The sequence below is a fragment of the Vombatus ursinus genome, unplaced genomic scaffold (genome assembly GCF_900497805.2).
Source record: "Vombatus ursinus unplaced genomic scaffold, bare-nosed wombat genome assembly UNPS02009918.1, whole genome shotgun sequence".
Classification (NCBI taxonomy): Eukaryota; Metazoa; Chordata; class Mammalia; order Diprotodontia; family Vombatidae; genus Vombatus; species Vombatus ursinus.
Window position 1 is genome coordinate 67,263 of NW_020949696.1, and position 144,179 is coordinate 211,441.

The 144,179-nt window shown below is 41.4% G+C and overlaps 2 protein-coding genes across 2 annotated transcripts in view; both read left to right on the forward strand.

Annotated features, from left to right (window-relative positions):
- Positions 1–34,560: 34,560 nt before the first annotated feature.
- GNA11 (G protein subunit alpha 11) lies at positions 34,561–108,834 on the forward strand. The gene is made up of 7 exons (XM_027853176.1): positions 34,561–34,726; positions 70,187–70,371; positions 94,620–94,774; positions 96,652–96,780; positions 98,188–98,317; positions 99,764–99,917; positions 106,545–108,834. Exons 1-7 carry the CDS (start codon positions 34,591–34,593, stop codon positions 106,733–106,735), a joined length of 1,080 nt encoding a protein of 359 aa, XP_027708977.1. The 5' UTR covers positions 34,561–34,590; the 3' UTR covers positions 106,736–108,834.
- Positions 108,835–140,277: 31,443 nt separating this feature from the next.
- GNA15 (G protein subunit alpha 15) overlaps positions 140,278–144,179 on the forward strand; it is a 21,720-nt gene continuing 17,818 nt past the window's right edge. The window contains exon 1 of the mRNA XM_027853220.1: positions 140,278–141,003. Within this exon, the coding sequence (XP_027709021.1) occupies positions 140,859–141,003 (145 nt within the window). The 5' untranslated portion in view covers positions 140,278–140,858. The remainder of the gene's footprint in view (positions 141,004–144,179) is intronic.

The following is a 144,179-nucleotide window of genomic DNA, read 5'->3' on the forward strand; positions in this document are numbered from 1 at the left end:
CAGTTTCATTGTCTGAAAGTTTAGCTTACCTTCCAGAGGCTGCCCAAGGATCTCAACCCAGGATTCAGGTCTCTCTACCAACTAGCCCTGAACTCCCTCTCCAGATTCGTTTCATACTACTCCTTAAATCTAATTCTATTTTCCATCCAAACTCCTTGCCCCTCTTGACAACTGAATCACGGATAAATCTAAGGCAAAACTATTTCACAGAGACAGAAGATGGGTGACACATACTGCTTATTACCCCAAGGGTTAATTGAAGTTGAAAATAAAAACAGCTCCTAAGGGGGGCAGGGAAAATGTAGAAATAACAAAGCTACAGATGATATCTCAGGGAATCTGGACTCCTCCTCACCTTTAGGACTCAAAGAGGTGAGGGGAGCTAGGCAGACTCTGGGATCATACAGCTGCTACTCAAAATGGGGGTAGGTAACCTTCAGGTCCTGTGTTTCTTTTGCAAGACTCAGAAGGTCAGAGCTAAAAGGGGAACTTAAAATATAGCAGCACATCAGATATCAGAGCTGGGAGGGACCTCAACACATAGAATGTCAGAGCTGAGATGGGCCTTAGAACAACAAATATCAGGGCTGGGAGGGACCTTAGCACATGGAATTATTCTCAATTGAGATAATGAACATAGAATGTCAGAGCTGGGGGGAAGAAATGCAAATGAAGAATATCAGAGCTTGAGCGTGTGGAGGGAAAACCTTAAAACCAGAATGTCATTGTGGTGGAAAGAACTGGCCTAGGTGGGAAACAGAGCAGGTTAAAACGGCTGGATTGGCCAGCATTGGGATGGGCTGCACTTCTAGTCTGGACAGGATAAGGAGGACCCAGTCTAAAAAAAGAGTAGCTGTAACTCACAAGTCCTTATGAGGAAAACTCTTTGTCAACCTTAAAACTGAATGTGATAAGGAAATGGAAGCTGTTGTAGTTATTTGTAAATAGTCCTAGAGGAAGATACCAAGGGCCAGTGAGGGAATGTGCTTTTATAGCTCTATGGAGAGCCCCTATTGGCCTTCGCCGCCCCCTTGGATTTCTCCTGTAAGGGTGAGTTTTGGGGGAATTTGAAGTCCCTCCAGTGGGACCCGATCCCCTCTCTCACAGTAGGCCAGCCCCTGACATTCAGCCCTGACCCTCTCCCAAGACTGAATCCCTGAACCCCAGCACCATTTATCTGGCGAAGGGGGAGGCCGCCCAGCCTATCTGGCCTCAGGGTCAGTTGTCCAAGAGCAGGCACTTGCCGTCCTTGGGGTACCCTCCCATTCAGCAAGCACCATGTGTCAAGGACTGTGCCCTTCGCCATGCTAGCCCACCTCCTCACCCTGGGCATCTCCGAGTTTTTTTCAGTCTGCTGGGCTGAATAGAGCAGCTTTAGGCCCTGGGGGAGTGATTAGGAAGGCTGGGGGAGCGGATTAGAGGGTTGAATGCAATTGTTCTCTGTTCCATTCCTGGAGGCCGGCTCAGCCCAGCTTGGCAGAGGTGGCTGGGCAGGCTGACAGGCGGGCAACCACACCCACGAGCCTCCTCTCCCGCCAGCTCCCAGAGGTCAGCCAAGGACACCAGGCTAGTTCAGCCCAGCCCCAACCTCACCTCCCTCTGACCCCCCAGGTCAAGCAGGAAACCTTGAGGCAGCCTCTACTGGAAGGACCCAAGTGTTCCCATGGTGGGGGTGGGGGCAAAGGTTTGAGAGCCAGATGGAGTCTGACACTAAGTCCCATAGGCCAAGGTCAGATCTGCAAAGGTCAAGGGGGGGGCAAGTACACGTCTAGGCTGGAAATAATAGCAGCAGCTCTCATTTCTATTCCCTGTAAGGGTTTGTAAAGTGCCTTAGTGGGGAGCCCCAAGCCTGGGTGGTGGGTAGTACCCACTAATCTGTTCCACTTTGTTTAATCAGAGCCTGTTGAATCTTTTCCTCACTCTATGCAGGACAATACCTTGTGATTTGGGACAATGCCTGGGCATAAGAGGTTGAATAATCATAGCTACCTATGTACAAGGGCTGCTAGATGGGTCAGTGGATAGAGCCCTGGGCCGGGAGTCAGGGAAAACCAGCTATAAGACCCAGAACCACAACAACTTATCGATCACTTTAAGGTTTGTAAATCGGTTTAGGAAGGAAGGAACTAAACATTTATTGTTGTAATGTCATTTTCAGTCATTTCTGACTCTTGGTGACCTCTTTTGGAGTTTTCTTGGCAAAGATACTAGAGTGGTTTACCATTTCCTTTTCCAGCTCATTTTACAGATGAGGAAACTGAGGCAAACAGGGTTAAGTGACTTGTCCAGGGTCACACAGCTAATTTGAGCCTGGATTTGAACTCAGGAAGAGAAGTCTTCTTGACTCCAGGCCTGGCACGCCTAATATAATATAATAATTGCACCACCTAGCTGCCCAAACATTTAACTACCTACTATGTGCCAGTCACTGCTCTAAGCACTTTACAGATATTGTCTCATTTAATCCTCCCAACAATGCTGGGAGGTAAAAGGGGAGACTGAGGTGAAGTGAGAGGTTGAGTGACTTGCCCAGAGTCACACAGCTAGGAAGTGTCTGAGGTAGGATTAAAACTCAGATCAAACATACTCCAAGTCCAGCCTTCTCTGTTCACTGTGACACCTAGCTAAGTGACTAGTTAAGTGACTTGCCCAGGGTCACATAGTCAATGTAACTCCAAAAATCAGCTCTATACATTGCACCATGGTGGAAGAGGGAAGACTTAAAGGAGGTTAAGTGATTTGTCCAGGGTCACACTGTTTGGGCCAGATTTTAAACTGAAGTCATGGAACTGGAAAACTAATAATCTAGTCCAATCTCCTCAATTTACAGGTGGGGAAACTGAGGTCCAGAGATGGGAAATGACACGTTCACTATCATTAACTAGGGTCAGAGCTAGGATTCAAATCTGGGTCTTCTAACTCTAAGACCAGAGTTCTTGGTGGTTTTTTTTTTTTATTACTTAGCAACACTTCCCAGATACAAAGGGTTTTCTATCCATTACTGTTTGAGCCTCTCAACCTTCCCTGGGAGCAGCAATACCATTGAAACCTAGAACCTGAGAACCATAAGAGACCTCTCATCCCTGACAGATGGTGGGCCAGGCTCTGTTCACACAGCTCCAATAAAGTCAAACTCCCTCCTTCCCCTGCATTGTATCCCATGGTTGGAAGGCTCTCCAAGTTAGAAAGCTATTTCTTCTGAGCTGCAGTCTATCCTGGTAACCACATCCCACTCATTTTCTCATCTGGGGTGAATTCAACAAATATTTATTATTGTGCCTCCTGCCAGGTACTAGGAAAACAGAGGTGGGGAAAAACCAGCCCTGCCCCCAAGGAGCTTACATACCATTAGGGTAGAGGTTCTTTTTTTTTTTTTAAATTATTCTTTAATAATTTATTTATTTTTAGTTTTCAACATTCACTTCCATAAGATTTTGAGTTTTAAATTTTTCCCCCTCCCTCCCCTCCTCCCTCCCCAAGACGGCATATAATCTGATGTAGATTCTACTTACACATTCATATTAAGCATATTTTCACATTAGTCATGATGTATTGAAGAATTAGAACTAATGGGAGGAACCACAAGAAAGAAGAAATAAAACAAAACAACAAAAGAAAAGGAGAGCAAATAGTATGCTTCCCTCTGCATTCAGACTCCATAGTTCTTTCTCTGGATGTGGACAGCATTTTCCATCATGAGTCTTCTTTTTTTTTTTTTAAGGCAGTTGGGGTTAAGTGACTTGCCCAGGGCCACACAGCTAGTAAGTGTCAAGTGTTTGGTCTGAGGCTGGATTTGAACTCAGGTCCTCCTGTTTTCAGGGCCGGTGCTCTATCCACTGTGCTACCTAGCTGCCCCCAACATGAGTCTTTTGGAATTGTCTTGGATCATTGCATTGCTGAGAGGAGCTAAGTCTATCAAAGTCGGTCATCGCACAATATGGCTATTACTATGTACAATGTTCTCTTGGTTTTGCTCATTTCACTCAGCATTGGTCCATTCAAGTCTTTCCAGGTTTTTCTGAAGTCCACCTGCTCATCATTTCTTATGGCACAATAGTATTACATTACATTCATATACCACAACTTGTTCAGCCATTCCCCAGCTAATGGGCATCCCTTCAATTTCCAATTCTTTGCCATAGGGTAGAGGTTCTTAACATATTTTGTTCAGAGCATCTGGGTATAGCAGTACTCAGAGATCTGGGCCTGGAGTCAGGAAGACCTGTATTTAAATCCTACCTCAGACACTTATTATCTGTGTGACTCTGGGCAAGTCTCTCAACATCTGTTTCCCCCACTTCCCTCAGCTGTAAAATGGGGATAATAACAGCATTTACCTCTCAGGATTGTTGTGAGGATCAATAAGATAATATTTGTAAAGCACTTAGCACAGTTCCTGGCACACAGTAGGTGCTTAATAAATGCGTGTTCCCTTCCCTTTGTGTCCTGGACCCATTTGGCAGGAACCTATAGACCCTTTCTTGGAATAGCATTTTTTAAAATAAAATTAGCGTAAAATAAAATACATAAAATGACAAAGGAAACCAATTCTATTGCAACATAGCTATCGAAATACTTCTAAAAATAAGTTCATGGACTGAAGAATCATCCCTATGTTAAGTGGACACTTCAACGCCTCTATTACTCGCAGAGAGAATAATACAAGGTAGGGTGTGATGAGGGCAAGGAAAGAGCTAGATGAAGCAGGACAGGAATATTTGAGGAGGGAGGGGATCCTTTTAGCTGAGGAGAATCCTGGAAGGCTTCATGGAGGAGAGAGTCTCTGAGTAAAGCCTCACAGGAGAAGACAAGATCCTGTAAAGCAGAAATGCAGAGAAAATGTTTTCCAGGCATGTGAAATGGGCCTGGGTGAAGGTAGAGAGATTGGAGACAAGATCTATTGGGATTGGAAAATAGCTTGTTTGACTAGAAAATAGAATTGTGAGTGTATGTGTGAAGGAGAGCATTATTTTCAATTCAATAAATATTTATTAAGTGCCTACTATGTGCTAAGTGCTGGAGATACAAAAAGAGGCAAAAAATAGTTCCTGCCCTCAAGGAGCTCACAGTGTAATGGGGGAGACAACATGCAAACAAATATATCCAAAGCAAGCTATAGACAAGATAAATAGAAGATAATTAACAGAGGGAAGGCACTAGAATGGAGGGGTTGGGGAAGGCTTCCTATAGAAGGTGGGATTTTAGTTGGGACTTAAGGAAGCCAGGAAAGTCAGTAGTTAGACCAGAGGGAAAATATTCCAGGAATGGAGGACAGCCAGAGAAAATGCCCAGAGCAGAGAGATGGAGGGTCTTGTTTGTGGAAGAGGCAGGAGGCCGGTGTCACTGGATGGAAGAGTTTATGTTAAGGAGTAAGATGTAAAAAGACTGGAAAGGTAGGAGGGGGCTAAGTTATGAAGGGATTTGAATGTCAGATAGCATTTTGTATTTTTAATTTTAAGCAATAAGAATATGAAATAAGGCTAAAAAAGAAGACCTAAGGGCATTGAATGCCTGGCTGCAGACTTTGTATTTTGCCAGAGGCAATAGCCACTGATGGGTTTGGAGCTGGGAAATAATATAGTCAGTCTTCTGCCTTAGAAAGACACTTTTGGCAGTGCTATGAAGGTTGGAGAGGTGAGAGCTTGAAGACCAGATCATCTCAGAAGCTCTAATGGTGGTCCAGGAAAGAGGTGACAACAGTGACCAAACACAGTTCCAAAGGACACATCATGAAACATGCTATCCACTTTCAGACAGAGAAGTGAAGGACTCAGAGTGCAGATTGAGACATACTTTCTTTTTCTTTCTTTCTTTCTTTCTCTTTCTTTCTTTCTTTCTTTCTTTCTTTCTTTCTTTCTTTCTTTCTTTCTTTCTTTCTTTTTTCTTTCTTTCCTTCCTTCCTTCCTTTCCTTCCTTCCTTCCTTTCTTTCCTCCCTCCCTCCCTTCCTTTCTTTCTTTCTATATGTGGCTAATGAGGAATTTGTTTTGTATTACTATACATATTTGTAATGGGTTCTATTTTTCTTAACTTCTCAATGGGAATGGAGGGGGAAAATGAAAGGGAGAGAACTTGGTACCAAAAACAAAATATAACTGAATTGAAAAAAAGAAAAAGAAAGAGAAGAAAGGGTGATGAGGACCTGGACTAAGGGGTGGCTGTGTGAATGCTTAACACATAGTAGGCACTTAATAAGTGTTTATTGAATTGAATTGAATGGAGAAAAGGATATAGATGTTACTGTCACTCATAACTATATAACCTCTGTGATTCTTAACTCTGAAATTTCCCTTTCTGATCATAAGCTGCACTCCTTCCATCTCTGTCCCTTCCTCTTTACCATGAGCCCCAAGCCCGCCCTCCTCTTCCAGTCCATTGAACTCTGTTCTGGCTTCATTTTCCTCCCATCACAACCTTGCCCTATTTCTTTTCCTATTTTGCCAAACCCCAACCCTGGGCTACCTCTGCAATCTTCCTTCTTTGCTCATGTTTGAATTCTGCTGAGCACCAATGGAAAAAGTTATACATCTGTGCCAATTAGGACCACTAAAACTTTATATTCTCCTATGCCCAAAGGGCTATAAAACTGGGCATACCCTTTGACCTAGGAATACCACTACTAGGTCTGTATCCCTGAGAGATCAAAGAAAAGAGGAAAGGATCTATTTGTACCAAAATATTTATAGCAGCTCTTTTTGTGGTGGCAAAGAATTGGAAATTAACAGAGAATGCCCATCCACTCAGGAATGGCGGATCAAGTTGTGGTTTATGATTGTGACAGAGTATTATTGTACTATAAGAAATGATAAGGGAGGGTGGGAAGACATATTAACTGATGCAAAATGAAGTAAACAGAACTGGGAGAACACTGAACAGCAGCAGTAATATTGTACGATCATCAACTGTAAATGACTTAGCTATTCTGATCAGTACAATGATCCAAGACAATTCCAAAGGACCCATGATGTATAAAATGCTACCCACCGCTAAAGACAGAACTGATGAACTCTGAGTGCAGGCTGCAGCATATTTTTAAAAAATCTTTCTTCATTTTTATTTTGTTTTGTTCACATTTTCTTTTGCAACATGGCTAATATTCAAACATCTTTTGCATGACTTCACATCTATAATCAATATCAAATTGCTTGCCTTCTCAAAGAGGAGAGAGGGATAGGAGGGAGGGAGAGAATTTGGAACTCAAAATTTGTTAAAAATGAGTGTTAAAATGTTTTTACATGTAATTGGGAAATATTTAATGAAATAAATAAAAATAATTAAAAAAAACTTTATGGTCTCTGATCTCAACTGGACCCTCATTGCTGCATGGCAATCCCTTTAGTCTTCCCAAATTGACTCTGTCACATTGTTTCAAAGCTCTTCTCTCAGGGCAGCTAGGGGGTGCAGTGGATAGAGCACCAGCCCAGAAGTCAGGAGGACCTGAGTTCAAATGTGGCCTCAGACCAAACACTTCACACTTACTAGTTGTGTGACCCTGGGCAAGTCACTTAACCCCAATTGCCTAAAAAAAAAAAACAAAAACAAAAAATAAGCTCTTCTCTCAACAAGTTTCTTACACTACCCTCCTCCTCCTCCCCCCTCCCTCTCAGCAGAGGTTTTTCAGCCTTAATTTCCTAAGAAAATAGAAGCTATCAACTCTAAGTTCCCATAGAATGGAAACTCCTTAGTAGAGAATAAGTTCCTTCAGGGCAGGAAATGTTTTCATTTTTGTCTTGGCATCCCTGGTGCTTTGCACAAGTGCTCAGCACATAGTGGGTCAGTCATTCAATAGACATTGATGAAATGCCTACTGTGTACCAGGTACTGTGCTTAACAAACCGCTTGTTGAATTGAATTATGTTGGCAGATATTGACAAAACTTTGAAACTGACTTAATGTGGAGGGTGAGAGAGAGTGCCTTTGAGATTTTTTTTTTTTAGGCAATTGGGGTTAAGTGACTTGCCCAGGGTCACACAGCTAGTAAGTGTCAAGTGTTAGGTCAGGTCCTCCTGAGTTCAGGGCCGGTGCTCTATCCATTGCATCACCTAGCTGCCCCTGCCTTTACGATTTTAAGACTGGGTGTTGTTATCAGCAGAAATAGATTCTGAGAAGGTGGGTGGAGCAGAATAAGACTAATCCCTCTTCTCTGATTTGAGAAGACAGCAATATCGTTTTCCCCAAGTTTGCTCATCTCCAGTTCTTCCAGACAGGCTATAGCATGGCCTGTGGTCCCACCCCGTCCTCATCACATGGTCCAGTTTGCCAGTCCTCCCTAAAGCACATGTTTGTATGTTCAAGCAAAGGGGGTGACCCTAGGAGGGTGAGATTGAGTATCATGAAGTGTAGGTGCTTGTGCTGTCCTTCAATGCCCTGGGGTGGGTGACAGCTCTATCAGCCTGCGTGATAGCCATTGGCAGAAAAAGGTGATTGTATCTGCAAAGTATGGGCAGGAGGGGAGGGGGGCAGGGATTGGGGGTACAGCTGGCTATCTCTAAGGGACTGGACAGTACTGAATATTTATGGGAGGAAATGAATGTTTTTGTCACATTTCAGAATGGACATTAACAAGCCGAAGGCATAATGAAGAAGGAAATTAAGATGAGGAGGGGAATAGAAACCAGTCCACATAAGGATCTAGTGTCTATGCAGACAGCTCAGGGTGTTGTTTAACTTGGAAAAATAAAGACTTGGGGGAATAATAGGATGGCTGTCTTCAAGTATCTGAAAGCCTTCCTTGGAGATAGAGGGAATAGACATATTCTGCTTGACCTCAGAGGAAGAGAATTCAAAACAATGTGTGGAGTTGCAGAGGGACAGATTTCTATCTTTCAGAAGGAAAAAAACAAAAAACCAAAGTACGAAGGGGTTTCCTCCCCAGGACCCAGCCCTTTCATCAGGGAGGCTCTTTTCTCAGTGGCCCCTCTTTCTCTCCCAGACCTAGTTATCAGAACTAAAACAGGGGCTATTCTTTTTTGGTTGTTGCTGTTGTGAGGGCAAAGGTGACTTGCCCAAGGTCACACAGCTATTAAGTGTCAACTGTCTAGTCTGAGACAGAATTTGAACTCCAGGACCCTTGCTCTATCGGCTGTGATGCCTACCTGCCCCTGAGGGATTTTTGGGAGGGTGAGGCAGTTTGGGGTAAAGGGTCACACAGCTACTAAGTGTCACATTTCCAAGGCTGAATTTGAACTCAGGACCCCCTGACTCAAGGGCTAGTACTCTATCCACTGCACCACCTTGCTGCCAGCAGGGTTATTCTGCAAGGAAAGAGGTGGGATCTTCACATTTGTCTGTGAAGGTTTGTAATTCTCCTTACAATAAGGTGTTTTTGGTTTGTTTTTTTTTTCTCGCTGTGTTCAGTTTGGAACTTTATTTATTTTATATTATTTAACATTCTTCTTCTTCTTCTTCTTTTTTTTTTTGAGGCAATCCAGGTTAAGTGACTCACCCAGGGTCACATAGCTAGTAAGTGTCTGAGGCTGGATTTCAACTCAAGTCCTCCTGACTACCCACTGTGCCACCTAGCTGCCCCCTTAACATTCATTTTTAAATTTTGAGTTCCAAATTGTCTCCCTCCCTCCAGCTCCTACCCCACCCATTGAGAAGGCAAGCAATATGATGCTCATTATATAACTTTCTGTAAATTTTCAATCAATCAACAATCAAATGTTTATTAAGTGTTTGTCACTTGCCCAGGGCAGCTAGGTAGTGAAGTGGATAGAGAGCACCGGGCCTGGAGTCAGGAAGACGAGTCTTCCTGAGTTCAAATCTAGCCTCAGATAGACTCTGGGAAAGTCCAGTAACCCTGTCTGCCTCAGTTTCCTCATCTGTCAAATGATCTGGAGAAGGAAATGGTAAACCACTCCAGTATCTTTGCCAAGAAAACCTTAAAAGGGGTCACAAACAATCAGACATGACTAAAAATGATTGAATCGGACTGTTGGACCCTTGGTGAGCCCCAGTTTTCACAGGAACTAGCCAGTACTTCTATCTCCTGCTGGAATCTGACAGGGGCAGGTCAGGGATGCACCCACATAGGCTTCCAAACCGTCTCTCCTGCCTCTGAGCCCTGGCTCCTCCCCCAGCACCAGGTGCTGCACCATTTAGCCCCAGCCTTATTTATTTTTGTCTCTACTTTCTCCTCTGTGGCCCTGGTGCTGCTGGCTTCCATGTGGTGTGTGGCCCAGGGGCCCCAGAGACCTTAAGGCACCGGGCTGGGAGGGTGCACGGCGGGGTGGGAGCCCAGCTTTACTAAATTATGCATTGTTGTGATATTTAAGGCCTTTTAAATCTCCCTCCCCCCACCCCCCATCATTTGCGGCTCTGCCGAGTAATTAGATGTAGCGATTGGAATATCTCAGTGATTAGCCTGCCCTTCTCCTGGGGCTCTTCCTGATGCAGGCTGGGAAGCAGCTGCCTCCCCTGCTCAGATCTCCCCCATCTTTGCCTGCAGCTGCTGGGGCTCCCCTTGCTCCCTCCTTCCTGGAGACGACTGCCAACCTTCCCGGGGCCAAATCGCTCAGATGGGAGGCCTAATCCCCTCTGGCAGAAACTGAGACAGCGGAGAGAGCGAGAGAGCGCTGGGCTGGGAGTCAGGAGAGCTCTTTGCTCGCTGTGGGGTCCTGAACAACTTCCTTCCTCTGTCTGGGCCTCCATTTGTCCTTCAAAACCAGGAGCCTGGGAGAAAAGCTGGGGAACATTTACCTCCCTGTCTTCTTTCCCGAGGTGGGGGACGATGGGTGCGGAATACTGAATATGCTGTCAGACATGAATGATATTGGTTTTGCTGAACTCCTTTTTCTCCCCCTTTTAAAAATCCTTTGTTAGGAAGGACGCTAGGGGGGAGATATATTCAGAAGTGATGATTATGGAAAAACAAAAAGAGATAACAATGATTAAAAAAATAGAGACAAAAAAGTTGGACTATTGTTGTTTAGTTGATTAGATATGATTAGATTCTTCATGACCCCATTTGAGGTTTTCTTGACAAAGATACTGGAATGGTTTGCCATTTCCTTCTCCAGATCATTTCACAGATGAAGAAACTGAGGCAAACAGGGTTAAGTGACTTGCCCAGGGTCACAAAGCTAGTAAGTGTCTAAGGCCAGATTTGAGCTGGGGTCTTCCTGACTTCAGGGCCACTTCCACACCTAGATGACCTCAAAAGGACCTCCCAGCTTTGATGGGCCTTGGTAATATGAAAGCTGTTCTGGTTTCTTAGCCTCAGTGATACATAAACTCAGAGCTTGGTCTAGGACCAAATTATACTTTAACACCAAATATCACATATACTTATGATTCTACTCGGCAGCTACTTTATTTTTGTTGTTGTTTAAAATTAATATTTTTTTCCATGAACAAAAAAATTATTTTCCCCCCTGCCTTCCCTCCACCTCACCATTGGGTGGTTGGGGAAACCTTATAACTAAAATACACAGTTAAACCAAACAAATTCCTTCATTGGCAATGTCCAAAAATATATGTCTCATTCCATAGCAGCTACTTTGAAGGAAGAGAGGCCCTAGAGATGGGCGTTATGCATCACAGACCCCGAAATGGTTCAAATGATGACTGAATGAGAGGCTGGTTGGTTCCACCCAGAGGCACTCCTAAGATCAGAAGAAATCTGGAGATTTCCAGGTGACTGCGGTGCACAGCCTCTAGATTCTGTGGCCCGTGAAGGAGCCAGTCCAAATGGGTCTCACCCAAGGTTTGACCTTAAAGGGTCAAGGAGGTAAGGTCTAGAGAGGACAGGGTGAAGAATTAGGGTCAGGATTTCCAGTGCAACAACAGAGGTGATGGGGATTGTGAGAAGGTAGGGAGAGGCGAGGAGGGAGACTAGGGAAGAGAAGAGAGGTTATGACTTTGGGTAAGTCCTTTCTAGCCCTTGGGCCTCAGTATCCCCATGGGCAAAATGAGAAGTCATTTTCTAGTCTTTATTTTTATTCTAGCATTATTCCCTATTCCTCTGCCAGTTGAACTGGCCAGCTAGCTTAGCATTTCCCCAAACACAATATCCTATTTCCTTCCTTGGATCTTTGCACAGGTGTTTTCCATGTGTGGAGTACACTTGTGTCCCCTCTCTGCCCTTTAGAATCAGGGGCTACTTCTTACAGGAGTCCTTTCCTGAACCTCCACATTGCTTTTTTGTTTGTTTGTTTGTCTGTTTGCTTGTTTTTGGTGAGGCAATTGGGGTTAAGTGACTTGTCCAGAGTCACACAGCTAGTAAATGTTATGTCTGAGTCCGGATTTGAACTCAGGTCCTCCTGACTCCAAGGCTGGAGCTCTATCCATTGCGCCCCCTGGTGGCCCCAATCCTCCACATTGTTAAAGCCCTCTCTGTCTCCCCTCTAAAACAGCTTTGTATAAAGTGGTCCATTCTTATCTGTGCATCCCCTCAATAGAAAGGGAGCTCCTTGAGGGCAAGGTCTATTTCCTTTTGGTATATTTCCCTTGCCTTGCCTTCCTTTCTCTTCCCTTCCCTTCCCCCACCCAGAGGTGATGACATGGCTTGACCAGGGCTGTGGAGCTAGGAAGCACCCAAGGGAGGTTTTGGGGCTTAAAACTCCATCTCCCTGACTCCCAGGCCATGGACCAGATAGGCAGTGTACAGTAAATCCTTGACGAATGGAATTGAACTAGAGAAGCTGGATTAAGTGACTTCTCAAGTCCCTCCCCGATCTGATCTCCCATGTTCTAAGATTCCTGCCAGCTCAGAAATTCTGCCTTCCTGGTTTAAGAAGCAGAGCATCATGGCATAAAGTGGGCTGGGAAGAATTAAGTCTGAATCTTTCCTCAGTTTTTACTAGCTGTGAGGCCAAAGGCAAGTCACTGAACCAAGGCAAAACCGTCAATCAATTCACATTTATTAAGTACCTACTATGTGCCAGGCACTGTGCTAAGCACTTAACCAAGGCAACTGATAAACCATTCCAGACCCTGACCTTTTGGAACTAAAATCTAGCTGGAGGAGACAGACACAGCCCATAGAAAGGAGTCAGGAAGATCTGAGTTCAAATCCACCCTCTAGCTAGATGACCCTGGGCAAGTCACTTACCCTCTGTTTGCCTCAGTTTCTTCTTCTGTAAAATGGAGATAATAAAAGTACCTGCTGGGGCTAGTTGGGCAAATGGGGCAGCTAGGTAGGCACAGTGCATAAAGTATCAGCCCTGGAGTCAGGAGGACCTGCGTTCAAATGTGAGCTCAGATACTTACTAGTTGTGTGACCCTGGGCAAGTCACTTAACCCCCATTGCTTCCCAAATAAATTTGGTGGGAAGAATGGGTACAAGATGAGTGCCACATACAAGGAACATATTTAGCTAAGCCATCTCAGCCCTCTGGCACTGCAGGGCCCCACTGCTCTTTCCTCCCTGTGGAGTCCTCACAATGCGTCACCCTCCACCGGCATCTCTGCTGGGTGCCTTCCTCATCTGGGGTTACCGGGTCTGCACTCCTCAAACGTCAGCTCTTATCTTCTAGGAGTTATTTTCTTTCCAGTCCATGGTCTGCTCTCTTCTCTGCTGTCAGGGGTCACACTTCACAGTCCTTTAATTAGCTTCCTTCCTTGAGCCTGACTGCCTCTCTGTGTCCGCATCTTTACTCCCGGCTGGATGCTCCTTAGCTGTGCCTGGAACTCTCCTGAGCTGAGTAGCTCTCCAACTCCTGGAAGCTAGACCCCAGGTCTGCTGCCCTCTACTAGAGGCAAAGAGCAGCTCTGAGTTGGGACCCTCTGATTCTCGAACTGAAAGAACCTGATTGCAGGGCCAGCTGGTTTAGCTATTCATTCCCTCACGCATGCATGCATTCATTCATTCATTCCCTCATGCATTCATTCATTCATGTATTTCTTTCCTTATCTTTTTATTTCTTTATTTTTTATATTTTAAACAATTTTATCATTTCTTGCCCTTTTTTAGGTTTTATTACAGTATTTTTCACAGTAAAGACATTTTCAGATATGCTGCTCTGTCCAGCTAGACCTACCCTTTTCAAAAAATAAATACAATTAGGCAAAACTTACTAACAATATGATCCCACATTGTATTTGACATTCCTACATTTGCCTAATTTTTTTTAAATGTAAATTTATTTTTTTATGAACAAAAATTATTTTTTCAATCTGCTATTCCTTCCATTTCCCCACTGGGGGAAAAAGAAAGGAAAAACAAAACCCTCATAACAAACATGCATAGTCAAACTAAATAAATTCCCACATTGGCCATGTCCAAAAGTAGATGTCTCATATGCACCCTGAGCCCATCAAGTCTCTGTTAGGAGGTGGGTACAGACTTAACCATTTGAAGGACTCTGGGGGTTTGGATAATTTTCAGCCAGCCAATCCCAAACTTTCCTTTCAATTCAATCAGAGAAACATTTTCACTCTTCTAAGGGAACACAGGAAATCAGGAAAAACTGAGTTCAAATTCAGCCTTTGACACCTCCTAATGGTGTGACCTTGGGCAAGTCACTTAACCTCTGATTGCCTGACAGAATGGATCCACTGAAGAAAGAAATGGCAAACCACTCCAGTGTCTTTGCCAGGAAAACTCCAAATGGTGTCGGGAAGGGTCAGACACAATTGAAATGTCTGAACAACTACAAGGAAACACAAGGCACTATTAGACTGTTATTTCCTTGAGGGCAGGGAATTTTTTTTTTTTTGCCTTTGTAACTCCAGTGCTTAGCACAGTGCCAGGCACAGAGTAGGTGCTTAACAAATACTTACTGATTTGACTTCCTTAGTCTTTCAGTACCTGATTATCTCTTCAATCTCTCCTTTGCTTTCTATTTTTTGCTTTCTTTTTTTTTAACTGGGGGGTTAGGGATACAGTGAAGGAATCAATTGGTCAAAAGCCAACTAGACTCTGTTACAAGTAAAGTAGAAGGCAAAGTCTTCAGCTGGGAGCATAGAAGAAGAAGGTGACATAGGATGTTTAAGAAGAAAAGAGAAGAGAAAGAGAAATTCCATTTAAAGTTACTGTAGACATTATAAAATATTCAGGAGTCTACCTGCCGCAATAAACCCAGGAACTATATGAACACAATTACAAAACACTTTTCACACAAATAAAGTCAGATCTAAATAATTGGAAAAACATCAGTTGCTCATGGGTAGGCCCAGCTAACATAATAAAAATGATGATTCTACCTAAATTAATTTACTTATTCAGTGCCATACCAAACTACCAAAAAATTATATTATAGAGCTAGAAAAAATAATAACAAGATTCATTTGGAAGAACAAAAGGTCCAGAATATCAAGGGAACTTGATGAAAAGAAATGCTAGGGAAGGTAGCCTAGCCACACCAGATTTTAAATTGTATTATAAAGCAGCAATCATCAAAACTGCTTGGTACTGGCTAAGAAATAGAGTGGTGGATCTGTGATTCCACTGAGGTTAGGTACGTAAGACACAATAGTCAATGACTGTAGTAATCGACTGTTTGATAAACCCAAAGACCCCAGCTTCTGGGATAAGAACTCACTATTTAACAAAAACTGCTGGGAAAACTGGAAAAGAGTACGGCAGAAACTAGGCACAGATCAACATCGTACCCCATATAAAGTCAAAATGGTTACACAATTTAGATATAAAGGCTGATACTATAAGCAAACTGGGAGAGCAAGGAATAGTTTACCTGTCAGATTTATAGAGAAGGGAAGAATTCATGACCAAACAGGAGATAGAGAACATTACAAAATGCAAAATGGATAATCTGGATTACATTAAATGGAAAAGTTTTTGCACAAACAAAGCCAATGTAACCAAGATTAGAAGGAAATCAGAAATCTAGGAAACAATTTTTACAGCCAATGTCTCTGATAAACGCCTCATTTCTAAAAGATATAGAGAACTAAGTCAAATTTATAAGAATACAAGTCATTCCCCAATTGATAAATAGTCAACAGATATGAACAGGCAGTTTTCAGATGAAGAAATTAAAGCTATCTATAATCATATGAAACAATGCTCTAAATCACTATTGATTAGAGAAATGCAAATCAAAACAACTCTGAGGTACCACATCACACCTATCAGACTGGATAACATGACAAAACAAGAAAATGATAAATGCTGGAGAAGATGTGGGAAAATTGGAACACTAATGCATTGTTGGTGGAGTTGTGAACTGATCCAATCATTTTGGAGAGCAATTTGGAACCATGCCCAAAGAGCTATAAAAATGTGCATACCCTTTGACCCAGCAATAGCACTTCTAGGGCTATATCCCAGAGAGATCATAAAAATAGGAAAAGGACCCACATGTACAAAAATATATATTGTTGCTCTTTCTGTGGTGGCAAAGAATTAGAAATTGAGAGGATGCCCATTAATTGGGGAATGGCTGAACAAGTTGTGGTACACGAATGTAATGGAATACTATCGTATTCCATGTTTACGTCAAAAAAACCTGGAAAGACTTGTATGGTCTGATGCTGAGTGAAGTGAGCAGAACCAGGAAAATGTTGTACAGAGTGACAGCCACGTTGTGCGATGACTAACTTTGATAGACTTAGCTCTTCTCAGCAATGAGAGAATCTAAGACATCTGCAAAAGACTCATGATGGATAATGCTATCCCCAACCAGAAAAAGAACTATGGAGTCTGAATGCAGATGGAAGCATACTATTTGCTCTTTTTTTTTTCTTCTGTTTTGTTTTGTTTTGTTTCTTCTTTCTTGTGGTTCTTCCTATTGGTTCTAATTCTTCTTTACAACATGACTAATGTGTGGGCAGTGGATAGAGCACTGACCCTGGAGTCAGGAGGACCTGAGTTCAAATATGAACTCAGACCCTTGACACTAGCTGTGTGAAACTGGGCAAGTCACTTAACTCCGTTGCCAAACAAAAACAAAAAGCCCATGACTAATGTGAAAATATGTTTAATAGGAATGTATATGTAGAGCCTATATCATACTGCACCCTGTAAGGGGAGAAAATTTAAAGCTCAAAAAGTGAATGTTAAAAACTAAAAATAAAATAAATTAAAAAAAAAAAGAAAAGAGAAGGTTTAGAATTCAGGGAGTGGGATAGACTGGTAGTGTGACTTGAAACCAAGACATGTGTGATCAACCAATTGGGGTGTAGGAAGACAAGTCACATCTCACTCTGGTGGTGCTAGTCAATCAAGGGCCAGCTTCTATCACCACCACCCCCGTCCCCCTCCACCCCCACCCACTCAGTCTAATCTCTCTACTTCTGAGCTGGGTGTTGGCCCCTCAGGGCAGTTACAACCTAAAAGCTAGTTACTACCCAAAGCAGTAGCCGGCTAGTGCCTTCGGGAAAATTCCTCTTGTAACCCTTGACCCCAGATCACTTTGTGGCTTGGACTAGAGGCCCTTAGAAGTTGGCTCTGTGCTTGAGAGCAGTGACTAGTGAAAAAGAACCCCACTTCTGTCCCCCCCCCCTTTTAAATTTGGGTGGGATGTAATGATTCACACAGGATGAGCACAAGATGGATCACAGATATTATTAAATTATCTTCTCCCTGCCCACCTTCAAACTTCCCTATTATGGTCAGGAGGGGCAACACCATTCTTCTAGTCAGGTAGATTTCATGACCCCCGTGTCATCTTCCCCTCCTCACTCTCCCCCCACATCCACATTAGTTGCCAAATACTGTCAAGTCTACCTCCAAAATTCCCACATCCTGTCCCCTTCTGTTTACCTATTCATCCACTGCCTCAGATCGGGCCCATCTAGACCAGGGGTGGGGAACCTGCCTGGACCACTCCAATAGTCACTTAATTACTAAGTCTCCCAGCCTCAACCCTCTCCCCTTTCTAATCCACTCTCCATTCAGAGGCCAAAGTGGTTTTCCTTCAGCACAGGTCTGACCACATCACTCTTCTACCCAGTGAACACCAATGGCTCCCCATTCACTCTAGGACCAAAAACAGGGTGTCCCCAAAGCCTTAGTTCAGTCTTAAGCTTTAATAACTTCAGAAGTATAAATGCTACAAATTTATGAAAGGCATCATTTGAGAGTTTAATTATTTAATTTTTTTTTAACTTATTTGGTTTTGTGGATTTTGAATATTTTTTAATTTTAACAAGATGGGTCACCCTGCAATTATGCATTGCGTGTGAGACAGTTTCTGGATGACACTTTCTTGGATCAGTAGAGGAAGTCCTCTCCTTGGCCGCCTAGGTCACCTGATCTATCACGGCTACATTTCTTCTTGTGGGGGTCACATCAAATTTGTCATGTATGCACCAAACCCCATTCTTTGGATAATCCTAATGCTAGGGTTACAAATGCAGTCCTTTCAGTCGCTGAGAAATGGCTGATGACAGTCTTCACAAAATTCAAAAATCGACTGGATCACAAGATAGTGGTTATGTTGAATTTTAATAAGAAGCATCAATATTTAAAAAATTGTAATAATTAACCTTTCAAATGATATTTTTGTAAGTGTAGCATTTATGCTTCTCAAGTTATTAAAGCTTAAAACTGCCCTAGGAGCTTTTGAAACCCCCTATATAATTGTATCTTTTTTTTTTTTAGGTGAGGTAATAGAGGTTAAGCAACTTGCCCAAGGTCACACAGCTAGTAAGTTTCAAGTGTCTGAGGCTGGATTTGAACTCAAGTCTGCCAGACTCCAAGGCTGGAGCTCTATTGCGCTACCTAGCTGCCCCTATAATTGTATCTTGATCTCAATCTTTTTAAATGCTTATTTTTTTGGTGTAAGTTTCATAAGGTACATGATGATATAATTATTCATGTATATGATATTTAAATAAGTAAATATATAAATATTGAAGATTCATGCTCCAAAATGTTTTGCTGATAGAGGTGCTTGATCCAAAGAGCATGGCAGGGGACAGCTAGGTGGCAAAAAATTATTTTATAGAGTTAGAAAAAATAATAACAAGATTCATTTGGAAGAACAAAAGGTCCAGAATATCAAGGGAACTAATGAAAAGAAATGCAGGGGAAGGTGGCCTAGCCATTCCAGATCTTAAACTGTATTATAAAGCAGCAGTCATCAAAACTGCTTGGTACTGGCTAAGAAATAGAGTGGTGGATCAGTGGAATAGGTTAAGTATGTAAGACACAGTAGTCAATGACTATAGTAATCTATTATTTGATAAATCCAAAGACCCCAACTTCTGGGATAAGAACCCATTCTTTGAAAAAAACTGCTGGGAAAACTGGAAAAGAGTATGGCAGAAACTAGGCATAGATCAAAATCTCATACCATATTCCAAAATAAAGTCAAAATAGGTTCACGATTTAGATATAAAGGCTGATACTATAAGCAAACTGGGAGAGCAAGGAATAGTTTATCTATCAGATCCATGGAGAACAGAAGAATTCATGACCAAACAGGAGATAGAGAACATTACAAAATGCAAAATGGATAATCTGGATTATATTAAATGGAAAAGTTTTTGCACAAAGTTAATGTAACCAAGATTAGAAGGAAATCAGAAATCTAGGAAACAATTTTTACAGCCAATGTCTCTGATAAAGGCCTCATTTCTAAAAGATATAGAGAACTAAGTCAAATTTATAAGAATACAAGTCATTCCCCAATTGATAAATGGTCAAAAGATATGAACAGGCAGTTTTCAGACGAAGAAATTAAAGCCATCTATAATCATATGAAACAATGCTGTAATCACTATTGATTAGAGAAACGCAAATCAAAACAGCTCTGAGGTACCACATCACACCTATCAGATTGGCCAAGATGACAAAGCAGGAAAATGATAAATGTTGGAGAAGATGTGGGAAAATTGGGAGTTGTGAAATGATTCAACCATTTTGGAGAGCAATTTGGAACTATGCCCAAAGGGCTATAAAAATGTGCATACCTTTTGACCCAGCAATAGCAGTTCTAGGGCTATATCCCAAAGAGATCAAACAAAAGGGAAAAGGACCCACATGAACAAAAATATTCATAGCAGCTCTTTTTGTGGTGGCAAAGAATTAGAAATTGAGAGGATGCCCATCAATTGGGGAACGTCTGAGCAAGTTGTGGTATATGAATGTAATGGAATACTATTGTGCCACAAGAAATGATGAACAGGCTGACTTCAGAAAAACCTGGAAAGACTTGTATGGACTGATGCTGAGTGAAGTGAGCGGAACCAGGAGAACGTTGTACACAATAACAGCCACGTTGTGTGATGACTAATATTGATAAACTTAACCCTTCCCGGCAATACAAGGATCTAAGACATCTCCAGAGGCCTTGTGATGGAAAATGCTATCCACATCCAAAGAAAGAACTATGGAAGTCGAATTGCTATTTTTTTTTCCTCTTCTGTTGAGTTTTGTTTCCTCTTTCTGATGGTTCTTCTTATTGGTTCTAACTTTTACTTACAACACCACTAATGTGAAAATATGTTTAATATGAATGTAAATGTAAAGCATATATCAGATTGTGCGCCATCTTGGGGAGGGTGGTGGAGAGGAAGGAGGAGAAAAATTTTAAACTCAAAAGCATATGGAAGTGATTATTGACAAATCAAAATAAATTAATTAAAAAAAAGAACAACCACTTAATCAATTGGAAAAGATCAAAGGCCTTTTGGGCCATTGGATGAAAGGCAAATGACATCACACAGGAGGTGTCCTGTGATTGGTTGAAAGGATTAAGTCTTGAATCTTGGGCTATGTATGAAAACAGCCAACTAGTTTGGAGCCAAGTAAGTTAACCGGGACAGGGCTTCCATTTGAGAACTGATGATTCCAGGCCCTGAGCAGGAATCACTCCTGAAAAGAAGGAGAGAGTGCCTTTCTTTCTCTCCTCCCTCCTCCCCACTAACCAGCTCCCAGAGAGCTGGTACTAGTAGGAGATGAGGAATTTAGTGGGGAGCAGAGAGAGGTATGCTGAAAACAACAGACGATCTCCTGGGAGAAGGCAATACAGTACCAGAGATGGAATTGGTCTCAAACACTTAGAAAGGTTGAAAGACCCAGAAGTCCCATTGGCATCAATAGCAACATTTTCGGAGCCCCAGTGGCTGGCTGACATCTGCATGAAGAACTGACAGAGAGAGACAGGGACAGCTAGGTGGTGCAGTGGATAGAGCTCCAGCCTTGGAGTCAGGAGGACCTGAGTTCAAATCCAGCCTCAGACACATAACACTCACTAGCTATGAGACCCCGGGCAAGTCACTTAACACCCCCCCACCCCAATGCCTCACCAAAAAAAAAAAAAGAAAAAAAAAAAACCTGAGAGACCCACTAGAATACTAGAATTAGGAAAAATGGTTTCAGGACTCTACAAGAGCACCTACCCTTGGAGCCTGGCAGAATAATATGCCTAAGGGAAACTTTATAAGGACCCCACAAAGGGAGAAAAGGATTTCCAGGCTATGAATAGTATATTCCTTTGCTACAGAGGTTTTTTATAATTTCCTACAAAAATACCATTCCTTTGCATTTTAAGTTTGAGCTCACTCTCCCCAGGGATCCTGTGCGTTCAAGGAGAGAATGTGCCCCTATTTTTGTTTCTGCAATAACTCTCAGCGTTAAACAAGTATCTGTTTAGTCAATACTCTTCTAAAAGCTAATAAAATCTGGCTGATAATCAATGCCAAAGCATACCAGTGGGGGCTCACAAGCAACAATATTAGAAAAACCCTAGGACCCTGAGTAGTTAGCTGCCCTCTGGGGACTCAGCCTGCTAGGATTATTGCGAGTTGAAGAAGTAGCCCCAGAAAGGGGAGAGGAGCTACAATTAGATAAAAGAATTGCAGAGTTCCTGATTTTACAAGTAGAATACTTGCAAATACAAGTGGGTGACAGCGTCAAGGGCATGACCATCCCTGTGTGTAACTGAGGTGAAGAAGAGGAAGTAGGTCATAGGAGTTGTGTATATTATTTAAGGGAACATCAATACATATGTTGAGAGGGGCAACTAGGTGGAGCAGTGGATAGAGCACCGACCCTGAAGTCAGGAGGACCTGAGTTCAAATCTGGCCTCAGACCAAACACTTGACACTTACTAGCTGTGTGACCATGGGCAAGTCACTTAACCCCAATTGCCTTAAAAAAAAGAAAAGAAATACATATGTTGATATGTACATACTAGGAGTATAAGGGACTTTCAGTCTCATCTGTAAAATGGGAATAAATAACAGGACCCAATTGTTTCACAGGGTTATGGTGAGGCAACTGTGCAATCAGGTATGTAAAGTGCTTTACAAACCTTAAAGTACTTTGTGAATACCAGCTGTCATTATCTGGAAGGCTCTTCCTGCTCTGACTGCTTTCTCTGTGTTCTCCTTATGCTCTGATTTGCTATAAGCCTCTGTCCAGTCTTCATAATAGAGGGATCTGCCTATCACCATTGTTCAGTCCTTGCTTGAGGCAAGGCTGTCTTACATACGGGGACAGAGATGGACAGGAATGCACCTGAAGTACACATGTGGTGACCATACAAAAACAACGTACATACGCAGATGGACTTGAATGTTTGCATAATGCCAGGGTAGAAGTTTATACACAGACACACAAGTGTAGACACCAGAAACCAATGCAGAGACATACGTGTACCCAGACATAACACACATGGACAGATACTCGTATGCATGACCATACAACTACAGACAGGCAGGCACAACACACAGACAAGAACATACTTACATGCCTGTCCCACACATGTGAACAAACACGTACACGCACGCTCCTTTCGTCTGCACAAAAATCCAGCCTTCCACCCCAACCACCAAAGGGTTTCCAGGGCCCCCCAGTCTGGGACAGGGGTTCATGTCCAGAGGCAGTGGTGTAGAGTGTGTCCACTGGGAGGCAGAGTCTTCCCAAGAACAAGCAGCCGGGGCTGGACTCTACAAGTCCTGCCTCCTTCCTTCTTTCCCTTCTTTCCATTGTGGATAGATGCCTCTCACTCCTCCCCTCCAGGTTCCTTCTCCAAGGCCCAAGTGGAGATGGGATTAGCAATAGAAGTTCAGCCTCTTTGGGGCTGGGGGCTGGGTAGATTGTCCTCCCAATGTTTTGGACCCTCATCCCACCTTTTTCTTTCTCACTGCTCAGATACAGCTGGCAATCCTGCCTCCTCCTGGAAGACTTCATGGATTGAACAGAAAGCATGGGGAGGCACCCCCTCCCATTACGAACCGCCCATCATATCTGAACACTAAATTCTAGTATTCCCTGCCTCCATCCCAACCCTCTCCCCTCCCCAAACACACCTTTCAGCGTTCACAGGAAGGTAAATTTCTGCTTAATATAATAAAGAGCAGTCGTGTCTGGCTTCGTGACTCCATTTGGGGTTTTCTGGGTAAAGGTACTGGAGTGGTTTGACATTTCCTTCTCCAGCTCATTTGACAGATGAGAAAACTGAGGCAAACAGGGTTAAGTGACTAGCCCGGGGTCACACAGCCAGTAAGTGTCTGAAGTTGGATTTGAACTCAGGTCCTCCTGACTCCAGGGACAGTGCTCCATTCAATGCTCCACCTAGTGGCCTGAGGAAGAGCTTACTAACAATCACACATTGCATCACAGCTCCAGAGCTGGAGGAAACCTCAGAAGTACATCTAGTCCAATAGCTTTATTTTTACAAATCAGAGGTGTTCATTGATGAAACCGGGTTTCGTAGAAACTTGGACCGTCTAGGGAAATAGGCGTGATAACGAGTTTCACGGTACTGGATGATCAGATAAAGAACATTCTAGGCTCTAAAGTGCTTTTGAGACCTTAAGCACTCTGTGTTCTATGTTCTCAGGTCCCTCCCACCTCCGACATGTAAAATTCTATGCTTTGAGTGTCTCCTTGCCCTGACATTCCGTGTTCTAAGGGTACTGCCAGCTCTGACATTGCTTGTTTGAAGGGACCACCGGCTCTGACACTGTGTCTTCTAAGGGCCTTCCCAACATTAATATTCTGTGTTCTAAGCTCTCTCCCAGTTCTAGTTTTCTGTGTTCTAACGACTCAATGCCAGGGCTCTTGGAGGCCTTCCTAAGCCCATTGCCTTCCTGAGACCACAGTGAAGTCATAGGCGATAGCTTAGGACATTTGGGACTCATCTTGGGACTAATCCTAGTTCCTGGGTTCTGGTACTCCCTCCTGAGTAGCTAGGCTCTGTTGGGATAGGATTGTTCAGATAAGAAGCTGACTAAAGCACAGGCTTCTGTGAAATGGGTGTGTTTGTGTGGCACGGTGGTGGTTTGGGGGCAGGTAATTAGTACAAGGCATTAAGAACCTTAGAACAGGGTTCTCAAGTCCTCCCTGGTGGACCACCCAGCCTTTCTGCTACCCTGCCTCCTTTCTCTCAAGAAGAGATCTGTCCCAAGGTCATTTCCAGGTCTACCACACTTGTGATCGCACCACAATCCCAACAGCTGCTTGAGGAGGTCACTAGTATGAGTGTTACAAATTGCTTTTTTTAAATTAATTTTTAGTTTTCAACATTCCCTTTTATAAGATTTTGAGTTCTAAATTTTTCCCCTCTCCCTCCACTTCTCCCTTCCCAAGACAGAATGCAATCTGATACAGGCTATACATGTATGATCATATTAAACACATTTCCACATTAGTCATCCAACTGCCTTTTTCAAAGGAAGAAAATATAAGGCTCAGAGAAGGGAGGGATGTTGCAGGAGCTCCCACAGCTAGGAAGTGGCTCCATTGGTTCTCCCAAAGTCCCTTCCTGTTTATTGTCCTCACATGGGCTCAGGCATGGGGGGGGGAAGGTAGGGAGTGTTGTAAAAAGAAGGTTCATAAGGGATGACACATCCCAGTGCTCTGCCCTGCCCCATCCCCCAAGCCCTCTCCTTTATTCCCCTATTTGGCCTGAGGGCCACTGGCCTGATTTGGGGAGACTTGGGGAAACCTGGCAATTTCTGTTCCAAAACCTACTCTCTGGGGCCCAAGAGCTGTGCCAGGCCAGCTCTGGGTAGGGGGAACAATCTGAGCTGGGGCTGGCTACGTGGTTGAGTAAGGAGATTTTGGGGAGCAGGGGGATGTGTAAGCCATGGGGAATGGGAAGAACTAAAGGGCCAACACCCAAAGGGTATCAGGCGGGGAGCTTGAATTCATTCCAGAGAGGGCAGGAACAAGGGCTTGCCCAATACTCTGGTCTTGGCAAAGGGGTCTGAGGGGTTGCTAATTAGACACATTTTGTTTCTGGCCAGGGAAGCCCAGCTGGGAGAGTTTGGAGAGAAATACTAGGGATGGGGGTAGAGATTGACACTTGGCTCTTCAGTGGAGTGTGGAAAGCCAGAGCCAGGAGGACATGAGATCATCTAGCCCAGGGTTTCTTAACTTTTCTTGTGTCATGGGCCCTTTGGCAGTCGAGGGGAGCCTCTGGACCCCTCAGGCAGGCAGTCTCGGTAAGCCTATGATCCCCTTTGGCAGTCTGGTTAAAATCTACAGACCTCTTCTAGGAATGGTTTTAGAAGCACAAAATAAAATACATAGAACTATAAAAGAAACTCATTCTATTGAAGTAAAGGTGTCATTTTTTTCTTCCATCCAAAATCACAGATCCCCTAAAATCTATCCATGGACCTCCAAGGGGTCCATGGATCCCAGGTTAATAACACCTGATCTTGTCACTAAGCTCTATAAAAGACTATTTCCCTATTTTACATGTAGAACCCCCTTTGGGAGTCACCCCCCAATTAACACTTGTGGGTTGAGTCTCCCAGAGTCACACAGGCAGTATGTCAGCGGCAGAACTCAAACCCAGGTCTCTCTATTACTGTCATTCATTCTCTGTTTGCACTTGTGCACACACCCAAATCACATTTCTAGAGCTCATGGGCATGAAAGCCAGATGTCAGAGTTCTTTACCCTTCCTTGGGACTGACTGGGGCTATCCGCTATTGCAGAAATCCTCAAATTGCTCATCTTCCCTCTCTCCCTCCCCCTCACTAATAAACCTAGACTTTGCTCTTCCATAACCCCCACTTTATCTAAAGATAGCAGGGCACACTGTATACGGGCTGGTCCAAAGGTGACTGACTGCTCAGGGAAAACGGAACCTCAGCAGGGAGAGCCCGGACACTGGAGAATAAGATGTGATTGAGCACTCTGGGACGGGAGGGGACAGGGAGTGCGGAGCATAGGAACCTATGGTGCAGGCAGGGGAAAGAGCCCTCACCCAGCATCATGAGAGCAGCTCGTTCTGCTGGTGACTTTGTAATGAGATTTTGAACTGGGGTCATTTTATTCTAAAACCTCAGTCTCCTCATCAGTAAAATGAGAGAAAAATAAAATAAAATGAGAGAGGGGATTGGATTAGGCCAGAGGTTTTTTAACATTTTTTGGTGTGTCCTATATCCCTTTTGCAGTCTAGCGAAGAGCAGGGACCCCTTCCCAGAATAGGCTTTTTAAATTCATAAACCAAAATACATAGGATTACAAAGGAAACAAATTATATTGAGATACATAGTTATCCATTTTTTTTTTAAGTTTCCAGAGCCCAGGGTTAGAAATCTCTGGATTAGATTTTTTCAAAGGCCAGTGCCAGCTTTGCTTTATTAAGATTGGTTACGAGAACTGAGGCTGTTGGGCCTGTAGGAGACAAGATTTAGGACAGATGTAATCATTGCCTTCAAGTATTGGAAGGGCAATCCTGCAGAAGAATGTGATTTGCTTTGCTTGGCCTCAAAGGGCAGGCATACTGCAGAAAGGCAGATGGAGGTGTTCGGCAGGAAACACTTTCTCAATAATGACAGTTGTCTAAGTGGGGAAGGGGCTGCCTTTGCAGGTGCTGGGTTCCCCTTCACTTGAGGTCTTCAGACAAAGACTGGCCTGCAAGATCTAAAATGATTCTGGTCAGAAGGAGGTGGAGTCAAGGTGGCTGAGTAGCAAGAGGAGGTAGAGTCAGCTCTTGCCTAAAGCTCTTCCAAACAGGTCTAGAGAACACATCAGACTGAATCCTGGTGCGGAAATCCAAGAAAAAGTCCCAGGGAGTCCTTTTCCCACCCAGCTCAGCATAGGGAGTCTGAGAGATCTGTGGATCCTGGGGATGGGGTCTGGCTAGGAGCCCAGGAGCCAGCTAGGAAGAGCACTCCAGTGTGTAGGGATCGTGAACCCGGGCAAGAGGAGGTCCAGAACCATACGGGGGCACCTCACGCAAGGTGCAGAACAGGGGCCGACTGGAGGCTTTGTCTCCTACTACCCAGTTCTGGGTCACAGACCCAGGCCAGACTGAGGAGGGGACTTATACTCCACCCTGTGCCTAGGGGCGGAATTCAGGGTTAGGGCATGTCCATGGATCCTGTGCTATTTTTCAAACGAGAAGTAAATTCAGAACCAAGCAGCTGCTTTGTGCCTTAGATCCCAGGAGCAGAGCAGGGTCTCAGTTCCAGTTTCTAGCCCAATCTGAAGCCTGCAGAAGAATAACCAGGGCAGAAATTCTAGACCAGAAGAGAACCTGCAGTTCTGTCAATGTGAACCAGTAGAACTTCCCAGCTGGCTGATAGTGGTTGAGCCCAGTCACAGCAGGCTAGTACTGCTCAGACCCAAACAAAGGTCAGGAACCTGCGGAGCTCAGATCAGGGTGAATAGCAGTTAGACTCTGCCCTGAATCAGACCACTCTGGCAGCATTAAAACCTTTCAGGTCCCCAGATTTATGGGGTTCCTCAGATGCTAGAATAACCCAACACTCAATACCTCAAGAAAGCAGCAACAGAACCAGCTCACAACTTCCCTCCAGAAATGCACAGAGCCCAGCCCTAATATCAAGAAGCAGGCTGAAAGAATGAGCAAACAAACAAACAAACAAACAAAAAGAATCCCACCATAAAGAGCTATTATGGTGACAGGGATGTGCAAGACATGTACCCAGAATAAGAGAATGACTTCAAAACATTTATAAACAAAGCTTCAAAGAAAAACACAAATTCAAACAGAATTGCTAGAAGAGATGAACCAAGAGCTAAAAGAAAAATGAAATTAGAAATGTATTTTTTAATAAATGTATTTTTATAAATGTAATTAGAAAATATTGGAAATGCTTGAGGAAAAGATTGGAAAAGAAATGAGAACTATAGAAGAAAGAATTGGAAAGTGAACAGATTGGCACGAGATACAAAACCTTGGCCAAGCAACAAACTACCTGAAAACAAGAATGGACCAAATAGAAGCCAATGACTCTATGAGACAACAAGAAATATTAAAACAAAGTCAAAAGACTGAAAAAGTAGAGGAAATCTTACAGCAAAAACAACTCATGTGGGAATTAGACCAAGGAACAAGAATTTAAGAATGAATGGACTACTTGAAAGCCATGACTAAAGAAAGAGCCTAAACCTCACATTTCAAGAAATCTTAAAAGAAAATTGCCTTGTTATCTTAGAACCAGAGGGCAAAATAGAAACAGGAAGAATCCACCAGTCACCTCCTCAAAGAAACCCCAAAATGAAAACTCCTAGGAACATGACAGACAAAATTCACGGTTTCTAGGTCAAAGAAAAAATACTGCAGGCAACCAGAAAGAAGATTCAAGCACTAAGGAGCTACTAATCATGTTCATGATCACACATGTTTTAGCAGCCACTATTATAAAGGGGTGGAGAGCTTAGATGATATCCCAGAAGGCAAAGGACCCGAGCTTATAACCTACCAAGCTAAACTAAGTACAATGCCACAGGGAGATAACCTACCCAGCTAAACTAAGTACAATGCCACAGGGAGAAAAATGGATCTTTAATGAAATAGAGGACCTCCAAGCAGTCCTGGTGAAAAGACAAGAGCTGGAGAGAAAATCTGAAGTTCAAACACAGGAGTTAAGAAAAACACAGAAAAGCAAACATGAATAAACAGTGATAAAGGACCAAATAATATATATATCTATATATCTATATCTATATCTATATCTATATATATATATCTCCTCTGATCCCTATCATCTGAGTTCATATAGGGAGTATAATTAAACTAGGCTTGGGAGTTGTTCTGTTATGTCTTGATGATTTTAAGAGATGAATGGAAAGAGAGGAAAAGAGGAATACAATATGGGGAGAAGGGAAAGGAAAGTTAGGGAAAATTATCTCACATAATGAGGGTGTACAACTAGACATCTGTACAATCAAGGAAGAGGGGGTAGGAGGGAGTAGATGACATTTGAACCTCATTTATCTGAATGAACTTGTCAAGGACGGAATACACACACATGCACACATAAAGTTAGGTACAGAAATACATTTCACTCAACAGGGAAATAAGAGGTAAAGGAGAGAAGGGAGAAGGGAGAATTAGAAGTAGGGTAAATTAAGAATAATTAACACCATGAAAAAATTATGATAAAGACAAAAAAAAATGAAAGAATGAGGGATTCTGATCAGTGTCATGATCAACTATGATTCCAGAGGACTAATTATGAAGTATACCACCACTTCTTGATAGAAAGGTAAAGGACTCAAAAGTGCAGAATGAGATGTATAATTATTTTTATATAGCTAATGGAAAATTTTGTTTTGCTTGACTATACATGTTTGTTATACGGGGGGGTTGTTTTTCTTTTGTTCTCAATTGGTGAATGGGGGTTGGGCTGCGAAGGATAGAAAGCAGATTTTTGCTGATTGAAAAATAAAATATAATTCAAATTTTTTTTCAGGTAAACAGGGAGGGAAGTCACCACCCCCATCCCATCAAAGCCCTGCTGCTCAGAGGGTGTGGGTTCTCCAGGGAAGGTTACTTTTGAAGTGCTCAAAATGAGCAAAATCTCCCCCCATTTGCTACTGCTCTATCTGAAATTACTACATATTTGTTTTGTACAGTGTGCCAAGTTAAACCAAAGCTTAAAACCATTTTTAGACCTTTGGGACACCCTATTTTCTAATTTACTTATCTGAGTACATGATGAGTATATTTCCTGATAGAACATAACCTCCCGGAGGGCAGGGGATAGCTTGCTGGCTTCCTTTTGTCTTTGCATTCCCAAGGAATACAATGCCTGGCAGAAAACAGCGGTTTAATAAATGCTTGCTGATTGACTGGTCGGTTGTAAAAGTAAGGAAAGGTAGTAGAGGAGAAGTAAATCTGGGGAGGCATTTTTTTTTTTTAACCAGGGATTTGACAGCCTATTCTTTATACCTTAGAATCATTTACTTTTTAAAACAAAATAGTGTTGTCTTTTGTTTTTATGTCACTTTCATTTTCAAGTATGAATGAATGATAATGCACATATTAAGTGCTTGTGGTTCAGTCCTGAGTCTTCATGACCCCATTTGGGGTTTTCTTGGCAATGACACTGGAGTGATTTACCATTTCCTTTGCCTTCACTCACTTCGCATCAGTTCATACAGGTCTTCCCCAGGTTTGTTTGTATTTTACAGATGAGGAAACAGAGGCAAACAGGGTTAAGTGACCTGCCCACAGTGATACAGCTAGCTCGTGTCTAGGGTCGCATTTGAACTCGGGTCTTTCTGACAAATTTTCTTTCATTTTAGACCTCTTCCTCTTTGGTTCTTTCTGGATGATACTGCACACCTGGCCAGCCTTTCCATTACTGGCTGTACCTTCTCTCATACCCCCAACTAATCAAAGGCAGTGGAATAGTTAACCTCTTCTTTGAGATTCACTATATCAGAATTTGGGCAGCTAGGTGGTACAGTGGATAAAGCACTGGGCTTAGAGCCAGGAAGATCTGAGTTCAAATCTAGCTTCAGACATTACTAGCTGTGTAACTCCAGGCAAGTCACTTAATTTCTATTTGCCTCAATTCCTCATCTGTAAAATGGGGACACATTGGAGAAGGAAATGACACACTACTCCAGTATCTTTGCCAAGAAAACCCCATGGACTTTTGGCCATGGGGTCATTTAGAGTTGGACACATCTGAACAACGACAATATCCAAATTTATTACTCAATTCATATTCCAGTAGCCATTATCTACCAACTCCCAGGATGTTCTCCCTTCTTCCTCCTTTGTTTAGACATGCAAAACAAATTCCTGCATTAGCCATGAAAGAAAGAAATAATTAAAGAAAATAACAGGCTTTAATCTGCTCTCTGGGTGTATCACCTCTCAGGAGGTCATCACAGAGACCTTTGAAATCCTGGTTGGTCATTGTGTGGGTCAGAGTTTCTGGGTCTTTCACAGTTGGTTGTCTTTTCCTTACAATACTGCTTTTACTGGGTGGAATGTTCTCCTGGCTCTGCTCACTTCACTTTGCATGAGTTCACACAGGTCTTCCCAGGTTTCTCTGAAACCTTTCTCTTCATTTTTTATAGCACAATAGTATTCCACGACAATCACATATCACAACTTGTTCCCCAATTGATGGGTATCCCCTCAGTTTCCAATTCTTTGCCATCACAAAAAGAGCATGTTTGTACATATGGGTACTTTTTTCTTTGATCTGTCTTCTTCCTTTCTCGATGAGTTCAGTGCCTGCCTCACATTTCCCCCCTCCACCTCAACTTCTGCCTTTTTATTAGATTTCAACATATTTGAAGTCTCCTCAAATACCTTAACTTCCTAGTTCTTCAACCTACTCAGCTCTCATGACCTACCTTTCTGCTCTATCTCTGCTACACACTGGGATGGATGGTCACACTCTTGATCTTGCCAACACCCCTAAGTATTCCATCTCCATGTTTAAGGACTCTTAAAAGTCCTTTACCTGATCATAATTTTTTTTAATCATTCCATCTCTCCTATGCCTATTCTTCTTCTTCCTCTACCATTTCCTTGATGAGACGATGACCTTGTGAACTTTGGAAGGCCATAAGAGCTGGTGTTTCCATTGACTTCTGCAGCACCCTGCTGCAGGTTGAAGCAATGCTCCTAGAACTGCAGCAGTTCACAGCATCTGGATGGGGGAAGGGGGTCGAGAGACAACTGAGGAAAGGCCGCTATAGGATTGTAACAGCAGTGATCCTTGGAGCTCTGCAGAGGACTACATTTAAGGGAAGCTTGCTGAGGACTCCCACAATGTCTGGTAACCAGGAGCTGAGAGATTACCCTTTGGCCACAGAGGTTGCACACTCTTAAGTTTGAGCTTATTTCCCACAGAGGCTTGGTGTGCAAGGGAGGCCTGTGGACCCATTTGAGAGAAATCTTTCTGCAACACCCATCCTTGCCATACCAGCTGAGTAAATAACCTTTCTGAAGGCTAATTAAGTCTGGTGCATAATCAGTGGGGAGTACACTGGGGAGATCTCCTGACAGTACTATAAATCTCAGCCCCTCAGGGTTACCTTTACAGCCCTGAGGGGAGTAGTCAGCTGTCCCCTAAAGAACCTGTAGGCAAAGGAGAGTTGGAGTGGGGAACTAGTCCTGGAGGGTGTTCCACATCATCACCGGAAGCTTTTCTTTTAATCATTAGTGAGGCAGCTATAGGCATAACTCAGGCACCCCTCACCTCTTACCTGGACTACTGCAAAAACTTTCCCATCATTCTTCCCTGCCTCAATTCTCTGCCTACTTTAGTCCATCCTCCAAAAAGACTGCCAAAATGATTTTCCTAGAATGCAGTTCTGACCATGTCACTCCTTACTCAAACTTCCTAGGGCAGAAAATGGCTGCAATGAAAGAAACATTGCCTTAGAGTTCAGGATTGAGAGGCTTACTTAGCTCTTCACCCGGATATTTTCCTAGGTCTTTCTTAAGATTCCTCCCTCAGTAATCTCTTGTAACTTGTTACAAGAAATGAAATGAGAGCGAAAAATCGTTGACCAAAACTAATCATCGCATCAGCTGAGTCCGACAGTCTATCCCGTGCTCCATACCCATAGCCTCCACCTCTGAAAAGAAAGGAAGGGGACTGCATTGTCTCTTCTCTCCTAGGAGATCGATTATAACTACACAGCAGTCAAGAATCGGAATTGTTCAAAGGTGGGAAGACTCTTAGATCCCAGAATCTGAGTTCGCTAGCCCATCAAAAATAATCGAGTTCCTCTTCTCCCTTGTTAAGAGTCAATAAGCATTTATAAAGCAACTACGGCGTGCCAGACTGGGGGAGTACAAAGACACAAAAGAAACTAAGTTCCCGTTTTAAGGGCTCTAACATTCCACTGAAGAAGCTAATAATACCCAACATCCACGGTGCTCTAAGGTTTGCAAAGGTCTATTACCTCATTATCTATTATCTCATCTGATCTCAACAACCCTGGGAGGTATATACTCTGATGACCCCTGTTTTTCACCTAAGAGGCAGAGGGACTCCAGGGACTTTCCCGGGGTCAGACAAGCCAGTAAATGGCTAAGGATTCAAGAACTCAAATGCCTTTCAAACCCCAAACACCACGTAAACGTCAAGGATCATCAGCTTCTCCGGTAGAACGTAAGCCCCCGGAGATCAGGGGCGTTGTGTCCCTGCACCCTCAGTGCCTGGCAGAGAGCCGCAGCCTAACGAACGTTGATTGACTTAAAGGAGGATCTTCCTGACTCGTTTACCGTCACTTTGCTTGGGCGTTTGCCCGGTATTATTCTTCCATTTTACAGATGGAGGAAACTGAGGCACGTGAAGTCTGAGAATTAATTTTTCAAAAAATCCGACAAAATTAAAAAAAACTCTCATATTTAATACAGGTCGGAGAAAAAGAGGCCCGGGGAAGGGAAGTAACTTTTCCAAGGTTTCACCGCTGGGACTCAACTCCAGGGCCTCCGATTCCCCTCCCCTCCCCCACATCGCAGCTCAGACTGGGGGGCCAGCTAGGCAGCCCCTCCGTGGCTGGACCTCAGACTCCCCATCTGTAAAAGGGGGAGAACGGGGACCGCTCGAGGAAGAGCCCAGTTCCCCCCCACTCCCTCCCCAATCCTTCCCCCCCACCCCCATGCGTTGCGGGCGGAAGTCGCCGAAGCGCGTTCATCTTTGCGGGGCTCGGGTGGGCACGCACTTCCCGAAGCCCTCCCCATAAGTTCCCCCTCCACCCCACCTCCCGGGCCGCGGCGGCAGCAGCGGGAGAGTCCTCCACATTCCCACAATCCCGAGCGGCCACGCCCCGGGAGCTCTGGCCTGCACGCTGCCCCTTCCCCTCCTTGCTGAGGCGCAACCTAACGCGCCTGCCTGCCTGCCTGCCTGCCTCTCTCCGCGGCCGGCCCCTCCCTTCTCCTTCCCTACCCGCTCCCCTCCCTTCCCCTGCCGCGCGCGGCTACCGCTGCCGCTACCGCGGCCACAATCGTCGCCGCGGCCGCCGGCGCCCCGCCCCACTGGTCACCTCCTGCCGAAGTCCCGCCCCCTGCCCGGGTGCTGGGGGGGCGCCGCCGGCTTCCCATTGGCCGCAGCGCCTGCCCGTTCGCGACGAGGTTGTTTTCAGCGCCGCGGGGTTAGGTTGTCCGGCCCTGGTCGTTCGGTCTTGGCGGCGGCGGCGGTTGGCCTGAGGAGGGGGGAGGAGGACGGTGGCCGGTGAGGGGACGGCGCCCGGGGTGGGGGGGGGGGAGGGGGCCTTCGGCTGCCCGGAGGCGGCGGCGGCAGCGGCAGCGGCAGCGGCAGCGCTGGGCCTGAGGCGGCGGCGGCGGCGGCGGAAGCCGTGGGGCTCCCGGCTGAGACGGGCGCAGGGTCCCCCCTCCGGGCTCGGGCTGAGACAGCCGCGGCGGCGGCGGCGGCGGCGGGGCCCGGCCAGGCCAGGCCCCGGCTCAGGCCCAGGCCCCGGGCTCGGGCTCGGTGAGGCGGGGGGCGCCGCCGGCGGCGGGGGCGGCCCCGCGGGCCTCGGGACGATGACTCTGGAGTCCATGATGGCGTGTTGCCTCAGCGACGAGGTGAAGGAATCCAAGCGGATCAACGCCGAGATCGAGAAGCAGCTGCGGCGGGACAAGCGGGACGCCCGGCGGGAGCTCAAGCTGCTTCTCCTCGGTGAGCCCCGCCCGGCCCCGCCCTGCCTCGGTTTCCCCACCCGTGCGGCAAGGCCCCTGCCCACCCCCTGCAGCCATCGATCACCCGCTACCGGGAGAGGAAGCTCGCGCCTCGGGCCGAGTCCGGCCGGGGCCTTGGCTCTGTCTTGGCCCCGGGGGTCCGGCCCTGGCTGCTGAGGTCCCTAGCGCCCTCCCCCTCCCTCCCTTAGCTCTGTCAGTGCCCCCTCCTCGCGAACGCCCCGAGAATTCTGATGGGGTCCCCGGGCCGCGGCCCCCCTGGCTCCGAGCCCCCTCTCGTGCCCCGCGCCATCCCGTCTCGGGCCTCTCCCCCTCCCTGGGCACACCTGTTGAAGGTACCTAGGTTTTGCCACCTGCCTGTGACTTGTTGTCAGTGAAAATAAGGGCCAGTTGAAGGACTTAACCCCCTCCCCCAAGATGCGTGGAGGTCATTTGCAAAGCAGCGCCCCCCCACCCCTTCCTCAAATTCTGAGAATATTTTGTGGCGAGTCAAGCGGGCAGGCAGGGACAAAATCAGGAGATTCCATCTTTGCAGGCAGAGTCCCACTCCTCAAAAAAATCTGACCCCTGTGGCTAAGGGGAGGACGGTAAACTGAATGTGGCTAGAGCTTTCGAGTTAAATGTACCTAGGCTGGATTGGCTTTGATTTTCAGCAAGCTGATTTTGTGAGCTGAACACCAGGAATACATTTCAAGAGGTTAGCAGGGTCAGAGTTTGCCTCTATGGGTGGTAGAGATATGGACACTTCGGTCCTAGCAGTAGGCCTATTTCAAAGAGTATCTGTGTTGAAAGAGACCTTTAGAGCAAGAAATGTCAGAGCTGGAAGGGACTTTAGAAGCCTTCTAACCCAACCCCCTCATTTTACCAAGGAGGAAAATGAGTGCCTCCCCTGTCCCTGGTGCTAGATGGGAGCCTTGGGCAAATACGTTCCCTGGGTTTCCAGCCCTCCCCCTCCATTAACCCCCCCATCCCCCATCAATAGACTTGGTAAATCCTTGTTTTCAAAGGTGAGGGGGAACAGGCTATGTTTAGGAGGAGAGGAGCAAGCTTGGGTGTTTGAGGATACTTCTGAGATGTACATGTTTCTTTGGGGCATCAGACCTGGAAGGAAACTCATAATAGTTTGCAGTGTTTGCAAGGGTTTACAAAAGGTTTTGTTATGTTGTTAGTTAGTCACTGAGAGGAAGTAGTTTCTGAGCCTTGGGAAGGTGAGAAGCTTTGAATTGCTGTTATGAGAATAATGCTGGCTATCGGCATCAATGTAGGGTTCCCATGAGACTGAGAAAGTGTGGGATGTGTGGTTTTGTGTGAATTTACTGGTGTTTCTTGCATGTGCTTTTGGCTTAAAATGGAAGTCAGGTTCAAGGATGCAGGTCAACCACTCCTTTGTGCAGCCTTGGTGGGTGGCTAATGATTGGTCTAAGTTTGAGTTGAAGAGCCTCATAGAAAAGTTAGAGGGCTTCAGTAAGTAGAGACGACCAGGGTGTCTTGAGGGATCTTTTGGAGTTGAATGTAGCCAACAGTGCCACTTCAGGGAATGGGGGCCAACATTTCAATTTTCTTGGGATTTTTACCCCCTCCCAGGCAAACCAGAGGGCATTTAGGGCTCATTAAAAAAGCTAATGGCAGCATCTTAGGAATTGGTGTTTCAATACTGATGCCTTAATATTATTGCTATCTTAATTGCTGCCTCATTTCCAGTAGTATGGTTTCTTCATTTCCTTTCCTGAGTTGAGTGGTGGATCAGGATGGCAGAGCTGCTACTTTTTGCCCTCCAGATGGTTGTGTTAGTAGTTAATGGAAGTTGTTTTGCTGTGCATTTTCATCTCTATTCTTGAGAGGAAAAGGTTTATAGACATGCATTAGGTTAGTTGTAGAATTTTTGGTAACCTGTTTTGAGAACAAAGTTGAATAGATTAATGCAACTTAAAGCCATAGATTTTCCCTTCCCTTAGAGGCAGTGGGTTGGGGAAAGGGAGTGAACAACAGAACATTGGATTTAGAATCAGAAGATTCTTAGTGCCACCACGAATTGTGTGATTTAGGGTAACTTACTTAGCTTCTTTGGGCCTCACTTTCCTCTTCTGTGGAATTGGGAGTACTTGTACTATCAAATATTTAGATAGTGCTTGCTATGTGTGGGCACTGTGCTAAGCACTTTACAAATATTATCTCATTTGACCCTCACAACAACCTGGGAGATAGGTGTTATTATTACCCCGATTTTATAGATCAGGAAATTGAGGCTAACTGAGGTTTAAGGGACTTGCCTAAGGTCATGCAACTAGTTAGTGTCTGAGGCTGCATTTGATCTCAGGTCTTCCTGACTCTTGGCCCATCACTCTATCCACTGTGCCACCAGCTGGCTACATTACAGTGTGGTCTAGATGTTCAAATGAGATAATATGTGTAAAGTGCCATAGGGAAGATAAAGACTGGGTCTGTAATTTTGTTGGTATAGGGAATTCCCAAGTGAGGTTACTTTCTCTATCAGTGCAAATTAGATCTTTCTGTGTAACTTAAAGAGCTGCCTGGAGTGCTGAGCACTGAGAGATTAGGTGATGTCCAGGGTCATACAGCCAGTTTGGGTCAGAAGCAAGACTTGAACATAGCTGTTCCTGGATTCAAGGCTGCCTGCCTCCACCATGCCGTGATACCTGTATGTAAATGAGCTTAATTCTTTCCTGTGCATCTGTTTATGGTTTGAGGATCCACATGTACATAGTGCTTGCTTTATAGCTTACAAAGTGTTATTTTCATCAACTCTGTAAGACAGGTAATACAGATTCAGTTCTGTCATCTTTCAGTTGTGTCCGAGTCTTTATGACCCCATTTGGAGTTTCTTGGCAAAGATACTGGAGTGATTTGCCATTTCCTTTTCCAGCTTATAGATGAGCAACCGAGGCACACAAGGTTAAGTGACTTGCCCAGGGTCATACAGCTAGTAAGTGCCTAATGCCAGGTTTGAACTCTGGAAGAGGAGTCGTCTTCACTCCAGTACCAGCACTCTATTCACTGAACCTTTAGTGGCCCTGGTAATATAAATGCTATTTCTGTTTTTTAAATGAGAAATCTAAAGCTCATAGGTAGGGGACTCATAGAGTAGTCATTGTGAGAACTAGGACTTTAATTTAGTATTTTGAGCCTCTGTCCAGTACTTTTACTATACCCCTGTCCCTGCTGCCTGAAATGGCCGATGAAAGATTAAAACCCTTCATTGTCATCATTACTGATTCACTATTTTATAACTTGGTTATATTTTTATGTAACTGGTCGTTATGAACTTACCATTGGTATTCAATAGATAAGGAATGCTGTTTCTAGGTTTCTACTAGAGTCAAGGAATGCTGGGTTCAAGTAACCCTTCGATCATTAAATGAAGTATTGTAGTTAGTCTTCTTCCAGGTTTCCTGCACAACTTTCCGGGTTCCTCCTGAATACTAAAAAGCATAAAATTCAGCATGGGGTGTGGTTGGCTTAATAGGAGGGATGTGTATCATAGTGATTTTTTTTGGAGCATAGTTGGGCTACAACTTTCTGCAAAAGAAGCCATACTCTTTTTTTTCCTCTTTCTGAGTGTTTTATTAAAGTCTTCTGTCAGTGTAGTCACAGTAAGTGCAACAGAAGTATATGTAAGCTACTTTCTGACTGGCTGTCTTCAGTTTTAGGCAAATCATTCTTTCCTTGATCATTTTCTGCATTGGTAGTTGAAGTAGGAAAACAGACCCTTAAACCTAATAGCAAAATCTCCCATAAATGCTGTTTTTTCTTGGATCCATTCTTGGGCTTATAGGCTAATTAAATGTAATGATTCCTTTTTTCTCTCCATTGTCATTTAAAATATAGTTCGGACCCTTAGAGTTTGAAACTCCTAGCTCAAGCAATCAATATTTACCAGAGTCAATATGTGTATTATAGTAGGGCATTTAAAAATGTTGCTTTGGGTTTTTATTCAAAACTCAGTCCAGTGACCCAGCCCCGAAATTAATTTCCGTGAATTATCCCAGCACTTTGGAGCTCTGGGCCTGTCCTTTGCGTTTGCTTTTCTTGCTCTGGGGTGGTTTTTGTGGTGAGCACGTGAGGAAGTGTGTGCCACTAGATATTTAACCGCAGAAGGTTTCATTTTCTGATTTTTGTGGTGTAGCTGTTCCTGTAAGAGACCAGGATCGTCAGCAGCCCTGAAAAGACTTTTAATTACTTTTAGTCACTGTTTCTAGTGCTGAGAATTTGGAGCAGTGCATAGTGAAATAAATAAGTTCTCTTGGTGGGGGGCCTTCAAAGTGCTGTTTTGGTATCTTCTATACTTTATACAGAAGGGTTTGTTTTGAATTGAATTTCAAATGCAGTTGGATGTGCATAAAAATCAGGGAGGTTTGGCTGTATTGGGGTAAATGAAATTCAGTTCAGCGGTTCAGTCAAGCATTTATTAAACCCCTACTGTATTTCAGACACTATGATAGCTGCTGAGGATGCAGAGCTTGGGGAGGGAATGTGATATGCAGGAAGCTTTCTGTTGTCACACAGCTTATATTCTGTTTGGGGCCAGGAAAAACACTTAGAGAGAAAATTAAATACAAAGTATATTTAAAGTAATTTTTCTGGGGGAGAGCACTAGCCACTGGGTTGAATCAGGATAGGCTTCCAGTAGAAGATGGTACCTAACCTGAGCTTTGACGGAAGCTGGAGATTCTAAGAGGTGATGATGAATAGGCAATAGATTTCAGGAATGGGAGTTCAGCACGTGCAATGGTACATAGGTAGGAATATGGGGAAGGGCAAGAAAGCCAATTTGACTGGAATAGAGTGTTCGAAGGATGGTGGCTAAACTGGAACCAGGTGGTGAAAGACCTTACAAAGGCTGAATAGAAAAATTTGTGTTTGGTCTTAGAGGCAAAAAGAGGAACCCTTGCAGTTTCTTGAGCAGAGGTTGCATGAGCACTTGGGTGAGGTGTGTTACAGTGAGGACTGCTTTGTGTATCCTATCTCATCTGGTCCAGACCATGTGTCTGGATTGGACAAGGTGGCCATTGAGCTTCTGTGATTCTGTAGTGACATAATTGGACCTGGGCTTTAGGAAGATCATTGAAAATGGATTGGAGAGGGGAATATTTGAGTCAGAGAAATTAGTGGGGAGGCTGTTATGATAGGTGGGAAGTGCTGAGGGCTTGAACTAGATGGGTTGCTATCAGAATAGAGAGAAAGTGATGGATGCATGAAGTTGTATGTTTTATGAAGGTAGACGGAACAGCTGACGTGCCCTGAGGGCTAAGGGGGAGGGAAGAGTCCAGGTGTCTTTGAGGTTTGACACTTGGTATAGTACCTTCACCAGAAATTCTAAAACTGCCAGCCTTAACTTGTTAGTATCTTTCTTGAATATGTTTGTAAACATCCACATTTTGTTCATAAGCATTAACTTAAGTTTCCTTTTCCTGATTTGGGGATCTTTTTCCTTCTTTATGAATTACCTCTGGAGTTGGATGGTCTTTCAGTACTTATTCTCTTAAGCTGTCCATAATGACCAACCTCCTTAGCAAAGTTGTTAGCTTGCCTTCACACATTTGGTTATCCTCTCTTCTAGATCCACCAATTCCTACAAGCATATTTAAATTTGAACCCCATCCAAGTTTCTTTAATTCCCAAACATTTATGGCTCCCAAAAATCATTTATTTATTTATTTTTTGAGACATTTGGGGTTAAGTAACTTGCCCGGAGTCATACAACTAGTAAGTAGTATCAAATGTCTTATCTGAGGCTGCATTTGCACTCAGGTCCTCCTGACTCCAGGGCTGGTGCTCTATCCAGTGGGTCACCTAGCCACCCCTTCCCATCTTTGGTATCCTGGAAAGTGCTTTGTATTAGGAGTTGAGACCTGGGTTTTAGTTGTCATCAAATATTTGTTAAGTGACTACTGTGTGCCAGGCACTGTGCTATACTCAGGATATACAGAGAAAGACAAAAACAGTTCACAGTTGCCCTGAGAGGGCTCACAATTGAACAGGAAAAGACATCATGCATATACCTATTTACAAGCAAGATTTATACAAGACATATTGGAGTTCATCTCAAAGGAAAGGCACCGACATTAGCCATTAAGGGGTACTGGGAAAGGCATCTTGCATAAAATGGGATTTTGACTGAGACTTCAAAACTGCCCCAGAAGCCAAGGGGCAGAGATGAGGAGGGAGAGCATTCCAGGTATGGGGAACAGCCATGGAAAATGCCTGGAGTCTGGAGATGTAGGCTGCTGTGTGATTAAAGCCAGGAGGCCAGAGTCACTAGATCCTAGGACAGGGAGAAGGGTAAGGTGGAAGAAGCCTGGAAAGATAGGAGCGGACAGGTTACAAAGGGCCGTAAGAGCTGAACATAGGGTTTTACATTTGATCTTGGAGGTAGTAGAAGTCCCTGGAGTTTATTTGAGTGGGGAATGATTTGGTCAGTCATGTGCTTCAGGAAGATCACTTGAGCAGTGACTGAAGGGGAGGAAGACTTGAGGCTTTAGTTCTTCCTGTGCTGTTTATTAGCCATACGTCCTGAGGCAAATCATCTAATCTCTTTGAGCCTCAGTTTCCTTACCTGTAAAATGGGGATCATAACCCTTGCCCACAAGTGTGATTATTAAATGAGATAATCTGTATGAGGCATTTTGTAACTGTGAAGGGTTATTATTGCTAAATACAATGCACACAATAGATTGAAATAAACCCCATTCACCAATTCTCAAACTGTGTGCCAGCATAGTGACTGTTCATTTTAATAGTAGTCTGGGGAGCTGTTTACAGTGCTTTTGACTGAATCAGACTGTTAGAGCTGAAAGGGCCCTCAGAACATAGAATTTACTGTCAGGGTTAGAAGCAAACCTTCAAAAGCCAGTACAGCTCCCTCACTTTATTGGTGATTATTGGTTATAATAGTTAAGGTTTATATAGTCAGTAAGCATTTATTAAGCACCTACTATGTGCCAAACAGCATGCCTTAGTGCTTTGGCTACAAAGGTGAAAGACAGTCTCTGCTCTCAAGGAGCTCACAGTCTAACGGGAGAGATGACATGCAAACAAGTATATACAGCCAGCCTATATACAGAATACATTGGAAATAATCAACTAGAATTAAGGGGGATTGGGAAAGGCTTCCTGTAGAAGGTGGGATTTTACTTGGGATTTGAAAGAAAGCAGGAAAGCCAGTCAGTGGAGATGAGCCGGGGGAGTGTTTCAGATCTGCGAGCCACTGAGGTTTGAGGTTATTGACCAGGGAAGGCCACTTCCTGATCTTTAGGAAGATTGCTTTGGGAGCAGAGTAGGAAGGGGGAAGAAGAGGAAAGGGAAGAAGTGCTTATTAAGGTCCCATCGTGTGCTGAGCTCTTTACAAATATTACCTCATTTGATCCTCACAGCAGGCCTGGGAGATAGTTGCTATTATTATCCCAATTATATAGTTGGGGAACGTGAGGCAGAGGTTAAATGACTTACTCAGGGTTGTCTGAGGCAGGATTCCAGTTCGGGCCTTCATGATTCCAGGCCTGGTACTCCATCCACTGTGCTACCTAGCTGCTTCTGAGTAGAGCATAGATTATAGTAGGAAGGGGAATGTGTCAGGCAGATCCACTGGTGGCTCTTGCAGTAGCGTGTGAGGTAATGAAGGCCTATGCCAGGGTGGTGGCAGTATGTGAGGAGAGAGGGGGTGGGTGTGTATGTGTGTATGTGTGTTTTTAAGGAGCTTAAAAATATTACATAGATAAATAAATGCTAAGTAGTTTGAGGAAGAGAGCTTAAACTGGGAGTATCAGGAATGACTTAATGTGGAAAGTCTGAAATGAATGAAGAAAGCAGAGGGAGCAGGCTGTGCTAAGCAAGGTAGGGAGACAATGGGCTAAGTTTGGAGAGTGGTTGGTGGACTAGAGTTTGTCTGAAAGACAGTAATATGAAAGCGTCCGCTGTGTGTCAGGCAGTATGCTAAGTGCTTTACAAATATTATGTCATTTGATCCTCACAATAACCTGGGAGGTGGATGCTCTTATGATTCCCTATTATGCAGAAAAGGAAACTGAGGCGAACAGAGGTTAAGTGACTTGCCTAGGGTCACACAGCTAATAAGTATCTGAGGTCACATTTGAACTCGGGTCTTTCTGATTCCCAACCCAGCACTTTATCCACTGTACCACCTAGAAATGTAGACATAGAAATGGGTACAGTTAAAAATTATGAATATGAAGAATTCAGAAAAGCGTAGGAAGACTTATATGAACTGGGTGAAGTACTTAGCACCAAGAAAACAATATGCACCATGGCTACAATATAAATGGGAAAACAATGGAGCAAAACTGAAAAGTTTATAATTTATCGTTATTTGGCCCCAGAGAAGAGTTGTGAAAATGTACTTCCTCATTGCAGTGGTGGGGGTTTATGAGTATGGAATATTGCATATGCTGTCAGACATGTTAGATAGTTTTGCTGATCTGCTTTTCATCTTTTTTAAAATTTTTGTTATGGGGGAAGCTCATTGGGCATTGGATGGAGAAGGAATATACTAGCCATATGTAAGCCCTTTAGAAGTGAATGTGTCAAAATATAGACATCACTACATTTTTTAAAAATGGTAGATTAGAGCTAGACTTTAATGTTGTATTTTATCCCAGAAACAACAAAGATTTTGGAGCATAAGAGTGACAGGAACACAGATTCATAGACCTGATGCTGAAAGAGACCTTACATGTCATCTAACTTAGTGTTCTCTCTCTCTCTCTCTCTCTCTCTCTCTCTCTCTCTCTCTCTCTCTCTCTTTCTTTCTCTTTCTCTATCTCTGTCTCTTTGCTCAAGGCCATATAGGTAGTAAATATCAGAGGCATGATTTGAATTCAGTACCAATGCTCTTTCCACTGTACATATGATACCTACCACGGTTAGACTTGTGGTTTTTTTTTTTTAGGCAATTGGGGTTAAGTGACTTGCCCAGGGTCACATAGCTAGTAAGTGACAAGTGTTTGGTCTGAGGCCAGATTTGAGCTGAGGTCCTCCAGACTCCAAGGCCAGAGCTCTATCTATGTGCCACCTAGCTGCGTCTTGGCTTCCCTCTCTTGAAATGGGATCTTATAGTATTATTGATTGGTATATTGGGCAGGTAGGTGGCACAGTAGATAGAGTGCCAGGCCTGGAGTCAGGAAGATCTGAGTTCAGATGTGGTCTCAGATATTTACCAACTATGTGACCCTGGGCAAGTCACTTCACCCTGCCTCAGTTTCCTCATCTGTAAAATGAGCTGGAGAAGGAAATGGCAAACCACTGCAGTATCTTTGCCAAGAAAACACCAAATGAATTCACAAAGAGTTGGACATAACTGATAGGACTGACCAACAACTACAAATATCCCAACTGTCAATAAACTCTTTAAGATTGTTAAACTAGGACAAGTCCTAAGAATGGTGTATCTTGAGACAGTAGCAGAAACTGTAACAGGTGTTGAAAAGGAAACTGTAGGGTAGTATAGAATTTACTGAACTTTTGAATTCATTAAAAATATAGGGAGGAGAGACCTGAAACTCTATGCCTTGTCAGATTCTGACACTGCCCTAGGTGATAAGATTTATAGAGGTCAGAGGTACATTCCTTATCATTGGTCCTTTACCCTTGACTTTAACTTCACCTGTAGGGCAGGGAGTTCCTAACTTGGTTCTTTCTTATAACTTATCAGTCTTATCGCTAAGACTCTTGTTTGACAGGATTTATCTTCTCTGAACCTGCTTAGAGGGTGGTTGGAGATTGCTTAGTGACTGGCAGTTTTACCGACGGATTTTTGTTTTCTTGGGAATGCTGAGGAGAATTGTCCCAAATGAGAGTCTGCAGAAGATTCTCAAAAGGCCACAGGCTTGTGGAAGAGTGTACCTGTGATGTCTGAATATTCTATGTTCTGTTGACCTGGAAAGCAGGCCTAACTTTTGGCCATTCTTTGATGGTCGTGGTGTTGAAACGTCCCATTTGTTAGAAGTGTTAGACTTCTGGGCTTTGCTTGTAAGAACTGATGTCATTGAGAACATTCTGTCTACTAGGTTAGTCCATGTTAATTTTGGTCAGAATTGTCTTGTTAAAGCTTAGCCCTCATCACATCTTCCCCTGCTTAGCCATCTTTGAGGGACTTCCTGTTGCTTACAAGAGAAAGACCCTCTTGAACCTAATGCTTAAGGTCTTCCAGTCTGGTTTCAGCCTGTTTTTCAAGCCTTAATCTTGTGTTACTTCCTCTGTGTTTCAACCTTTCTATAGCTAGTCCCCTTATGCAAATCCCATAGAGTTTCACCTCTGCCTTTTGTTATCCTTCCTTCCTCCCACTTCCACTTTAGTAGGCTCTCAATTTGGGGGGAGGGAAAGTTATAAGAAAGAACTTCCAAACAAACTTTTGGAACTGAACAGCAGTGCAGTGGGCCACGTTGTGTGGTAGTGAGCTCCCCATCACTGGAGAAGTTCAAGTAGGGAAGTTTTGGGGCTCTGAAGAAGGGATTCCTGCTTCAGGTTGGAATTAGACCAGATGACCTTTTAAAGTCCTTTCCAGTTTTGAGATTGTTAGTCTCATTTCTTATCTTTGTATCTTTAAGGATTAGAACTGTGTAGTGACCCAATGAATGGTGTTCTGAGAAAGGGAATATGTAACAAATGGGAATCATAAAACATAGTAATTCATTTTTATTTAATTCGCCAATTATTTGTTGTTGTTCACTATGTGCATGACCCAGTGCTAGTCTTGGTAAGGGACACAGAAATGAACACCCCTGCCCCATGGAGCTGTACCAGGCTAGTAAAACACACCGTACAGTTCAGTGTCCTTTAGACTTTCTCTGCCTCCACCCTTCCTGCTCCTCCCATTTTCTCTCATAACAGGCTAGGAAGGTGTTTACCAGGAGCTCCAGGCTTTGACTTAATTCCTCCTGGTTAGCTCTTTTTGATTTTGACTCAGTGGTGGAGATTCTGAGAATTTTTCACTTTCTTCAGAAGTTCTGTGTTTTCACTGGTAGAAATTAACTTTTAAGAGGATGGATATGGGAAACAGATTAGACTTTTGCCTTTTGCAGCTCTTGGATTTCATTAGTAGCATAATCTACTCCTCTTCCTTAAACATTTAGTGAGTGAGTACACAGAGAATATATGACACTGTACTGAGCAGTTATATTACTTAACTGGTTCAAGTGGGATGTATCCCAGCTATCAGTGCAGTTATTCTTGTAAGGAGGGGCAGTACACTAATGAAGGTAGTTTGTGTAGAGAGCCATGGTTTTATAGTCAAAACAGTCTGGTTCAAATCCTTGCTTGACCACTTTCTAGGTGTTTAACCTTGGACAAGTGAATTTTTGCTTTCTCTAAAATGAGGATAATGATAATTGCACTACCTGCATAACAGGATTGCTGTGAGATTTGAATGAGAATATTTAGAAAAGAAGGAATCTTAGATCTTTTTAATGTCATACTTAAAAGGGACTTTAGAGACCATCTAGTATAACTTACTCGTTAAAAAATTAATATCTTCTGTTTCTTTCTAAATATATCTCCCTCCTCCTCTACCCAGTGAGCTATCCCTTAGAAAAACGATAAAAAAGCATGTATATGGAGGGGGGAGAAGAGTTCAGTGAAACCAACCAACTTATCACCTGAGTCTGGGGATGTATGCAGTGTTCCATACCACAGGCTACCACTTCTGCAAAGAAGGTGTACCTTATCAACTCTTCTTGGGGCCAACCTTGGTCACTGTAATTACACAGCATTTAGTATCTGGGTTTTGTTGTTGTTTTTATTTGCATTGTTATAGTCTTGTATATTGTTTTCCTGGTTTTGCTTGTTTCATTTTGCAACATTTCAAATAAATCTTCCTGTACTTCTCTGAATTCTTCATATTTACTCTAATAGTGCAGTATACCACAGACTGTTTCCTTTCTTTGCTACCATGAAAAAAGTGCTAGAGTGACTATTTGGGGGGTATATAGGGCTTTTCTTGTCATTGATGACCTCCTTGGGGGTATATGCCTAGTAGTGAGGCCTCTGCTTCAAAGGGTAGGGTCATTTTAGCTTTATTCCAAATTACTTTCCATAGTAGTTGCACCAATTCACAGTCAGTTTTCTCTCTGTCTCTCTTTTTTTTTAAAAAATTTTTTTTGCTTTTTGGTGAGGCATTCTGAGTTAAGTGACTTGCCCAAGTGTCACACAGCTAGTAAGTGTCAAGTGTCTGAGGCTGGATTTGAACTCAGGTCCTCCGGGCTCCAAGGCCAGAGCTCTATCCACTGCACCAACTAGCTGCCCCAAGTTTTCTCATTTTTAATTAATAAAATTTTTTTTTGAGGGTTAGGCAATGGGGTTAAGTGACTTGCCCAGGGTCACACAGCTAGTAAGTGTCAAGTGTCTAAGGTCAGATTTGAATTCAGGTCCTCCTGACTTGAGAGTTGGTGCTCTATCCACTGTGCCATCTAGCTGCCCCAAGTTTTCTCATTTTTAAAGGATGACTTGTTCCAGCTACATACTCAGTCAGTGGTTCAGCTAGCATTAGAGCACAGGTGTCTTGATTTACAGTCCAGTTTTCTTCCCATTACATTAGGCTGCCTCGCATCAAATGAGATAATGTGAAAGTCCTTTGTAAATAGAAAGTACTATATAAAAGTTATTATTGCAAAAAGATAAATTGGATTTAATAGAGTAACATACAGGCCTCATAGAATTGATAGATAGCACAAATAACACACACCAACTTATATATGATGAAGTGAGGGGTAGATGCTAACTATGGAAAGTGGCAGATGCATCTAGTGGGGGGACTCAGGACCATGCCACATGAAGACTGAGAGAACTGGGGATTATTCTGGAAAAGAGAACTTTGGAGAATATGATTTCAGTCTTCAAATGTCAGAAGGGCTTACGTGTGAGACAAGAAGTATACTTGTTTTGCTTGGTTCCAGAGGGCAGAAGTAGGACCTGTATATGTATGAGCTGCAGGGAGACATCTCAGTTGACATTAGACATTAGAACACAGCCAAAGAAATGATTTCCTTGGGAGGAAGCAAGTTCCTGGTTACTGCAGATCTTCAATTGGAGGCTAGATGATCTTTGGTCAGAGAGGATAGAGGCTATTCATATTAGGTTTGGGTTGAACTAGATTCTGTAAAAAGGAAAAGCTTCCTGGAGAGTCAGAATTTAAGGGAAATTACCCTCTTAGATGGGAAGAGGAATGCCTGGGATTTCTTTTAGTATCCATCCACTTGGGAGCTTTCCATGTGAATAGACTTTAGAGGTTAGCAGCATCCCAATAAAATGTCCTCAAGTCTAAATAATTGCCCAGCTTATTGGTAGACATGTATGAACATGTGAATATAGATGTATGAACATATATGAATGCCACACAATTGCTGTCAGCTTCCTGAGGGCTTGACCTTTGTAGGGTTCCAAGGACTAGTAGAGGGTTAGCTCTTGGATTGAAGAAGAGAAAGGGGTCAGATGTCTGAGCTCACATCGGCGGTCTGCAGCTAATGTTGGGATACTTGGCCTAAATTTGGAACTTTAGTTTTCCTATTGTAAAATGAGGGAAGTGGGACTAATGAGGCTGTGAGATACACTGGAAAAAAGCAATGCATTTGGAGTCAAAGAGCTAGGGTTCACATCTCAGCTTGACCACTTCTACCTGTGTGACCTTGGGCAAGTCACTTCCTTTCTTTGGGCTTCAGTCCCCTCATCTGTAAAATGACAATATTGGTCCATAGGGGTCGGGAACTTGCAGCCTTGAGGCCACCTGTGGCCCTCTAGTACCTCAAGTGCAGCCCTTTGACTGAGTCCAAACTTCACAGAACAAATTTCTGTGAAGTTTGGACTCAGTCAAAGGGCTGCACCCAAGGACCTAGAAGGCCACAGATTCCCCACCCCTGCTCTAAAGTGAAGAGATCTGCCCATGGCCACACTGGAACATTGCTAAAAACACAACCAGGAGCTCCTGATTGCCAGTTCAGTGCTCTATTCATCTTCCATGACTACCTTTAGTTTCCTGAATTTGAATGCTCTCTAGTTCAATTTTCTCTAGCACTTAACTTCCTAAAACAAAGCCAAAGGGGAAAAGTAGTATTAGAATGAAGCATGCCAGTAACAGACTTCTATCAAGATGAAAATACAGCCTGGAAGACTTTGGGCTTCTAAAATTCAGAGCCATCAAAAATCAACAAACATTTATTAAGTATCTACTACATGACAGGCGCTGTACTGTGCTAAACCGTGAGTATACAAAAGGAAGTAAAACAGAGTCCCTGACCTCAAGGAACTTACTTAATGACGGAGACAACATGCAAACAAATATATACATGCAACCTATATATAAGATAAAGAGGAAACAACAAAGAGAAGGCACTAGAATTAAGAGGGGTTGAAGAAGGCTTCCAGTGAAAGGTGGTATTTTAGTTAGTACTTAAAAGGAAACCAGGGGTGATAATACATCATCACATTATGAAGTCATAAACATCTAAACTGGAAGAAACCCTTCAGATCATCACACTAAAAACATTGAGTTAAAAAAAACACTACACAATTTTCACCAGGTCGATAAATTTCTGTTGCTATACTTGGCTAAGAGTGAAAAGACAACTGTTTGAATTCTAAGTCACCACTGTCCAAGACAATGCAGTTATAGTCATGTCAAATAATCTCACTATGCCTCAGTTTCTGCATCTGTAAAATGAAAAAAAAAATCTGCCTTTACTCATCATAGGGATTTCATGAAGATAAAGAACAGGAGTACACTTGGAGCTCACTGGAAGAAAAGTTCAATTGAAATTTTAAGTTACCATTTTAATGAAATATACTGACTAGTATAACCAGAGGAAGGAAAAATTAACACCTTTTAATAGGCTCAGATTCCTTAGGATGAAAGGAGGCTGAGTAAAGCTGTGTGGCATCACAGCTCTGTTATACACTAGTTATGTGACCTTAGGTAAGTCACTGCTCAATGGGTGTTAGTTTTCTTTTCTATAAAATGAGAGTAATGAACCTGTTTAAGATTCCCTTCAGGAAACAATCCAGAATTATTTGTAGATAGTTAATAAAATGTTCATACTCTCTGACCCAGGGAGGGGAAGGGGAACAAGCATTTATTAATCACCTGCTGTGTTCTAGGTACTGTGCTAAGTTGCTTTACAAATACTACCTTATTTGGTCCTCAGATCAACCCTAGGAAGTAGGTGCTATTATCCCCATTTTGCAGTTGAGGAAACTGAGGCAGACAGAAGTTAAATGACTTGCCTAGAGTCACCTACTAGTAAGAATCTGAAGTGAATTTGGACTCAGGTCTTCTGACTGCAGGTCCAGGGCTCTATCTATGGCACCACTCAGCTGCCTCAACCCAGACACTCCACTGAAGGGTATATATAGCTAAGAAGGAAGTCAGCGACAACAGAAAAACCCCACATACACCAAAATATTTAGAGCAGCTCTTTGCACAGTGACAAAGAACCAGAAACATAGGTGTCCTTTAATAGGAGAACGGCTAAAGAAGTTGTAGTAATACAATATTGCTATTCTGTAAGAAACAATGATATGATGAATATAGAGAAGGATGGAAAGTATACATGAAGTGATGCAAAGTGAAGCAAAAGCAGGAAAATGATACATCCTCTGACTGTCACAATGTAAATGGAAACAACAACAAAGCAATCAAAAGCAAACGCAGCAAAATTAGAACGAACAGAAACTTGGCCCTAAAGAAGAGACTGGAAAAATCACCTATGCTGCTTCTTTGAAGAAATCAGGGACAGTAGGGGCGGGGATACTATGTATAATGTCAGACTTTTTATATGGTGGTAAATTTTGACAAATCTTTTTTTCTGTCTTCCTCTTTTAAAAAATTCTTTACTATAAAGAATGGCTTTCTGGGAAGGGCTGGGGAGGAGCTCACTGTAGTGGGAAATAGAAGTGACATAAAAGAAAAAAAGGATCAGAAAAAATTTATTTTAAAAATAAAGAACCTATCCACCTTGAAATGTCTATAATCAATGAGCCTGAAGTCACCTCATCCACAGCCTCATGTCTTCAGGCATCTGAGATGGAGAGCTTTAAAAATAAATAATTTCCTCCAAGGAAAGAAATTCAAAATAGGATCATAAATTTAAAGTTGCAAGAGTCTTGTGAAGTTGTCTGTCTAGTGCAGGGGTGGGGAACCTGCGGCCTCAAGGCTGGTCCTTTGACCGAGTCCAAGTTTTACAGAACGCGTCCTTTTATTAAGGAGATTTGTTCTGTGAAGTTTGGATTCAGTCAAAGGGCTGCATGTGAGGACCTAGAGGGCCACAGGTGGCCTCAAGGCTGCAGGTTCCCTACTCTTGGTTTAGAGCTTTGGACTTGGAATCAGGAAGACTTGAGTTCAGATCCTGCCCCAAACACTTAACTAGCCATGTGACCTTGGGGAAGACATTTAATCTCTCTCAGTCTCGATTTCCTCTTCTATAAAATGAGGTTGATAATAGCAACTACCTCACAGGATTGTTGTGAGGATCTATTGAGATAACATGTAAAGTGCTTTGCAAACTTTAGGGAGCAGGACTGGTGTATAAGATGTTTTTTTGATTCTGCCCCCTTTCAACATTCAATTCTTAGTTTTTTTCTGAAACAATTTATAATTCCTTATGGCTAAATAATATTTTATTACTATATCGTATAATGTTTCTATATTACATTCATTATAATTTGTTTAGATAATCCGTAGGAGATGGACACTCCTTTAGTTTCCAGTTTTTTTGCTACAAAAAAAGCTGCTATAAATATTTTGATCTTTTGGGGTTATAAGTCTAATAGGCTATCAGTGAGTTCAAAGAGTATTTACATTTTAGTGACTTTGGGTTATAGTTCCAAATACCTTTCCAAAATGGCTGTACCAGTTCACCATTGGTACGAGTGTGCATAATCCCTATAGTCCCTCCAACAATTGCAGTTTTCCTTTAAAAAAATTATTTTGCCAATCTGATGGCTGAGGTGGGACCTCAAACTTGCTTTAATTTGCATTCCTCCTGTAATTATTTGTGGTGAACACGTAGATAGCTTAGGTATCTTCCTTTGAAAACTGCCTGTTCATATCATTTGACTATTCCTAATGACTCATATAAATTTGAATCAGTTCCTGATGAGAGCTTTATCAGAGAAACTTGCTGTAAAGTTTTTTTCCTCAGTTATTTGTATTACCTTAAAATTAAAAAAAAATTTTTCTTCATTCGGTCAGCAAACATTTAACCAGGCAGTTTGCTAACCATTAGAGATAAAAAGAAAGGAGAGAGAGTCCCTGTTTTCAAGGAGTTCACAGAGGAATGTGGGAGATAGCATGCAAACAAGTGTGTACAGTTAGCTATATTTAGAATAAATCGGAAATAATCAACAGGAGAACACTAGAATTAAGGGGGATCTAGAAAGCCTTCCTTTATGTAAAAGGTAGGATTTTTGCTTTAGAATTGAAGGAAGGAATTTAGATTTGAAGGAAGCCAGGGAAGGTAAGTTTGAGAAGAGAAGGGAAAGTATTCTAGGCATGGAGGACAGACAGTGAAAATACCTAAAGTTGGGAGATAAGTGTCTTATTCCAGGAACAGCAAGGAAGCCAGTATCAAAAGCAGGAGGGAGTATCAAGGAGGCTGGATGAAAGAATCCAGGTGGGAGAAGAGGATGTTGGGTATTTTCAGTTGACATGCCTTTATATTACCTCTTTCTATTTCATTAACAAAAACAAAACAAAACAAAAAACAACCCTTGTATGAAATCTGCATAGTCAAGTAAAACAAATTCCCACATTGGCTATCTAAAAATAATGTCTCATGCCATATCTTGAATCCATTACTTTTCTGTCCAGTGGTGGATAGCATTCTTCATCATTGATCTTCTGGAATCCATGGTTGATCATTGCATTTGATCAGAGTTTTGAAGTCTTTCAAAATTGTTTTTACAATGTTGTTGTATAAATTGTTTTCCTACTTCTGCTCACTTCGTTCTGCATCTGTTCATACAAGTCTTTGCAGGTTTCTTTGAGACCATTTCTTTTGCCGTTTCTTATGACACAATGATGTTCATAACATTCATGTACCGTTATTTGTTCAGTCCTTCCCTATTTGATGGGCACTCCCTTCATTTCCTATTCTTGGCCACTACAAAAAGAGCTGCTATAAATATTTTTGTACAAATGAGTCCTTTTCCTCATTTTTTGAATTCTTTGTGGAGTATAGGCCTAGTAGTGGTATCTCTGCCAAGTGAATGCACAGTGTAGTAATTTTGGGGGCATAGTTCCAAATTGCTTTCCAGAATAGCTGGACCAATTCACAACTGCACTAGCCATGCATTAATCTGCTTGTTTTCCTAAAGCCCCTCCAATATTATTTTTTGTCAGTTTTGCCAATTTGATGGGTGTGAGGTGGAACCTCAGAGTTACTTCAGTTTGCATTTCTATAATTATTATTGATTTGAAGTTTTTTTATATGGCTTTAGTAGTTAAGATTTTTTTTTTCCTTTGAAAACTGCCTTTTATCAGTTGGGGAGTAACTCTTATTCTTATACATTTGAATCAGTTCCTTATATATCTTGAGACTTTTATCAGAGAAACTTGCCAAGATTCCCGTTTCCCCCCCCCTGCCCCAGTTGCCCATTTCTTTTCTAATCTTAGCCATGTTAAGCCTACTCCCTCTTTTGAAAAAGAAATAAAAACAGGGGCATCTAGGTGGCGCAGTGGATAGAACACCAGCCTTGAAGTCAGGAGGACCTCAGTTCAAATACGGCCTCAGATCAAACACTTGACATGTAGTAGCTGTGTGACCTTGGGCAAGTCACTTAACCCCGATTGCCTCACTAAAAAAAAAAAAAAAGAAACAAAAACAAAACTCTTGTAACAAATATGTATAGTTAAGCAAAATAAATTCCTTATATTGGCCACGTCATTTAAACACACCCACACACACACGAAGACACATACGTGTATTTATAGATGCGTATATGTATCCTTACATAAACATAGATGTATATGCATGCATGCATGCATGTATAGATGTCTTCATATATGTCTTAATCTGTACCCTGATTTCATCACTTCTGTATCAGGAGGTGGGTAGCTTGTTTCATCATGAATCCTCTGGAATCTGGTTGGTCATTGAGCATTGGTAAGTGATGACAGGAATGAGTTCAGTACCAGTGTGTTAGGTTTGGTATAATTTGCTTCTGCTTCCCTTCCTCTCTTTTTTTTCCCTTACCCAAAGCCTAATCACAGATTCTTATCCTTTATTTCCTTTTAAACCCTTCGTCAATGTTAGAATTTGTTTTTCTTAGGACAAATCCCTCCCTTAATCTACCGTTTCTCTAATTCCCCTCTCCTTTTTCTTATTTACCTCCTGTTTCCCTCTTGAGTGAAATGTATTTCTGTACCTAGGTGTGTGTGTGTGTGTGTGTGTGTGTGTGTGTGTGTGTACGTACACACACATGTTCACTTGTGTATATTCCTTTTTTTGGCCATTTCAGATTAAAGTGAGTTTGAAGCTTCTCTTCAAACCATACCCCTTGCTGCTTTCATCCCTCTAGTTCTCCTTATTTGTGAAGGGTTTTCCAAAAGTCTTAGTGCAGTCTCGAAGATATTAAAGCTTAAAAAAGACTTTTAGAATACTCTATATAGTCTTCTACTTGTTCATCCAAATTATGTGTGGTAACATCTCCCAACCTTCCTCTCTGTTTCCTCCACCTAGTGTATTCCTTTCCCCCTCCCTTTGAGGTCATTAAAACAAAAAGAACATTCCCGGATTCTCTGTCTTATTAGACCTCCTCTGTGAGGTCTGATGATGATATAAAATTCTGAGGGGACATGTGTTATCTCCCCATATTAGAATATAAACAATTTATTCTTGTTTAGTCCCATATGATTGCTTATGTACTTACTTTTCTATGTTTCACTACTGTGACTACTATGTTTGTATTTCAAAGTTTCTATGCAGTTTTGGTCTTTCATCAGGAATGCTTAGAGGCCTCTGTTTCTTTTTTTTTTTCATTTTTTATTTTACCTGAAAACACTGGACTTTGACCATAATGTTTTGGGGATTCCTTTCAGGAGAATCACTAGTGAGTTCTTTCTATTTTTACTTTTCTCTCTGGTTCTAAAGGATTTGGACAGATTTATGATTTTTTAAAATATGATATCTTTTCCTTTTTTTTGGTCCTGGATTTCAGGTAGTCTGGTGATTCTTAAGTTATCTTTCCATAATCTGTTTTCCAGGTCACTTCATATAAGATAACTAATACTTCTGCTTTTTTTTTTTTTTTTTTTGGTATTCTTAAACTTCTATTTGGTCTGTTCTAATTTCTAAGGAATGTGTTGCTTGGGGTAAGGTTTTGTACTTCTTGTGCTGAGATGTTATGCCCTTTCCAATTCTTCTATAACTCTCATTTCTTTTCTAGTTTTTCCCCCTTTTACTCTTAACTTCTTTTCTAGTTGATTTCTGTAGTACTTTCATTTATGAAACCATTTTTAGCTTTCTTTTTAAACTTTCTCTTCCAGGAATCCTGGTTGAACTTGTGTCCATGCTATGGTTTTTTACTTTGAGTCTTTGCTGGCAGATGTTTTGGAGTCATTCTCTTTTTCTGAGTTTATGTCTTGAGGTGTCCTTGTCACCATAATAGCTCTTTATTGGGGAAATTTTTTTTTTTGTTTTCTTATTTTTCTAGTCTTCCTGAATTTGGACTTGAGGCTCTACTCAGTTCTAGAGTGAATGTCTGGATTTTACTTAGTCCCATTTTGTGTTCTCTCAGCTATTGCTGCTGCTTTTTTGTCACATTGAGTGTAGTATTGTGTATTCCTGGATCTCAGATATAGCTCAGGGTGGAGTGCTACAAGTTTTCAGTGCACATAGATAAATCAATCTGAATGCTGACCTAGTCTGAGCTCTGCAAGTTGCTAACCTAGGTTTGAATGTGAACAACTTAACTGTGTGGGCTTGTCCTTGTGGAACTCCCGTAGACTCCAGTAGAACCTGCTGGACTCAGGTATGGTCAGCCAGCTGGAAGGCTCTGCGGATTCATAGTGACAGAATTGCCAGTTCCACTTTGGTCTGGGCTTCTGGCCCTGGTTATTCAACTGCAGGCTTCAGACCAGCCTAAGGACTCTTATATGAGACTCCAGTCCCCTTCCAGGATCATAAGCCCAGAGTTGTTGCTTGCTGTTTGCTTAGTACAAGGCCCAGGGCCCTCTATCACTCCTGGCCCTGGACCATTTATTCAACAAATGTTTACTAAATGAATTTTTGTCAAGACTTAGCTCTATTTTATATATTCACATTTTCAAATAGCTTTTAGCTCTTTTTAGCTGTATTATTTCTCTATGTGTTACGTCTATATTATATATATTATAACTATATTATTGTTAGCTATATTATTTCCCTTCCTCAGGCTGCACTGGATCTGTGACCTAGCACTGGGGATTGATCAACAGAGCTACATTTGACATCTCTTCCTGCTACCTACACAAAGTTTGTCTCCTCTCTGGGAGCGTGGGACCTGTTCATGCCCTGGTACAGTCTCGGGCAGTCCCTCTTTCCGTCTGGAAAGACTGAGAGCTTCATCTCCCATGGCTAGATCCTGTCCCCGGTGTCTGCAGACCTCTCTTGTCACCTATGCTAATCTGGACTGAAAAAAAATGAGTCGATGATTTATTTTTCCCTTGGATTTCCCAATTAGTACTTGATCTGGTGTATTTTCTAGATCTCTGAGGTATAGTTGTGGGAGAGAACTTGGCTCTACTACTTTCTCCTACTTTGCCATTTCAGCTGGTAATTTGTTCTCTTCTAATTTTTTTTTTGTTCTCTTCTAATTTTAACTGCATTCGTTTTGTTTGTGCAAAAACTTTTAAATATTATATAATCAAAATTGTCTATTTTATCATCTGTAATCCTCTCTGTCCTTCATGTGGATATCAATTCTTCCCCTGTCCATACATCTGAAAGGTAATTTTTTCCTTGTGTCTGTAAATTTGTTTATGATATCACTTAAAAAACAAAATAAGCCATATATCCATTTGGAGCTTATCTACATATATGCTATGAGATGTTTGTCTATACCTACTTTTTATTAGACTGCTTTCCATTTTTCCCATCAATTTTCGTTGAATAATAAGTCCTTATCCCAGGAGATGGGGTGTTTGGGTTTATCAAACACTATGGTACTACTGTGTTTGTTGGTTTTTGTATGTTGTGTACCTTATCTGTTCCCTGCTCAACCTTTCCATTTTTTAACTGGTACTAAGTTGTTTTCATGATTATTGCTTTGTAGTATAGTTTGAGATCTGGTACTACTAGACCCCCTTTTTCCCACTTTTCCCTACAGTTTCCTTGAGATTTTTGATCTTTTATTCCTCCCAATAAATTTGTTATTTTTTTTTAGCTCCTTAATAACTTTGGTAGCTTAATTGGCATGACAGTAAATAAGCAAATTCATTTTGGTGGTATTATCATTTTTATGATAGTGACATGACCTCCACAGAGGCAGTGAATATTTTTCAAATTATTTTGGTTTGCCTTTATTCTTGTAAAGTGTGTTTTGTAGGTTGGATTCACATAGTTCCTAGGTGTTTCTTAGTAGATGCATTCTCAAGTGTTTTATACTTTCCATAATTACTATAAATTGGATTTTTCATTCTGTCACTTCCTTCTGTGTTTTATTGGTAATATATAGGAATGCTGATGATTTATGTGTTTTTATTTTATATCCTGCAACATTACTAATTTGTTTCAGATAACTTTATAGATGATTCTAGAGGGGTCTCTAGATATTGACTATCATATAATCTGCCAAAAACAGTATTTCCTCTCTGCTTCTGTTTATTCTCTTGATTTCTTTTTCTTGTCTTACTGCTATAGGTAGCATATCTAGTGCTGTCTTAAATAATAGTGATGATGGCAGGCATCTTTGAGTTAGCCCTTGATCTTACTAGAAAGGCCTCCAACTTTTCTCTATTACATAAAAAGTTGGCTCTTGGTTTTAGATATATGTTGTTATATATGTGTTTAAAAAAGAAACGAAACATCCTGGTAGAGAGACCATTAAGGTGACATGTTGCTGCTTGGAATCAGATGCTTTTTATAGTTAACAAATAAGGACAGTGAGATCTTTTGTTCTTAGCACCCTTTGATCAGTTGTAACTGTAAAGATGTATTTTGTTGTAGAACATCATTTATGAAAACCTACCTGTTCTCTTCTTATAAGGTACACTCTCAGTGTGGACAAAAATTATTCCCTAAACATATTATAGAAATTTGAAAATCTGCATATTGGTCAGTTTTTTATTTTTTCTTCATGACATTCCTTTGGCAGTGATAAGGTCTTTTTTTCCTCCTTTTTTATCCCGATATGTTTTGGCTGTCTTCAGAATTAATCCTTCCGTAGTCTTTAAAATTGTATTTTCTCCAGCATTTACTTATTTATATTAATACATGAGGGATTAAACACTAGGTCTCTTTCATCTCTCACATTCTGTCCTTTTTTATTTATTTAAAAATTTTTTTTTGTTTAGTATTTTATTTTTCCCCAATTACATGTAACATTCTGTTTCTTCTAATTATTTTTTCATTTACTATGTAATTGTATTCTTTTTGTCAACCACCTTAGGAATTCAGTTGGAAGATTTGTGTTGATCTAGAAAGATTAATTTTCAATGTTTTATTGCTTATACCTGTTTGTCTGCCCTCTTCTTCTGAACGATGATTTGGTGTGCCTGCTGGACTGTGAGTTCCATGAGGACTAGAATCTATCATATTCTTTAACATCTTCTTCACCACTGAGCACAGAGTGCTTACTTCAGTATTTGTTTCAATTTCAGTATTTTGTAGTACTTTCATAATAGCAAAAGAATGAATGTATAGTTTAATTGTAGTGTAATGTAAAGCACACCATACTTGAATAGTCTCAAGACTTATGCTTGGGTACATTGAACTGGCCACTTACTGGCTGGCCACTTAACCTCTCTGACCTTGGTTTACTCATCTGCAAAATAGGGATAATAATATACCTACCATACAGGGTTGAAAGCTAAACGTTTGTACAGATTTGGAAACCAAAGGGCTATTTATGCTAACACAACATAGTAATACCTTCAGCTATGTCCTTTAATTTTTTTCTTCAAAAATTTTTAAAAATTCATTTTAAACTTACATACAAAAAGACAAAAAAGGGACCATTTCTTTGTGTACAACATAGCATAAAAGAGGATTCAATATAAAACCATGAATTTACATTTCATACTGTTTATTTTTTTGAAAAACTATGTATTAAATACTGCACATTGTTTTCAAAGCCACCCTGTTTTTCTGAGCTTCTAAGTTTTCTTTTGTTCTCTGCTATGCACTTTTTTCTCCCTCCCCACCCCGCCCAAGAGAATTCTGGTTACCATTAGACACAAACATATGTGTGTGTGTGTGTGTGTGTGTGTGTGTGTGTGTGTGTGTAAAACCATACTATACCTACTTTTGTTTATCAGTTCTTTTTGGATATGGATGACATCTTTCTTCATAGATTCTTTGTAGCTGATTTGAGTATTTATGATACTTGAAATGACTTAGTTGTTCAAAGTTGTTCTTATATTGCTTTTAGTGTACAACATTCTCTTGGTTCTGCTCATTTCACTCTTCATTATTTCATGCAAGTCTTTCAATGTTTTTCTAAAGCCAACTAGCTTATCATTTCTTATACCACAATGGTATTCCATCACAATCATATACCACAACTTATTTATACATTCCCTAGTTGATGGGCATCCCCTCAGTTTCTAGTTCTTTGTCACCACAAAGAGAGCCACTATAAATATTTTAGAACATATAAGTTCGTTTCCTTTTTCCCTAGTCACCTTGGGAAACAGATGTAATAGTAGTATTGCTGGGTCAAAGGGTATACCCAATTTTATAACTCTTTGGGTGTAATTCCAGATTGCTTTCCAAAATGGTTGGATCAGTTCACAGTTCCACCAATAGTGAATTAGTATCTAATTTTTCCACATCCCCTCCAACATTTGTCGCTTCCCCCTTCTGTCATTTTAGCCAATCTGATAGGTGTAAGATGATATCTCAAAGTTGTTTTGGTTTGTATTTCTCTAATCAGTAGTGATTTAGATTTTTTTCATGTGACTGTATGTCGGTATAGTTTTTATTTCTTCATCAAAAAACTGTCTGTTAACATCCTTTGACATTTATCAATTGGAGAATATGCCCATTAATTTCTTAAAGGTAAGTATCTTGTCTTTTGGATATCAACTTTGCTGGGTACTCTATCTGTGGTTCGCTGCTGGTGATAAGGGATACCTCATCTACTTTATTGTGAGAGAGATGTGTTTGAGGCTTTGAGGTGGGAATTTGACCTGTGGTGATTAGGAATGCTTCACAGGAGGGTTTTACTGCCATGCATACTAAAATGGCTTTGATATTTTTCAGAAGCATTTCCCAACCTTTCTTTCACTTTACTTTCATCATAATAATGCCACATTAACATAGCATCTTACAGAGAATGAAGTGCTTTGTATACATGTATAATTGGATTCTCATAGCACCTTTGTGAGATATGTAGTATTTATTCTCATTTGACAGATAAGGACATGAGGCTCAAAGAGAAAAAAATCTTGCCCAGGAACATTGGACCAAGAATTGATGGGTTTGATTTCCAGTTCCAGGTGTTTGATTCCAAGTGTATTGTCCCCAACTGCCAGTTGTTCCTCTTTGTCATAGTTGATATGTTTTATTTTGTATTGTGATTAATTATGTAGGTATCTTTTTTTTTGCTAGCTAGTGAGCTCCTTGAGAACTTAGGGAGACTCTTTTCTTTTGGAAAGGAAGTTTCTCCCTCCTCTCAAATTAGCACATAGTAGGTCTCAGGTGAATATTCATTTATTCTACAAACATTTGCTAAATTAATTTTTGCCAAGGCTGCTTATTTAGTTGTATTTAATAGTTTATGTTTTCAAATAGCTTTGAGCTCTTTATGGTTTAACTGTATCTTTGCTATTCATATACATTTGTTTCATTCATTCAACAATAGACCTACTGTGTGCTAGGGTATAATATAAAGATGAATAAAACAGGGTTTCTACCTTTACTAAGATCAATTTAATGGAAAGGTAGAACATTTATGTAAATAGTTATGGTACAAAATAAAACAGAGTTATGAGAGGTATGAATAAAGAGGATCAGGGACTCCCTATCTGGGTTTGGGCCTGGCAATCACCAGAAGGCGTTCTGGCTGGTGTTTTAGCTAGTCCTTGAAGAATGGGTAGGATGTCAACAGGCAAAGCTATGGAGGCATTGGGGCAGTTATTCCAGGCATAGGGAACTGGGCAAGCAAGGTGGGAAAACACATAAGTTTTAGGGGAAAGTCCAATTTATTCTGAAAGTAGTATGTAAGAAGGAAAGCGGTGTGAGTCAAAGTTGGATCCAGATAATTTGGGACCTGAGTTTTGAACTTGTTCATTGTTTAAATTACTTTTGTTCCCCTCCTCTGATTCATTCCTAGGTTTCTAAACCTTTCCTGTTGCTTGTCTTTTTGTTGTTTCTGTTGTTCATGCTTTGGTTCCACATTTCTTTTTTAGATTTTTAAAAAAAAATTTTAATTAATTGATTTTGAATTATCAATAATCAGTTCCATAAGTTTTTGAGTTTTAAATTTTTCTCCCCTACTCTCCCCACCTCCCTCCCCAATACGGCGTGCAATCTGATGTAGGCTATACATATATATTCCTATTAAACATATTTTCACATTAGTGATATAGGTAAGAATTAGAACCAATAGGAGGAACCACCAGAAAGATGGTTCCATATTTTCCCACAAGCTTTAGTTGAGGCATCATATTTTTCTTTGGTTCCCTTTCCATTTTTAGTACAGTTACTACTTTATCCCCATGATCTTTAGAACATCCTTTCCTGAAGTCATACATTTTTAGATGGTTTTAGCCTTCAGCATTCTTCTGAAGAAAAATGGTTTGTTCTACTTTAATTATGTGTCTTGGGATATTCCAGTGGCCCTATGAACTCTATCCTTTATGTATCAAATTTAGTAGTTTCTCCTCCCCAAACACCTTATTTTCTCTGTGGAGAAGCATTGTGTTTTGCTAGTCAAGAATATGGACACATAAAACTAGAAATAGCATGGTGTAATTGGCAGAGCCCCGAATTGTGAATAATGAGAGCTGGGTTCTAGAGCCACTAATTTGCTGTGGAACTTTGATCAAGTCACTTCCCAATTCTGAGCATTTGTTTCTTCTTTTCAAAAATGAAGGTTTAGATTAGATGGTCTCTGAAGTCCCTCAGCTCATTCATCCTGTGATTTATGATATATGTTTCTTTTTTTTAACAAAAACACAAAACACAAAAAACACAACTAAATTTAGCATTTATTTTTTCTTTCTTACCTCCTTCTCCCTCACCCCTGGGAGAATAGGGACACAAAACTCAAGCAAAACAAATTCCGATATCATCTGCGTCCAGAAAATGTAAGCCTCATTCTGTGTAGCAGTCCATAACCTCTATGTCAGGAGGTGAAGGTGGGGGTCCTAGGCAATCATGATTGTATGATGTATCTAATTTTTGTTTTAACTTATGTGACTCCTGAAGATGATCATCAGTCCTAGCCCTTTCAGTAAAATGAGGATAGGGCTTAGCCATACTGCGCAGAAGATAGTCGTATTGATTAACTATCTTCCTTCTGTTTCATGATAGTAACAGCTAGCATTTATATTGTGTTTTAAAGTTTGCAGAGCACATTACATGTTATCCCATTTGATCCTCACAACAACTCTGTGAGGTGGATGCTATTATTATATGCATTTTAGAGATCAGGAAATGGAGGCTGAGAGAGGTTAAATGAGTTGCCCAAGGTCACACAGCTAAGACAGTGTCTGAGGTAGGGTTCAAAGTCATGTCTTCCTGACTGAAGTCTAGTCCTCTATGCCACTGCGTTAGCTAGCTACCTGGGATTACTAAAATGCTTTGTAAAAGTAAGGTCATCTGTCTCATATAGTATGATGGCCAGTGAATCTTTCTGATTTGTGAAATTAGTTTATAAAATGGTTGAGTGAAAAGCAACAGAAGCTTCAGGTTCTAATCCAGGCTCCTTGTGATGAGGAGCAAATGTCTCCAGCTTTTTTGCCCTCATCTGTTAACTAGGAATAATAATACTACCTGCCCTTTTTTGAAGCTGTTACAGGATCAATGTGTCATAGATGTGAAAATGCCACAAAATTCAAGGTACTTGTATATATTTAATATATTTCTGGATCACGATATCTTGTTTAACCTCATAGCATCAGCCAGTTTCTTGTAAGTAGTAGTTTTTCCTGATTTCCCATTTGAATCTCAAAACTGTTGAGATAGATTCTTGAATCCATGACTTGGTAAACTTTTGAACATTTCATAAATATGAGTAGTTATTAACTAACTAGTGATAGTTTGACTGCATGCTTTTTCTAAGCTATTAGTTTTGTTCAGTATTCTTTCAATTTTTTTTTCTTAAGAGGATTTGGCTTTGCTTATTGGGAACAATCTTGCTGTCGAATTGCTTACAAAGCTGCTGTTTTTATAGCACTTTATTGTCTTAAGCTCTCCTCTCCATTCTATTTAATTTTCACCACAACCCTTGAAGGAGTCAGGAAAGGGCTTATTATTTCTATGTTATGGAAGAGGAAACTGAGGCCCAGGGAAAGGAAATGATTTGTCCAAAGTAAGTTATAGCTTGCTCATAACTAGTAAGTGTCTAGAAGGTAGGCCTTCTGGCTAATTCACTGTTCAGTACTTGTTCCACTTGACCATATTGCCTCCCTCCATGCTGTCATTTGTCACTTTCTTTAGATTTGGCACAGTTTTTAAGGTCCAATGTGGAGTAGTTTTGCCTTTTAATATTTATATATGTTAATATAAAGGCACAGATTTCTTTACCCTATCTTAAAAGAGTTGTCTTTGTCAAATTCAGTGCCAGGCGCATCGTGGATGCTTAATATGAGCTAATATTTGTCATCCAGGAGGCATCTGGATAATTAGAACTGTAGCAGCCTTGATTTTTGTGACTTAGGGTATAGTGAATTTATAGCCAAAATGAAATATTCACTTTTTTCATCCAGATTGAGTCTTCTATGTATTAGATTATAGATCAGATTGCTTCCCATCTCTCTTTTCTCCCCCTACCTCCATGTCTGTTGTTGATGCTGTTTAAATATTTATGTTGTCCACACTCAGCCCTGTCCAGGGCCCCTCTTCATGATGCTGCTACTTTCATTCTCATTTTCTAATACTGGAGTCCTCATTTTCATTTTTACCATTGGATACATATTCCATTTAATTACAATGGAATTGAGAATCTTGCCATCTCTCAATGTGTTCCTACTTTTTTCTTTGGAAATACTTTATCTATAGGACTGATCTAAGTCAGTCTTTCCTCAATGGACACGTTTCTTTGTTGCCTCCTAGTTCTTTGAATAGGAAAAAAGATGAGATTTCACCAAAGCTGGCTAGTCCCATAATCATAGATTTAGAGTTGGAAAGGACATTTGAAGTCCTCTAATCCAACTCCTTTGTGTTGCAAATGAGGAACCTGAGTACTCACAAAGATGAAGTGACTTGCCCAAGGTCACACAGTGGATTTGGGATTTGAACCTAGGTCCTCTGACTTCAGCCAGATTCAATGTGTTTTCCATTGTACCATGCAGCCCCCTTAGCAGTAACGTATTCAATGTAATTCAGTCATACCTCGCACCCAAAACTCTTGTGACCAACATTAATTCTTGTCATCAATTTATTAAACATCTACCTCTATAGTGTACAACATACTCTATACTCAGCACTGGAGGGGTATAAAGGTAAGATCAAGTTCCTCATGGAGCTCATAGTCTATTGGGGGAGAAAAAACGTGTTCTCATGTAACTGTAATCAAATCTAGAATGTATTCCATATGTAAGAAGAGTGCATAATAATGTGATATCAGATGAGAAAGAGAATTTCCAGATTTGAGGATAAAGAATGATTTCATGGAGGCTAAATTGGTAGGATATAGGTGCATGTCAAGCCTGCTGGTGGTTTAAGGGTCTGTGACTGCATCCAAAGTGCGGTGACAAACCTATAATCTTGGCCTTCCCAACAGACAATGCCTGATTTTTTAGTCCATTTTTACTAACTTATGTTACAAAGTTGTTCTTTTCCCTTAATTTCTGTCTTAAGTACTGGTACTCACTCGCGGATTGTTTCCTTTCAGTGTAGGTCTGTAATTTTCATTCATTTAATAAACTTGATGAAGTATCTACTGTGTGTTTGCTGTTGAGGTAGGCTTGAAGAAAAACAAACTATTCTCTCATGAATCTGATAGCCCTCGGTGGGGGGGGGGGAGTAAAATGTACACAAATAACAATAGTTTTACTTGGAATTAAAAAATATGAGATCAATCCATAAGGATTTATTGATTACTCAATGAGGGTAGTATTAGTATTCCTATTTCCATAGATGAGGAAATTGACATTGAGAAATTCCTAAGTGGCTTGCTTATGATAATACACCCATTCAGTGTTTAAGGTGAGAGACAGAGAGATGTGAATTGGTTTCCTCACTGAATCTAGCATAATAATAGTAATAATAATAACAATACATAATCCTAGTATATACAGCGTAACCTCTATGTTAATTATTTCCTATTTATCCTGTATATAGCTTGTTTTGTTCTCCCCCATTGACTTGTAAGCTCCTGGAAGGCAGAGAGTGTCTTTTGCCTTTGTATCCCTAGCACTTTAGCATAAAGCCTGGCATGGAGTAGGAGCTTAAAAAGTGTTTCTTGATTGATTTTAACAAGGGAAAAATACTCTGAACACCCAAAGAGAAATTTCAAAGGCAGTAACCTGCATATCTTTTATTCATTTTCTGTTCCTAAATGTGTGTAATTGTATTTCTAACTTGATATGAATTTTGCTTTTGTTAGTGGCTTGGGTTTTTGTTTAGGTTGTGGAAAAGTTGAGGTGGGATGTAGTTCCTGAACTTTGGAAGATCACGGAGAATGGGAGAGGTACTGCAGGACTAGAGAAGGAAACATGTTCTTTTTCTGAAAAGGAAAATGAGGAAGAGAAGGGAACAACGCATTTATTGATTACCTACTATATGCCTGATACTGTGCTAAGCACTTAACAGATATTATCTCATTTGATCCTCACAACAGCACTGTGAGGGAGGTACTATTATTATTATTATTATTATCATTATTATTCCCATTTTACAAAAACTGAGGCAGACAGAGGTTAAGTGAATTGCCCAGTGTGTAAGGCTGGATTTGAACTCAAATCTTTATGACTCTAGTTCTAGTTGTTTTTATTTTTAATTTTGTTTTGTTTTTTTTGGTGAGGCAATTGAGGTTAAGTGACTTGCCCAGGGTCACACAGCTAGTAAGTGTCAAGTGTCTGAGGCCAAATTTGAACTCAGGTCCTCCTGACTTAAGGGCTGGTGCTCTATGCACTGCACCACCTCGCTGCCCCTCAGGACTTGCTTTTTGTCTACTGTACCACCCAGCTGTGATAAAGAATCTCATGTTCGGAAATGGTAAACTTGCGATCTTGACTTTGATCCTTGACAGAATTCTAGATGATATTCATATCCTCAGCAATTACCATAGTGTTATTTGGCATATTATAAGCACTTAATAAATACATTGATTGATTTCTTGAGAGGAGGGAGATATATTTCTTTGTTAAATCTTTTGCTATCAGTATTGGATACTGCTTTGGTTGGAATTCTTGTGTCCTTCAGATACAAGTGTTTTTTTTTTTATACTTTTATGGTCATTGTGTTAACTATAGAATATATTATTAAAGAGAAAATTAGTGAACATCTGGAAAGAATATTGGTAATCAAGAACCAACATAGCTTCATCAAGAGCAGACCAATTTTATTTCCTTTTTGACAGAGTTGCTAAACTGGTAGACCCAGGAAATGCTGTATGTATATATTTTACCCATATTTTAGCAAGACATTTCCCAGAGGCTTTCATGTTGTTTTAGTGAAGAAGATTGAGAGATGTGGGCTAAGGCAGCAGTATAATTAGTTGGACTCAGAAATGAGTGGTGAGATCCGAAGAAAATTCAATGATTTGATATCATCTTTCAAGAAGGCCTCTAGTTGAGTGCTCCTGGGATCTCTACTTGGACCTGTTTAACATTTTTATCAGGGACTTGAATAAAAGCAGAAATGAAATGCACATCAGATTTGCAGATGACCCAAAGTTGGGAGGGATAGCTAACATACTCAGTGACACTCAGGATCCAAAAAGATCTTGACAGTTTGGAAAATTGGGCTGAATCTAAGAAGATGAAACTAAAAGCGATAAATGTGAGATTTTACACTTGGGTTTAAATAGTAGATGTGCAAAATGGAAGACACATGGTTAGACAGACACAAGTTTGCAAAAGATGTAAGGATTTTTATTGGACTTTATAAGCTCAATATTTGTAGAAGCAATGTGGATTGAATACTAGATTTGGAATTAGGAATCAATCAGTAAACATTTATTAAGCACCAACTATGTGTAAAAATTTTTTTTTTAATTTAAATTTTATTTTCTTCAATGAACAAAAGTCAGTTCTCTGCCCAACTTGGAAAAAAAAGAAAAGAAACATCTATATTCAACCTCCTGCCCCCTTCCACTTTTTTTTAAACAAAAACTTTGTCAAGCAAAACAAATTCTTACATTGGCCATATCCAGAAATATAATATTTATTCTTATTTAGTCTTAATCTTATTCTGTACCGCCAATTCCTTTGCCTCTCTTTTAGGAGGTGGATAACATGCTATATTATCTATCCTTTGAAATTGTTGTTGGTCATTACATTCATTAATCAGTTATTAAACATAAAGAGAGTTATGTTTCCAAGTTGTTTGTTTTTATAGTGATCTTGTTATATAAATTCTTCTCATTGTTCTTTTCACCTTATTTTGTATCAATTCATGTAAGTCCAGATTTCTCTGAAACCATCCCTTTCTTTCATTTCTTATGGCACAATAGTATTGTCCTACATTCATGTACCATAAATTATTCAGCTGTTTCCCAAGTTGGTGAACTCCTTAGTTTCTTTGCCCCCACAAATAAAGTTTCTATAAATATTTTTGTACATAGGTCCTTTTCCTTATCTTTTTGGGGTATAGGCTTAGTAGTAGTATCACTCGGTCAAAGAGTGCACACACGGTTAGTAAGTTTTGGTGTGTTTTTCAGGCAGTTTGGGTTAAGTGGCTTGCCCAGGGTCACACAGCTAATAACTGTCTGAAGTGGGATTTGAACTCAGGTCCTCCTGACTTCAGGGCTGGTGTGCTACCTAGCTGCCCCACAGTTCCAGATTATTAAGTGCTAACTATGTATTGGGCACTGTGCCCAGGTACTGTGGATAAATGAGGCACTTTTTTGCCCTTAGGAAACTCACATTCTTTTGAGGGAGAGAGGAGACAATATATATTTATGTAAGTATATACAAAATATGTGTAGGAAGGAAAATGGGAAGATTTGTGTTCAGATCCTACTTCTGACATTTCTGTTTGTGTGACCATGGGTGAGTAATTTAAACTTTCTGAGCCTTGGTTTCCTTGTCTGTAAAAGGATCCAAAAATCACCTGGAGTACCCACCTCAAAGGGTTTGTAGTGAATTTCAGATGCAATAATGTATATAAATTGTTTTGCAAACTTTAAAGCAAAGTATGAGTCTGATATGATAACATTTGAGTCAACTCTGATGTGGCTGTCAGGAATGCTGATTTTATTTTTAGGCTCCATTTAGAGAAGCATAATATCCAAAAACAAGGAAATGATAGTTCCACTGCCCTTATCAGAGCGCATCTGGAGTTCATTTACGTGTGCTGCATTTTAGGAAAGATATTGACAAGCTGAATGTTATCCAGAGTAGGATAGCCGATAGGGTGAATGAAGCGCCTCAAAATCAAGACGTGAGAGGATTGGTTGGAGGAAGTGGGGGTGTTTATCTGAAGAAGAGAAGACTCGGGGAGGAACACGACAGCTATCTTCAAGAGGAAGGCCCTCACGTGGAGGAGAGGTGAAACTGGATGTGCTTGGCCTCAGACTGCAGAGCAAGGAGTAGCCGGTGGAAGTGGTAGACAGGAAACTTGGGCTTGATGTTAGGATAAACTTCCTTCTACTTAGAATTATTAAAAAAAGTGGGGTGGGTTCTCCAACTCCTTCAAGCCAGGAGATCTCCAGGCACAGGCTGGGTGACTACTTAGAGATGATGTTATGGGGGCAATTCTTGCTTAGGCACAGGTTAGACTAGAAGTCCCCTCAGGTCCTCATCAACTCTGTGAAATCCTGTTATGCTGAATGCAGGGAAGTGGGGAAAACGTCTGAGGAGGAATTGGAAAACGTGAGGCCTAGGCCTGACCCCCTTTGGGCAAAGCCTTTCTTCTCTGGTCTTTATTTCTTTTTTTTTAATCTTTAAAATAAATGTTGGACTAAGTGAGTCCTAAGGCCCTTCCTATGCTAATATTCTGTGATTCTAAAGGGAGAGTGATATGGTAGGGCAATTGGTATTTGAGAGGGTATACATAGGGCCAAATCTCTAGCTGCCGTTAATAGCATGTACATACTTTGTCTAAACACGTCACCAGGGCTTGTGACTTCAGAACATATTTATGTGGGATGTGTTGTTAGGTCAAATCTGTTGTCCATCTATCTGCTGATTTCTATGAATAGTTTGGTGATAAAGAAACCTTTTGTTATTCTGGTCCTAGGCATCTGGGAGTATAGGTGAGGTACATCTACAGATAATCCCAACATTTGATTCTTGATGAATTCACTTTCTAATTTTCCCCTCTCCCTTCCCTCCATATCTCCAGGCTTTTCCTCAGAGTTACTAAAAAAGATCAGATGGCTTACTTTGTACTTTGACTTCTTAACTGTGTCACTTGGTTTCTATTGAACAGAGAAATCAACAAAAGTTCAGACAGAATTGGGACTGGCAAAGGGCATAGACAAGTTGGAAACTGTATTGTTTATCCGTAGACAAGCAAGAATAAACTGGAGTTTAAAGCCCAATTGCCAGTAATGGCCTTTTTTAGGGTGATTGGCATCTTGTAAGGAGTAGTCCCTTAGGTAATCACTCAAAACCTATGGTACATTGCCGGGTTGTATTAATAGGTCATGTCTGATTGGTTATGGGGGAGAGAGGAAGAAAGATTTTTTTTTTTGAGCTTCATGAGAGTTTACTGTAGCATGATATTGGGTTTTAATACCAGAACTGCTTTGGCCTTTGGTATAAACAGCATATTATTTCTTGAAAGGATTTCTTGCTATTTCTTAGATTAGTGAGAGAAGCCCTTAGAGGTCAGCTGGGGAACCTCCTCCAGATTATTTAATAGGGGAGGCAGGTGACATATTTTTTCTTAATACAGCATCTTCATAAATTGTTTATATGCTCTTATCTAATTCCCCCTCTCCCTTTTTTTAGGCACTGGAGAAAGTGGAAAGAGTACATTTATTAAACAAATGAGGATAATCCATGGTTCGGGCTACTCTGAAGAAGACAAGAGGGGTTTCACCAAGTTGGTCTACCAGAACATCTTCACTGCCATGCAGTCCATGATCAGGGCTATGGAGACCCTGAAGATTCTTTATAAGTACGAGCAGAACAAGGTGAGCAGAGACCAGGCAGTCCTCTCTTTCAGTAACTTCATTGTGGAGTTCTCTCTTTATACTTATGTTTTGGGGAGTGGAATTTTGAAGAGAATGTTTCGAGATTCTTCAGTGTCCTGGTTTCCTGGTAGTTAACTCTTCTGGGTGATTTGGTTTCCTCCCTGTGAGAATGAATAACCACTTTTAAATATGGGTTACAGAGTTGGGCAACCTTGTCAGTGCTTGTAGTCACACATGCCAATTGCAAGTTGAAAGTCCCAGTATGAGCTCAGGCCCATAGAGCAGACATAATGGCATAAGCAGGGCTAGAGGAATGTCATTTCCATTGTTAGGCAAACCTCTAGGCCTGGAAATGTGGACTAAAGACTGAGGCTTGGAGGCCAAGTGCTTGTGGGATGCTGGAAGACCTGCTGAAAATCACAGCTGGCCCATGACCTACCTCTCTTGGCTGTTGCTTATTGGATTAATTTATGGGGGGTGGGAAATGTTAGGAAGCTCCAAAGCTGCCTCAGTCTTAGGAAGTGAACTGTTTAGCTGGCTCTGAATGAAACCAGCTTACAGTGCTGGTGTCTGGCTCTGTTGTAACTTTCTCTTCCAACATAATGAGCTGTTGGATATGCAGAGTTCTCTGAGTTAGAAGCAGGATTTCTTTGGTATCTAACTGGAACCCACAGCTCCTCTCAGACAAATGCAGGAAGCTGCCTGTAGGCTTGTAGAGACACCCACTTGTACAGCTATATCTGAGAGTATGCTCTTTTTGCTTTTATTGATCTGTTTTCAAGGGCTTATAACTCAACCACAAAAATTTGTTCTGGGCTGAAGCTTGGCATAGGAGGAATGAATTTTTTGTAAAAATATGGTTTAAATTAATCTAATTCACTTGAAGATTTGAGGGTGCCAATAAGCTAGATTTCAGATATGTTGTAACTTTTGGTCCTTCCCCCTCCATTGCAGACCAGAATTGTAATCCTAAACAAAAGCATTGACTCCCACCTCCCTCTCTGCAGCTGTGGTCAGGCATTGGACTAGGGATTTTAAGCAGAACACAGAACTTTTCTTAAATTCAGGTCAGCTTTGTTCTAGGGGAACAGATATTGTTATTGTTCTTGTTACCTTACCAGCATCCAGCTTAGTCTTGGCGAAATGAATTTGTTGTCTCAAGCTTCTGTTCATTTTGCCACATTGACCTAGGAATACTCCATACCTTTTGGAGATTTGTTTATCCAGTCTGGACTATTGAGGAAGGAGAATGGTATGTCTTAGGTTGACATTTGTGCAGCTACAGATGGGTCAGATGGGGTCACAAAGAAAAAGAGCCTCTCAAAGCACAGTAAAGGGCGCAAGTTTAGGCTGGTGTTTGAGCAAGTTCTAAAGAGATCATGTAGGGTTCCTGAGCTCATTTGATACTCATCACTATTAGCAATGTCCTGAGGCTGTTTGGTATCCTGGCTCACAGCACACATGCTTTGTGCTCTCAGCCCTGCTCTGGCTTGGCATTGTCAATTTGATTAAAATCCCACCATGCCAACAGTGTCAAAAAGCTAATTCCATTTTAGGCTGCATTAAAAGTAATATAAAGTCCAGAAGGAAGACAAGTGACAGTTCTGGATATCACATGTTAGGGAGGGATTTGACCAAATTGCAGTATATCTGAAGGATGGAGGCCAGATTGGGGTGGGGGTAGATGTGGTCTGAAAACTGCATTAGCCATAAGAAATGGTCAAAGGAGCTGGGGATCCTTAACATGAAAAAGATAATATGGTTAATGTGGAAACTGGGTTTGGAATTATAGCATATAGATTGAAAGGGATTTCAGCAACCATCTAGTCTGATGTTTTATATATTTGATCTATTTATAAGTTAGATACCTGTGCTACTGTAACAATAATCATGCACATTCTAAAACTTAAAAATAGAAATTTAAAAAGGATGAGATAAAGATGAAACAATTTTTAGTACTAGAGGCACTAGAGAGTCACAGGATTTTTGAGAAAAGCAGCTAGTTGGGGCAGCTGAGCTTGCAGTTAGGAAGACCTGAGTTCAAATATGGCCTCAGGCACTTACTAGCGGTGTGACCCTGGGCAAGTCAATTAACCTCTGCCTACCTCAGTTTCTTCATTTATAAAATAGAGATGCTAATAATAGCATCTTCCTCCCAGAGTTGTTGTGAGGATCCAGTGAGATAATAATTGTAAAGCTCTTAGCACAGTGCCTGGCATATAGTGAATACTATATAAATGTTATTTGTTGTTGTTATGTTGGGCTTGGAATTAGGAAGACCTGACTGTGAATCTAGCCTTAAACACTTACTATCTGTATGACTCTAGGCAAATCATTTAACTTCTCTCAGCCTCAGTTTCCTCATCTATAAATTGAGAATAATAATGTAACATGTCCCTCATAGGGTTGTTGTGAGGAGCAATTGAGGTAACATATGTGAAGTGCTTTGCAAACCTTAAAGTGCTCATATAAATGCTAGCTAGAATCATCATCCATCATCATCCTGTGAATAGGGGGTGACCCGGTCAGACTTAGATTTTAGGAAAATCACTTTGGCACCTATGTGGAGTGTACATTAGAAAGACAATAGACTTGGGTCATGGAAACCAGTTAGGAGACTTTTAGAAGAGGCTAGGTGACAGGTGAGGAGGTCCTGAATTGGGGTGGTGGCTGTTATGTTATGAAAGGACAGTTATGAAAGACGTGGAGATAGAACTGACATTGGTGGATTTAGGGTGAAGGCAGTTTGCTGGAACCAGCTCCAGCCAGCTCTAGATTGTTAAATTTCCATTGTGAGCATTTGTACACTGGAAACTACAAACCAAGGCTTGATTTATTATTTTGTTGATTGTCTAGACTTCAAAAATATAGAGAAAATATTAATAATTAACATTTATTATTTATTAATTTAATATTAAAATTAAAAACCAGAGTTGATTGTTAAATATTTACCAGCCTTCTCCTGAGAGAGAGTGAAGAGTGAAAAATGACACTGAGGTTGTGAAAGACCTGGGTAACTAGAAATGTGGTGGTACTTTCAACAGTAATAGGGAAGTCTGTAAGGTGGGTTGGTCTGGAAGGAAAGATAATGTATATCTGTGATCCAAATCACAATCCATCCATGCCTGGTAATGCTATGTGACTTATTCTTCCTCACCCAAAATGAAGTGGAGGGAGGTGAAACTCTTTATCTAGCCTTCATTTTCCTCCTCTATTCAGGAGCCTTCTCACAAGGTGACCTGGGGTCAGAAAGTCTAGGTAGAATTTTCTCTATAGCACCTGTATAGTTGTAGGGAGTGGTTAGTTTAGGTTGTATCTGTCCTGAGGGGACAGATACCTAGCTCAGAAGGAGGGAGATTGGGAGCTTGTGCTGCAAAGAGCAGGAGAGGGAGTTGGGGAATATTGAGGTATGTTAGATGTGGTTTGTGTGAGAGACAAATTCCATGATTGGCTGTTGTGTTCAGAGTGGCCTCCAATTTGTCTTCCTATTTTCTAATAGGTTCATCATACACGTCCTTGGAGTGATGCCATGGCCCTCCAGGGAATCCTACCCTCCACTTTGGAAATGTTGATCTAGTCTACATCTTTCTATATTGTCTATAAGAATAGCATGAGATATTTTATCAGATGCTTTGTTACTAATTAACTATCCCTGTTAAAAATGGAAATTTGGTTTGATATCTATTCCCCCCCCCAACATTCCAATTTATTATTTATTTTTTAGCATTTTTCCTTTTTAAATTTTGAGTTCCAAGTTTTCTCCCTCCCTCTGACACCCCACACGCACTGAGAGAAGGCAAACAATATATCGGTTATACATAAGAAATCATGCATAACATATTTCCATATTAGCTATATTTTTTTAAAAAGTAAGAAAAATGAAGAAAGAGGGAAAATTATACTTCGATTTACACTCAGTCCATCAGTTCTTTTTGGAGGTGGATAGCATTTTTTCATTTCGAGTTCTTTGGAATTATCTTAGATCATTGTATTGATCAGAGTAAGCAGATCTTTTTTTTTAAAAAATATGTTTATTTAATATTTTATTTTTTCCCCAATTACATGCAAAAACAATTTTTAACATTCATTTTTTAGAATTTTGATTTCCAAATTCTCTCCCTCCGTCCCCCTCATTGATAAGGCAAGCAATTTGATATAAGTTGTACATGTATGGTCATGCAAAACATATTTCCATATTAGTCATGTTGTGGAAGAAAACACAAACAAAAAAAGACAAAACCCTCAAGAAAAATAAAGTGGAAAAAAAATAGTGCTTCAATCTGCATTCAGACTTCATCAGTCCTTTCTCAGGAGATGAATAGCATTTTTTCATCATGAGACCTTCTGAATTGCCTTAGATTATTGTATTGCTGAGAATAGCATAATCATTCACAGTTGATCAGTATTGCTGTTACAGTGTATGTTCTCCTGGTTCTGCTCATTTCACTTTGCATCAGTTCATATAAATCTTTCCAGGTTTTTCTGAGAGCATCCTGCTCATCATTTCTTATAGTATAGTATTATTTGATCAGATACACGGCAACTTGTTCAGCCATTCCCAACTGATGGGCATCCCTTCGGTTTCCAATTCTTTGCCACTGCAAAATGATTTGCTCTAAATATTTTTGTGTATATAAGTCCTTTTCATTTTTGTTTTTTCTTTATCTCTTTGGAATATAGACCTAATAGTGGTATTGTTGGGTAAAAATGTATGCACAGTTTTATAGCCCTTTGGGTATAGTTACAAATTGCTCTTCAGAGTGGTTGGTTGCATCAGTTCGTGACTCCACCAACAGTGCTTTAGTGTCTCAATTTTCCCTCATCCTCTCCAACATTTGTCATTTTCCTTTTCTCTCATATTAGCCAATCTGATATGTGTGAGGTGGTACTTCAGAGTTGTTTTATTTGTATTTCTCTAATAATTAGTGATTTAGAGCCTATTTTCATATGAATATGGACATCTTCTATTACTTCTTCTGAAAACTGCCGGTTCATGTCCTTTGACCATTTATCAATTAGGAAAATTTTTTTATAAATTTGACTTAGTTCTCTATATTTGAGAAATAAGGCCTTTATCAGAGAAATTTGCTATTAAAATTTTTTCACAATTATGATTACTGTGTATTTTTCTTCATCCTATTCTCTCCTTCTTCCCTGCCCCTCCCCTTTATCCTACTGTCTCTTTCCTTCATCCTGTCTATCCTCAAAAGTATTTTGCTTCTGACTACTCCCTCCTCCAATCTGCCCTCCCTTTCTGTAAGCCCAGCCTTCTTCCCTCCCCCCAGTGCCTTTCCCCTCCTATTTCCCTGTAGGGTAAGATAGGTTTCCATATCCAACTGAGTGTATGTGTTATTCCCTCTTTGAGGCAGTTATGATAAGAGTAAGTAGGTACTCCCCTCCCCTATCCCTTATCTTTCCCTCTACTGTAAAAGCTCTTTTGTGCCTCTTTTATGTAAGATAATTTACCCTACTCTACCTCTCCCCTTCCCCTTCTCTTAGTACATCCCTCTTTCTCTCTTCTTAATTTTATTTTTTTAACATATCATCGCATCATAGCCAACTCACACTCACACCCTCTGTTTATGCATATTCCTTCTAACTGCCCTTATAATGAGAAAGTTCTTGGGAGTTAAAAGTATCATCTTCCCTTGTAGGAATGTAAACAGTTTAACCTTATTGAATCCCTTATGATTTCTCTTTCCTGTTTACGTGTTTACCTTTTTATGCTTCTCTTGAGTCTTCTGTTTGAATGTTAGTTTTTCTATTTAGTTCTCATCTTTTCATCAGGAATGCTTGAAAGTCCTCTATTTCATTGAATGTCCATTTTTCCCCCTGAAAAAATTATACTCGGTTTTTCTGAGTAGGTGATTCTTGGTTATAATCCTAGTTTTGTTGTCCTCTGGAGTACCATATTCCAAGCCCTCCTGTCTTTCATGTAGAAGCTGCTAAATCTTATGTAATCCTGACTGTGTTTTTGGTGTTCAGTTGTGTTGTGTCCAAATCTTCGTGATCCCATTTGAGGTTTTCTTGGCATCGATACTGAAGTTATTTACCATTTCCATTTCTAGTTCATTTTATAATTGAACAGCTGAGGCAGACAGGGTTAAGTGACTTGCCCAGGGTCACATAGCTAGTAGGTATCTGAGGCCAGATTTGAACTCGGGAAAATGAGTCTTTCTTTCTCCAGTCCCAGTCCACTGTGCCACTTAGCTGCCCATGTTTTGACTGTGGCTCCACGGTATTTGAATTGTTTCCTTCTGGCTGCTTGCAGTATTTTCTCCTTCACCTGGGAGTGCTGGAATTTGGCTGTAATATTCCTGGGCGCTTTCATTTTGGGATCTCTTTTAAGTGATTGGTGTATTCTTTCAATTTCTATTTTATCCTATGATTCTAGAATATTAGGGCAGTTTTCCTTGATAAGAACTTGAAATATGATGTCTAGTCTCTTTTTTTTTTTTTTCAACATGGCTTTCAGGCAGTCCAATAATTCTTAAATTATCTCTCCTTGATTTCCAGGTGAGTTATTTTTTCCAATGAGATAGTTTACATTTTCTTCTATATTTTCATTCTTTTGATTTTGTTTGATTGTTTCTTGATGTCTCATGGAGTCATTAGCTTTCAGTCCAATTCTGATTTTTAAGGAATTATTTTCTTCAGTGAGCTTTTGTACTTCCTTTTCCATTTAGCTAATTCTACTTTTAAGGAGTTCTTCTCTTCAGTGAATTTTTGTATATCTTTTTTCATGTGGCCAATTCTGCTTTTTAAGGAGTTCTTCTGGTCAGTGCATTTTTGGGCCCCTTTTAATTTGTGGCTTACTCTTTTTTTAAAGTGTTATTTTATTAGTGTTTTTTTTTGTGTGTGCCTCCTTTACCAAGCTGTTGACTCCTTTTTCATTATTATTATTACTATTATTATCATCATCACTCTCATTTCTTTTCCCAATTTTTCTTTCACCTCTCTTACTTGATTTTTAAAATCCTTTTTGAGCTCTTCCAGGAATTCTTTTTTGGGCCTGAGAACAAATTCACATTTTTCTTTGAGACTTTGGATGTAGCAGTTTTGACTTTGTTGTCTTCTGCTTTTGTGTTTTGATCTTCCCTGTCACCATGATGCGGTTTAGAGGTTTAGGGGTGCTGGGACCCCAAAATCACAACACCTGGGTGCTGCCCGAAAGAATTCGACCCAAGCCTTCTTTTAGCCAAAGACAAGGTTTATTAGAACATCCGTCATATTGGGCAGACTCTTAAGGAGTCTGAACATTAGTAAGCTATTGGCTAGAAATGGACCAAGGGTGGGAAGTGGCCTGGGGCCATAGGGAGGCAAGACCATGGAGGGGAGATTGGGTGTAGCCACAATGAAAGGCCAGTCGATGGGATTATAGCCTCAGGCAAATGCCAGAGACTTGGCCACGTGGGAAAGTCCAGGGTTTTTCCTTTCTGGGGCCCAGATCCCAACCCCATCAACCGTAGTAAATTTCTGTGATCAGGTTCTTTGTTGTTTGCTCATATTTCTATCCTATTTCTTCACTTTTAACTTGATGTTAAAGTTGGGCTCTGCTCTTGGCCCAAGCTTCAGTTTTTTTTTTTTTTGTAGCTGCTTTCAGAGCTAGTTCTGGGGAGTTAATAATTTTTGAGAGAATTGATTACTCATAACTAATGATTCTGAGAGAGTCAGAATTCCCCCTTTCTTTTCTGTTTTAAAGACCTCAATCTCTGAAGGTATAGTTAAACTTCACCTCTGTCTGACCCAACCCTATAAGGAGCCTCTAGTCTCTGGTGAATTCCATTCAATCAAGCTTGGGTGGAGACAGATCCTTTTTTCTGGACAGCCCAAGGCTGGGGGTGGTCTGAGTACAGAAATACTTTCTCTGTCCGACTGAGACATGATATCACTCTCAGTTCCTCATTTTAATATAGCTCACCTTCTATTGTGTTAACCAGTCAGAGTTGATTGCTACTCCTCTTCCAAAAAAGTATATAAGCTCTGAGCCAGCCGTCATGATTGTCTTTGGTTTAAGAGACAGACGGCCAAATGACCATCCTTTTATTAATAATGTGCTGATCTTATTAATAAAATGATTAAATTACCCAGAAACTATGTCTCTTGAACCTTTTTAATTGTCTTAGTTTTTAGTTCTTCCAAGGTAATGTGATCTAAGGAAAGGTGTGTTTACTAGTTTTTCCACCTGTGCTCTAGTCTGTGAGTGACCACAAGCACTCTTTTCTACCCTGGAACCATGACCAGGGTCCCTATTCCCCTGTGGCCACAAGCTCTGATGTGCTAAGTCCTCCTTCTTGCCCTGGGACTGTGACTGAAGACTTCAACCTAGATATGCCTTTGGACAGTGCAACATAGTCTAACATCCAGTGCCAGCAAAGGGACTCCTGTAACCTCCTTCTGACCTGTTATCTGACCCCTTTATCATCTGTGAGCTGAGAGTTCTGGAAGCTGCTGCTGCCCATTCAGTTGAGGTGTTACTTAAAGTTGTTTGGGGAATTTGGGAGAGATCAGGAGAGTCCCTGCCTTTTCTCTGCCATCTTGGCTCTGCTTATCCCCCCCAAGTCTTTCACAGTTGATCATTTTTACAACGTTCCTGTTACTGTACACAGTGATCTCTTGATTCTTTTCACTTCATTTTGCATCAGGTCATATAGTTATATTTTTTTTAATTTAATTTATTTTTAGTTTGCAGCAATCACTTCCATAAGCTTTTGAATTTTAAATTTTTCTCCCTCTCCCTCCCCAAGACAGTGTGCAATCTGACATAGGCTCTACATATACATTCCTATTAAATATATTTTCATGTTAGTCACGTTGTAAAGAAGAATTAGAACCAATAGGAGGAACCACAAGAAAGAAGAAACAAAACAAAACAGAAGGAAAAAAAAGAGCAAATAGTATGCTTCAATCCGCATTCAAACTTCATAGTTCTTTCTCTGGATGTGGATAGCATTTTCCATCATGAGACTTTTGGAGATGTTTTAGATCCTTGCATTGCTGAGAAGAGCTAAGTCTCTCAAAGTTAGTCATCATACAACGTAGCTGTTACTGTGTGCAGTGTTCTCCTGGTTCTGCTCACTTCACTCTGCATCATTTTATGTAAGTCTTTCCAGGTTTTTCTGAAATTCACCTGCTCATCATTTCTTATGGCACAATAGTATTCCATTACATTCCTATACCACAACTTGTTCAGCCATTCCCCAGTTGATGGGCATCCCCTCAATTTCCAATTCTTTGCCATTACAGAAAGAGCTGCTATAAATATTTTTGTACATGTGGGTCCTTTTCCCATTTGTATGATCTCTTTGGGATACAGCCCTAGAAGTGCTATTGCTGGGTCAAAGGGTAGTTCATATAATTCTTACCATATTTTTCTGAATCACCTCCCCTTGTCATTTTGAACCATACAGTAGTGCTCCATCACAATCATAGGCCACAGCTTGTTCGAGTATTCCCTCAATTTCTAATTCTTTGCCACCCCAAAAGAGCTGCTATAAATATTTTTATACATATAGGTCCTTTTCCTTTTTCTTCAACTTCTTTGGGATGCAGACCTAGTGGGGGTATTGTTGGGCCAGAGGGTATGCACAGTTTTCTAGTTCTTTGGGCATATTTCCAAATTGTTCTCCAGAATGGCTGGACCAGTTCACTCTTCCACCAGCGGTTCAGAATTAGTGTACCTATTTTTCCCTTATTCCCTCCAGCATTTGTCATTTCTGATAGGTGTGAGGTGGTACCTCAGAGTTATTTTTAATTTGCATTTCTGTAATCTAAATGCAATTAAGAGCATTTTTTTTTTTTTGGCTAGGCAATCAGGGTTAAGTGACTTGCCCAGGGTCACACAGCTAGTAAGTGTTGTGTGCTATGTGTCTGAGACCGGATTTGAACTCAGGTCCTCCTGACTGCAAGGCCAGAGCTCTATCCACTGCGCTACCTAGCTGCCCCTAGAGCATTTTTTTATATGACTATAGATAGCTTAGATTTCTTCTTATGAAAACTTTGACCTTTGACCTTTTTGGTCAAATTGGGGAATGGCTTTTTTTTTTTAAAGTAAATTTGACTCAGTTCTACACTTGGTATGTAGTTGAGAAATAAGGCCTTTATTAGAAAAACTTGTAAAAAAATTTTTGTATTACTTCATTGTCTGTGGTACCTTTTCGCATAATGTAGTTTCCCTGATTATCTCTTTTAATTAGGTCTGTTTTTGCCTTTGCTTTTGCTTTGTCCAAGATTATGATTGCTATTCCTGCTTTATTTTAGTTTAGCTGAAGCATATTAGATTCTGCTCTAGCCTATTTTAACTGTGTGTATGTCTTCCTGTTTCAAGTGTGTCTCTTATAAACAACATATTTTTGGTTTCTCATTCATTCTACTATCTGTTTCTGTTTTATGACTGAGCTTATTCCATTCACATTCAGTTATGATTACTAACTGTGTATTTCCCCTGTATCCCGTTTTCTTCTGTTTCTTCCTCTCTCTCTCTCTCATCCCTCCTCAAAAGTCTATTTTGCTTCTAACCACTGCCTCCCTTAATTTGTCTTCCTTTTTATGATCCCCACCCCCTTGCCTCCTGTTTCCCTATTGGCTAAGTTATGTTTCTATACATGACTGAGTGTATGTGTGTGTGTATGTGTTTTTCACTCTTTGAACTAATTTCAGTGGGAATGAGTTTCAAGCATTGCCTGCTTCCCTTACCCTCAAAGCTCTTTAAGTGCTTCTTTCATGTGAGAAAATTTTCCCCATTCTACCTCTCCCTTCCCTCTTCTCCCAGTGCATCCTTCTTTTTTACCTTTTAATTTTTTTTTTTTTTTGGAGATCATAATCGGCTCACACCTATGCTCTCTGTCTATGCAAACTCCTTTTCCCTGCCCTAATACTGATAAAGTTTTTAGGAGTTACATGTATCATCTTCCCATATAGGAATGTAAACAGTTTAATTTTATTGAGTCCCATAGATTACTCTTTCCTGTTTATGCTTGTCTTGAGTCTTCTGTTGGAATGTCATATTTTCTGTTCAGCTCTGGTCTTTCTATCAGGAATACTTGAAAGTCCTCTTTCATTAACTATCCATTTTTTTCTTCTGATGTATTACACTCAATTTTACTGGGTGTGTTATTCTTGGTTGTAATCCTAGCTCCTTTGCCCTCTGGAATATCGTATTCCAAGCCCTCTGCTCCTTTAACATGGAATCTGCTAAATCTTATGTAATCCTGATTGTGGCTCCACAATATTTGAATTGTATCTTTCAGATTGTTTGAAGTATGTTCTTTTTGACCTGGGAGCTCTGGATTTTGGATTCCTGGGAGGTTTATTTTGGAATGTCTTTCAGGAGCCAATCAGTGCATTCTTTACATTTCTGTTTTACCTTCTGGATCTAAGACATCAGGGTAGTTTTCGTTGATAATTTCTTGAAATGTTATTTCTAGGCCTTTTTCAGCAGAAGAGGGAAAAACAAGATAAGTGAACAGTTCTTCCTCCTTTCCAAGATCACTTATCCTTGATGTAGCCACGCCAAACAGCAGCCCTAGTTTTTTGTATTTGCCTTTTTCTCCAATATAGCTATGGAACAATTCCTTCCTGTTCTTAGCTTTAGTTAAACTTATTTTGAGCTTTAGCATTCCTGGCACTGTTAGAGCAACATGCTCTTATTTTCATCTTTTTACTTGTTTTTCTCTCTTTTACATATTTTTTTGAAATTTAAGATAATTCTTTTTTAATCTTAGTGAATTACTAGTGCATCCACAATAGTCTCTTTAGAGAAATTCCGCTTTTCTTTTCAGAATCATTTCCCTTTGGGTTTTTGGAATTTTATTCTTGAGGGCTTCTTATCCCTCCTGTGCTGACTTCCGCTGTAGGATTTTAGTCCTGAGATCCTATCCTTTCTCTCCACCCCTAGAATCTGCTTTCCCCAAATCTAGGGAGCATACCAGACTATGCCCAGCTTTCTTCTTCTGTGTCTCAAACTCTAGAAGGGAAATGGTCATTTCCCATAATTTCCAACCTAGCAACCAGTTCCTTCCTGTTAGTGAGAATCAGATCCAGAATAGAATTTCCCCTTGAGAGTTCCTCTCCCTTTTTAAGGATGAATTTTCATTAAGTAATTCAAGAAATTACTAGCTGCTTTATTTAAAATATGCATATTTATATGTATATATTATTAAATATTTCCAAATTATATGTAAAAAAAAATTACCATTCATTTAAAAATTTTTGAGTTCCAAATTTTTCCCTTTCCCTCCCATGCCCTCCCATACCCACTGAGAAGGCAAGCAGTATGATGTTGATTATACATCTGAAGTTATGCAAAACATTTCCATATTAGCTTGTTGCAAAAGAAAATCCCCCCCAAAAAAACCCAAGAATAATAAAGTTTTAAAAAAAGTATGCTTCAGTCTGCACTCAAAGTTCGTCATTTCTCTCTCTGGAGGTAGATAACATTTTTTGTCATGGGTCCTTTGGAATCATCTTGGATTATTATCTTGATCAGAGTTGTCAAGTCTTTCATAGTTGATCATCCTTACAATATTGCTATTATGTGTATAATGCCCTCCTGGTTCTGCTCACTTCACTTTGCATCAATTCATATAAGCCTTCCCAGGTTTTTTTGAAACCATCCTACTCATCTTTTTTTTTTCAGCCAAAGACAAGGTTTATTAGAACATCTATCATATTGGGCAGACTCTTAAGGAGTCTGAACATTAGTAAACTATTGGCTAGATTATAAGAATCTGAGCAAGTGACTAGAATTTAAGAACCTGAGCATCTTAATAGAGACAAGATGGACCTTATATACAGAAACACTGTGGGAGGGATCTAAGAGTGGCCAAGTAGTTTGGGGTGACTGGAGGAGGGGTCTAAGGAAGATCCGAATGGGAATGGCCAGTAAACTGGGGGGAACAGAATACCTGAGAACTGGACCTCTTGGCCTAGGGAGAATGGAGCCTAGCTAGGATTAAGGCTGGGAAATGTCCAGGCGCTGTAGGGAGGTAAGACAGTGGAGGGCTAGGTGAGGTTAAGGGTAACAGAATTGGGAAATTGGGTGTAGCCATAATGAAAAGCCAGTTGATGGGATTATAGCCTCAGGGGAACACCAGAGATTGTGGGAAAGCCCGGGGTTTTCCCTTTTTGGGGTCTAGATCCCATCCTCATCATTCCCGCCTCAAACAAATGGGACCCAAATTCTTTTGGGGTAAAGGATGAAGGTCTTGGCTTCTGAAACTGCTTCCTGCTGGCAAGGGGCATAGGGCTGTCCCTGCCTCAAGGGGGTCCCAGAGAGGAGGTTGACTGGAACCGAGCACAGGCTGCATCCAGGGAACAATGGGGGAGACATTGGCTGGTACTCGCTGTTTGCTCCCAACTGTAGGTGAATGAGTTGTAGTCTGGAAGACACAAATCTGACAGAAAAGTCTGCAGGGCCCAAATGACAAATCCATCTCATAGCCAGACTCAGGGATAGCCAGGTGGGTAACATTCCTCTTCAAAGGAACATGAGAAAACTGAGCCAGGAGGATCCCATCTTAGACTGAGGCTAAAATTGTCCTCTCAACTTTTCCTGATGCTGACTTCTCACCAGTATCACATTCTCTCTGAGTAGCTTGTGGCATTTCTCTCAGATGGTGGATTATTGATTATTGATGGATTGATTATTATGGTTCATCAGACAACTCAAATAAAATCCTATGAGCTTTTACCTCAAACATCAAGTTTCACTAATCATAACTTAGGAAGAACTTTTCCAGGATTTACATCTCAAACTTAAATTTGTTCTGGTGTAAAAATACAGTTGTTAGAGATTATTTCTATATACTTGCAAATTCTCAGCAAGACAGAACCCAAACAAATTTTTTGGCAAGTTTACACATTAAAACAATGACCAACAATAGCCAAATTATTTTAGCGGTAACCAAATTATGAAAAGTTGCTTGACATAACTGATACAAAAAGTTCACCAATTTGAAACTTGAAACAAACTCATTACCAATCAGGTGACTTCAATTTTGTTAAATGCATTTCCATATTACTTTACACAGAAAATCATAATCTCATCATTAACAGTTAAAACTACAACTTTAAAAGAGCATGCTTACCCAAGTTTGGAGGCTAGCTTCTTTACCTTGAGCAGGATATGCTGAAGCTGGGTGATGATTCCAGGTAAGGTTGCCCTAGGGCCCAAGGCCATTGCCAGTGGGACCCATGCTGTAGCTGCTGCCCCTTCCCCCTCCTTCCTTTCCCAGTTGGGAGAGGGGGGAATCAAAGGTGAGGGGTGAAGGGTGAAACTCTCTTCTCCTATGAGAGGGGTTAACAGATACCCTCTTGACTCAAGGGAGGGGAATGACCACGGTTGTGAGGAGGTGTTTCAAAAGTCCTTAATGATCAGTCACAAAACCTCCAGAATCTGCCAAGATATTTTTAGCTGTTCTAACTTTCCCCTGTAACCTCCACGAAGGAGAATTCAGGGGTGTAGAGGGAAGGGAGTAAGTAAGCCTCAGGGAACCAAAAAGCAACTGCAGTTTTCCCAGTTCCCTAGTGCTGAGAAAATTGACAGAATTGGGCATACGCTTCTAGATAGGGCATTTGTCCTTGTCCTTCAAGCTGTGGAAGTTGTACCCAGGTCTGTGGCCTCCAGCTAACCCAGTGGACCCGGAGCCTGAGAGCATCAGGCCGAGTGTGAGACAGCCTACTCTGCCCGAAAAGCACCTCCAAGCCTTGATGCTTGGAGATTGATGCCAACTGCAGAGTAAGAAAGGAGGAGGGGAAGGCTTACATACCTTCCAGTCTTGGCTGGAGAAGAACTTGGGGTTAGGCAGTTTCCCTGTACAGAACACCAAAATGTAGAGGTTTAGGAGTTTAGGGGTGCTGGAACCCCAAAATCACAACATGCAGGTCCTGCCTGAAAGAATTTGACCCAAGCCTTCTTTCAGCCAAAGAAAAGTTTATTAGAACGTCTGTCATATTGGGCTGACTCTTAAGGAGTCTGAACATTAGTAAGCTGTTGGCTAGATTTTAAGAATCTGAGCCTGCTCATCATTTCTTATATAGCAATAGGAATCCATTACAATCATATATTACAACTTGTTCAGTTGTTCCCCAAAGATGGGCATTCCCTCAGTTTCCATTTTGTCACCAGAAAAACAGCTAGCTGCTTTACTTTTGAGAGAGAAGAAAGCTTTAGCAGTTGTCCAGATCATTGGACGTCCCCCTCCACTACTGTATTATTTCTCTGTGCCAGGCTTGTGATCTGTTTCTCAAATGCCTCATTTATTTCCTCTTTCTATCTAGGTGGTCTATAGGCATAATTTCTTCTGTTTGTATCTCCTTTGATCTTCAACAAAGTGCTTTCCACTCTGTATTCTTCTGTCTCACCCCTGAATTTTCTTACATTAGCATACCTTCTTAATATACAGTATTTCTCCACCTTTCTACTCCCCCCACTATAAAAAAAAAAAGTGATTATGTTTGCTTTAAATGAGATGTACCCATTCAGAAGTATACTCTGTTCATGGGTTTCTTCCCACCAAATAAATCTCAGTGATATCTATAGATTGAATTTACTTTTTTGCATTAGGCTTGTTAAATAAGCTTTAAAGTCTGTCTCAGCATTTGAGGTCATGAGTTTAACTCCTGGCTTCTTTCTTGGATTTATATTTCCTGTGATTCCTAGATATATCAACTGTTATTCTTTCATTGTAGGAACTCTATGGTATATAACTTGGTGTATAAAACTTTGGAAATTTTCTCCCTCTCTCATCCTTTATTTAAAACTTCTTTTGATTAGATTTTTAAGACACCATTCAAGTACATTAAAATGTTTTTATTATAAATTTAATAAACAGCAGCAAATAAGAGCATGAAAAAGTAGATTGTATATGAAATTAAACTTCTGTTATGTATAGTTTTAAAAAAATTTATAGTAAATCTGACAAGGTAATAGCAAAACTGTCCTGTTCATCTTGGTCCCCCTTTCAGAGTCCTTCTGTGTATTTAAAAATTTTTTATTGACACCCTGCCCCCCCTTTCTTTCTTATTTGCTTATATTTCTTTCATTACCCACAACAGTCTCCACACTTCCCTCACCTGTAACATAAGTATAGTCAAGTGAAACAAATCAACATATTGGTTATGGCTGAAAATGTATGTCTCATTCTATATACTCATCCATCAGTTCTCTATCAGGTGCTGGGAGGCATGCTTCTTCATCTGCTATCTGAAGCCGATAAATTCTTACCAACCCTTGTCGGCCAGGAGTCTGTCATTTCTGTATTTTAAGCTATGATCTAGAGGTCTAATTACCATTCTTAGACACCATTTTTACTTCCCTGCTATTTATTTGCCAAATCAGTTTTTCTCTTCTGCATACTTTTCCTTCAGTGGACAGCAATGAGAAAGATAGACTGGAGTTAGAAAAACCTGTATTCAAATCTTATCTCTGTCACTTACTAGCTCTGACCCTGGGAACTTAACCTCTCAGTTTCTCCATTTCCTCTTAAGTAAAATGAGGGAGTTGACTCAGTAACTTCTAAAGCTTCTTCACGCTCTTATTCTCTGGTCCTTTGACTTGTGATCTTGTGATCTGTTTCCCAAACTATTTCTACTGACTGTTTCTGTCTAGGTGTTCTGTAGTAAACTTGAATGACAGAATTGCCGGCCGCCCCCCCCCCCCCCCCCCCCCCCCACCGAGATGAAGTCAGAAGTCAGATTGTAGAGAGTTAAGAGAGAGTGAGAAGAAAGGAAATGAAATGGTGGCACAGATTATAGGCAGCTTTTTTCAAGGAGTTTTGCTAGAAAAGGGAGGGGAGATATAGGATGATAGGTAGTGGGGATGGATGGATCAAGTGCAGGTTTTTTGAGGATGGAGACCTATAGGCATGTTTGTAGGCCATAAGGAAGAAGCCGGTAGGCAGAGAGACATTGAAGATTAGTTAGAAAGTGGAGATACAGAGGGAACTTTTTGCTGGAGAAGATGGCTTGGGGTCATTTATACATGTAGAGAGGTTTGCCTTGGCAAGAAGGGCTACCTCTTTATGTGAGACAGGGATAAAGGAAGAGATACTGGAGGAAAATACCTGAATGATGTGGCATGAGGAGAGAAGAGGGAGCTCTGGGTGATTAACCTCAATTTCTTCAGTTTAGTAAGGGCAAGGTTTTCAACTGAGAGGGTTGGGAGAGGGGGCAGCATTGGGGTTTGAGGAGAGATGAAAAAGTTTGGAAAACTGAGTGGAATAGTGAATTGACTAGGGAAGTGTGAAAGGATTTCCTTGCCACAGTGAGGGCCCACTTGAGATTATATAACATAAATTTGTAATGGACTCCATCAGTGTTGTTTTTAAAATTTTTTTCCAGCTTCTTTCAGCAGTATATGAGTGGAAGCAGAAGCCATGGATGGAAAGAGTAATCCAAGGCTGAAAAGCTTGGCAGGGCATGCATGATAGGATAAGACAGCAAGGAACTTGAGAGAACAAGACATTGTAGAGTTGAATCAATTTTCCAAGGGGTCAGGATGGGGAAGGGTGGAGAGTGTAGGGATGTGGACTGGAGAAAAACTAATGGGTAGAAGGATTGGAGGTCATGATGGGGACAAAGAACTGGATTAGAGTTTGCAAAGCTGAGAGAGAGGTGGAATGTCAACAGTTTGTGATCATATAAGGAAATTTAAGAGTTTATGAACATGGTTGAAGTGGGATGGAGGAGAGGGTCACAGGAAATGAGTAAGTTGAGGAACTGGTTGGTTATAGTTTTGAGGGAGTGTTAGTATGTATGTTGAAGTCCCCTTGTGTGTGAGGGCAGGAGTTGAGGAGAAGACAAAGACTGTGAACCAGGCACTGAACTCATTGAGGAAGGAAGGAAAGTGACCTGTGTGTTGGTAGATAAGAGCAACCAGAGTCTTGATTGGGTGATTAGGTATGGATTGAATGAGCCTTAACGAAAGAGGGGTTAGGGGCAGCTAGGTGGCACAGTGGTTACAGCACCGGCCCTGGAGTCAGGAGGACCTGAGTTCAAATCCGGCCTCAGACACTTGACACTTACTGTGTGACCCTGGGCAAGTCACTTAACCCCCTTGCCTAGAAAAAAAAAAAGAAAGAGGGGTTAATGGGAAATAGTGTTAGAAGGAGAGCCTGGAAGTGCTCTGGTAGTGGGGTGAAAAGAATATTTAAACTTCTCCACTTTGACCAATGGATAGGGAGGTATGAGTGAAAATGCATCTGCTGTTGGAAGGAAAGGTCTAATAGCATGGAAATATGTTAATCATTCAGCCTCCCTCAGGGTGGAGCCCTTCTGGGGTGTCAGAAAGTAGTGTGTAACTGGAGAGAGGAAAGCAATGAAACACTGATGTGAAGTTGTAGGATGCCCGGGAGAGGATCATTACAATTAGCTCATTGAATTCAGGGCTTGAATCATTTTTGTCTTAGTGTCTGCAGTATTTGTTACATAGCTGCTTAATAAGTGCTTGTTTTTGAGTTGGTACTTTCCTTAGCCTATAGCTTGCAAACCATCATCTCCTTATCCTCAGTCTTAATAATTCAGTCTCTTTCTACTAAATTGAGAACCCCTTTGGCCTACCATCAGCCCAAATCTCCTGTGCCCTTCCCTTCCATTGTGCCTCCTGCAAAATCTATCTAGTCTATTGTTAACACATTTTCTCCATCCTAGACTTTTTTCTCATTTACTCTTCCCATGTTCTTACGTTCAAGAAAACTTGGCTCCTTCCTAAAGACAGTGCCACCACCACTCTAGTATTGGGTTCTCCTCTTATAATCCTGGCACACTGGGTAGGAATATTTCTTACTTCTTACTGCCTCTTCTGGATCCTCTTTCTGCCACCGTTATTCTTTGAGTGTTGTTGCAGAAGTTTCTGTCTCATTTCCCACATACTTGTTGCAGTTATCTGTTAGTTTCCAGGTCACTCTCCTTTCTTTCCTAAGGTGTTTAGAACCTGTCTCACAGTCTTTGTCTTTACCCTAGCCCCTATCCTCGCCCCTATCCTCATACTTGGAGCCTTCAGCATACACAGTGATGTCTCCTCAAACATCCTAGTCTTCCAGTTCATCAAATTCCTCAACTTCCATGATCTGTATCTTTACCTTATGGTCATAGCTTCACTCTCACCATCACCTATAACCTATAAAGATATTCATGATCTTTAACTCTGAATTTCCCTCTTAGACCATAACTTCTATTTTTTCCTCTGTTTTACTGCTCTTAAACATGTCCTTCACCATGTCCTCTAATTTCTGTGTCCCACCCCTTTTCCCCAATACATTACTCCTATATTGGTCTCATTTCCCTTTATAGTCTTGATCCTATAGTTGATCATTTCAGCTGTATAACCTGTCTTCTGTCCATGAATCTCATATCCCTTATTCTATTGCCTCTTCAATTATGTCAAGCTCCTGGATTTCGTCGACTCGTACTTGGAACTATGGTGCAGTACTATTTAAGGTGTTAGAACTGTGCCAGCTGGGGTCTGCTAAACAAGTTCTTTACTCAACTCCCTCCCCTCCCTTTCAACTTCATTTTTTACTAATAGAAACCATCTGCTATAAGTTCCAGTGGAATATAAACTCTTTAAGAGTAAGAGATCATTTTCATATTTGTCTAGCACCTGATACAGTTCTGGCAATTAGATACTTAATAGATACTTATTCATTTGAATTAGATTCCATGCTCCCTAAACCCCCATCTACACCTCGATGTGCCTGATGGAGCTTAAAGGTCATGGAAGGATAACTCCCTATTCTCTCCTTTCCATCCTTCTTTATATTGCTGACCTAAAGGATCTTCCTTCCTGTGCTTTTGTTTTTTAGCTACCTAACTACACATGTCCTGGTATCTCCTATCCTCAAACTTTCATTTGACCTTACCATCACTGTAAACCATTGTTCTCAAAAAAGCCATCCACACTTAGTGCCTCAAAGTGTTCAAAACCAAAAAGTCATCATGTTCCTCTTCAAATTTAGCCTACTTTTAAATTTCCCTTTTTTTTTTATTGAAGGTTCTACTGTTTTACTGTAGGCACCCACCTTCAGAACATCAAGTTATCCTTGACTTCTGCCAGTTCACCTTTCAGATCCATCCCCTTATTTCACCTTCACATGACTTCTACCCTAGTTTGGGGCCTTCATCACTTCTATCTTGCTATTCCAAGCCTTCTAATGGATTGTCCCTTTTCTACTTGCTTTTCTCTCCAGTCCATCTACCACAACCCTTACAAAATAATCTTCTAAAGGCATAGGTCTGTTCATTTTATTCCCCAGTTTGGAAATCTTCAGAGGCTCTCTGTTGCTTCTAGGATAAAATACAAACTCTTCAGTTTCACATTTAGAGCAGTACTTACTCATACTATGTTCCTTCATGTGTTCTGTATTCCAGCCAGACTGGTCTGCTGGCCTACTGGCCTTCTAGCTGAAGTAGGCATTTCATCTTTTATCATGGTACCTTTTCTTTTTTTTTCTTTTTCTTTGTTTTTATTTGACATTCATTTTTAAAATTTTGAGTTCCAAATTCTCTACCTCTCTTCCGCTTTTCTTCTGCTTATTGAGAAGGCAAGCAATATGATCCCTATTATACATGTGAAGTCATGCAAAACATATTTCTTTATTAGTCATGTTATTTTTTTAAAAAGTGAGAAAAATAAAGTGAAAAAAATATGCTTCATTTTGCACTTAGAATTAATCAATTCTGTCTATGGAGGTAGTATTTTTCATAATGGGTCCTTTGGAATTGTCTTAGGTCATTATCTTGATCAGAGTAGCGAAGTTTTTCGCAGTTGATCATTGTTACAATATTGCTATTAAAAAAAATATTGCTGTTAACTGTGTATTAGATTCTCCAGGTTCTGCTCACTTCATTTTGAATAGTTCATGTAAGTCTTCCCAGGTTTTTCTGAAGGCAGACTGTTCGTTATATCTTACAGCACAATAGTATTCTGTCACAATCATATACCACAACTTGTTCAGCCATTCTCCAATTTTGAGCATACTCTTAATTTCCAGTTCTTTGCCACCACAAAAAGAGCTGCTATAAATATTTTTGTGTGTATTTTGTATATCCTTTCCCTTTTTCTTTGGTCTCTGGAATACAGACTCTAGTAATGGTTTTGTTGGGTCAAAGGGTAAGTACGGTTTTATAGCTCTTTGGCTTAGTTCCAAATTGCAGTCCATAATGGTTAGATCAGTTCACAAGTCTACTAGTAGTGTATTAGTTTCCCTATTTTTCCACATCCCCTCCTGCGTTTGCCATTTTCCTTTTCTGTCATATTAGCCAATCTGATAGGTATGAAGTGATGCCCTAGAGTTGTTTTAATTTATATTTCTCTAATTATTAGTGATTTGGAGCATATTTTCATGTGAATATAGATAGTTTTGATTACTTTGTCTGAAAACTGCCTGTTCATATCCTTTGACTATTTATCAATTGGAAAATGGCTCTTATTTTTATAAATTTGGTTCAGTTCCCTGTATATTTGAGAAATGAGACATTTATCAGAGAAACTTGCTGTAAAAATTCCCCTTCCCCATTTCCTGCTTTCCTTCTAATTTTGGCTGCATTGGTTTTGTTTGTACAAAATCTTTTAAATTTCATGTAATTAGAATTTTTCATTTTACCTTCTCTCATCCTCTTGTTTGGTCATAAAATTTTACCTTATCCATAGATCTAACAGTTAATTGTTTCCATGTTCCCCAAATTTGCATATGATATCACCCTTTATGTCTAAATAATATACCAAATTTGACCTTATCTTGGTATATGGTATGAGATGTTGGTCTATGCTTGGTGTCTGCCTGACTGCTTTCCAGTTTTCCTAAGTTTTAATTCTTGTCCCAAAAGCTTGGGTCTTTGGGCTTATCAAATATTGAATTGCAACAATCATTTACCTCTCTATATTATGTATCTAATCTGTTCCACTGCTCAACCACTGTATTTCTTAGCCAGTATCAGATTGTTTTGATGATCGCTACTTTGTAATATAGTTTGAAATCTGGTACTGCTCGGTTGCTTTCCTTCATATTTTTTTTCATTGATTCCCTTTATATTCTTGATCTTTTGTTCTTCCAGATGAATATGATGAATTTTGTTATTTTTTTCTAACTCTAAAATAATTTTTTGGTAGGTTAATTGGTATCACACTGAATAAATAAATTTTTAGGTAGAATTGTCATTTTTATTATATTGGCTTTGCCTACCCATGAGCAACTAATATTTCTCTAATTGTTTAGATCTGTCTTTATTTATGTGAAAAGTGTTTTGTAATTGTATTAATAAACTTCTCAGGTATGTCTTCTCAGATAATCTCATAAGTATTTTATACTCTGCAGTTTTTTCAAATGGATTTTCTCTTTCTATTTCTTCTTCTTGGATTTTATTGATAATATATAGAAATGCTAATATTTTAAGTAGGTTTATTTTATATCCTGCAACTTTGTTTAAATTGATTGTATATGAAAGTTTTTTGACTGATTCTCTAGGGTTCTTTAAGTATGCCATCATTTAGTCAGCAAAGAGCATTAATTTTGTTTCTCATTGGCTATTCTTATTCGTTCAATTTTCTTTTTCTTTTCTTATTGCTATAGTTAGCATTTCTAATACAATATTGAATAATAATAGTGATAATGGATATCCTTGCTTTACCTCTGATCGTATTAGGAAGACTTTTGGTTTATCCCCATTATAAATAATGCTCATTCTTGGTGTTAAGAAAAGCTTCATTTATTCCTATGCTTTCTAATGTTTTTAATAGGAATGTGTGTTGTATTTTGTCAAAAGTCTTTTCTGTATCGATATAATCATATGATTTTTATTGTTTTTGTTGTTGATATGACCAGTTATGCTTATGGTTTTCCTAATAGCAATATGACATCCTGCATTCCTGGTGTAAGTCCAACCTCATGATACCTTTTCACAGGGTGTCCCTGATGCCTGGAATGTACTCCTTTTCTACTCCTTCCTCTTAACAGCCTTGATTTCCTTCAAGACTTAGTTCAGGAGCTACAATCTCTGTAAAGCCTTCCTTGATTTATCTCTGCCCTTCTCCAATTGTCCTTTTCTGCTCAAATGTTCAAAAGTGTTCCTTTTCTGCTCAAATACTTTATTTTTACTTATCTCTATAGCTGTTCTATCTCCCCAGTAGAGTATAAGCTTTTTGAAGACAGGAAATGTTTTATTTTTGTCTTTGCATTGGTGGCACCTAGCACAGTGCCTTTCACATACTAGTTATTTAGTAAATATTTATGCTAAATATTTGTGCCTTTACTTTTAAGATTACATGAAAGAGGGACCAGATTTATTTTTTGTGGCACCCAGAAGGCAAAACTGGAATTGATGAGTAGAAGTTAAAGTAAAAAACATTTGGGCTCAATATCAGAAGGAATTTTCTAACTATTTTCTACCTGTTCATTCAGTGAGTATTTATTAACTGTCTATTATGTAAGTAGATGGTTGAGTGCGGGGAATACAAAGACAAAATGGAAAACAGTCATTGCCCACACAGAGCTTACATTCTACTGCTAGCTTACAGTGGAACTGGCTACCTTGTGAGATACTGCACTCCTGTCACTGAAAGTTTCCAAGCAGAGGCCCTGTTAGTAACCTTATAATGGGGATTCTGAAATGGGGTGGGAGCTTGGTCTTGGTGATGACCTTCTGTGGCTCCTGCCACCATGTTTCTGATAGGGGTTGGACTAGATGACCCTTAAATCCCTTTCAACTCAGATTTTTTTGAGAAATCACATTGATCAGATTAGAACCAAACAGGTCTAAGAAAGGGAACTGAATGTTCTCCTTAGTAAAAATGCCATCTGGTTCCACCCAATTGGATTAGGGCAGAAATTTCATTTCAGGTTTTTTGGAAAGTGTACATGTATGTGAGGACAAAACCTCCTCATATGTGTAGCAAAAACAAAACAAAACCAAAAAAAAAAAACTTGGGTAAAATTACTGTTCCCTACTGGCTATGCTAATTTCTGGATATATTCATTTCACTGAAGCCATTGTGGTATGCTTTTGGGAAAACCTTATTGATGTAATTGCACCTAAGTAATAAACCTTCTCTTCTAGCTGGTGAATATTCAAGTAAAAATGAAGTGATTTTGGAAATCCTCAGTTTTTAAATTGCTTCTTCGTGTCACCAAAGCTAGTTATGTTCACAGCTTGCCTGATGGACTGACTGTGAGATTTAATACCTGAGTGAGAAAAGGGCACAGATTGGCCGGACCTGGAACCAGTTAACCTTCTCTTTTTTCCTATTGCTTTAGGCCAATGCACTGCTGATTAGAGAGGTGGATGTTGAAAAGGTCACAACATTTGAGCATCAATATGTAAGTGCAATTAAGACTTTGTGGAATGACCCTGGAATCCAGGAGTGTTATGACAGGAGGCGAGAATATCAGCTCTCCGACTCAGCCAAATAGTAAGTATGGGATCTGTCTGACACTTAGTAGAAAAACAGGAGCTGTGACAAATGAGACTGTGTCTGAGTTGCCCATAGATTCTCTGTACTTGGCTGGATTTTTCTGAAAATTCAAGTAATTGTCCTGCTTTAATTCTGTTAGAACAGGTTTTTGCCACATCAGGATAGACTCTAGTCAGGTCTTGGCTCTGTTTTGTTTGTAGAATGACCAGAGCACATCAATTCCTGTAAGACTCCCAAAAGGATAGAAAGATTGCAGTTTGGGGTTTTATTGTTAGTCTATCACTTTCTGAAATAAAATAGCCAAAATTAAGGCTGCCTATGTAAGTTGGAGGTTACTCATATAGCAATATCTGTCAATGCTTATGTGTTCTTAAATACAGACAGACTGGCTTCTTCCTGAGACTGGTCAGATAGGTATCTCAAGATTCCTAGTGCTCCCCTCAGTCCCTTCTCCCAGGTGCCTGCTGAGTGTGCAGCTGCCTTCATTTAGGAAATGGTGGGTAGCTTTGACTGTAGGATAGACACATGGCACCATTTCCTTTGGAAGTGATTCCAAGTGGCCCTTGTCCACTGGTGGCCATGTGAGAACATTATAGAAGCTAGGTTGGAGAACAAAAAAAGCTGTTTGGTCACTTTGACCATTCCTCAAATCGTTGCATGTTTCTGTGTTGTCTTGTTGGTAAATTGTATTATCTTAGGTGCTAAGGGTTTTTCTTGATATGGGAAAATAAGATGACTGACTTATTTAAAGCCTTGTTTCTAAGGCATTGATGCAAAAGACCACCTCCTGCTCATGTGCTTGAGAAGCCTGAGCCCCGGGAGTGAACAAGTTGTTTTTTTTCTCTGAGGTTTTCTCACCCTGTATGGCCCCCTCAGCCCCAGTACTTCATAGAGCCACTGATACCTTCCTTCTGCCTGTTCTCAAATAACCTATTGGTAGTATCTTGTCCTCAGAAAAGTCTCTTATAGGAAGGGAGAAGGTATGAAGTGTGTATATTCATTCGCCTTCTTTTCCTCATTTCGTTAAAAATATTTAGGAAGCATAGTTTATAGGCTAGCAGAGAGATGAAACAAAGCACTGTGAGCTTACAAGAGAGAAGGATCATTGCTAGCAGGGAAGAAAAGGTGAGGCTTTGTTGAGGAGGCAGCATGTGAGCCAGGTCCTAAAAGACAGGCTTTCGTCAGGTGGAGATAGAGAAGGGGGCTGCAGGATCCTGAGAAGGTGGAATTGGTGTGAATAGAGGAAAGCATGAAATTGCGTAACAGGGACAGCAAAGAGTCCAGTTTGGATGCTGTGTCGAGTACATGGTGGCAAGGAGGGTAAGAGAAAAACAAAGGTAGGGAGTGGCCAGATTGTGGGGGACCCAGAATACTGGACTTTGGAATTTGGACTTTACCCTTTAAGCACTAGGGAGCTAGTGAAGGCTTTGAGCAGAGGAATGTCGGAACTAGAATGGTTCTTTAAGGAACAGGAATTTGTCAATACACGAAGGATGAACTTGGAGGAAGGGGAGATGTTGGCCAGAAGGCAGGTCAAGAAGCTGCTGCAGTAGTCTAGGTTGGGTGGTAATGAGGGCCTGTATGGGGAATAGAAAGAAAGGAGTGAGCAGAAAATTTTACAGAGGTGGAATGGTGGAGCTTAGTGACTGGGTGTGAGAAATGAGATGCAGGGAAAAGTATTTAAGGTAATAACTGAGATTTTGAGCCTGGGTGCTTGCTATTAACAAAACATGCTCCCATTTCTGATGGAAATCTTGGGCTTAAAGAAGCATCAAAAATCATAGAAGGATAACTCCCTACTCTCCCCTTTCCCTTTTTCTTTACATTGCTGACCTAAAGGATCCTCCTTCCTGTGTTTGTTTGTTTTTTTTTAGCTACCTAACTGATGTTGACCGTATTGCCACCACTGGGTATTTACCCACCCAACAGGATGTGCTGCGGGTTCGAGTCCCCACAACTGGGATCATAGAATACCCTTTCGACCTGGAGAATATCATCTTTAGGTACCTAGATCCCACCTTCTGGGTGGGTTGATAAGTGCTTGGGTTAAACTTTGTACAGGGTATTCCAGAGCCTGGTGAAGGGACCACCCCTAGACTTAGAACTGCAGGTCTGTGAGCATCCCAGCCTAAGCACGATCAGCAAGACTTTGAAGTGGAAGACTGGGCTGGACCTTGGTCATTGGCATCGGTGCCCAGCAGACACCTCTTGTCTTTCGTGTCCTGTCCCTCGTCCTGTCTCCTCCTTCCCCCCCCACCAGAGTGTAGCCTGTTGGCCTGTTGCCCACAGAGACGTCAACTGGGAGGTTCTAATTCAGTTTACTTGCCACCCAGAGCCACTTCTGTAGCCTGATCTGCAGTGCCACCAGTTTTAGGGACTAGAACAAGAGATCTGTTGTGGGGAAGGTCCTTCTTTAACCTAAATTTCAGTTGACTCGCAGATCAGCTCCTTTAAAATGGCTTCTCCTCGCTCCCTCACTGCAAGCATTCCTTTGCGCCACCTGTTCTGTGAGTGATGCCTCTTCATGGCTAGTTATCTTAACTTGGCTACACATCCCTCCAGAGGGCTTAGCTGCTGGCACAATAGACATCTATCACCATGTAGCTCACGATATATTTCTACTCACAGGTTTGGAGCATAGGGCCCAGTAGGGAACTTTAATGTAGGGAAGCTTAATGAAATTTGTCGAGACTACTTACAAAAACGTTTTCTCTTTGGGTACAGGACTCCAATACATCACTGTGACATAGGCTAACTAGCTAGGGGAAATTTTTAAGCTGTTATAGAGGCTGTGACCTGAACTTGGTGCTTCCTTTATTAACCATGTTACAGACTGTCAGTAAATAATGGTAGACTCACCTGGAATTCTAGAAAGGTATATGGTAGAGGACCAAGTCTACCACTGCTATAGCCCAGTGCCTGGGTGCCATTAGAAGGGTTTTCACTCAGGCTGTGTAGAGGGTCAGTGTTATTAAACTGGTCCCCTTCATTTAAGTTAGCATAGCAGTGTTGAGTGCCATACTTTGGGGAAGGAGCCCATTCAGCCTTTAAAATGGATTGGCTTGATTTAATTGACTGGGCACTTATTCTTGAGTTCCCTAAATCAGAATTCTAGAGCTCAAAGTGCTTTTAAAAAGGCTTCTGATCCCACCTCTGCTCTGAAGCATAAATCCCCTCTCCAGGGTCTTGGGCAAGTGGTTGTCTAGCCTGTGCTTGAATAACTCTGAGCTCTGCAGGAACAATATTCAAGGAACATTCACCTCCTTCTTTGGGAGATGGCGTGCCAATTATTGATCTGAACTGTTGGTAGGAGGATACCCCATTGTTCATGGATTCACAATGGGAAGACCTGGAGACAAACCTTCTCTGAAGTTATTGACCATTTTCTGGGGTGTGTTTTCCCTCCTCAGAATGGTGGATGTTGGTGGACAGAGATCAGAGCGAAGGAAGTGGATCCACTGCTTTGAAAATGTGACGTCCATCATGTTTTTAGTTGCTCTTAGCGAATATGACCAAGTTCTAGTGGAGTCTGACAATGAGGTAGGTGAGCCTTCGGAACAAGGGAATAGGGGTGGGGAGAGGACAAGAAAGAGCACTGGAGCCCCTCATAATAACTTATGCTTACAAAGGATGATGGAATTGGAAGAGTCCTTAAATGTCATTATGTCCAACCTTCTCCTTGTACATTACAAACGGTTTTCCTTACATCAGCCTTGTGGGGAGGGAACAAATAAGCTATCAGATTGATATGTTCCTTGAGACAGCCTAACTTGCTCTGATTGACCCTCGCCCTTCCTCACCCACTTGCCCTTTAACTGATCCTTGGTTCTGCGATGGCTTTCTCTTGGTGACCAATGGCTACAGCAGTTCTGCTCTTTAAGTGAAAGTAGTATTCTCCAGATTCATAGATACATGGAGAACTTGAAATTGAGGGGTAAAATTACTTACCCCAAAACACATGGCTAGTAAGCAGCAGATTAAAACCCATTTCTCCTGAAACCAAATTTGCACTCTTTCCACAAAACCAGGGGTTCTTAACATAGGGTCTGCAAAAAAATTTTTAAAAAAATATTTTGATAACTAGGTATTGATATAATTGTAATTTCCTATGTAATCCTATAAATTTTGTTTGTGCATTTAAAAACATTATTCTGAGAGGGGATTCATAGGTTTTAAGGATTCTGTGACAGAAACCCTGCTCTGAAACCTTAATGTCTTTCCAGATCCTAGAGGTGATGAATTTTCAGAAATAAGCCCTACTTAGTTAATTAATTTTTACATTTGGGTTCAAACACCTAGAAAAAGATGCTGTAGGACTAAGCAATTTGTCCATGTGAGAATGCAGGGTTTATAGAGTATTATGAAATCTTTCTGAGAGCAGTGTTACTGTGTTTGTGTGAGTGGGTTTGTAGTTTTTCTTGCCTATAGGGGAAAGGAGCTATCAGATTGATATATTCCTTGTGATGGCTTAACTTGCTCTGATTGACCCTTGCCCTGCCTCATCCACTTTCCCTTTCACTATCCCTGGTTCTGAGATGGCTTTCTCTTGGTGACCTATGGCTACAGCAGTTCTGCTATTAAATTAGGAAAACCAGGAAATAGGTTTTAATTCCTATAAGCACATTTTAGAGCTCTGGTTCCTCTGAGTTGTGGTAGGAGTTGGGGACATAGACCAGAAAGAACGGGATGGGAAGGGCGGCTGTTTGGATGGATGCTTGCTGTTCTATGGGCTTGTCCTTAGGAATTTCTAAAGAACAGAGAGAGAGAAACCTTTGTAGTTGAATGTATATGGAGGTGACCAGGTGATTGGCCTTTATCCCATTATTGAGATATTTCCAAACTCAGTCAGTCACCAGGCATTTATTAAGTGCCTCCTAGGTGGCAGGCACTGTGCTAAATGGAGGGAATACAAAGAAAAGCCAAAAGAAAAATGGCCCTTTAACCAAGTTTGTTCTTCCTTTTCCCCTTTTCTCCTTCCCTGGTCAGAACCGAATGGAGGAGAGTAAAGCCCTGTTCCGGACCATCATCACTTATCCCTGGTTCCAGAATTCCTCAGTAATCCTCTTCCTCAACAAGAAGGATCTGCTGGAAGATAAGATCCTATACTCCCACCTGGTGGACTATTTCCCAGAGTTTGATGGTAAGACTCTAGTTGGGAGGAGATTTTTAAAGGGGGAAGGGTTCATTGGGCTTACCATGTAATTAGAAAAATCTTCTCGCTAAAACTGACCTTCCCGTTGACCCTGAGTCAAAGGTGTGCTTTCTAGAGCAGGCAGTTCTCTAGCTGAGCATCCTCCTGAGGCCTCTTGGGAAACAGTGATGCCATCTGGCATCAGTTGATTGTCAAATGGAAGGATGTGATAGAGACAAATTGATCTGACCTCAGGCCACTTGAAACAGAAATGTACATTAGGTAGAGGATGGCAGGCTGGGCAGAAGGACAGGATTAATTGCCTGGGTCATGTCAGCTTTGCCAGCTTTGGGGCAGACAGGTAGGGGTGGGGCCAGTGGGCAGGAGGGACAGTGTTGCAGTGAGAGCTCCCTCTGCTGGCTGCTGTCAGCCAGCTACTAGGCCATCGGGCATTATGCCAGTCAGGGAGTGCCAGGGTTGATGTGCCAGTGAATTCCTATCACTCAGTAGTCTGCCTGCTTCCATGAAGGAGAAAGTAGCTTTGATTCATTGTGGATGAGAGGGTATCATCAATGTGCAGCCCTCCAGGAGCATCTAAGAGAGGAAGAGAGTGTCTGATGTCAGAGAGAGGTCACCTTCAGTCCTCTCATCTGGAACAGGGTTATGCTGATACTAGAACACAAAGAGGATTCAAAGGCCATTGCTTTTGAATTTCTCTATCAACCAACTTTTTTTTTTTATACCAACACTAAGAATTAGTAAAAAGGAAAGGCCCATGTGTTCTTAACCTTTCTATTATCAGAGAATCTGGTAAGTGAATAGGGAGCGAGGCCAGGAACATTTGGAAAGGGAAGAGAAAAGAAGCCAAGATGGAGCGCTAATTACAATGTCAGGAGCTGGCTTTGGATCACTGCTGCCTCATCCTGTGTGCATCTGCTCAGGAATGTGAAATCCAGTTCTGCTAAGAAGAATTGACTTGGTTCTAGACAGATGTCTTGGTTCCCTTCTCTTCCAGGCAAATTGCCTTGATGTAGTGTAAAAGCAGCATGAAAGGTTTATAGGCTTAATGTAGCATGGGGTTAGATAATTAGAATAACAACAATACCTAATGTTTCCCTTTTGAAACACTTTTTTAAAAAAATCATAAATTGTTTAATCACTTAACTCCCCTCTGAGGTAGGGAATGCTGATTCTCTGGCCTTTTTTTTTTTTTTTTTTTTTTTTTTTTGTGAGATACAAGGCAAGGAGAGAGTGGCTGGACATTTCTCATTCTTGTTCTCTGAGTAGCACCATTTTCCTTAATGATAGCTTGGTGACATGAAGTTCATTGGAGATGGTGCTCAATTTTTTATTGCCCTTTTAAGATAGATTTTTTAATAGATATCACTTGCTTTTACATCATTTTTATTTCTGTATGCATTCTTCACCTATACATTCTTCTGCCTCATCCCACCTTCTGGAAGTGAGGAGAAAAAAGCTGTCCAGCTGAACTAGGGAGCCCTGCCAAAGAGCCACAGTAGTATGTGCAGTGCCCAGAACTCTGGGAGCCCCTGCAAAGCAGGGAGAGAGGGGCAGGTTTTCAGTTTTTATCTAGGACCCATTTTGGCCATTGTAATTACACATAGGCTTGATATTGTTGTTAATATATATATATATATATATATACACACACACACACACACACATATATATATATCTATATATATAGATATAGATATATATTTTTTTAACCAAGAAAACAGGTTTTGTAACTTTGTGACCAACCTTTCTGTCTGTAATGACCAGTCACCTCTCAAGTTGAACGAATGTTTATTAAGTACCTGCTCCCCTACTCCCTCCAGCACTGGGCTCAGTACTGGGCATACAAAGACAGAAAGCTTTATAAACAGTCCCTGGTTTCAGAGTGTGCACACTCTTTTCTGAGGTTGGGACTGTGTCTGACAAGCTAGTGGTAACCCAGCTCTCTGAGGGGAAGGCACGTTTTGCCTCTACTTTTCACTATTCCCCCTTTTGCCTTTCTTTCTTAATCCGCCTTCTCCATTCCTGTTCCTGGACCAAACCCCTGTTCCTCTGTTGCTTCTAGAGGATTTTACCTATCAGTGAGTTTCTTGTTCCCTTGGAGTCTCTTGCCCTCTGGTGGCGGGAGTGATAGAAGCTTTCCATTCTGTTTGACAAACGTGGCCAGACTTGTAGCAGGATACTGGTGGCTTCAACTTCTAGCTGGAGAAGTGAGGCTTTCTGCATTTTGTTCAGTGGAGTTTGATCTTATTCACTTGGGCACACATGCTGCTTTTCTTCTCTGAAATTTCAAAGAATCACAGAAAATGAGAGTTGCAGGGGATTTCAGAGACTATCTAGTCTAATTGATGCTTGAACAGCAATTCCCTACCATGTACTCAGAAAGGGGTCAGCCAGGCTTTGCTGAAGACCTCTGATAAGGGAGCCTCTTCCTCTTGGGGATTGCTTCAATTATTGGAAGGCTTGATCCTGATTTCAAATATAAATTTACAGCTTCTAACGTTTGCTCTTCCTCCTACTTTCTGGGACCAAGAAGAGCAAGTCTAATTTATCATGCAAGTGGCAACCCTTCACATGCATGAAAATAGTTGGTCCTGTCTCCCCTAAGCCTTCTCTTCTCCAAGCTAACCATCCCCAGTTCCTCCAAACTATCCTTATGTGATATGGTCTTTGCCACCCTTCTTGTTCTCCTTTGGACCCTCTCAGGATTATCAATGTTCTTCTGAACACAATAATTAAGATGTGATCTGATCTGAGCAGAGGTAGTAGTCAGAGATACTCTATTGTTTCTCTTTGTAGGCTAAAATCTAATTAGCTTTCTTGGCTTCTGTATTATATCAGTGACTTAACATTTTCATACAAACTGCTCCTTAGCCACACCTTCCCCCTCTTATACTTGTGAAGTTGATTTTTTGAATCTGAGTGTGAGACTTCACATTTATCTCTATGAAACTTCTTCCTGATGACTTTTGTCTCAGTGTTCTGGGACAAGAGCTTTTGGGATCCTGATTCTGTCACCCAGGGTGTTAGCTCTCTCTTCTCACTTCTGCCAGTGCATGCCATCTAGGCCTTGATCTAATTCGTTGATAAAAATGTTCAACAGCACAGGCCTAGCCTAGATCCCTGGGATACTCCACTGGAGACCTTCCGAGTTGACATCAAACACGAACTATTACCACTCTTTTGAGTCTGGACATTCCACCAGTTCCAAATCTATCTAATTGTTTAGTTATTTAGTCTACAACATGTTTTCTACAAGAATAGCATGGAAGTTTTTGTTGTTGGCTTTCCTAATATCTAGGTTAAAGGTTATTAATATCTAGGTTATTAATCATGCTTCTGAGTGCTGAATTTGCAGACTTACAAGATAAGAGGCTAATACCACACACACACACACACACACACGCACACACACGTTCCCTGATCTACCTGTCCAGGAACTAACTGTGTTCAAAAAAGAAAATAAGACTTGTATCCTGTTCTTGATGAAGACATGCTGAATTTTACTGATCCTTGCTTCCTTTTACTAAGATGTTCAGTAGCCATCTTTTTTTAATAATACATTTCACAATCTTGCCAGGAGTCAAAGGTAAGTTTATTGACTTAAAGTTTGTTGACTCTATCTTGTTCACCCTTTTGAAAACTGGGACACTTACCCTTCTCCAATACTGTGATATCTCTGGCTTTCCAGAGCTTTTCAGAAGCTGCTGACAACGACAGCGTAGTCTCATGTCAGTTCTGTCAGCCCCCAAGGAGGTGGTTCCTTTGTCTCTGTGGACTTAGAGAGAACCTCCCATCTGTCATCTCTGTGCCTTTGCACACACTCTCTCATGGACCTGGTTTTTCCTTTCACCTGTCAGATTCCTTTCCAAGCTCAGGTAGTGCAGCTCTCATACGAATGAGGTCCAACCTGATTCCTCTATTTATTGGTGCCCTCCTGCAATTTTTTTGAATTTATCTTGTAATCAATTATCTGAGTACATGTTGTCCATGTGTCCTCCTGGGCACGCAGCAAACCCACCCCACCCCTACTCACCAATATAGTATAAACTCCTTGAGGACAGGGACTGGGGGTGGTTGGGTTTTTTTGTCTTTGTATCCCAATGCCTGGCCAAGGCCCTGTCCTATAGTAAATGTTTATTAAGTGCTTAATGGGTGAATTAAAGACAGCTAGATGTTCACATAATATTTCCCTCTTTATCTTGGGTGTCAAATCCCTATTGCCAATTTGTTTTGTCCTTTTCCGTGCAAAGAATTCTCCCTGGAAGATAAAACAAACACAAGTAAGAGTTAAGCAGCCTGTCATGAGTCACTGTCCTATCCATGTTGAGCTGTGGTTCTGTTCCCTCTCCGACTTCCTTTTCTCCAGGATACCTAAAAATATTCCCTTTCTACCCTCCATCTAACAAAACTCCATTTTCTCTTCCTCCTACCCGCTTCTCCCACTGGAAAAGGAAAAAATCAACAAAACTTCTTTAGTCAATGTGCATCGTCAAGCAAAACCAATTCCTGCATTGGCCAGGTCTTAAAAATTTTGCCCCTTGAATCCATTCCTCCTCTGCCAGGAGGAGTGAGATGTTTTGTCATTGGTCCTCCTACCAGCCTCTCCTCAGTCTCAGCTTTTAGTTCTCCTAACACTGCTCTTTTGGGACCATGTTGCACTTTGGGTGTTCATCCTTGTTCAACCTTGTTACCTGCCTTGGCTTCCAACTTGTGTACATATTTTTTAAAAATCTAGGTTTTTGGTGAATTCCTTGTTCATCTGTATCATTTTTTAGACAGCTCTCCTTTTTCTTCATCATTGCAATTTTTTCTATTGAGCCTCAAAATCTGATTCTTGAGAGCTTCTTATACCTTCTGACCTGCATTTCTTTGTAAAATCTTTGTCCATGAGATCCTCCTTATTGTCTCTCTGAGCCCATTGATCTTTTATGTCCCCAAATCCAAGAGTCATATAAGACTATGCTCTGTTTTCCTTCTCTGTCACAAATTCTGAGATGGGATGGTCACTTACCCTCAAGATTCTCATCATTTCTACCTAGTAACTTAGTTTTTCCTTTCATGAAAATCAGATCCAGAATGTAATTTTCTTTTGTTGGTTCTTTTACTTTTTTAAGGATGAAATTATCATTAACGCAAATCAATAATTTTCTTACCTGCTCTGTTTTGGATTACTGTCCAGCAGTTGCCATCTCCCATCATTTCTAAATCATACCTTTGTGCCAGTCATAATTTGCTTTCCAAATCTTTTGTATACTTCCTGCTTCTAGCTAGGTGGTCTCTGATGTACCACAGTGATAAAAGTGCTTCTGCTTTTACATCCATTAAGCTTTGCGCAATGTCCTTAGGTTTCCTTGTAAAGAATATGTTCCTGTTATAAAGTCCTAATCTTCTTTCCTCCCCTCTGCCCTACTTTTTAACTTTTCCTGTTTTATTTGAATAAGGGATATCCTTCCAATTCCGTAATGTAGTCATGGGTCTCATTTGACCGAGTCTCGTGAAACCCACTTGTGAAGTCATCTGTTTCCCTGCGTTCAGATTTCTAGGTCATCTTGCTTGTTTCCCATACTTTAAAACCTTTCATTTTCAGTGCTGTTATTGAGGAGGCCCAAAGAAGGAAGGAGATGGATCAGAGAAGTGAGTCCCAGAGAGGTGACCTGAGAACAGGACCTAGCTGGATAGCACAGCTTGCAATAGTAGCATCAAGATGCGGTGATTTGTTGGGAGAGAAGTGAAGTGGGATGGTTAGAGACAGAGACAGAATATTAGTGCTTGGAATAAGCCAGAGGGGATTCATAAAGTTCGGGTTTTATGGTCTGAGCGTGGGGGATTTTTTGGGTTGTTGTTTAGGAATTAGTACTGACTACTATGGAGCTAGATTTTTGAGAGAAATAGCTTGATGGAAGACTCGAAAAATGTCAGTTTCACTAGAATTTCATAGAATCATAGACCAAGAGAGGTTCAAAGAGATCCTGGAACATAGAATGTTGGTACTCAAAGATGCTTCAAAACACGAGTTCTTACTGTGGGATTCATGTAAGGGATCTGTGGATAGAGTTCGGGGGATCTGTGAACTCAAGTAGAGAAAAAAATTGCATCTTTATTTTCATTAGCCTCTAGCTGAATTTAGCATTTCCTTCAATAATTTGAAAACTTGGTTCTGAGAAGTGTTCGCTAGACTGCCAAAGGGGTCCATGACACACACTCACAGACACACACACAGACACACACACACACACACACACACATTTAGAATGTTAGTGGCCAAAGGAATCTTCGAGATACTAGATCCCACTGCCTTATTTTACAGATGGGGAAATTGAATCCCGGGATGGTTAAATGACTTGATCCCATTTAGTGGCGCAGCCAGGACTACTCCCCATGTGTTCTGTGCCTAGAACAGTGTTCAGCATATATATCTTAATAACTTTTGAAATGAATGAAATTGAATTCTTGATACATTGACAATCCAGAGGGGCTTGATACTTTCTTCTCCTGGGTCCTTGTGGAAGGCCTACACTCTAACCTAGAGAGGCACAATTGAATATATTCCCTGAAGAGTCTTGTGTTGTAAATATAACTGACTCCTTTACCCTCTCTGCTTTATCCTTGTTTCAGGACCACAGAGGGATGCCCAGGCAGCCAGGGAGTTTATCCTCAAGATGTTTGTGGATTTAAACCCAGACAGCGACAAAATCATCTACTCTCACTTTACATGTGCCACAGACACGGAGAACATCCGCTTCGTCTTTGCTGCTGTCAAAGACACCATCCTACAGCTCAATCTGAAAGAATATAACTTGGTCTGACCCTGCTTTCTCCCCTAAGAGGCCTCAACGTGAAGAAAAGACCAAAAAAAATTTTTTTGAAAAAAAAAATTACAGGAAAAATATCTTTACTTTTTAATGATGTAATGATTGCCAATTGTCTGATCTGTGGAGTGGCGAATTTTGCTCAGTGTTACCTTGGATCTCATGTCTCTGTCCACAGGAGTAGTTGATTTTTTTTTCATATTTTTAACAAATGGCTTTTATTTCACAGTTATCAGGGGATACACTTCACTCTTCTCCACACCTTGTGCACCTCTTCACCTTTTGCCAACAGCAAAGGCGGCCTTCTCGTGGGCTCGATTTTTTGTCGCTCGCTTTTTTAAAAAAAAAAAACAACAACAAAACAAAAACTAAGCAAAAAACTGTACCCTATTTTCGGTTACAAGTTCCCACCTCTTGGCCAAGTTTTATGGACTCACTGAACTTACTGGGGGGTGGAGGGAGTCAATACCCCCCTCCCTGAGCTCCAGGGGGCCTCAGTCAACATCTCCAGACCTGCTTGCTTCCCTCTTCCCTGCTTGGTCCAGGATCCACAGCCCACTGTGATGATGTTGGGCTTGGGGAGTGGTGTTCCTCCCAAGAATGGAAGCAAAAGCCCCTACCCCATCCAATGACCAACAGACCCCAACAAGCCATCCCCCTGCCTCCTTCAGTGCATCATATAATATAGTCTGGGTTTTTAAAAGTTTTTTTTTCCTTTCTTCTTGATTATAAAAGATATGGAGACTGTGATTTTTCTTCTTTTTTTTTTAAGTTATTGATGTTCTATATATAGTTTGCTACAGGCTATATTTTCATTCAATGGGCTCCGAAAGGTGGGAGCTTGGCCAAGCAACAGCTGCCAACCCTTGGGAAGTGCCTGACTGTATATTTTTTGGGTGGGTGGGGGTGGGTGGGGGGAATACTCATCTATGCTCTGTTGATGCCTCCTCATTTGTGAGTGGGTAGCAGCCCCTTTCCTCGAGCCTCCCCTTTCTTGGTATGGTGAAGATGTTCCAGTGTACCGAGTGATTCAGCACACACATCGAACACCAAAGTCTTGTGGTTGGTTTGGAGGTTTTCCTCGGGGTTCCTGAGCTCCCCACCTCTGCTTCTGGCTTTTTAGCATGCTGCTGCCCATGGCAGGAGAGTCAGATTGTTCCCATGCAGCTCTGCAGACAGCTCCTGCTCTGCTCAGGCCCAAGGTCCCTCAGAAGGGCCTGTGTCAGATGGTGCAGCTGGACAGATCCCAGGGCCTTGGTCTGGCCCATCCAGGGGAGACAAGCAGGTGGAGTGTTCCTTTTAAGTGATCTCAAGGGAAAGAGGCAGGCATTGGCTCCTTTTTTGTTGGAAGGAAAGAGGACCTCTTCAGAAGCTTCTCAGGCCTGCATTTGAGAGTCTGAGCCTGTTGGTGACTCCTTGGCAAAGCACTTGCACAGATTGCTGTCCAGAGCTGCCCGTGCCTGGGGGTCTGGGAGGTTGGGGTGGGGGGCAGCACAGGCACTTTTTTTTTTTTCCAAGGGAGGTGGGTCTACAGGCATTGCCAAAGTCAGAATCAGGCTGTTTAGGCAAGAAGGCCGGGTGCCTTAGGACCATAATGGACATCCAGGGCTTGCAAATGAGCCTGAATCCCAGGTGCCAAAGGAAGCAAGTGTTTCACTTGAGTCCTTTTGAAGCTGAGGCCAATAGAGGTGCCAAATGCCACCGCCTCCCTAGGTTTCCACTGAGGAAGACAGCAGCACCCAATAGCCGAGGGACATCTCCACTAGAAGCAACGGGAAGTCTGGCCTCTGGCTGCTGGCAGGATTGTGCCCTGCCCTTCCCCAGCCCTGCTTCAATAGCACTTAGGACCCACCCTGGTGGATGGAGCATGAAGAACCCCTTCCCCCAAAGCAGACTGTTTGAAAGAAGGCGTCCCAGTTTGGGTTTCTTTCTCTCTTCCCTTTTTTTCCCCTAGGGGGAGGGAAGGGGAGATTGGCTTTATCGTTTTATTGTAGACTGAACACTACTTCAGTGTTTTTTTGCACAAAACGTAACGGGAAATGAACCGCCGGAGATGCCTTTGATCCATAACACTAAGTCTGGAGCTTATACTTCAAGTAGTCTGTTGCGTGGTTTGTTTCATTTCTTTTGGCTGTTGTGTTTTCTTTTCCCCTCATTCTTCCTCCCTCCTCCACCCCTTGTCATCCCTTCAGTCCTCCTTCCTGCCTTTTGGTATATATGAGGCAAGGGACATTAATGTTGTATCTCAGAAAGCACTGTGGGAGGCAGCACACCGTCAGAGCCTGCCCAGAAGAACTCGGCCCTCTGGTCAGGTAGCCTCGTGCCTAAGGATATGAAGGCCGGCATCTGAGACAACAGCTACATTCCTGATTGTCTAGTTTTAATCCTATTTAGGGGTGACTAGCTGCTTGGAACCAGTTTCCCTCTCGTGTCTATGCCAAAAAAGGTCTTTTTTGTAGCATGAAATCATATAAGAGGATTTTTACCAGAAACCTAAACCATACACCAAACAAACCCAACTTCTTGGGGTGAGTCCAAATAGCTTCCTTAGGGAGCAGATGGTGCTAAGCCCCAGTCCTTTTTGCCCTCTTTTGTACCAGTGGCTGGCATGGGGTCCATTGCTGGCGGTGGACCTACACCAGGAAACTCAGGACCCCAAAAGTAGAAGGATAGCAAATAGGACAGGTTGCCCTAACCCCTCAGGTTCCTGAGTGGCTCCAGAGAGGGGCCCTTTGATGCAGTAGAGATTTCATGATTCTTGATGGAATTGGATGAATTTTTATCTGGTAGGGAATGCTGTGTGTTATTTCAATACTATTTGCCATCTAGAGAAATAATAGAAAATTTTATGGGGGCCTTGCTACCCAAGAGAAGAAAGGAGTAAGTGTTTAGTTCTGGTCTGCAGCATGTGTCTCTGGGGAGTCTCCAAGCATATCCTAGAGACCAAAGTCTGATTGGTTGGTAAACATTCTTACCTCGCTGGTGCAGCCCCCTTGTTTGAGTTGAATTTTCTAGTATGTCCACTCATCAGAAAGTGCCAAACTCAAACCCAGACACACCTTTTCCTTTCCAGGCAAGAGGAGGTGGAGAGTGTGCATGAGGGGAGGAGTAGGAATGTGAAAGACAGTCCTAGAGTGGGAACAGATGACCACCTCCCAAACCCTACCTTCTGCTGTTCGCTGGATTCCTTCCCAATAGCCCTTTTGCCCTACTGAGGACATTCAGTTTAGCTGGCCACTAATGCTAGCATGCCAACCTGATCAGGGAGAGAGGCAGGAAAGAAGGTGACCCACTGTGAGGCCAATCTATTATTCCACATCATTCCATAAAAATCCAGTGCCCAAGGCTCCAGATTGTCCATCTCTGCCAGCTTCTCTTTGTTTCTTCTCTTGCCCAAGCCAAACCTTTTGACTTTTTGCCTCTCAACGATGTTGGCTTTGCTTTTAGCTGGGTGGGGCACCACTTTGCCATAATGCCCCTCCAAGGAACCCCTCCCGTGTGTGTGTATGTATGTATGTATGTGTGTGTACGAGCGTGTGTGTGCTTGTATGTATGTATTTTTTTTTTAATCATCACTTGACAAACTGCATTTTTCTCAAATGCTTCTGGAGTGTGCTGACCATTTTATTCTGTCATTGCTGAATCCAGGTGTTTCAAGTTCCCAACAAAGATAAAATCTACTGCAGCACCCCCTCTTTTTTCTAAAGAAGTATAGTTGTGCCAATGCCCCCTCATAGTAGTGCACGAGATTCTTTAAAAGTGCCAATGTGGTGGAAATTATTTGGTAATACTTGTATATTCTACAATCCTGATTTAAGACAATTTAAACATTAACCTATTTAAAAAGATACTATGTAAGATGCTGTTTTTTAAACCTTGTCATTTGAAATGCATGTATCGTTGTGAGTGTTGGGGTGGGGGGAGGGTAGAGGGGCGGGGCAGAAGGGATGGCCCCAGTGCCAGCCAACCAGCCACGTGGGTGCGTGTGGCTTCCAGCTAGGTGAGATAGCAGGAGTTTGCTCTGATGTCAGGCCCTGACTCCTTATTCCAGAAATACCTGATGGAAATTGATTTTCATATCTTTCTCCTGAAATAAATTCTCTGTTTCAAATTGGAATAAATTTTGTTCCTAAATGTTCTGGCCCCTTTGAATTTATTTCTCGACGCTGGCAAAGCAAGAATGGGGAAGAGGCTGCCAGAGGCCACTTGTCAAATGTCAAGAGTCAAGTCTGAAGAAAGACTGACCTGAGGAAATGCTTGGTGTCCTGGTATGACAGGTACAGTTACAGTTACTAGCCTTGACAATGGGGAAAGGGGCCCAAATGACTAAGGCCCTAACATATAATGGCCAGGCCTTTCCAGAGGCATTTCATTGAGTAAAAAATAGGCTAAGAATTAGCACCCCCTATCAATAATTCTTGATCAGTGACCCTGTTGAGACTTGTTGACTAGTATCCTACATCAGTCATTTACTGAGCACATACTATCTGCTAGGCACTATGCTGAACATGGGATACAAAGAAAAGTGAAAAACTGTTCTCAAGGAGCTCATGTGTTAGTAGGGGAGACAGTGTATACATACGTGTATGTAGAAGTTAAATACAGAATCAGTGGAAGGTGACCTTAGGAGAGACTGAGTCTCAAAGGAAACCAGAGTATAGGAGGAGGTAAAAATGGGGAAATCTCAATCATGCTGCCAATTTTCAGGAAATCAATTTGGGGTTGTAATCTTGAAACTGTTCTGTGAGAATTAATTAAAGGAACTGGGGGTACTGAGCCTAGGGAAGAAAATCGAAGTGTGTGAAGATCACTGTCTTCAAATAATCTGAAGCCCTGGGACATGGGAGAGTGAGCAGACTTGTTCTATAATAGTTTACTTAAATAACAAAAGTGTTTTTTTCATAAATTTTTTCATTTTATCTTCACCTGTTAGGTAGCTGAGTTGTAAGGGGTATCCTCAGGCACCAGGTGAGTAAGTGACAGAACCAGGATTCGAAGCCAAGTCTCCCAAATGCAACACCTTACTACAATACTATGCCTGTGTATAATCAGAAAAACTAATACTCATCAATAGATGGAAGTTACAGGGAAGCGATTTCAGCTTTGTAGAAAAACTTGATTACAATTAGAACTAGGGAATAGATTGCCTTGGGAGGTAATGATTGTTTTGTTACTGGAGATCAAGATGAGGTGACCTCTTGGATACTGAGTTTTCGTGCATTGTTCAAGGGAGTTGGACTAATAACCCTCCAAACTCCCTTCTGAAGCTTAGGGTTCTCCGATTATTTGGGATTGGCACGAGAGGGGAGTCTGGATCTGGTTAGCATTTTGGTTATGGTGTGGCAAGGACTGAGGAAGCCTTAGTTGTGAACTCAATTCTTAGAACTGCACATGGCAGCCTGATAAGTGACCATGCCCCAATCCCTTCTCACTGTCTCCATCACCTATGTGTGTAGGTATATGTGTATACATAAGCATGTATGTGTACATAGATATATAGATGTGTATAGAGAATTATTCACAAGATCAAGGTGAGAGGGATTTGAAGGAATTTGAGAGACTGCGGGTACTTCTGTGTATCAGGGTGTTGTCTCCAGGACGTCACCGGGTCAATCAACAAGAAAATTTCCCCTGGTGGCCATTAGGTGTCACCCTGGGCCCTCCTTGACAGGGCCCCGGGCGATCTGGGGTTTTAACAAGAATTCATGTAAAACCACAGAACTGGAGGAATCATACAATATAGAATGTCAGAATTGATAAGAATATTACTTTTTGGAAAACATAAATAGGTCCAGAAAGAGGAGGTGACTTGTCTGGGGTGACTCATTGCTAACCTTGTTAATTCTCAAGGGGATTAGTGGGCATTGGCATGGAAAGAATGGAAAGGATGCCAGATTTGGAATCAGGGAAAAATCTGTGACTCCTGTTTTCAGTACTAGCTGTGTGCTTGTGCTGCAGTGAAACTTACTGAGCCTCAGTCTTCTCATCTGTAAAATAGAGGGAGAGGACACAGGTCAGCCAGGTTTGCGGTGGCAGCCAGTCTCCAGTGTGCTCTCCACTCTACCTGGCTCCCTTCTGACCTTCCAGTCACAAAGGTTGGACGCATTATGGACTTCATGTCCCCACTGATTGAAAGCAGCATAATATAGTGAAAAGAGGACAGAGTCAGTGAGGTGCCGAGGAAGAGCTCTGTATCAGAAGTAAAGGGTGCTGGGCTCTCCTTCTGGCTCTTTGACTGACTTAATGTGTGATCTTGGGGGAATTGTTTCTCTGGGCCTCTGTATCCTTTAAAATGGGGACCCTGGAGTTTGGGGGTGGGGTAGGGACTAGATACATGCCAGCTCTAAGGCTAATCCCATGCCTCCCTTAAAGGGCTGTTGTGAGATTAGGCATATAAGAATACTTTGGGAACTAGAAGGTAAATGTAAGCGATTAAATCCCATCATAGGATTGTTCAGCTAGGTGACACTGGATAGAACACCAGGCCTGGAGTCGGTGCATCTGTCTCTGCTCGTACAGGGCAAAGAGGGAGAACATAGAAGAGAAACATAGAGCATGGGAACCGTCTAGGTCATGGAGTCCAACCCCTTCATTTTACAGATGAGGAAACTGAGGCCCAGAGAGGTTAAAAAGGATCTGCCTAGCTCACACAGGTAGCCTGAGACAGAACCAGGATTCAAACTCGGGTCTGGTGATACTAAATTTAGCACACTGCCTCTCTGGGGAAAGTGGAAACCCCAGACTTTGCGACTTGCAGGGGCAGAAGCTTGTGATCAACCTCCTAAAAGAACCTGACCCTGTGTTATATTTTAATTTTTACTCACTTTAATTGATATGTTTGATTAAGTTCTTAGGGTTTTTCTGTTCATATTGAGGAAAGAAAAGACTCTGGATACAGATAGAGGGTGAGGGACAGACTTTGGGATAGCCAGGTACCTTCTGCACATGCATAGTTGGGAGTGAGCTGGCTCCAATTGCCATCTGGTGGCTTTTAAAGACGTAGGGGTGGGGGAGAGGAATAAGCATTTGTATAGCACCTACTATGTGCTAGGCACTGTCTTAATGCACTTTTTTTTTTTGAGGCAAACAGGATTAAGTGACTTGCCCAGGGTCACACAGCTATTAAGTATCTGAGGCCGGATTTGAACTCAGGTCCTCCTGACTCCAGGGCTGGTGCTCTATCTGTTCTTACCCATGTTTTACAAATGTTATTTAATCCTCACAACACCTGTACAAGGTAAGTGCTATTACCATTTCCATTTTACACTTAAGGAAATAAGGCAGAGTTGAAGTGACTTGTTCATGGTCACACAGTCAATATCTGAGACTAGATTTGATCCTAGGTTTTCTTAACTTTAGGTCCAGTGCTCTATCTGCTTTGATTCCCTAAGCAATGACTTCAGGCCACTCTCTTTTATTCTACTATTGGAAACCATGTTTTTCCTGAAGACCCAAATGTCCCTGTGTAGAAGGAAAAGTAGGGCAGCTAGGTGATACAGTGCATAGAGTGCTAGGCCTGGAGTCAGGAAGACTCATTTTCCTGAGTTAGAATCTGGCCTCAGATACTTAGTGGCTGTGTGATCCTAGGCAAGTCATTTAATCCTGTTTGCTTCAGTTTCCTCATCTGTAAAGTGAGTTGGAGAAGGAAATGACAAATCACTCTACTGTCTGTGCCAAGAAAACCCCAAATGGGGTAATGAAGAGTCGGACATGACTGAAAAATGACTGATCTTGACAACAGATTTGTGATGGTGGCTGGGGCTGGTAGTAGTATTAATGTATTGTAGATGGGGAAACTGAGGCTGAAGAAAGGGAACAGTAAGAGCATTAGAATAGGAATCAGGAGGCGTGGGTTCTTCTAGTCTTCACCTTGCTACTGGCTTGATATATGTGATCTTGGGTGAATCCCCTCCCTTCTTTGGACCTCAGTTTCATTTATAAAGTAGGTACAACTCCTGTCTAGCCTTTATCCTAAGGTTGTTATGAGGACTGAATGAGAATGGATGAAAGGGCATTTTGTAACCATAAAGCACTTAATTTTTTTTTAATTATTATCTTCATTCTACTCCCTTCCTCCCAAATTGGTGGAGGGGTGGGGGAGAGAAGAAAGAAAAACAAAATTGTAACAAATATGAATAGTTAAAACAAATTCCCAAATTGGCCACATCCAAAAAATATGTCTCATTCTATACCGAGTTTGTTACTTCTGTCAAGGTGTGGGTAGTATGCTTCATCATTATTCTCTGGAATCAAGGTTGGTCATTGTGTTGGTCAGAGTTCTTAAGTGTTTCCAAATTGTTGTTTTGTCAAGGCAATCAGGGTTAAGTGACTTGCCCAGGGTCACATGGCTATTAAGTGTCAAGTGTCTGAGGCCAGATTTGAACTCAGGTCCTCCTGATTCCAGGGCCAGTGCTGTATCCACTGAGCAACCTAGCTGCCCCTTAAGAGTTGTTTTTGTTTTTTCCTTACAGTGCTGTTATTGTACAAATGGTTCTCCTGTTTCTGTTCATATCACTCTACATCAGTTCGTACAAGTCTTTTCTGATTTCTCTGAAACTGCCTCTTTCATCATTTCTTATAGTACAATAATATTCCATTGCATTCAGCTATTCCTTAGTTGATGACTACCTCCCCATCACCTTAGTTTCCAGTTCTTTATCACCACAAAAATATCTACTATACATTTTTTGTGTGTGAATGGGACTTTTTCCTCTTTTTTTAATTTCTTTGGGGTATTAATCTAGTAGTGTTATCACAAGGTCAAAGTGTATGCAGAGTTTAATAACTTGAGGCACAGTTTGAGTTACCTTCCATGATGGCTGGAGTAATTCACAGCCTCATCAACAGTGCATTAATGTGCCTGTTTGCTAACAGCCCCTCCAACATTTGTCATTTACCTTTTTACGAAACATTTTATAAATATAAATGATAGTCTAGTCCAAGCTCCTTGTTTTACAAAGGGGATATAGGATACAAAAAGGAGATTTGGTTCAATTCTGAAGGGTTTCCTGGAACAATTCTCTCCAAAGCATGTACTGGGAGCCTTGGGGGAACCAGGTCTTTACCCCAAGAATTATGTGATCAACCATTTGGATGATGGAAAGATGAGTGACATCACACCTTGACTATGATAGTATGAGACTTGACTCCAACACAACCACACCTACCCTTATCCTCTCAACACGCCCCTAATTTATCCCTCTTTTTACTGTCCAGTAAGCCATAAGCATTTATTAAATGATGGAGATGGAGATGGAGTCTTAAAGGAAGCTAAAGAGTCTAAAGGGGGAGAGCATGCCAGGCATGAGGAACAGCCAGCTCAAAAGCACAGAGATGAGTTCGGGGGACAGAGCCAAGATGGCGGAGTGAAAGCAGTGACTTGCTTGAGCTCTCCCCCAAACCCCTCCAAATACCTGTAAAAAATGACTCTAAACAAATTCTAGAGCAGCAGAACCCACAAAAAGACAGTGAAACAAGCTTTCATTCCAAGACAACCTGGATGGTTGATGGGGAAAGTACTGTTGCTGGGAGAGGCTGGGAGAGGAGTGCCGTTCACTGGGCAGCACAGGCAAAGGTGGGACCCAGCTAACCTGGAGCAGGTCTCAGGAGACTGAATCACAGGCAGCTGTGGCTGTTTCCAGACTTCTTAACCTACAAAGGCCAAAGACAACTTAAAAGGTTAGTGGGAAAGGTCTGTTGGACCTGGGTGAGAGAGGAGTGAAGTTGGGCCTCAGTCTTAGCACAGCCTCAGGGCAGTGGCTGCTTTTGGAGCTCTCAGCCCATAGACACTGGGGGGATCGAGTGGCTGATCAGAGAGCAATTGCAGGGATCTCTTTGCTGGCACTGAGGCAGGATTCTCTTGCTTTGTTCTTGCTTGGATCAGGGTCTCAGTTCTGGGTGGCGGTCCTGGGGGGAGTAGGAGCATTGGTGTGGAGTTTGTGGTGGTGGTGGAGAGGGAATCCTCCTCACAGTTCCAAGGCAGAAAAGAGTGTTTGTGGTCACTCATAGACAAAACACAGGCCAGAAAAGAAGTTAACACCTCGTCCTTGATCATACCACCTTGGAAGAACTGAAAATTTACAGGTCCCTAAAAGTATCTCTGAAAACAGCTACACAGAACCCCTGAAGCTTGGGACAGTACACCCTCCACACTGGAAGCAAAGTAGACTGAGAACATGAGAAAACCGCGCAAGAAAACTCGGACTATAGAATCTCACTTTGGTGACAAAGAATATCAAAACATACAACCAGAAGAAGACAACAAAGTCAAAGCTCCTACATCCAAAGCCTCCAAGAAAAATATGAATTGGTCTCAGGCCATGGAAGAGCTCAAAAAGGATTTTGAAAAAGCAAGTAAGAGAAGTAGAGGAAAAATTGGGAAGAGAAATGAGAATGATGCAAGAAAATCATGAAAAATGTGTCAACAGCTTGCTAAAAGAGACCCAAAAAAATACTGAAGAAAATAACACCTTAAAAAATCGACTAACCCAAATGGCAAAAGAGGTCCAAAGAGGTCCAAAAAGCCAATGAGGAGAAGAATGCCCTAAAAAGCAAAATTGGCCAAATGGAAAAGGAGGTCCAAAAGCTCACTGAAGAAAATGATTCCTTAAAAATTAGAATGGAGCAAATGGAAGCTAATGACTCTATGAGTAATCAAGAAATTATGAAACAAAACCAAAAGAAGGAAAAAATAGAAGACAATGTGAAATATCTCATTGGAAAAACAACTGAGGAGGCAGCTAGGTGGTACAGTGAATAGAGCTCTGGCCTTGGAGTCAGGAGGACCTGAGTTCAAATCCAGCCTCAGACACTTGACACTTACTAGCTGTGTGACCCTGGGCAAGTCACTTAACCCCACAATTACCTCACCAAAAAGCAAAACAAAACAAAAAAAAACTAACCTAGAAAATAGATCTAGGAGAGAGAATTTTAAAATTATTGGACTACCTGAAAGCTATGATCAAAAAAAGAGCCTAGACATCCTCTTTCAAGAAATTATTGAGGAAAGCTGCCCTGATATTCTAGAACCAGAGGGTAAAATAGAAATTGAAAGAATCCACCAATCACTTCCTGAAAGAGATCCCAAAAGGAAAACTCCTAGGAATATTATAGCCAAATTCCCAAGTTCCCAGGTCAAGGAGAAAATAATGCAAGCTGCTAGAAAGAAACAATTCAAGTATTGTGGAAACACAATCAAGACAACACAAGATTTGGCAGTTTTTACATTAAGGAATCCAAGGGCTTGGAGTATGATATTCTAGAGGTCAAAGGAGCTAGGATTAAAACCAAGAATCATCTACCCAGCAAAACTGAGTATGATTCTTAGGGAAAAAATAGACATTCAATGAAATAGAGGACTTTCAAGCATTCTTGATGAAAAGACCAGAACTGAATAGAAAATTTGACTTTCAAATACACGACTCAAGAGAAGCATGGAAAAGTAAACAGGAAAGAGAAATCTTAAGGGATTTATTAAAGTTGAACTATTTTAAATTCATATATATATATATATATAGACATATATATAGAGGGCACAGGGTGAGTTGAATATGAAGGGGTGATATCTAAAAAATAAAATTAAGGGATGAGAGAGACAGGATTCTCCTGGGAGAAGGAGAAAGGGAGTGGTAGAATGGAGTAAATTGTCTCACATAAAACAGACAAGAAAAAGCTTTTATATTGGAGGGGAAGAGGGGGGAGGTGAGAGGGAATGAGTGGATCTTACTCTCATCAGATTTGGCTTAAGGAGGGAGTAACATACACACTCAATTGGGTATGGAAATCTGTCTTACCCTATAGGAATATAGGGGGGAAGGGAATAAGAGAGGGGGGAATGATAGTCGGGAGGGCAGATTGGGGGAAGCAGTAATCAGAAGCAAACACTTTTGAGGAGGAACAGGGTCAAAGGAGAGAATAGAATAAACAGGGGGCGGGATAGGATGGAGGGAAATGTAGTTAGTCTTTCGTGTTGCATATTGTATTTTCTCCTTTCAAGGAAGCTTGAAATTTGGCTAAGAGTTTCCATCCTGGGATCTCTTCTTAGGTTTCTTCTGATTCTTACATTTCAAAGTCAGATTTTCTGTTGAGGTCTGGTCTTTTCCTCAAGAGAGTCTGAAAATCCTCTAATTCATTAAAGGATACACGTGCACTTTGACTGTGTCAGGTGGGGCTTGGGAGGGAACCATTCCTTCCTGATGTAGGATTCGGTTTTCATCCTCCATGTTTTTAGGGACACATTCCCAAACCAAGTTCCTTGACAATACCGCCAGATGCTTTCACATCCGATGCTTTCTTCAATAGGTCTTCAAAAGTAGAACAGGTCCTGGGGCTGGTCTCCCCCTCGCTGTTTCTGCTGCTCAGCTTCTGCGCCTTGACTCCTCTACTGCTCCGAAGTCCATAACTTAAAACAGCTTCAGGGCAAATCAGCTTGCAGGCTTCTTTTCTTCTTCGATGCCCTACTCTTCTTCTCTGGGGCCAACTCTCAATAGAATTCTGCCTCTTTCTGCACTGCTGCTTATACTGCTTTGACTCCTGTGGCAATGCAGGCAATAGTACACGCACCTTGGCTGGGCTTCCCTGCCGCGAGTTGGCCACAGGTGTACTTCTACCCTCTTGCCTTTGCGCTGCACATGGGGTGTGGCAAGTGCTCTGGTCTTTTCTCGTGTTTCTGCCCGCCTGTGTAGGTAGCTCAGCTCTTTGAACCCTGGGGGAATGCCCCAGTCCTGATTATTTTTTGTCGGGCAAACGTACAGGCTAGGGGTGGGGATGGCTCTGGTCCTAATTAAAAAAGAATTCTTAGGGGCAGCTAGGTGGTCCAGTGGATAGTGCTCAGGCCTTGGAGTCAGGAGGACCAGAATTCAAATCCAGTCTCAGACCAGATACTTGACACTTACTAGCTGTGTGACCCTGAGTAAGCCACTTAACCCCGATTGCCTCACCAAAAAGGAAAAAAAAATGCTTAACTTGTAATGAGTTATTTTAAATATATACACATCAATATCTGTATTTAAGTATAATTAAAATTCTATGTATTTTATTCTATGCAATTCAGATATTCAGATAAGGTATCTCAATACAAAAAAAGTTAGGAACTTAGGGTGTGTTGAGGTTTAGATTAGGGATGCTAAACCCCAAAATCATGACAGGCAGGTCCTGCGCAAATTAATTCCACCCAAGCCTTCCTTCAGGCAAATACAAGATATATTAAAAATAGTTAGTCTTTTACAACGTGACTATTATGGAAGTGTTTTGCATGACTGCACATGTATAACCTATATAAAATTGCTTGCCTTTTCAGTGAGGGTGGGTGGGGAGGGAGGAAGAGAGAGAATTTGAAACTTAAAGTTTTAAAAATGAATGTTAAAAATTGTTTTTACATGCAACTGGGAAATAAGATATATAGGCAGTGGGGTATAGAAATCTATCCTTTCCTACAGGAAAAGAGAAGGGGAAGAGAATAAGAGAAGGGGGAGAATGATAGAAGGGAGGGCAGATTGGGGGAAAAGCCATTCAGAATGTATGCTGTCTTGGGGTGGGGGGAGGGGAAATATGGGGGGAAAATTGGAATTCAAAATCTTGTGGAAGTGAATGTTGAAAACTAAAAATAAATTAATTAATAAAAAGTTAAACAAACAAATTAAAAAAGCACAGAGATGAGAGATGGAGAGTCCATGTGTAAGAAACCTCAATTAGGCCAGTGTGGCTGGCTCAGAGGGTTCATGGAGGTGAATAGAATGTAAGAATGTCGGAAAGGTAGGAAGGGACCAGGTTGTCAACAGCTTTTAAAATACTAAAAGTCTTCATATTTGATTTGGGATCAAATACAATATACAATAAAGATACAGTAAAGGAGCTGCTGGAGCTTGTGGGGGGGAGGTTGGGGGAAGGACATGGTTAGATCTGTGCTTTGGGAGGTATGTGGAGGACGGACTGGAGTGAGGAAAGATTTGAGACAGGGAGATCAATTAGGCAATTGCAATAGTCTACATGAGAGGTGATAAGAGCCTGAACTAGAGCTGTGTGACTGAAGAAGAAGGGATGTGTTGACATGATATAAAGAAAGAAACAAGAAGATTTGGCAGCTGATTGGATAAGTGTGTGAGAGAGATGAGGATAGCACAATGTGGTAAACCTGGGTGACCATAGGGATGATAGTGCCCATAGGATGATAGGGAAATCGGGAAGAGGGGAGGATTTGGGGGAAATAATGAGTTCTGTTTTGGATGTGTTGATAGGTGGTGCAGTGGATAGAGTGCTGAGCGTGTCGAGAAGACTCATCCTCCTGAGTTCAAATCCAGTCTCAGATACTTACTAGCTATGCGATCCTGGGCAAGTCACTTAATCCTGTTTGCCTCAGTTTCCTCATCTGTAAAATGAGCTAGAGAAGGAAATGGTAAACCTCTCCAGTATCTCTACCAAGAAAACCTCATATGGGGTCACGGAAGAGTCAGACCCGACTGAAAGTGACTAAATAACAATAACAACAGCTGTCCAGTTTGAAAGTCCAGCAGACATTGGTGATGTGAGAGTAGAGTTCAGGAGAGAGACTAGAACTTGGATATGTGGAGCTGGGAATCCCCTGTCTATCGATAATAATTGAACCCATAGGAGCTGATAAGATCACCAAGTGAGACTGCATAGAGAGAGAAGAGAAGAGAGCCTAGGACGGAGAGAATGTTGGGGGATATTCACAGTGATCATGACATAAATGAAGAACCCAGACCCCAAATTCAAAATGAAACACTGAGAAGGAGCAGAACCCACAGAGTGTAGGCTCACAAAAATCCAAAGAAGAGAGAATATCCTGGGAGAAGACAGTCCAGAGTGTGAAATCTGCAGAAAGATTAAGGATAAGGATTGAGAAAAGGCCATTTGATTTGGCAATTAGCTAGGTGGCATAGTGGATAGAGCATTAGAGTTAGGAAGACCTGGGTTCTGATTCTGCCTCAGACATCTGCCTCAGACCCTGGGGAAATCTCTTAAAACCTCTCAGCCTCAGTTTTCGCATCTGTGAAATGGGGCTAATAGTACCTACATCACAGGGTTGTTGTGAGGCTCAAATAAGATAATATATATAAAGTACTTTGCAAATCTTAAAACGCTACGTACATGCTATTATTAGCTATTCTTAAGAGATCATTGATAATTCTCAAGAAAGCAATTTTAGTTGAATGTTGAGGGCAGAAGCCAGCTTGCAGAAGGTTTAGAAGAGAGAGAGAGGAAGTGAAAGCGCTAAATGTAGACAGCTTTTTCAAGGTGTTTAGCTGAGAATGGAAAAGCGACAGTAGGGGAACAGGATGGCAGTCGGTGGGCATGGCAGCATCTACTAAGGATTTTTTAAGGCTGGGGAGACTTAGGTGTGTTTGTATGCAGCAAGGAAGGAGCCAGTAGATAGGAAGAGACTGAAAATCAGAGAGTGGAGATGATGGTAGAAACAATCTGCTGGATAAGATGCCGGGGTGGGGGGGGGGGGGGGGATCAAGGGGACCTAGAAGTGGAACATGTGGGTGATGACAAAATCAAGGGTATGCATATCCTTGGGTAGAGCTGAAGTGGAATGGTCATTCAAACTGAATATATTGAGGAAGTGGGAAGTTAGGGTATTTGGAGGAAACATCAGCGTGCATAGTGAAGTTCCCTAGGATGAGGAAAAGACTTAGAGGAGAGAAAAATCTGAGCAAGGCACCAAAGTCATTATAAAAAGAGAGAATGTTTTAGGGGCAGCAGATGATAGTAGCAGAATGTGAATTGGGTGACACATTTGGATTGAATGAACATCAGAGGAGGAGAGATTATGAGAGACAGCAGAAGGAGGGTGTGAGAGTGGCAATAATGAGCAAGGACCAATGAATCCTTGAGGGGGATGTGGGTGGGTGGGTGAATGAAAATGCAGCTGTTTCTGGAGAGGGAGTCCAGGGAAGCAATATTGTTAGGAGGGAGCCAGTTGTCAGTGACTTTCAGAATTGTGGTTTGTCTTTCGTTCTCAAAGAGGACCATGACATCAGGGAGATGATGACATGACTTGCAATTGACTTTGATTTGAGTCACGGAGGGCTATGCAAAGTCACCAGCCTCACTTTCTCCTCCAGAACCATCTGGGTCCAGTGGTCAGATATAGATCAGGAAGACTGGAGATGGTCCTGTATGCAGTGGGAGACCTTGGCCTTTTTAAGCTAAGGTCTTTTCAAGTTGTCACTTTGAATGAGACAACGGTCACCCACTGAATAGGCCTCTTTAAAAAGTGAATCAAAAGATGGCTCCTTTAATTAAAAAAAAAAAATCGTACTGGGAGGGAAAACCTTCAGGGTTGCTGGCCAAAAGAGAAACAGTTACTATTTGCATTCACTCTGAGCCAGGAGGGCCCAAAAAAGAATTTCGGAATATAAGACCTTTAGAACATAAGAGCAAGGGAAGTGGTGTAAGAAGAAATTTGTTAATTATGGATCAGGTATTCCAGAGGGCACAGTGGAAAAGGTGGATAAATCTGGAATGGGACACTGGGGAAGCAGGAGGTTTTGAGGGGCATGGGAATGAGAGAGTGGACAACTGAGGCTGGGAAAGGGAGTTCACTCTTTGGCAGATAGAATCAGATGTCAGAATCAGATACAGGGTGGAGGAGTGCTTACCATTGGAGGTGAAGGGGTATTAATCATTGGAGGATGAGCCCTGACCAAGTAACAGTGAGGTGCACAGATGAAAGCAGATAATTGGAAGATTCAAGGTCAATGTTTTGTGTTGATGCAGTCCTCAACTCCCAGACATGCTAATGTGGCTGTGAATTGAGACACGCCTGGTAGTGGTGTGGTCAGGAAGTGGTTTGTCTGGGTCTTGCTTTACCAGCTAGTGAACAGGTCCTGACTGTATTGTGCCTTCAGGTGAGTTGGGAAGGTTAGCCAAGAAGTGGTTTATCCATATACAGAAAAAAGCATTGAAGACCAACATCCACCTTGTGAGCTGGGGTATGACCTTCTCAGGCTGTTACAACCTAATTATTAGCTGGGCACCCTCTGCAATAGTTGTGTAGGGCCATTGGGAAAATTCCATACCTCCTCCCCCATCATCTTCTGGTGATAGTAGGCTTCCCTAGGAGGGCAGGCTTTGTGCTAGGTGTCACTGACCTGTGAGTAAGAACCCCACCTCCTTTCTTTTCATCTTGGGTGGGACAGGGTGAATCACGAAGGATGAGCAAGCATGGATGGATCTCTGCGTTACAGATATCTTTCCATCCTAGGACCAAAACTTCTCATGCCTTCCAAACTTCTGTATCCCTGTTGAGAACACCACCATCTTTATGGTTACCCCACTTTTCAAAGTCATCCTTGCTCCCCTTCACCCCACGTATAAGACTGGTTGCCAAATCTTGGCTTTTTTATCTCCATAACACCTCTTATCATCTGTTCCTTTTCATGATTAGCAGACACCACCTGAGTTCAAGGTCTCATCACTTTTTGCCTGGACCATTGCAATAGCCTCCTAATTGGTGACCCTGCTGCAGTCATTCCATCCTCCAAACCACTGCCAAAGTGAGTTTCCTAGAGCAGCTTGGTGGTGCAGTGGATAGAGTACTGGCCCTGAAGTCAGGAGGACCTGAGTTCAAATCCGACCTCAGACCCAACTTACTAGCTGTATGACTCTGGGCAAGTCACTTAACCCCAATTGCCTTAAAAAAAAAAAAAAAAGAATGCTAGATCCAAAGTGAGTTTCCTAAAGCATATAGATTTGTCCATGTACTCCCCCTACTCAATAAACTTACATGGCTTCCTATTGATTGTAGGTTCACAAAGTATTTCATCTTTATCTCATCCTTTTTTCATTTCAACTTTTATATAAGTTTTATAATGTAAATAATTATTAGTATAGTAGTATATGCAGCTAGGTGGCACAGTGGATAGAGTGCCAGGCCAAGAGGACCTGAGTTCAAATCCAGCCTCAGACACTTACTGGCTCTGACCCTGGGCAAGTCACTTAATCCTGTTTGCCTCAGTTTCCTCGTCTGTAAAATGAGTTGCAGGAGGAAATGGCAAACCACTCCAGTATCTTTGCCAAGAAAACCCCAAATGTGGTCATAAAGAGTTAGGCACAAACTGAACAACAGAAACAACATGAACATGATTTATAAAGAATATAAATATTGCTACAAATTACATGCTCAGAAGTATTTTTTGGATAGGGGTGTATGGTCAAAGTCTGGAAACTATTCCTTTAGAGGAATGGGAGAGGAGAGTCCTAACCAGACTGGCATTGGCTTGTTTCCTGGCCACACCTACCTTGGCTTCTCCCATCTTCCCAATGATAGGCACTGAATGGGAGAACAGTTGGTCACTCAGTACATAGGAACAGGAGTCTTGGGCCTTCTAGGTACAGCTGCCTACAGACCCAATCTGTCAGATCACTGTCAGCCTTCATCAGCCCCATCACTAATTTGAGGCAGGGCAGGACAAGCTCCCCTCTCCACCTTACCCCGGGGCCCTCAGTCTTCACCTGGCACCATTCCTGCTCTGATTTCACTCCCCCAAACCTTACCTTCCTCTGCTCTATTCCTCCTCACTCCTGTCCCCAAGTTATTGTATCCTCTGGTAGAGGAGAGGCTTGGAGCCATTAGAGTCTTAGAATCCTAGGAAATTTCTTGGTCTTGCACCATAATGTCAGGCCGAGCTGCCAGAGGTTAAAAGCAGAGACCTCTTTGGAGTCTGTGGCAGGCACCTCCAGGAGGAGGGTGCTTCTAAAAGTATTAACAAAATAGCACATGAAGAGATACAGATGGAGAACTGAATCAGGGAGTAAAGGAAGAAATAACAGTTATTGTAAGTATCCCCAACCATATCTCTTATGAGGGATAAAATGTGAAGTCATGGATTTCGTGGTTTCCCAAGTACTTTGGAGGGGGTGCTTCAGATTAAATCCCCTGCTTCCCAGGACACTGCCCCACTGCCAGCAGGTTACACTCTCCTTAGGGAGGTTTTCCTAAGAAGAGTCTCCATGGTCCTTCTTGGGGACTTGAGTTTGGAATCAGAATTAGAAGTTCTGTAAGATGATGGTATGGTTGAAATCAAGGTAAGTTGAGGCACAAAGTTCCAAGCATGATCAATTTGTTGATAAAGTGAGAATTTGCCAATAAACAGCTCCCACTGGGGGCAGCTAGGTGGCACAGTGGATAGAGCACTGGCCCTGGATTCAGGAGGACTTGAGTTCAAATCCAGTCTCAGACACATAATACTTACTAGCTGTGTGACCCTGGGCAAGTCACTTAACCCCATTGCCTAGCCAAAAAAAATTAAAAAATAAAATAAAATAAAATAACAGCTCCCACTGGCCAAAAAGCTAAGACCCTGAATGAGGGGGATGGCTTTCTTTTATGGACAAAAGGAGGTGAATCCAGAATAGAAGGCAGCATCATAGAAGGGAAAAACAATGTAATTGGTTACAAAGCTTGTAGCATCATAGGAATGAGAAATAATATGATTGGTTGGAAATTGGGAATGAGGCCTAACAACAACCCTTCCTTCCATCCTGTCACTAAGAAATATTCATTGTTTGAGTCCACCTGCAAGGCCGGTTTAGAAATAGTGGACCAGACTATGTTGGATAACAGACCAGACTCCCTGGTGTCTGCCTGCATCCTTCAAGGATAACAGATTTCCTTGAGGCAAGAATAGAACAGTGAGTGAGGGGGACCCGGACTTCTAAACTTAACTGAGACAATGAATGATTTACATGAAAGATGAATTTCCAAACTTTGAGACAAATGAAACATGACTTAGACAATTACAAAAATGTCAGCAGTGATACAGAATGAAATCAATAACAAAGTAGAATCAATTTGATTTTCCCAATTTTCAGTGGTTATCTCCAAACTCTCACCTTTTGTATTTTCAACATCTTGAGTTTTTTTTTTTTTCCTCCAGGAACATACACGTAGAAAGGAGACACAATACTGCAGTATTTGAGAGTTGGAAGGGACCTCACCAACCATCTCATCCAACCCATAATGGTGAGGAATCCTCACCAATCCTCATCAGTATCTGACAAGTTGTAATCGAGATTCTGTTTGAAGACCTCTTGGGTGTTCTCAAGGAACCTCTCGAGGAGCCCCATTCCACCATGGATTAGCACTAATTATTAGGAAAGTTTTCCTGACATTAAGCCTGAACTCTCCTTTTTGTAGATGCCTCTCGTTGTTCCTGGTTCTTGTCTCTGAGGCCAAACAAAACTAGTCTAATGCCTTTTCACAAAGTCTGTGGTGAGGAAGCATAGAGACTTATAGCACTACTGGTAAAGAGGCCACGTGTAGGGAACATGTGTGACCAATGCAACTCACAGCCTTAGAACTGCATGGCCTTGATGTTCTCACTACAGAGGGTCCTCATGAAGTTCACGTTTGCCCTGGGGTGCAGTGTTAGTCATGGACAAGTTGCTTCCCTGCTCATTTGGGCTGGCTTGTAAGACACAGTATCTCAGCTGGATGGGTTGCCCAGCCAGGCTTGCCTTCCCTTAGGACTTGACATCCGTTGGGATTGTGAGGCAGATCTCTCAGCTAATCACCAACTAGGTGCCAGGCACTATATACTAAACACCTTTAGTACCTTCAGCCACTGGCTTGGGGTCAGCTCACTTCAGCCCTATCATTTGTTTTTTGTTTTTGTTTTGTTTTGTTTTGTTTAGGCAATTGGAGTTAAGTGACTTGCCCAGGGTCATGGTTTGGTCTGAGACTGGATTTGAACTCAGGTCCTCCTGACTTCAGGACTGGGGCTCTATCCACTGCGCCACCCAGTTACCCCCCATCATCTGTTTTTGTTTGGCTAGTGAAACATGATGAGGTGGTTTCCCTCAGTTTGGGACTTCACTTATAATGATCCGCTAGGTTTCACTTCCCAAGTGCCAGTTAATAATAAATAATTATTTATTTTTAACATTATTTTCTCTTAAAATTTTTAGTTCCAGATTCTCTCCCTCCCTCCCACCCACTGAGAAGGCAAACAATATATCAATTATACTTGTAAAATAATGCAAAACATTTCCATATTAGCCAAATGCAAAAAAAAAATAAAGTGAGGAAATTGTACTTCAGTTTGTACTCAGAATTCAACAGTCCTCTCTTTGGAGGTGGATAGCATTTTTGTCATCATGAGTCCTTCGGAATTGTCTTGGACCATTGTATTTATCAGAGTAGCCAAGTCTTTCACAGTTGATCGTCATTACAATCTTGTGGTTACTGTGCACAATCATCTCTCAGTTCTCACTTTGCTTTGCACCAGTTCATAGAGGTCTTGTGTTTTTCTGAAACCACCTTCCTTGTCGTTTCTTACAGCCTGATTATACTCCATTACATTCATATACCACAACTTGTTCAGCCATTCCCCAGCTGATGAGCATCCCTTCGACTTCCGCAGTCGGGTCTTAGTGCAGGTAAGTAGCTAGAAGACATAGACGTTGAAATGGTTGGTGCCTTGGGTCAAGTTCATTTCTTGTCAGACTTTTCACTTATAGCCTCTGACGCTTTCTAAGTTATGTAACGTTTTCTTTTCATCTGAAAGCATTTGCCTTCACGTTTCAACGTTTCTATTTTTTGGTCACTTCCAACCTCTAACTTTATAGGTCTGATCTCATCATCCATGCTCGTGGTTCCCTATTACCTCTAGGATCAAATATAAAATTGCCTGTTTGGTTTTTAAAGCCCTTCACAATCTGGCCCCTTCCTACCTTTCTAGTCTTGACGTACCTTACCCCCTTTCATGTCCTCTGTGAATTAGTGACACTGGCCTTCATGTTGTTCCTATCATTAGACCCTCCATCTCCTGACTGTATCTTTTTGCAGTCTGTCCTCCAATGGGAGGAATGCTTTCCCTCCTCACCTCTGCCTACTGGCTTCCTGGCTTCCTTCAAGACTCAGCACTTTCTGCAGGAGGCCTTAACCTGTCTCTCTGCCACCCCCTCACCCATTCCCACCCTCCATCTGCCATCTGCACTGAATATATCTTAGGTGTACATTTTTTTGCTTGTTGTTCCCCCCACCCCTTTAGAATTTGAGCCCCTTGAGGGCAGAGACCATTATTTTTACCTTTCTTTGTATCCCCAGCACTTACCACAGTACCTGGCACATAGTAAGTGCTTAATAAATGTGTGTTTACTGACTGACTGAAGTACAAATGAGGCAGAGCGCCCCCTTGCCCCTGGAATCTCTGCCCTTCATTAAGAAAGGTCCAAGATTGCATTAACCTTCTTGGCTGTGATATCTCACTGTGAATTCCTGTTGAGCTTGCTGTCCCCCAAAACCATTAGATCTTTTTGAGGCAAATGGTCGTCTAACCATCTTGTCCTTGGGAGCTTGAGTTTTTGAACCCAAGCAGAAGATTGTCTATTTATCTCTATTGAATTTCAGCTGTTAAGATTTGGCCAATACTCTAGCCTTTCAGTATCTTTTTTGGATCCTGACTGTGTCATCCAGTTTATTAGCTACTTCTCCAACTTTTGTGTCATCTGCAAGTTTTATGAGTGAAATTCCACCTATGCTTTTATCCAAATCATTGATAAAAAATTTAAGTGGTTCGGGTGCCTGAGGTCCTCTATTGGAGATGACTCGCCATGCTGACACTGAGTCATTAATGACTACTCCTTGAGTCCAACCCTATAACCATTTCTGAATCCAACTAATTGTGTTAGTGTCTAGTCTACCTCACTGAATTTCTTCTACAGTGACACTGACACTTTAAGTCAAGCATCTATCAAGTACCTACTATGTGCTAGGCGTTGTGTTTAGTGCAGAGGATCTTGTGGAATTTGAGGAGAATATGAAACTACAACACACTATTCCTGAGTGGTTTAAAAGAGAAATAAAAATTATGAGAGTAGAATCTACGTCCTACAGAGTAAAAATAATGAACCAAATAAAAAAACTTGAATTTACAATAGCAAGCCTCACTAAAGAAACAAAAGAGAGAACAATAGATAGGAAATGCAAACTCATAGAAACAAAGAACTATCTAGAAGAGGAGAAGGGAAAAATAACATTATAAGAAAATGTGCTTATTATGCAAGCAAAATACACTAAATTCAAAGACAGGAAGCACAGAGAAACCTAAGGATCATGGGTCTCTCAGAAGAACACAATAGGACAAAAATCTTAATACCATATTGAAGGAAATAGAAGAGAACTGCCCAGACCTTCTGAACACAGAAAATGAAATTACAATTGAAAGAATTCACAGATAACCTTCAGGAAAAAAAACAAAAACAAAAACAAGGCTGCAAACTTCAAGACACACATTAGTTAAATTTAACAACTCAATTCAGAAACAACAAGTTCTGCAAACCATCAGGAGAAAGACTTTCTTTTTTTTTTAATTAATTTATTTTGAATTATCAACAATCACTTCCATAAGCTTTTGAGTTTAAAATTTTTCTCCCCCTTCCTTCCCACCTCCCTCCCCAAGATGGCACACAATCTGATATAGGCTATACATATCCATTCCTATTAAACATATTTTCACATTAGTAATGTTGTAAAGAAGAATTAGAACCAATAGGAGGAACCACCAAAAAGAGGAAACAAAACAAAACACAACAGAAGAAAAAAAAATAGCAAATAGTATGCTTCGATCTGCATTCAAACTTCATAGTTCTTTCTTTGGATGTGGATAGCATTTTCCATCATGAGGCCTTTGGAGATGTTTTAGACCCTTGCGTTGCTGAGAAGGGTTAAGTCTGTCAATATTAGTCATCTCGCAACGTGGCTATTACTGTGTACAATGTTAGGAGAAAGACTTTCAAATACAAAAGAAAGAATATTTCAATAATGCAAGACTATTCCTCACCTACTAGAAAACATAGGAAGAGATAGAATGATGTGTTTCAAAGAGCACTGAAGTTCAGGATGAAGCCCAGGGTGACCTACTCTGCAAATTTGAGCCTAAACATACATGATGAAAGATGGGCATTCAATAATAAAGAGTCATTTGAAACATTTTTAGAAAGAAAACCAGAACTGAAGAGATTATTTGCTTCTTGAATACACTAAACAGCAGAAATATAGGAAGAGAGAATAAACGCAGTAACCAAGAACAGGAACAGTGAAAACAGAGACCAGTAAGAGATTCCTTTCTAAATCTGCCCAAAAAGACTGGTGAAGGTAGAAGTCTGGTGAAGGTAACAGTGAAGAGACAGAACCTGGTGGCATCCTATCTACAGGTGAATCAGTGCTTTTTTTTTTTGGTAGGACTGTATTATATCATGGGAGAGTAAACTTGAAAGGGGAGAGGAGAGTAAGGGGCCAGAATGGAGTATGTGACATGCAAGAGTCAAATTGAGGGCTAATAATGAAGAAAAAAGGTGACTCCTGTGGTCTCAGAAAGAGAAGAGCCTACAGGGGGAGTAGGTAAGGAGGAGGAGGAAAGGATTGAAAAGAGGAAAAAAGGAAGGGGGTCCTTGCTTTAGTGGTGGGAGGGGGTTCCCACTGATAAATGTTCCTGTGGATGAAGAAAGACCATCTGTAAAGGGAGATAGGGACCTTGTGCTGGGTGTGGCCTGGGGAGTTTGGTACTTGAAAAGTCTACTTGTCTTACCTTGGAGAAAGGGAAGTTGAACTCCAGGGGACAAATGACATTTGGGGGAGTGGTAGAGCATTGACCTAGGGAGGAGATTTTGAGGCAAATGGGGGAGAAAAGGTAACCAGGGGAGAGTATAAATCAGTGATAGGCTGCATAATTAGGGATGTAACAGGAAAGGGGCTTTACCATGGGGTGTTGTTCTGGGTATAAAGCTCAATGAAAAGGAGAATACATGGCGCAAACTATGTAAGGCAAAGGTCGAAACTGCTTAAAAGGGAAAATCTAGAATGGATACCTTTGAAACTTTGATTGAATGAGGAATACAGATAAAAGATCATAAAATTGTAGGGGTCATGAATCGAAGAACGAGGGTCTAGAGTAGGCAGAGAGAAAGGATAGATAATGAAGAGAGTGAGAGAAATTTTGGAAAGGGGCACAAAATGAAATTTATAAAGCTAATGAACAGGACTCATTGATGGAAAACAAAGAAAGGGGGAATTTACTTGATTAATTGAGGGGGGGAAAAGGTGGGTAGGGGGCAGCTAGGTGGTACAGTGGATAGAGCACTGGCCCTGAAATCAGGAGGACCTGAGTTCAAATCCAGCCTCAGACCAAACACTTGACACTTACTAGCTATGTGTCCATGGGCACAGTCACTTAACCCCAATTGCCTTAAAAAAAAAAAAGTAAAGAAAAGAAAAGAAAAAGGTGGGTGGGGGAAGAATTATATAACCTGAGAAGAAGGAGGGAAAAATAGGAACTTATAAGCTAAACTACGAAGGGAAAGGGATAACACATGAGAGGAGGGAATCAGGAGTGAGGGGAAGAGAACCAGTGGAAACAAGGCCACCTTAAAAATGATTAAGATAAAGTAACTAAAGGAACATAGTATTGTGTTTACAGCAGAAGAGGGGAAAATCATAATTAAAAAACCCCAATATTAGAGACAAATGGAGGAAACTATAAACAGAACTTTCATAACTTTAAATGTGAATAGATTAAACAATCCAATAAAATGAAAAAGAGTAACAGATTGGATAAGAAAACAAGTCCCTGCAATCTGCTGCTTGCAAGAAACATGTTTAAAAACAAAGACAATAAGAACCCACTTTTTGACAAAAACTGCTGGGAAAACTGGAAAAGAGTATCACAGAAACTAGGCATTGATCAAAATCTCACACCATGTACAAAATAAAGTCAAAATGAGTTCATTTAGATATAAAGTCTGATACTATAAGCAAACTGGGACAGCAAGGAATAGTTTACCTATCAAATCTATGGAGAACAAAAGAATTTATGACCAAATAAGAGATAGAGAACATTATGAAATGCGAAGTAGATAATTTTTATTACATTAAATTGAAGTTTTTGCACAAACAAAGCCAATGCAACCAAGATTAGGAGGGAAGCAGAAAACTGGGAAAGAATTTTTACAACCAGTGTCTCTGATTAGGGCCTCATTTCTAAAATATGTAGAGAACCAAGTCAAATTTATAAGAATACAAGTCATTCTCCAGTTGATAAATGATCAGAGGATGTGAACAGGCAGTTTTCAGATGAAGAAATTAAAACTATCTATAGTCATATGAAAAAAATCTCTAAATCACTATTGATTAGAGAAATGCAAATCAAAACAACTCTGAGGTACCACATCACACCTATCAGATTGACCAAGATGACAAAACAAGAAAATGATAAATGTTGGAGAAGATGTGGGAAAATTGGAACACTAATGCATTGTTGGTGGAGTTGTGAAATGATCCAACCATTTTGGAGAGCAATTTGGAACTATACCCAAAGGGCTATAAAAATGTGCATACTAGGGGCAGCTAGATGGCACAGTGGATAGAGCACCGGCCCTGAAGTTAGGAGGACCTGAGTTCAAATCTGGCCTCAGACCAAACACTTGACACTTACCAGCTGTGTGACCTTGGGCAAGTCACTTCACCCCAATTGCCTGAAAAAATAAATGTGCATCCCCTTTGACCCAGCAATAGTACTTCTAGGGCTATATCCCAAAGAGATCATACAAATGGGAAAAGGACCCACATATACAAAAATATTCATAGCAGCTCTTTTTGTGGTGGAAAAGAATTGGAAGTTGAGAGGATGCCCATCAATTGGGGAATGACTGAGCAAGTTGTGGTATATGAATGTAATAGAATACTATTGTGCTGTAAGAAATAATGAACAGGCTGACTTCAGAAAAACCTGGAAAGACTTACATGAACTGATGCTGAGTGAAATGAGCAGAACCAAGAGAACATTGTACACAATAACAGCCATGTTGTGTGATGACTAATATTGATAAACTTAACCCTTCCCAGCAGTACAAGGATCTAAGACGTCTCCAAAGGTCTCATGATGGAAAATGCTGTCCACATCCAAAGAAAAAACTATGGAATTTGAATGCAGATCGAAACATACTATTTGCTATTTTTTTTTTCCTGTTCTGTTGAGTTTTGTTTCCTCTTTTTGGTGGTTCCTCCTATTGGTTGTAATTCTTACTTACAACATCACTAATGTGAAAATATGTTTAATAGGAATATATATGTATAGCCTATATCAGATTGTGTGCCATCTTGGGGAGGGAGGTGGGAAGGAAGGGGGAGAAAAATTTTAAACTCAAAAGTTTTGTGATTGTTGATAAATAAAAAATAAATAAATGATAAATAAATAAAAAAATAAAAAAAAAACAAAGACACACAAAAAACAAAACTGAGGGGGTGGAAAACAAAAAACAAAAACCAAACTTACTGGGCATCAAGTGAATCCAATACAGCAGGGATAAACAAGGAACCTATATTATGTTTGAAAGGAACCATAAACAACAAACCAATATTAGGAATAAACTTATATGCTTCAAATGCCTTAGTGTTCAAATTCAGAAAAAGAACATTATCTGAGCTACAAGAAGACATAGTAGCACAAGAGGGACCAGAGATTTCAATATCCCTCCCAGTTTTGGATAAGTCTAAAAGAAAGATAAAGAAAAAGGAATATATAGAACTGAATAAATTACTGGAGAAACTAGAATTTAAAAAATATAGAATCTTCTAAATGGCACAGCAAAACGATACTCATATTTCTCCAGCACCATATGTAACTTTTATAAAAATTGATCATGTTTGTAACATAAGAATCATCCTAGACTTCTGACTATCTTTTCCATATCTAATCTATTGTCACCATCTGTCAATTTTCTCTTTGCAACAGCTGTCAGATATGTCCCCTTCTCTCCTCTGACATTGCTACTACTTATGCAAGCCCTTATCACCTTGTGTCTAAACTTTCATAATAGCCTACTGGTGGATTTGCCCAGCTCAGGTCTCTCCCCATTCCAACTTATCCTTCATTCAGCCACCAAACTGATTTTTCTAAAGCACTGGTCACTTCCCTGTTCAATAAATCCAGTGGCTCCATATCACCTCCAGGATCAAATAAAAAATTCTCTGGCATTCAAAGACCTCTATAACCTAGCCTTCCCTTTATTATAATGAAATCATATGTGTATGTGTGTATATATATATATATATATGTATATTCACATATATATACATAATGAAATTATAATGAAAAGCATTTATCTGAAACCAAAAGCAAGCATCATATGCAATGGGGATACACAATAGAACTTTTCCCAGTAAATACAAGAGTGAAGGAAGGATGCCCAATTTCCCCAGTTTTGTTTTGTATGGTTCTCAAAATGCTAGCAACAGCAATAAGACAAGAGAAAGAAAGGTAAAAATAGATGAAAAGGAGATAAAATTATCCCTATTTGCTGACAATATGATGTTTACTTGGAAAATTCTAGAGAATTAGCAAAGATCCTAATTGAGCCACTTAATAACTTTAGCAAAGTTGCAGGCTACAAAATAAATCCTTAAAAACCAACAACATGTCTGTGTAATAATAACAAAACACAAGAAGTAATAATAAGAAGACTGTGTCAATATGATAAAAATGGTAATACTACTAAAAGTAGTTTACACTTTTAATGCTATACCAATCAAATTACCGAGGGGATACTTTATAGACCTTGATAAAATAATAACAAAATTCATTTGGAAAAACAAAAGATCTAGAATATCAAAGGAAATGATCAAAAGAAGTAAGGAAGGGGAAGAAATAGCACTTCTAGACCTTAAACTATGTTACAAAACAGCAGTCATCAAAATTCTTTGGCATTAAAAAAAAAATAGAGAGCTGTGGAGTTGTGAACTGACCCAACCATTCTGGAGAGCAATTTGGAAATGCGCCCAAAGGGCTATAAAAATGTCCATACTCTTTGACCCAGCAATAGCACTCCCAAAGAGATTATAAAAAAGGGAAAAGGACCCATATGTACAAAAATATTTATAGCAGCTCTTTCTGTGGTGGCTAAGAATTGGAAATTGAAGGGATGCCCATCGATTGGGGAGTGGCTGAACAAGTTGTGGTATATGAATGTAATGGAATACTATTGTACTATAAGAAATGAGCAGGGGAACTTCAGAAAAACCTGGAAAGACTTACATGAACTGATGCTGAGTGAAATGAGCAGAATCAGGAGAACATTGTACACAGTAACAGCCACATTATTCAATGACTAACTTTGATAGACTCAACTCTTCTCAGCAATGCAATGATCTAAGACAATTCCAAAAGACTCATCATGAAAAATGGTATCCACATCCAGACAAAGAACTATGGAGTGTGAATGCAGATCGAAGCATGCTATTTTCTCTTTTTTTGTTGTTTTTTTTCTTTTTCATGGTTTTCCCTTTGGTTCTGATTCTTCTTTACAACATGGCTAATGTGGAAATATGTTTAATATGACTATACATGTATAGCCTATATCAGATTACATGCTGTCTTGGGGAGAGGGGAGGGGAGAGAGGGGGAAAATTTTAGAACTCAGAATCTTGTAAAAGTGAATGTTGAAAACTAAAAATAAATATTTAAAAAAATAAAAAACAGATATAAAATAATTTAAAAACAGAAAGCTGGATCTAGATGAGGGAGAATCAGAAACAACACAGCTCAATAACTTGGTTTGATAAAGTGGAAAAAAGAAATTAACTGGGAAAAACTCCTTATTTGATTCAAACTACTGGAAAAAAAAACCTAGAAAGCAGTCTGGCAGAAATTAGACTTAAACCAACACCGTATACCCCACTCCAGAGTACACTGTAAATGGATATGAGACCTTAATATTAAAAGTCATACTATTAAAAAATTAGAAGAGAAACAGATCACATGTCTCTCACAGCTATGGGTAGGTGATGTATTCTTAACCAAACTAGAGATAGAGGCAGTTATAAAAGATGAAATAGATAACTTTGGATACTTGAAATGCAAAAGTTTCCCCACAGACAAAATTAATATACCTAGGATGAGCAAGAAGTGGTCTAATGGGAAATTTCTTTGACGAAGATTTGGAATCCAAGATATATAAACAATTTGTGTGTGTATGTACATACATTGTGTGACGTGGGAGACATTGGCACAGGACCGATCAGCATGGTATGCCCTCATCAGTGCTCTATGAGCAAAGCAGAATTAAAGTATCTCAAAAGAAACGCAAGATGCACAAATTTAGAGAATCCACCCCAAATGTTCACGTGGACTATTTGTGCCTGACCTGTGGTAGAGTATTCTGAGCTCACATTGGCCTGATCAACCATAGTCAGACATATTGTGACTTGACTCCAATGCAGTGATATCATTTTAGTCCTCTTTGAGTATGAAAGATAACAATCAACCAATCATATGTATATACAAATATACATGTGCACATATGCATATATAAACACATACATATACATATACACACACGGATTGTTTATATATCTTGGATACAAAAAATATACAGCCTTTCTATATAGTAATAACAAAACTCAAGAAACAATAAAAGAAAGGGAAATCCTATTCTAAATAAATACAAAATGCATAAAATATCTGAGGATCAACTTACTAAAGCACACGAAGGACTTTATTCCATTCCAACTATTCCTTACAGAAATAGACAGCTTAAAAAACTGGAGGAATATTTAGTGTCATGGCTAGGCTATATCAATATAATAAAAATTATTATGTACATAAAATATATGTGTGTATGAAGACTAATAGCCATTACCCAATAGATAAGTGGTGAAAGGCTATGAACAAATATTTCTCTAAAGATAAATTGCAAAATATTCACAACCTCATGAAAGAATGCTCCAAATCACTAATAAGAAAAATGCAAATGAATGCAACTCTGAGGTTTCACTTCACACTCAGTAAATCAACAAAAAATGACAACAGTCAATGTTGGAGGGGTTGTGGGAAGAGAGACACACTAATGCATTGTTGGTGGAGCTGTAAAATGGTACAACCATTTTGGAAAGCAATTTGGAATTATGCTAATAAAGTAATTAAAATGTACATACCCTCTGAAGCAGAGACACCTGGTCTTATACCCCAGGGAAACCATCAATAAGAAGAAATTCCCTATATAACTCCAAAGTATTTGTAGCTGCCCTTTTCTGTGATAGCCAAGAATTGGAAATAAAGTACATGACCGTCGTTTGGGGGATGGCTAAACAAATGGTGGTATGTAAATATGATGAACTTTTATTGTGCTATAAGAAAAGATGTGTGTGATGAATACAGAGATGCAGGGAAAGATCTATATGAACTGATGCAGAATGAAGTCAGCAGAGCCAAAAATCAGAAGTAAATTGACAAAATTATATAGAGCTTAAACAGACCCATCATTTCCCTGGTGTGGCAAGAACCTAGTGAAGGGCTTGAGGGGCTTCCTCTACCATTGAAGAATGGCACCTTCTCTACAACTTACTGTTTTAGAGGCTACAATTTTTTGCTTTGTATTCCTCATGCTTAGCTCAGTGCCAGGGGCCTAATCATTGTTAATTTATCCGGAGCACTGAGTAGTTGTGACTTGCCCAGAATCACATAGTTAAAATGTGTCAGAAGTGGAACTTGAACTCAGGCCCTCCTGATTCCTAGACCAGCTCTCTTTCCCCTGTAACCCACTGCCGTTCTGTTACATTTCTTCATAAACTGTGAGTTTGTTGGTGAGTTCCCTGTGCATCCACAACTATCTCTTCAGATATCCCCCTTTTCCCTCTTCATTGAAATTATTTCTCTTTGTGTCCTCAGACTTTCATTCCCTCCTGGGCTGACCTCCCCTGTAGAATTTTAGTCCGTGGGATCCTGTGTCTCCTTTCTCTGAACCACTGGATTATCTTCTTTCTCAAAACCTAGTGTGCAAAAAGACTTGGATTTTCTCACTTCTGTTACAAACTCTAGGAGGAAGTGGTGTCTCCCTGCCAGAATTCCCATCATTTCCTTTCTGTACATGTTGGGGGGCTAACGTAGAGCATTGTTTGGATTGGTGTGTGGAGGGGTAACCAAAACAAAGCCAGATATTTTTCCCCCAAATCTGACATCGAGTGGCAGTGTGTGTGTGTGTGTGTGTGTGTGTGTGTGTGTGGCAGGGAGGAGGTCTCTACTGTAAGTAATCTACTTCTCTTGCTTCTGTAGTGAAAAGAACACTGGACTTGGGGTCATATAGATTCCTTAGTATTGGAAGCCTTTGAGGCACAGAACCAGTGGTGCCAAGCTAGCAACTCTCAGTTAATGGGGCGTCTGTGCCAGCTCCAGTACAGAGCATTCTAGGCCCAGGCTATGCTGTGCCATACAGAACAGATTTCAATGCAATAAGCACTTATTAAGTACCTACTGTGTACTCTATGATGGGAATACAAAGATGAAAAAAATTAACAGTATCTGCCCTTAAAGCACATACAGTTCAATAGGAGTATGACATAATTTGGCAAAGTGGAAAAACCATCGAGTTGGATGTCAGAAGACCTGGGTTTGAATCTTAGTTCTTCTACTTATTAACTGTATGACCTTGGGCAAGTCACAGTCTTTGAGTCTTGGTTTGGTAACATTAGGTGATGGTGGGGGTTTGTCCCGATGCTCTCTAAGTACCCTTCTAGATAAAACGTTCAGATCGACCCTTTCCTGAAGGCTCTTGTTGTCTGGCCTGGGTTGTCACTCAGACCTGGCCTCCCAGCTCGGAGATCCTTAGCTCTATGTTGGTTGTAGTTTCCAGGTGGTTTGGCCTCGGGGTCTCTGTTTTTTCTCAGCTTTGGTTTCCAGGTAGGAAGTTGCAAAGCCTCACATGAAAGGGCTTGTGTGAGTGTGTGTTTGAGGGGGAGTTCCCTTTGGGGAGGGGGGCAGTCTGATTAGGGAGAAGGCAAGGAACCAGGATTTGGATGGCTCAAACCAGTGACCGGGTGTAAGCTGCTTCTTGCCACTGCCAGTTTCTTTCTTTTCTTTTTTTTTTTTTGGCTAGGCAATGGGGTTAAGTGACTTGCCCAGGGTCACACAGCTAGTAAGTGTTATGTGTCTGAGACCGGATTTGAACTCAGGTCTTCCTGAATCCAGGGCCAGTGCTCTATCCACTGCGACACCTTGCTGCCCCTGCCAGTTTCTTTCATGAGCTGAGGACTCGCATCCCAGGATCTGGTGAATGTAGGAGGACATTGACTTATGATACTGGCAGTGAGTATTGTCCCTGGGTCTGGGGAGTGGGATGGGGTGAGGTGGGGATGGCACAGGGAGTTGAGATATCGGAATTTGGATGAAGTCCACCTTCCTCTGCCTGTCATGGAAGCCACAAAGGATTTGTTGAAGATAAAGGCCTTGTCTGGGAAGGGTGTATGTCCCTCATACCAGGGTCTGGCCCCTAAGCCCTATCGGACCAGGAGGACCTCATGCCTCTTCTTTCTCCCCTCGGTCTCCAGAAAAACAAAGACGACACCCTGTTTCCCCTCCGGAAATGGTTTGTTCCTTCATTGGGCGGGAGAGGTTTGTTTTTTTTTTTTTTTTTTGAGAGAGCACGCATGGCGGTTGGTGGTTGGGTAGTTGGGTGAAGGGGAAGGCCTGTGGCTAGGGGCCCGAGAGAAAGGAGGAGCCTTTACTGAGGGGGTGCTGAACGCTGCCTCCTCCCAGCCAGAGGGGCCAGGGAACCCCAGCCAAGGAGGGGTGCGGCACCTTGAGGCACAGGCGAGAGCTTATGCATACCCTGGTTTTGGAATGAGGAAGGAGCTCCCCACTGGGTGACAGCCAGGGGAAGGCCTGTGGTTGAGACTTCTTCCTCTGCACGTCTGCCGCCTAAGGGACAGCCGTCTCCCAGTCTGACCTTATTCTTCCACACCGGGAAGAAGGGGGACAGCTGGTTCTTACCTCTCCTTGTATTGCCTGTCCACCTGGTTGGCTGGGTCTGGAACTTGGTGCCATCCTCATCTTCCTCTTCTCCCTACCTGAAATATAAGCTAAGGCTTGTAGGAGACCCGAGCAGGAGAGGGCACAGAAGAGATCAAATCCCTTTTCCCGTGGACTCCATCACTTATTCCTGAACCCAGCAGAACCAGAAGCTGTCCCAAAGAGCTCTGCTGGCCCTTGGGGAGAGTTGGGAAAGGTAGAATCTTCCTGCCAAGAAATCTGCTTGTGGGGATCCAGGACATTCAACATGCTGCCTTAGCCCCTGTGACGGCTCTAAGCCTCCGTGTTTCAAGGCCATGGCCCGTTCCCTCAGCTGGTGCTGCTGCCCCTGGTGCCTGACAGAAGATGAGAAGATGGCCTTAAGGATTGACCAAGAAATCAATAAGATCCTCATGGAACAGAAGAAGAGGGACCGAGGAGAGCTTAAGCTGCTATTGTTGGGTGAGTGTCTATACCTGCCTGGTCCTCCCCAGCCTCAGAGGGGCACCTGCGCTGGGGGAGGGTCCAGAGGCAAGAATTCTTGACTCTCTTGAGCTTGTAGAGTGTCAGAGTGAGGAGGGACCTTAGAGACCATATATTCATTTTAGAAAGCCCTAGTGAGCAGAATGGAATGGCCCAAACTCCTACAGAGAGAACCCCAATCTCCTGATTGCTAACAAATAAGGTGATGGCTGTGAAATGGTGAAATTGTGCTTGAAAGAATAAAGTGTCACCCACATGGTGTTGTTGGTAAGGCCACGAGTCACTCCTGCCCTCATAATTACCAGATTTATACTTCTTTCCTACTAGATTGTCTGGTTTTACTGTCTCTGATTCCCTTGTTTTTGGGAGGTTCAAATTTTGTTCCCCTCAAAGACCCAGAGAGGAGAAAAAGCCTCAAGTCGTCATATAGTGCAGTGGGGCCAGATGTAAATGAATTGAGATCCAGATGAAAGGGTCATTAGAGGTCATTTTACAAATGAGGAAACTGAGGCCAGAGAGGGTAGGAGACTTTCCTAAGGTCACACATCTTTAGGTAGGAAGGGAGCAGCATGAGGATTTAAACGCAGGTCTTCAGAGTTCAAATCCCATGAACCGGTAGACCTTGATGCCCTGAAGGGCCCTGTCATCAACCTGTCAGACCAGGCTGGTCCTGTTCCTCAGGATAACCATGTGTACCTTTCCCTCTCCCTGTTCTACCTTCCCTACCCCCACCACCAACTCCACCCACAGGCCAGCTAGGCCTTGCACTTTGGAGGCTGTGGGTTTGGGGAGGGTCTCCACTTGTGTTTATATCAGCATGACTTTTGTTCGTTTCTACGAAGACTCAGGGGATTTTTCCCTTTGCTATTTCCTCGAAATCATCCTTTCTTAATATCTGTTTTCTCCCTTCCTTCTCATCTTAGGCTGAAGCTGCAGGGGTAAGAGTAAAAAAGATGGGGGTGTGCTAGATATGGGGAGGGCTAGAATGGACCTGAAGACCATCCTTAACAATACTCACTTATCTGTGAGGTCAGTGGGAGGTGGTGGCCCCACTCTTTAATTCCTGAGTCAGTGGCTCCTACAACTTCCCCCCTTCCTTCTCTCCCCTCCCCACCCCCCACCATTGAGAGAGCTCCTGCCCCTTTTGCTGCCCAGGGACCTGGAAAGATTCCACTTCTTTGCCTTCTGGCAGGATCTCCCTGGAGTGAGCCCAGACCAACCTCTTCTTCCTTCTAGACCTCCCTCATTTTGCTGCCCTGTTTCAAATCTTATGGTTCCATGGGGACCCAGGCTTGGGGGCTGGGGACCTACAATCAAACAATCACATACAGAACATCAAACCTGACTGACCAGCTCGTCCTTCCAGCTTTGACTTTCCATGTTTTGTGTTCTAAGGACCTCCCCAGCTTTGATGTTATCTGGCTCCAGGGACCCCTTCAAGTCTGAGGTTCTGTGATCTCTAGGCATCCCTATTACAGGGGATAACAGGCTAATACAGGAAGGCCTCTAAATACCACGTCTTGGGACCTTATTTCCTGATCACAGAGGATTGTGCATTTTTAGTCCTACTTTCTAGATGAATCTTCCTCCTTCACCATCCAAACCAGAGTCCATGTGGTTGCAGAGGAAGCAGGCCCTTCCTGTCTGAGCTGCCTCTTCAGCTCGACAAACATTCCCTGAGGTCTCTGGTGTGTCGGGCCACGGACTGAGTGAGGACAGGGATGGATAAGATGGATAAGATCTGGCCTCTGCTTTCCCGGAGCTCATAGTCTAGAAAGGGGATGAAATAGGGCCCATATACTAGAGAGCAGGATAGGCTTAAGGCCATAAGAGAGGGGAAAGCAGTGTTCTGAGGACTGAGAACAATCATTGTGGGCTTGGGGGGTGGGAAATGAGTCAGGGGAGTCTGGAGGAAGCTACATGTATGTTGGGCCTGGTAGGATGGGTTGGCTTTTAACAGGCAGAGATGGTGTAGGTTCGTCTACATAAATAAAAGGAATGCCAAGGACAGGGGAAAGTCTAGGACAAGAGTGGGGAACTGGTGACCTCAAGGCCACATGAGACCCTCTAGGTCCTCAAGTGCGTCCCTGTGACTGAATCCAAACTTCACAGAACAAATCCCCTTAATAATAGCATAATAAAAGACTCAAGGATGTGTTTGGGGAAGAATGTGTCATCTATTTTTGACAGAAGAGAAGAGAATTATGATTTTCATATTAATCAACATGATATATGTAGTGAATATACTAACAATTTAGATTTCTCTGGCTTGGGAGTCAGAAGTTTACAATGCAGCTTGTGGACTCATGGCCTTGTCGTGGGAAACTGCTCAAGCCTTAGAAATGGTTGTTTTGTAATTCCCCTCCCCGCCTTCCCCATTTGTGATTTATGTGCATAAGCTGTGCCTTTACTCCAGCTTGGGAGCATTTCTCACTCTGAAAGTCATTAATTAAACCTCTCCTTGTTTCCTGACACTCCTGTCTGAGGCCCTGGAGCCTTTCTGTGGCTCCAGGTATTCACAGGTTAGAGACTGGTCCTGTCTGGACAGACACAGTAAAATCCTGTTAACACAGAGCATCAAGAAAATGAAGGGGAACAGGGGAAGTAATCCTGAAAGATTGGTTGGAGTTAGTTTGTGGAAGGCCTTGAATGCCAGAGTGAGCAGTTTGGATTTTCTCTTGGGGTCAGAAGATGTCCAGAGGTTTTTAAACAGGGGAGAAGTATCAGAAATAGACTTTGGGGGAAAGAAATTGTGAAGATTGGGTAAGAGTAGGGGAAGACTGGGGATGAGAAGACAGGAAACTATTATAAGAGTTCAGACATGAAGGATGAAGGACACAGGCTCAGAGCACGTGGCACAGGCATGTCAGAGCCAGAAAGAAGCTTTAGATCATGAAATACTGGGGCTGGAAAGAAGACATGAAATATATAACTGATCGGTTAATAAGTGAGTACTCACAGTGCTGGGTACTCAAACTCAGTGAATACTTTGTGCATTTGGTACAGGAATGAAGGAAATGGGAGTGTTTGGCCTGAAGAAATGAAGACCAAGGGGGAATGTGATAGCTGGCTTCCATGATTTGAAGGGCTGAAGATCTGACTCGTTCTGTTCAGCCCCAGAGGGCTGATTTGCAGACTGGCATATTTTCGTTCCA

Excerpts from the sequence above, each read along its gene's own strand:
- GNA11 (XM_027853176.1), top strand. The coding sequence starts at position 34,591 with ATGACTCTGGAGTCCATGATGGCGTGTTGCCTCAGCGACGAGGTGAAG. Across the intron at positions 94,775-96,651 it reads CTCTCCGACTCAGCCAAATA|CTACCTAACTGATGTTGACC; the intron begins GTAAGTATGGGA and ends GTTTTTTTTTAG. Across the intron at positions 96,781-98,187 it reads CTGGAGAATATCATCTTTAG|AATGGTGGATGTTGGTGGAC; the intron begins GTACCTAGATCC and ends TTCCCTCCTCAG.